Raw genomic sequence first — 144,179 nt, 5'->3', positions numbered from 1 at the left:
GGCGGGAGGATAAAGTCTCAATACATAGACAAGATGAGGTAAAAAGACAGTGGGAACCTATCATTATGGAGGGTGGAGAGGGGGGTGGGGACAGTGTAAAGATTAAGGAGGTTGGTAAAAATTCAAGTAGCCAATTTCATGTAAACAAAATTGGTAAATGTGGTGGTAAAAATACAAAGTGCATGGTAACCAATGCTCGGAGCCTTGCAAATAAAATAGACGAACTAGAGTTCATTCTGAATGACAAAGGCTATGACATTGTGGGAATAACCGAGACATGGATGGATGAAAGCCATGACTGGATAGCTAATTTAAAAGGATACAATGTGTTTAGGAGGGATAGAACAGGGAAAAAAGGTGGAGGGGTTTGTCTCTTTGTTAAGAATTCTCTTACAGCTGTCCTCAACGATGAGATGGAGGAAGATTGCGAAGATGTGGAGTCCGTTTGGGTAAATATTCATGGTGGAAATAAAAGTTGCCAATTGCTTATTGGGGTATGCTACAGGCCACCTCTTATTAATGAAGCTGCAGAACTGCGATTACTACAGCAGATTGAAAAAGCTGCAGGTAAAAATGAGGTCATAATTATGGGCGACTTCAACTTTCCAGACATTGACTGGAGTATTGAGGCTACCCATTCTAGTAAAAGCAGCAGATTTCTGGCAGCACTACAGGACAATTACTTGACTCAAATGGTAACTGAACCAACTAGGGGGAATGCGTTACTGGATCTGATCATTTCTAATAGACCAGATAATGTATCAAATGTGCAGGTTCAAGAACATTTGGGAAATAGTGATCACAACATGATAACGTTTGAGCTGGTGACTGATAGGCCACGGGGCAGCGGGACCACTAAAACTATGAACTTTAGAAAAGCAAAGTTCACTCAAATTAGGCAGGCACTAAGTTTGGTGAACTGGGATAATGTACTACAAGGGGAAGACACTGAAGGGAAATGGCAAGCTTTTAAACTTATACTCAATCAATACTGTAGTATGTATATCCCATATGGAAACAAAATGTCTAGGAATAAAAAAAGGCCTCTATGGATGAATAGAAAGGTTAAAGATAAAATGAAGAGGAAAAAGAATGCCTATAAGGTCTTAAAACAGGAGGGGACAGAGGCTGCACTAAGCAATTATAAGGAGTGCAATAAAAATTGTAAAAAAGAAATTAGGCAGGCAAAGATTGAAGCTGAAAAACAAATCGCTAAGGATATCAAATCTAACCCAAAAAAGTTTTACAAGTACATTAACTCTAAAAAAAGAAAGGTTGACTGTATAGGACTCCTAAAGGTGCCCATACACTCGTCAGATTGGCAGCAGACAGATAAGAAATGCATCTGATGATCTATCTGATGCGTTTTTAGAACATTTTTTACCAGGATAGAATTCCAATAGATTTCAGTTTGAAATCTGTTGAAATTCGATCTGATGGCATTTTTTTGCCATCAGATTTCCATTAAGGCCAATGCAAACTGATAAGCAATCTCATCAGATCGACCTAAATTTTCCACCCTGCTAGTTCGATGGAAATCCATCGAAATCGATCGAAATCGGCCGTCGATCGGTCGATTGGCCAACCGATTTGCGATCGATCGATCGATCGATCGATCGCGATCGATCGGTCGGCCAGAAAATCGGCTGAGTGTATGGGCTGCTTAAAGGATGAGGATGGGAACTCAATGGTGGATGACCAAGGTAAGGCAGAGTTATTAAATGCTTTCTTTGCTTCTGTCTTCACAAAAGAAACAGCACTGTTGCAAACTACAGAGGCGGAAGAGTCTCAATCTTCTAACTGTAATATTAAATACTTAACGCAGGAAGAAGTGAAGGCAAGACTAAATAAATTAAAAATAGACAAGGCACCTGGCCCGGATGGCATGCATCCTCGGGTCCTAAGGGAATTAAGTTCAGTTATAGATAAACCCCTTTATCTTATCTTTTGTGACTCTCTTGCAACTGGCAGAGTCCCAGTGGATTGGCGTACAGCCCACGTTTTCCCATTATTTAAGAAGGGCAAAAAATCTGATCCAGGAAATTATAGACCTGTAAGTTTAACATCAGTTGTATGCAAACTATTTGAGGGGTTACTAAGAGATACTATACATGACTTCATAGTAGAAAATAATCTTATTTCTCAGCATCAACATGGGTTTACTAAAGACAGGTCCTGTTGGACTAACATGCTCAGCTTTTATGAGGTAGTGAATGCTAATATGGATATTGGGAATGCTGTAGATGTGATATACTTGGACTTTGCAAAGGCCTTCGACACTGTTCCCCACAAAAGTCTGGTGCAAAAGTTGAGGATGCAAGGACTGGGGAAGAGTCTGTGTTCATGGATAGGGAACTGGCTAATGGACAGAAAGCAAAGAGTTGTGGTCAATGGATCGTACTCAAAATGGGAGACTGTTAGCAGTGGGGTCCCACAGGGGTCTGTTCTGGGTCCAGTGCTCTTCAATTTATTTATTAATGACCTAGTAGATGCAGCAGTGAGCAATGTTGCTATTTTTGCAGATGATACAAAATTGTGCAGAATCATTAACTCTCAGGAAGATAGTGTCATATTGCAACAGGATCTGGATAGGATGGCTATATGGGCACATACATGGCAGATGAAATTCAATGTTGACAAATGTAAGGTCATGCATTTTGGACGTACTAATGGTCTAGCACCATACAAAATAAATGGGATACAGTTGGGGACATCAAACTTGGAGAAGGACTTAGGAGTACTCATTGACAACAAGTTAAATAATCGTACTCAATGCCAAGCAGCTGCAGCTAAAGCTAACAAAATTTTGGGATGCATTAAAAGGGAAATAAAAACTCGAGATGCTAGCATAATATTGCCCCTGTTTAACTCTCTAGTAAGGCCACATCTGGAATATGGAATTCAGTTCTGGGCACCACATTACAAAAAAGATATTGCAGTTTTAGAGCAGGTGCAGAGACGAGCAACAAAATTGATGCGTGGGATGGAAGGTCTCACTTATCAAGAAATGTTAGATAAACTGGGTTTATTTAGTCTAGAGAAAAGACGCCTTAGAGGGGATCTAATTAACATGTATAAATACATCAGAGGGCAATATAATACCTTGGCGGATGAGCTTTTTGTCCCTAGGCCTTCTCAAAGGACTAGAGGACATGATCTGCGCATGGAGGAAAAATGTTTTAGCCATTTATTTAGGAAAGGGTTCTTTACAGTAAGAGTGATTAAGATGTGGAATGCATTGCCACAGGAAGTCGTTATGGCAAACTCTATACCTGCATTTAAAGGGGGCTTAGATGCTTTCCTTGCGTTGAAAGACATCCATGGCTACAATTACTAGGTAATGCCTAATGATGTTGATCCAGGGATTTTATCTGATTGCCATCAGGAGTCGGGAAGGAATTTTTCCCTTTAGGGGCTAATTGGACCATGCCTTGTAAGGGTTTTTTCGCCTTCCTCTGGATCAACAGGGATATGTGGGGGAGCAGGCTGGTGTTGTACTTTATACTGGTTGAACTCGATGGACGTATGTCTTTTTTCAACCAAAATAACTATGTAACTATGTAACTATGTAACTTTCAGTTGGCTGCATGAAATAGTTTTTTTTTTATTTAAAAAAAACCCTCCCGCAGCCACCCTGGCGATCTTAATAGAACGCCAGGGTGGTTAAAGAGGATTTTAACAGAAAAACCTGTATTTTGAGAGACTTCAGAGTCTCTTTAAAGACCAGAGACCGCTGGTACAGAAACGGCAGAATCCCAACGGATAACGACGAATCGCCGCAAATACCCACCACAATCGCCGTCACCGCAGCACGTCGGGCACCTGGGCCACCCACTCTGCCATCACTATGACAGCAGAGTTCCTGTGAGCCAGTCAGGAGCCACTCTCATTGGCTCCTGACACTGCCTATTAATGTAAGCCAATGGGAGTTGCTTACAATGATAGACAGGGCCAGGACCCAATGAAATCAGCTCCTGACCCGCTCACACGGCTCTGCTGTCATAGAGACAGGCAGAGCTAGTGAGCTGCGACGGGACACGGCGGGGATTCAGTGGCGAGATCGGCAGAAGCCGAGTCTTGTTAGTTTAATGTTTTCCTGCCAGGAAGTTCAAAGGGTCATTAACTCTGCTCTATTTTATAGTTGAAAATGCAGAGTGCAGTGTGTAAACTACAAATCTTAGAGAATGATGCAATGTTATAAAAAAAAGCTATACAACTGAAAATAAAAATATGGGACACTTTTCTTTCTTACTAATGTTCTATTTCTTATCCGTACTACACATAGAAATCATTATATCATACAGTTTTTTTGCTTCAGTTTTACTATGAGTACCCCAAACTCACAGAAGCGCAATGCTTGTTATGAGTTGGTTAAAGCTGCTTCTGTTTTTTATTGCCTGATGAAGTGGGATGTGTCCCACAAAATGTGTTGCAAAACTTTTGGAGTACATAACCGGTTAAGGACGGCGCTAATTGAAATCTACGCCTTGTTTTAATGCTGATGTGGATGCCAGAGCGTAGATTTCAAACCACCGACGTCGCAAGTTCTCGCCGCCCTCGTCACTTTCTCCGCACCTCACTTGCTCTGCTTGTCTCTATAACGGCAGAGTCATGTGAGCGGGTCAGGAGACGATTTCATTGGCTCCTGGCCCTGTCTTTCAATGTAAGCAGCTCCCATTGACTTACATTAATAGATATGGTCAGGAGTCAATGAAAGCAGCTCCTGTCCGGCTCACAGGAACTCTGCCATCTCTATGGTGGCCTGAGGTTCCCGGTGTGCGGCGTGGACGGCGATTGCGGTAGGTATATGCAGCGATTTGTCGGTATTCCGGTGTAAATCTGTCTTTGTGTTTCCTCCAGTACGTGGTGGTGCACCCAGACCAGAAAGAGGTGATCAAGGGGATGTTTTACCCGTACTGCTCCGGCTGCGGATCTGCAGAGTTACTCCAGGCTGTGGGGATCATCGGAGCCATCATTATGCCACACAACATATACCTGCATTCCTCGCTGGTCAAGGTAATGGGCGCCACCTGCTGGCCTTTAATATCAATAATCGACTCTGTGAGGTTTGAGATACCACTAAAACTAGTACACGTTCATACATATTACAGCAGAATAAGAAACACTAGGAGGAGATCCCTGCCCTTGCGAGCTTACAATCTAGAGTGTAGTGTGGTGGAGACATTAGGGGAGGAGACACCAAAGTTAGTGTATGGGGCAGTGAACCTCCAATGCTACCCATAGCATGAATGACTACTGCCCAACTGATTTCCAATTGGAGAGTAAAGGTGGCCATACAACTAGCGATTTTGCGGCTAATTGACCCTTCGACTTGGTAATTATTCTCGAACCAGATGAAAATCGGTGCCGCAAAAAGCATGCCCGATTGATGATTTAAATGATTTCGGGCTGAAATCAACTGAATGTATTCATTAGGCAAGCTGGAAAATCTCAGGCTGACGCAGTTGATCGGGTGTGCAGCAGTAATGGCGATATTGGGACAAGCGAAGAACACAGCGGAACCCCCGGCCGGCCGCTATCCCTACAAATATCATTGTGCCCATCCCCCCCACCCCCAAGGCCTGTGCACAAACCCCCCCGCCAGTCCACGCCTCCATCTGCTCCCTCTCTCTCATTCGCATCCCACGTGGCTGCCACACTGTGTGTGACATCATACATGCGCCACGTGGGACGGGAATGTGGAAGAAGGAGCAGCATGACACTCGCGGCGGCCGGAAAGGCGAGAGACTTCAATGCATGTGCACTGGCATGATTCAAGATACCTAGTTTTACAGTAATTATCCTGGTTTCAGAATCAGAAACACTTCCTGTGTCAATATATTGGCATGTGACTCCGCCCTCCCAGTGATGCTTAGCATAGGCTATTTAGTTATGCAGCCTTCTACCTAAGAGTACTCTGGGTGGCTTGGTGTTGTTTCTTCTCACTTCAGAACACACAACGAGCAAACAAACATTATGCACCTTGCAAAAAGATGTGGCTTCAGGCTTCCCCTGATAAATTTCATAAAGTTATGGCCCTTTCGCGTTTCCTTCTGTTTCCACTACCATGATTGTGAGTGATCCATCAGGTGTAATGGCCATGTGTATTCGCTTGCAATTTCAAACGGGGAAAAACAAATTTGATGGCAAAATAGTTTGTATTGCCCAATCGTGGGGAAAATCGTATAGCGGCACGATGGCTAAGCGATTTTCTTGCACATTGAAATTGCAGCATGCCGGTGATCGCGATTCTGAAAAAATCAAATCACACTATTGGAAAAACAGCACCATGATTGACACATTAATCACGGTGCTATATCGATCGGCAAAACAGGCCTGCGGGTTTTGGACTAAAGCAATTTTCCGTTCTCAGCACTCCTCCCATTCATTCGCCAATAACTTTATCACTACTTATCAGCCCTAAATGATCTATATCTTGTTTTTTTTTGCCACAGATTGAGCTTTTTGGGGGTGATACTTGTTTTCAGTAATTATTTTTTTTATAGGGAAATACAAGAAAAATAATGAAAAAAATACACAATTTCTCCAATTCCATCCCCTATAGTTTTAAAATAAACAATGCTACTATAGATAAAACCCACACATTTTTTTGTCCCATTTTCCCGGCTACCACAACATTTAATCTATGGCGACAATATAGTATTTGGAAATAAAGGTGTATTTTTTCTTATTTGTGTTTTATCAATAATTACAAGCCCTTATTTGCTAAATTCAAAGTGGAGGAGTACGAGAGTAGGTTGGCACTAGATGCATAGACAGGCAGATCCAGGGGGTAGCAGGTGGACAATCCGTGCCTCCGGATAAACAGACATCAATATGACGATTAAAGGAGGAATTAGAGATCCGGGCACCAGCCAGCAGTTTGCTTAGATCACACCTTTAATTACATCCACCTGGAATTCCAAATGACAATAGGTACAATCGGCCTGACAGCCGTTTCGCAGGAACACCTGCTTCTTCAGACCTATTGTCATTTGGAATTCCAGGTGGATGTAATTAAAGGTGTGATCTAAGCAAACTGCTGGCTGGTGCCCGGATCTCTAATTCCTCCTTTAATCGCCTTATTTGCTAAAGTAACAATAATATACTCTCATACATATTAAAAAAAAGCTCAGACTCTAAGGTAACTATATATTTCTGTCACGATTGTGGAACTTTCCCCGTGATCAGCGCACAACGCGTGCGCTGACACGGCGGAGATCCTCCACAAGCGTATAATTTGCAGGAACCCAGCAAAAGGTGCTATGCACCTGTAGAGGGAAATTCCTGTCGGCAGATGGCACTGGGGAGGAACCAATCCTCTGTACCTCCACAAGTGCCAGACAGGAATTGTACGAAGCGCAGAATGCAATCGCAAGAGAGGCGATTGCGAATGAGATTGAGCAAAAGGGATAGGTTGTATGTGTGTGCGCCAATCCAGTCGCCACTCCGCGACCGCGCACACACAACAGCAGATACGAAATAGGAACGCGATCGCGAGAGGTGCGATCGCGAGACGTGACACAAGGCAGAACAGAATAGAATACGAGGGTAGCAAAGGCACAGCAAATACAATAAGGAGATACGGAAAATAACAACCGCTAGCTAACCGCGAACACCGCACTCATTCGCAACAGTGCACGCGGTTATGCGCGATCTCCACGTGATAAGCACAATAGAGACAAGCACGCCTAACTAACCATAAACAGACAAACATGAAACAGGGGACGCGAGCGCTTCGGTTACCTCACCGAGCCTGTAGCAAGCGCAGCGGACAAGACAGACACACGAAAAACAAGAACTAGGCAGGAAGGATCCACCGCTCTTCCGCCAGAGCAAGTGTGATCCAAGCAGGAACACAGATCAGAAAGATCCACAGCCGCTAACGCTAGCGGCTAGTGCGATCTCAGCAAGACAGAACGATTCGCTATCAACCGCCGTTGGTGACAGCGCAATCGCGACCGACAAGACAGAACAGAAGGATCCCCAGCGCTCGCACAAAGTAGCTAGCGCGATCCCAGGAAACAGAACAGAAGGATCCCCAGCGCTAGCACAAAGTAGCTAGCGCGATCCCAGGAAACAGAACAGAAGGATCCCCAGCGCTAGCACAAAGTAGCTAGCGCGATCCCAGGAAACAGAACAGAAGAGATAGCTGGCAGCAACCGCTGCACCAGCTATACTCCAAGAACATAGATCAGAACCATTTCCTGTCAGCCACCATAGGGACAGGACAATGGCAAACAGGCAAGACAAGACAGAACAGGCAATACAGATAATACAACCTGACTGGGCTAGAAGGGGAGCCTAAAGCAACCCCCAGGAATTAACTATACTAGATAGCAATGGCTGACACTCCAGCAGTGTCCATCAGGAACTGAGCATGGAAGGGAAATGACCAGCAAAGCATTGTGGGAAAGACATAGTACTTATAGTACACGCCTCCAATGAATGTGGCCAGGCAATTTGCATGACAACGTATGCAAATTCCTCTGCAAGCACAAGCTGCAAAACTGACAGAAACTCTTCTTTCCAGAGTCCTGCAGCATGCAAACTTACACAATGGTCAAAGGGCTGCCTGTCTGCACAGGCAGCTGAGCAAATCATCACAATTTCTTTTTCTTAACGTTCACTTTTTTTTTTTTTTTTTTACATATTTTTGTGTTTGGTATTTTTGTGTTATTATCCTGAAAGTTACCAGGCAGTGCTCAATTGTTTTTTTTAAACGGCATTTATACTTTTATGAATCAACATGCCTTGTTATTCGAGGCAGGTTGATTCATTGACAGGCGCTTCAGTTGCTCGGGGAACACATGTTCCCCTTCACCAATCAATCCCCTCCAAGCCCCGCAGCGAAAAAGCAGCGGATCACATGCATGTGTGCACACCTGCTGCACCAACACAGGACGCGGATATGCATCCAGATAGACTACACTGAACGACTATAGTCATCCAGATAGAATTACCCGTAAGTTGAAAACATTTTGGTTGGTTGTGTGTTTTATTTAATGATGGCTGACGTTTCCTTAGACCAGGGACGTGGACCGTACCAAGAAGCAAGAGGTCAGCGAGGCCAACATGTATTTCCTGATCGAGTCCACCATCGCTCTGCTGGTGTCCTTCATCATAAACCTCTTTGTGATGGCCGTGTTTGCAGAAGCCTTCTACAACAAGACCAACCAGGATGCCGTGAGTACCTATATCTGCCCCATATCTCTATAACCTCTGCATGTTCCCAATAACATTTACTGGGTCAGGACACTATCTGCATGGAGTATTTATGTTCACCACGTGTATGCATGGGTTTCCTCTGGGCACTCCTGTTTCCTCCCAAAATTCAAAAACGTACAGACCGATTTTTCGGTTTCACCCAAAACTGGCGTTGGACAATGATGGACAAATAACATTGGTGGGATTAGATTGTGAGCTCCTTTTAGGGACAATTAGTAACAAGGCTATATATTGTGTAAGGGCTAGAGGAAGCCACAGGTAAAACCTGGTTTGTTTGTTTTTTATTTGCCTCATGTATGCTCATGTGCCTTTAAAGGGCAACTGAAGAAAGAGAGATATGGAGGCTGCCATATTTATTACCTTTTAATCAATACCAGTTGCCCGGTTGTCCTGCTGATCCTCTGCCTCTAATACTTTTAGCCACAGACAACAAGCATGCAGCAGATCAGGTGTTTCTGACATTATTGTCAGATCTGACAAGATTAGCTGCATGCTTGTTTCTGGTGTGATTCAGACACTACTGCATCCTAATAGACCAGCAGGGCAGCCAGGCAACTAGTATTGTATAAAAGGAAATAAATATGGCAGCCTCTATATACAGTATTTGTCACGTCACAGTTGTTATATTACCGTGTGATATTCCACAACATCACCAGCAGAGGGTGCTCTTATTCTAGAAAACAAGAATAGCGTTGAAGTTGAAATCATAAAGGCAGGAGCAGCCCAATACAAGAATACTGAGAGGTTGTCTGCCTCTGCTTACAGTGCATCAGTACAAATCAAATAACTATCCTAAGTGGAAAGTAAATCTGAAGAGAGGAAAATGCACTGATCCAGCCCTGCTGTTTGAAGGTAAAAATGGAAAGAAAAAATTGCCTTTGAGTTCCACTTTAAAAAAAAAAGTAAAAAAAAAAACAATACCCAAAATCCTAAAAACTTAACTGTACAATAATAACAATTTATGTTATTTATACCGCATTGGTGTGATGCTGTCATCCATTTCTACAAGATCCCCCTTAGCTGCCGCCTCCCCCCTCCAGGCTAGCGACACATTCTAAGGGGGCGGGGCTGATGGAGCAGCGCATAAAGCAGGGTGAGTGGAGAGGACAATGCCCTCAGCCGAAGCGTTCCACCAGGCCGAGGCACCAAGGAAATCAAGGGAGGTCGCCCTCTGTTGTACACACACTAGATTGAGGGGACTCCAACCAGCTGCCTCAGCTGTTTGGCATCTATACAAGCCCCTCATGACCCCTGTGCATGTGGTAGGGCCCAGCAGCTGGGGTGGGGTCAGGGAGGGGCCATGGAGCTTGGGGGTGGTCCTATACATAATGCAGAGCAAGCAGTGCAGTGGAGCGTTATACTTACCTGTTCCTCACATCTCCTCCACTTCTTGTTCATTTTGTAGGCGCCATGCAGCCAGCCAATCACCTTGTGGCTTCAGTCCCCGCATGGTGATTGGCTGGCTACACAGCACTAGCAAACTGGAAGTGGAGGAAATGTGTATCACACCAGGAGTAGGTATGTATGATGATCTGATGTGCTACCTGCTTATTATTATCATTTAGTATTTATAATAGCGCCGTCATCTTCTGAAGCGCTGTACAGAGTATATTGTCTTGTCACTAACTGTCCCTCACAGGGGCTCACAATCTAATCCCTACCATAGTCATATGTTTATGTATGTATTGTGTAGTGTATGTATCATAATCTAGGGCCAATTTTAGGGGGAAGCCAAGTAACTTATCTATATGGTATTGGAATGTGGGAGGAAACTGGAGTGCCTGGAGGAAACCCACACAGACACGGTTAGAACATACAAACTCTTTGCAGAGAACAGCAGCAGTCCCCACACTCAGTAACGCTTTGTGTCTGTCTTTCAGTATTACCAGTGTGTGAGCAGCAGCAGTCCCCACGCTCAGTAACGCTGTGTCTGTCTTTCAGTATGACCAGTGTGTGAGCAGCAGCAGTCCCTGCGCTCAGTAACGCTGTGTCTGTCTTTCAGTATGACCAGTGTGTGAGCAGCAGCAGTCCCCGCGCCCAGTAACGCTGTGTCTGTCTTTCAGTATAACCAGTGTGTGAGCAGCAGCAGTCCCCGCGCTCAGTAACGCTGTGTCTGTCTTTCAGTATGACCAGTGTGTGAGCAGCAGCAGTCCCCGCGCTCAGTAACGCTGTGTGTCTGTCTTTCAGTATGACCAGTGTGTGCGCAGCAGCAGTCCCTGCGCTCAGTAACGCTGTTTGTCTGTCTTTCAGTATGACCAGTGTGTGACCAGCAGCAGTCCCCACGCTCAGTAACGCTGTGTGTCTGTATTTCAGTATGACCAGTGTGTGACCAGCAGCAGTCCCCACGCTCAGTAAAGCTGTGTCTGTCTTTCAGTATGACCAGTGTGTGACCAGCAGCAGTCCCCGCGCTCAGTAACGCTGTGTCTGTCTTTCAGTATGACCAGTGTGTGACCAGCAGCAGTCCCCGCGCTCAGTAACGCTGTGTCTGTCTTTCAGTATGACCAGTGTGTGACCAGCAGCAGTCCCCGCGCTCAGTAACGCTGTGTCTGTCTTTCAGTATGACCAGTGTGTGACCAGCAGCAGTCCCCGCGCTCAGTAACGCTGTGTCTGTCTTTCAGTATGACCAGTGTGTGACCAGCAGCAGTCCCCACGCTCAGTAAAGCTGTGTCTGTCTTTCAGTATGACCAGTGTGTGACCAGCAGCAGTCCCCACGCTCAGTAACGCTGTGTGTCTGTCTTTCAGTATGACCAGTGTGTGACCAGCAGCAGTCCCCACGCTCAGTAACGCTGTGTGTCTGTATTTCAGTATGACCAGTGTGTGACCAGCAGCAGTCCCCACGCTCAGTAACGCTGTGTGTCTGTATTTCAGTATGACCAGTGTGTGAACAGCAGCAGTCCGCACGCTCACGTCTTCACTCCGGACAACAAAACCCTGGAGGTGGACATCTACAAAGGGGTAAGAGACTCATGTGCTACGATGATTATGCAAAGATAGCGGAATGACCACACAAAGCTTCCAAATTATTACATGTTTGTATAAAGGTGACCATACACCATACAACCAAATCGTTCAAATGTTACCGTTAAAGTGGTAAGTAACAATAAAGTTAAGAGAAACCGAGAGCCCAATTTCCGGCAGTTGGAAACAGCTGTAAACAGCTTTTCCCCACAATGCAATGAGGTTCACAGACAGGAAACTGCCAGAACCATGGTTCTGACATCACACTGTGGGAGGGGTTTCACCACAATATCAGCCATACAGCGCCCCCTGATGATCTGTTTGTGAAAAGGAAAAGATTTCTCATGTAAAAGGGGGTATCAGCTACTGATTGGGATGAAGTTCAATTCTAGGTTACAGTTTCTCTTTAAAAGAACAGCTTGTGTTTGTAGCAGCAGCACAGCCCTGCTATCCTGGTGATTATAGTGATCACACCATGCGCTGTTATTACAGGAACTAACGACCAGCCATGTGATGATGATTGCCATGATTAACCAATCACAGTAATCACAAGGAACACCTGTTGTGTTTTTCTGTTTGTGACAAACTTTCCCCGCTGTTGCTACTGTGTCTCTCCTCCTCTCCGCATCTTGGCTGCATCAGCTGCAAAAGGGAGAAAATCTCCTTCCATATCTTTTATTACCAGGAACTTAAAACATTTTTTGTTGATTAAAGTCATATATTTAAAGAGAAACTGTTGGGGAAAATAACGTAATGATGAAAATTGCTTTATTTTTTTACGATATTAATTCGCTAGCTGATGGCCCGACGTTGCCCGGGTATTTATTTGGCTGGTGTTGGCTCCGCCCACTTTTTCTAAACCTAATACACAATTACTCACTGACCAAGTTTATGAGCTTTGCGGTCTTTCGAATCAATTTGCATTGAAATGAAACAAATCTCTGATTGGCTGTTTGTGACTCCACCCCCTTTTCTGAATTTGAACCCCAGTCACCCAATGACAGTTGTACCAGGTTTGAGGCTTGCGCCATTAACAGTGGAAGAATGGCAGCAATTAAATATTCCCCTTGAAAATCAATAGGTGCATTTTGATTGGCTTTTATAGGCTCCACCTACTTTTCTGAATATCAATCCCAGTCACCCAGTGACCAACTGTCTGCATTCTCATGTTTCTGCCTGCGTTTCGTCTCCCAGGGCGTCATCCTTGGCTGTTTCTTTGGTCCGGTTGCGCTCTACATCTGGGCTGTCGGCATCCTGGCCGCCGGACAGAGCTCCACCATGACGGGAACCTACGCCGGACAGTTTGTGATGGAGGTCAGTACAGGAACTTACATACAGAGTACACTGTGGTTGGCTGTTTTTCTATTTTACTTATCTACTAATGCTATACATTTGCAAATGTTTTTTTTTTTTTTTCTGTAAATAATAATTGCAATAGCAAATGTAACTGTTATTTTACTTCCAAGAGTGCTATCTACTACGCAACACGGTAGCAGTAGTTTGTATGTTCTCCCTGTGTCTGCGTGGGTTTCCTCTGGGCACTCCGGTTTCCTCCCACATTTCAAAAAACATACAGATAAGTTATTTGACTTCCCTCTAAATTGGTCTTACACTACCAAGGACATATGACTATGGTAGGGATTAGATTGTGAGCCCCTAGAGACAGTGTAACATGACTATGTATATGCAGTACAGCGCTGCGGTAGATGTTGGCCCTATATCATTACTAAATAATAATAATATTTCATACATCACCGAGTTGTCCACCAAAGAAACATTTTACTGAATTGATAAAATTGCCATAGACATAGATTGGCGCTGCCCTAGTTTACTAACAATGAGCATTTCAATCTTATTAGTAACCATAGCAACAGTATACTGTGTACTTGGAATACTAATGCTAGGAGACTCACCAGAAATCCCCATCTTGCTGCTGGAGAAATTAGCTACACAGAGCAGATTAATTTGCTTTACACCTGCACTAATTCTTTCTGCTAAGAGCAATGTGGGAAGGTGGTGATTCATGTGCCCATAAAAAAACGAAATGAAATGAGCTGAAATAATGTTCTCCATAATGCCCTTGCGATACACAAAGTCAAAGAGGAAAAAAAAGTAAAATTTCCAATACAAATTGTTGCAGCTTATTGCACAACATTAAGTCTAAAACAATTCTACAAATCGGTGCAAAGAACCTGTCCGACCTACATCTCTAATCTTGTCCACAGGCACATACCGGCCCACCCTCTCCGATCCTCCAATGACTTGGTCCTGTTTGCACCACGCATATCTCACTCCCATGCACGATTGCAGGACTTCACTAGGGCTGCCTCTACTCTCTGGAACTCGCTCCCACCAGCCATCAGACTTGCCCCCACCTTTAAAGAGACTCTGTAACAAAAATGTTAGCAGTATTTCTCCTATCCTACAAGTTCCTAAGGCTGTTCCATTGTGCTCTGGCTTACTGCAGCACTTTCTACTTGCACCATCTCTGTAATAAATCAACTTATCGTTCCCCTGTCGGATTTGTCCGCTGTGTCTGGAAGGCTGCCAACTCTTCAGTAATGTGAACAAGTTAACCCCTTCCACGCCCCTCTAGTGCTCCTGTGATGATTATTCCTCACAGACAACGTCCCTGATCTCACTGTCGTCTTGTCTGCTATCTGTGAGGCTGATAAACACAGAATGATAAACTGAACAAAGAATAGCTGGCTGAGGAGGAAGCTGCCTGTCAGGCTGACACTACTCCATGCTCTAAAAACACAGCTTGTCATGCTTCATTGACACACAGCTCTTTCAAAACTTGCACATAACCTCTGGAGACTGAATTCAATGTGTAACTCACTGAATTCTCTGTGTACTCACTGTGTATTAACTGAGTTCACTGCTCTGCTGATGTACTTCCTGTTTTGGTGTCCATCTTTTCTGTTTACAAAACAGTTTATAAAACAGGTTTTTTTACCCTCTTTATTGCAGCGGAGAGCAGCAAAATATTACAGAGGGGGCTAGGAGATGACCCCAAACAGGCAGGGATGTTTGTTTATACTTCATTTTGTGAATACAGATTCTTTTTAATACCTTCAAACAAGCTCTCAAGACTCTCTTTTTTTAAGCTTGCCAAATCCCCCCCCCCCCCCCCCCCACATACACACACACACTATAATATGTTCTGCTAGGCACTCTCTCACTCTCTCAACAGATGCACTTATTGTCTCTACCCCCACCCTTTAGATTGTAAGCCTCTGGCAAGGGCCCTCCCCCATAATGTTTCCAGCCTGATTATTCATCTCACTCTCTGACACCTCTCTAGAGGACTAATGGCCCATACTCACGGGCGAGAAATGTGGCCTGTCGCCAGCACACGTGAGCGTGTGGGCGACAGGCCGGCGACAGCTTCTCGCCAGGTCCCTCCGCGTACACACGCGGAAGAGGGACCAGCGGCAAGGCGGAAGCTGTCGCTGACGTTCCTCCTCCCCCCGCCGGAAGCTCCATGTACCTACATGGAGGTTGCTGTCGCTAGTCCGCGTACTCACGCGGACTAGCGACAGTTGCGGCGGGGGGGCAGCGGCGACTGTCGCCATGCGATTGAAAGTTTCAATCGCATGGCGACATGAGCGGCGGGCGACAGTTCGGGGTGCGCGCGTGTGCGACGGCCCATACTCACGGGCGACCTGTCGCCGCAACACGCGCGCGCCGCGTGTTGAGGCGACAAAAGTCCCTCGTGAGTATGGGCCATTAAACAGACTCTATTTTGAACAAACACTTTGAACTACTGCTATCAAAGACATTTGCCTGATCTTATTTCTTGTTCTATGCACCTTGTATTATATGTTTGCCTGTTTATCTATTGTGCATCGCTGCGTAATATGATGGTTCTTTATAAATACAATAAATAATATTCATTTCTTTCTCAGGGATTCCTGAATCTAAAATGGTCCCGTTTCTACCGGGTACTGTTTACTCGCTCCTGCGCCATCATACCGACCATCTTTGTAGCCGCATTTAAAGACCTGGGGGACCTGACGACCATGAATGACTTGCTAAACGTCCTGCAGAGTATCCTGGTAGGTGGTGGGCGTGGCTAGCATAACTATGACTTAGGTGTAAAGGTGTAAGTATGACTTAGCTGTAAAAGAGTAACTATGACTTACTTGTAGAGTAGAGGAATAATTATGACTTAGTTGTAGAGTAGAGGAACAACTATGACTTAGATGTAGAGGAGTAGCTATTACTTAGTTGTAGATAAGTAACAATGACTTAGTTGTAGAGAAGTAACTATAACTTGTAGAGGAGTAACTATAACTTTGTTATAGAGGACTAACTATGACTTAGTTGTAGAGGAGTAAATGTGACTTAGTTATCGAGGACTAACTATGACTTAGTTGTAGAAGAGGACTAACTATAACTTAGTTGTAGAGGACTAACTATGACTTAGTTGTAGAGGAGTAGTTATTGATTAGTTGTAGAGGAGTAAATATAACATGTAGAGAAGTATCTATAATTTAGTAGTAGAGCAGTAACTATGACTTAGTTGTAGAGGAGTAACCATGACTTAGTGGTAGAGGAGTAACTATAATGTGTAGAGGAGTAACCATGACTTAGTGGTGGAGGAGTAACCATGACTTAGTGGTAGAGGAGTCTATAATGTGTAGAGGAGTAACTATGACTTAGTGGTAGAGGAGTAACTATAATGTGTAGAGGAGTAACTATTACTTAGCTGTAAAGGAGTAACCATGACTTAGTGGTAGAGGAGTAACTATAATGTGTAGAGGAGTAACTATGACTTAGTGGTAGAGGAGTAACTATGTGTAGAGGAGTAACTATGACTTAGTGGTAGAGGAGTAACTATAATGTGTAGAGGAGTAACTATGACTTAGTGGTAGAGGAGTAACTATAATGTGTAGAGGAGTAACTATGACTTAGTGGTAGAGGAGTAACTATAATGTGTAGAGGAGTAACTATTACTTAGCTGTAGAGGAGTAACCATGACTTAGTGGTAGAGGAGTAACTATAATCTGTAGAGGACTAACTATGACTTAGTGGTAGAGGAGTAACTATAATGTGTAGAGGAGTAACTATTACTTAGCTGTAGAGGAGTAACTATGACTTAGTGGTAGAGGAATAACTATAATCTGTAGAGGAGTAACTATGACTTTGTTGTAGATGAGTAGCTATTACTTAGTTGAAGAGGCGTTACTATAACTTGTAGAGAAGTAACTATTACTTGTAGAGTACGAACTATTACTTAGTTGTAAAGGAGTAACTATGACTTGTTGACAGGGCCAGATTTACAGCTCAGAGGCATGTAGGCACAGGCACCCTAAACACCACACCTGAACACAGGTCATGCCCCCAAGTAAAAATATTCTGAACTCTAATACCTGACTTATGTCACTAACTGTCCTTAGAACCTCACTGTCTCATATCATCCTTAGTGAAATGATACCAGGATTAGTGTGTAAGTGCCTAAGATTAGTGATATGAGGCAGGAATTAAACTGTAAGCACCTGAGGTAAGTGATCAGAGGAGGAGGGACCGCCTCTCCCACATAAGGCGCCTGTAGGCACATGCCTACATTGCCTTATGTTAAAAATCCAAGCCCTGGCTGTAGATGAGTAGTTATGGCTTAGTGTAGAGGAGTAACTATGACTTAGTTGTAATGTAGAGGAGTAGCTATTACTTACTTAGTTGTAATGTAGATGAGTAGCTATTTCTTAACTGTAGAGAAGTAGCTATTACTTAGTTGTAGAGGAGTAGCTATTACTTAGTTGTAAAGTAGTAGACCTCAGACGGCTGGGACTGAGGACATCACTGTACCAGACATTCTGTAAAAATGACCAAAATTCTCACATCACCGTAATCAAAGCGAAAGTTGGTTTGAGAAACAAACTTTCCCTGGTTATTAAATCCATAATGGTGCATGCTGGGAAACAGGTCAGAGGCTAAAAATTATCATTTTGGAAAACAGAACCCTGATCCATTCAGCACCAGAGAATTACTAGAAATGAGATGTCAGTTCTGAGAACATACACGTATGTTACATTTTACCAATAATTCTAATAATTATTAATTACATTTGTTCCACAGCTCCCATTCGCTCTGTTACCGGTGCTGACATTCACTAGCATGCGGCCGCTAATGCACGATTTTACCAATGGCATGTGAGTATCACTGCGACACCTACATTTAGAGTTCAACCATGTTTGGTAGGAGGTACTGTACATGGAGTTCCTAGCTCAGGCCAAGGTTGGGTACCAGGAATGTGTATGTCAGTAAAATATTACACAATGTAAAAGATAATCCCTCAGGCAATACAACACAAACTGAGATACTTGTCTGACTTTGACCATAATTCCCCCTACATAAAGGAATAATGAAACTTAATGAAACTGTTCAGGCTTCCACCAACACAGGTGAAATTATTGGCTGTGAACACGGGCAAATCTCATTGATATGTGTGGGATTCCAAGACTTAGTAATGTCAATTGGGCACCAAACCTTAGTGACTAGAGATGTAGCGAACAGTTCGCCGGCGAACGGTTCCAGGCGAACTTTGGGGGTTCGCGTTCGCCTGGACCAAGCGAACTTTTGCAGAAGTTCGATTCGCCCCATAATGCACTGCATCACAGTCAGCAGGCACATTGTAGCCATTCAGGCTACAGTAAGCCCTGGAGCCCCACCCCCCCTTATATAAGGCAGGTTTGCCGGCCATTACACTCACTCCTGTGCCTGCTAGAGACAGACTAGGGACAGCTGCTGCAGACTTGTTCTCCTAGGGAAAGATTAGTTAGGCTTTTGGTCTTTGCTTGCTCCTGGCTGATTGTTATTGCTAAAATAGCACCCCTCAACAGCTCTTTTGAGAGACAATGTTTTCCAGTTGTGTTTTTTTTGTGTGTGTGTGTTGCTCACTGACATTATACAGCCCTAGCTGGACCTTAGTAATTGTTATTACTGTGCCAGCCAGGCCCTGCCTAACTATCTATACTGGGACACCTACCTATGCCTACCTAACTACTGGGGCACCTACTTACCTATACGGGGACACCTACCTACCTACCTATACTAGGGGACCTACCTATGCCTACCTACCTATACTGGGTCTACTACCTATGCCTAGCTAACTACTGGGTCTCCTACCTATGTCTAGCTAACTACTGAGGCACCTACCTATGCCTACCTACCTATACTTTTCTCCCCCCGCCATGCCCCCTCTCCAGGTGTTTGACCCCTTGAAACATCTTTTCCATCACTTTTGTGGCCAGCATAAATTTTTCAAATTTTCAAAGTTCGCATCCCCATTGAAGTCTATTGCGGTTCGCAAACTTTTCCGCGAACCGAACCTTCAGCGAAGGTTCGCGAACGGGGTTCACAAACCGAAAATCTGAGGTTCGCGACATCTCTATTAGTGACTGTAGAGTACCAAAACCTTAGTATCTCTCTGAAGGATGCCAAACCTTGATGTCTGTTGCTCATCAAACCCTAGTAGCTTTTTTTTGGGGGGGGGGGGGTACTTGCCAAACCTTCCTGATGTGTGTAGGACTTGAAGCTTTAAGCCTCATACACATGCTCAACAGCGGTCTTTTATGCAGAACAATTATCAAACAACTTTTGTTGTGAAACAAGTTGAAACAACCAAAAAAAGTTGCTTGCTATTGTTCACACAACTTATATGACGTCAATCCAACAGTTGGATTGACGTCTTATCAGCTGTTTGAACAATAGCCTGCCCCCTTGTGGCTCTGCTATAATGACTCAGCTATAATTATTCCCTGCAAAGCAAGACTGAATGCTCTGTCCGGGATTCTTATCACAGCTGATAACAGACACTTTTAGCAGTGAGGATGAAACAGAAAGCAGGGTAAGTGTTTTCTCTAATGTTCTTACTGATATATATGGTAAAATACATGAGGGTGCTTCGTCTCTGGTTCCCTTTAAAGAGAATCTGTAACCTAAAAACCTTATATAAATAAACATACCAGCCTGTAGGTTCTCATCTCCTGTCCCCTCTGTCACATTTTGGCTGCCCCCCACCAGGATCCTGGCCCAAAAAAAGCAGTTTTATAAACTGTTTTTGTAAACAAAAAATATGGCTGCCACACAGGAAGTTCATCATAATATTGCATGTTCCTGTAAACTGCATTACAGTTTCCATGAAAGGTTATATTATTGAACAATACATTCAGCCTTTAGAGTTTATTTCATAGTTTAGAAGAAGTTTTACCTTGTAAAGAATGCTGCAATCTTTAGTAGTGATTACTGATAGCAGGTCCGTGTCTGCATTCTGCAATAGTCTATGAGCTATGCTTCTCACAATTATCAGCTTTTATCAGTAGATGATACTGAGTTACTGAGAGCAGGGAATGTGTGAGCTCTGCTTTTCACAGTTTTCAGTGTGAGAAAGACTCAAAAAGACTCAGAGCAGGGCTGTCAGTGTAACCTCCTCCTGTCTGTAAACCATTACAGCCACTTCCTCTTTGGGCCGACAAGCCTGACAAAGGAGAGTAAATTTGATTTATTACAGCAATGGAACAACTAAAAAAGGCTGCAGTAAGCCAGAGCACCTTAGAATAGATATAGGAACTTGTAGGATAGTAGAAAAAAGGTTGAAAGTTTTGTTACAGTATAAATGCACAATTATCAAACAACTTGAAGAAGTTGGACAACTTTTGTCAAGTAAAATATCACTGATAAGAGGCGAGCAATGACTGACAAGACACAGCTCAAGTCATGTTGCAGAAAGTCACCCTGCAGAAAGTCACTTATATTTAAAAGACTTTTGTTGAGCGTGTGTGGAGTTGAGATGTCTTTTGTGCACCAAATCTCAGTGAGTGTCTGTAGGGCACTAAAACCTTATTTATCTCTCTGAAGGTTACCGAACCTGAAAGATACCTGTTGGGCACCAAACCCTAGTGACTACTTGTAGGGTACTTACAGAACCTTAGTGATGTCTGTAGGACTTGAAGCTTTAGTGACTTTCTGTAGGGCACTAAACCTTAGTAACTGCCTGGAGGATACCAAACCTAAGTGATATACTGTATGTAGGATACCAACCCTTAGGTTTGGCACCCTACAGATATTACTAAGAGATATCTGTAGGGTGCCAAACCTTAGTGATATTTGTAAGGTACCAATCCTAAGAGATACCTGTAGGTTGCCAAACCTCTGTATTCATTTTTCAAAATTTCTGTGGAATGGGGCTCTAAATAGATGTTTGAACCATTCTAGATACAGACATGCCTTTGTTGGTCTGGATTGGGCCTGCTGGAGTTGAGACAGGCCTGATTTTATTTATTTATTGTTTTTACGTATATTTCTCTCTACAGAATAGGTAAAGTGGTTGCCATCTTACTGATCGCCTTAATCATTGCCATAAATCTGTATTTCGTGGCTGTCTACATCCCGACACTGTCCAGCATTCCGCTATATGTACTCGTTGGCTTCATTCTGCTTTTCTATACGGCCTTCACGTTATACCTGGTAAGTTCAGAAGGCGCGGCGTCTCAGCAGAAGCTGCGGAACTTATAGGTCATACAGTCTAGAAGGGGGTGGAGCAAATATCTGTATAGTCCACGCAATATTTTATTCTTGGAAAGAAAGAGGTATCTTGTATACTGGGGTATGACACAAGGTTCCCATTTTTGATTCAACTATAAAGAGGAACTCTACCAAAAGATAGCAGTAGGGGGAAAAATATAAATCAAAGTTGAAACATAGAAGAGAGAGATCAAGAAATGATTGATAGGTGCCGTGTAATTCATCATCGTCATCTTTACTGCTGGTAGGCAGTCTATAAAGGCACTCACTAACAGGAAACTGCCATGGCTATGACATCACAATGTGGGAGGGGTTTCACCTCAATATCAGAAACACAGAAATCCCTGATGATCTATTCAAGAAAAGGTAAAGATTTCTCATGGGAAAAGGGGTATCAGCTACTCCTTGAACCTAATTACATCTGCCCACTCCCCTCCCCCCTGCTACTCCCACTGGGTCCCAGGTAAAGGCATCTGCCCCCTTGACCCTAATAATAGCACCTGGTACCCACCACTGCTCCCCATTAATGACCCCTGCCCTCCTTGATCTCCATTATCAGCATTAGTAGCTGGCCTAACCACAACTGGACCACCAGAGTACCTAAAGTATAAATGACATTCAAGTATAAATAACATTTATTTTCTTCCAAAAAGCCTATACAACGGGTCTGGGTGATGGAGACATGTGGTTGGCCACTCATTCTCCTGAGAGCTAAGCTGCTGATTGGTCCACTTCCAAGCTGCATACATTTGTTTAACATTAACATAAAATTTGCATGAGCCTTCGATTATTAGCATCTCATTGACCACCCCTTTCTATTCCATCTTCTTCTGTAGGTATGGACTTGTTGTATCGCCCATGGGGTTAAGTTCCTGTCCTGCGGAAGGCACAACCAGTTCGCCTATGGGCTTCCGGAGGAGGAGAACGATCAGAGCCCACCAGGGAGGGTGCAGTGAGCCCGGCACAAGGCGGAGCCCTGAGCATTGCACACGATGAGCCTGTAAGCTGTGGGGAAGTGCCCAGAAACGATGAAGAAAGACACAGAACTTTCGGCTGCTGTTTGAACAAACTTTATTGAGATGTCTACAGCGGTGCATAACAACAAGATGACTCGTTTTTCCAAGGGACATCCCGTAGTACATATGCAATGGCACCCAACATACCAGGATGAATCGAGATGAGAGCTGGAACTCTTACATGGTCGCTGGTCTCAGATATTCAGTCATCAGAACTCAAAGATCTCCGTGACTTAGTTAGACTTTCCAGGCCCCTGACCTAATACTGGTGTCAACCCATCAGTATTGTTACAAGACCATTATTAACTCAATATTCTTGTCATCAGAGATTTTATTAACATGAGTATGATGCATAACGTATACTGCTCTCTGCCCTCTCCTATATCTTGCAACGGTAAGAGAAATAAGGGGCGCAACTTCTTCTTAAAGAGACACTGAAGCGAGAATAAATCTCGCTTTTTGTCTCATAGTCAGCAGGGGCACGTGTGCCCCTGCTAAAATGCCGCTATCCTGCGGCTAAACGAGGGTCCCTGACCCCCCAACTCCCCCCCCCCCCCAACTTGGTCGTAGATTTTGCTGCTCTTCAGGCAGGGCTAACGGCCGCAGCCCTGCCTCTCAGCGCCGTCTATCAGCGGCGCATTGCCACCTCTCCCCCGCCCCTCTCAGTGAAGGAAGACTGAGAGGGGTGGGGGAGAGGCGGAGATACGCGCTGACAGACGCGCGTGAGGCAGGGCTGCGGCGGTTAGCCCTGCCTTAATCTGGAAGAGGGGATGCGCTGCTCGGAGGGGATTTCGGGAGGGTAAGGGACCCCCGTTTAGCCGCGGGATAGCGGCGTTTTAGCAGGGGCACACATGCCCCTGCTGACTATGAGGTCTGAAGCGCGATTTATTCTCGCTTCAGACTCTCTTTAAAGACAACCCAAGGTGTATGAATAGAAAAAAATTGGCACTAGTCTAGTTTAGGGGATTCATCAAGAAACCTCATAGGGAACAGTTCTCCAATCACAGCACTCTCTACAGCACCAAGCATTGCGACTGGCCAAATAGATTGGGCGTAGTTTACTATAACCTATTGGAAACCCAGCAATTCGAGAGGGTGCCATCCACCCAATCACAGTAGTTGGATTTCCTTATGAGGTTTCCTGCTGGGTCCCCTAAAAAAAGACTACCTAAGTAGAGAGATGGCTTCCCACGTCCTCCTCCTGACCACTGTGCTGCCCGCCGGGACCCTCTGGAAATTTGCGCCTCTTTTTGAACTAGTGCTGCTGTACTGCGCCTGCGCAAGTATGCCTATGCCTGCGCTGTATCACAGAGCCGCTCGTGGACAATAAAACTTCTGTAAAGTGCTATCCTCCTGTAGGACCCAAAGTGCATAAGCGTGTCTCAGATCAGCACATAGTGATGTGCACAGGGGAAAAAGTTATGTGATCATAAATGCCAGACTAAACAGGTGACTTTTCAGTTTTGATTTAAAGGCCTCCAGGGTTGGAGCTGTCTTGACTGGGTGTAGGCAAGGGGTTCCAAAAGGTAGGGGCAGTATGACAGAAGGCTCTGGCTCCAAATGTTTTTAATCGGACTTTGGAGGTGGTCAAGTTATTAGAGCCTGTTGATCTGATGAGTGGCTTCAGTTTACTGCGCAGTACGGCCGCGCTCATGCATGAAGATGAGCGCGGCCCCGATAACATATATGACAAGCTGTTCTCAGATACGCTCTGAGGGTCTGTGAGCGACAGCGGTGTGGATGAGGAGGACATGGGAAGTCTCTGGACTATGCGCTTCTACCTACGGTAGGTACATATGTCACTTTTTTATTCGGGCTGCCTTGGGTACATTTTTTAAGGTGCCCACTAATGACACAATCTTGATTGTACAATCTCACCACCTCTATGAGGGAATGCCTTAAAAGTATCCATTCAAAATATATTCACTCAGTTTAACCTTCTACAAGATAAATTTGGTAAGATTATACAATCAAGATTGTACCATTGATGCGCACAGTTTACTACAGTGCCTTCAGTAAGAAAAAATGTATTTGTTTTTTTTCTGTAAGTAAAAAATATGCATAAAATTAACATAGAATTTGCATCAGTGCAAAATGATTACCACCTCCTTTATGTTTTGTGGTGTCAGTCACTTACTTTTAGAATCTGATTGGTCCTGTGCAAAGTTTTTATTCACCAAAGACAAATATCCAATCATCGCAGAGCAAAAGCAACTGCCGAATTTCACTTCCCACCTATAGCTGTGACCTTTTGAGGGCGACAGAGCCAATTGCTGGTTAATGATTATTTTTTTAAGGGAGTGATCAATAATACATACCATAAACAAAGACATAAAGAAGTCAATGAAAATTTTAAATGCAGACAAAACAAAAAATCCGCTATTAGACCAAAGAGTAAGGTTGATCGGAACAATTGAATTCCGATTTCCTTGAAATTTGGCGTTCCGCAGCCAAATACCGAATCTTGTGTTCCAATTTTTGAGTTCCGAGGGCATTTTCTTTTGAAGTCAATAATTCTGCCCAGGTGAAAATCGGCTTTGGAAACAAGAACTTTCAGCAAACACGGCTTTAACACAATGCCTAGGAAAGTGAAAATTTGCTTCTGAAACAAGAATTTTTGGCAAACAAGATGGCTGCTGGGATGCCTGTTAGAGTGGCAGAACGAGCGATTTTCCACATAGACCAGGGGTACAGGGCATGCCACTTTAAGGAATCCCCAGCGGCCACTTTGTTGACAGCACTATGGGCCGAAAATTCTTGGTTTTTTTTCCACTTTCCTAGCCATTGTTTTAACGTCGTGTTTGCTGAAAAAAAGAGGAGGATGAAAGCAGTTAGAAGAAGGTCTGTACCTTCATGATGTGGAATTTACATCAGTTACTTGGGGCGGCTGCGCAGCCATTTTGTATTTTATTTGAACTCTTGGTCACTGGCAGTGGGTAACATTACTGACAATACCCAGGTGCTGTTTCATACGAGACGCAAACACACAAATGGTGCCTTATCCTGATTTTTATTACAAAACATTTTTTTTAAATAAAATCATTTGCCTATTAATGTGCACTATTATTTTTTGTATGTATTTTAAGTATCTATATTGTGGTCATTACATCACCCTTTGTATTACTGTTATTATTTTTATTACTTTTTACAGTATACTGGTATTTGTTGAACTCACATTTTGCATTATCGTAACTTCTCACAAAAATGTGTCCAGCAAATTTGTAATTAATTTGAGAGTAGCCATAATTATGTTTCATAATTTCCCAATTACTTGTAATTATGCAAAAATGCAAAATAGGATTCTTTGGGAGAAAGTAAAATCAGACCTTGTAGTTTTTGAAAAAATCGTTTCAAAACTTTTAGGAAAAAAATGTTTAACTATTTACTGCACACAGAGCTGGGACAAGGTCCTCCAGCCAGGGCCGGGCCGAGGCATAGGCTGGAGAGGCTCCAGCCTCAGGGCGCAGTGTAGGAGGGGGCGCAGAATTCATTCAGCTGTCATTCCTAATTGTGTATGAAGCATAGAGACATAAGAAAAGGGGATACATGGCAGTGACTGCAAGTCAGATAACTAGATATTAAGGTGTTGGGGAGGTTGTGGGCCCTGGGGCGCCTCTTAGTCTAATAGCAATCAGTGTGTGACGGCTGGGGTGGAAGGGATGGAGGGGCGCACTTTGGTGTCTCAGCCTTGGGTGCTGGAGGACCTTGTTCCGGCTCTGCCTCCAGCACCCAAGGCTGAGACACCAAAGTGCGCCCCTCCATCCCTCCCATCCCAGCCGTCACACACTGATTTCTATTACACTAAGAGGCGCCCCAGGGCCCCCAACACCTTCATCTCTAGTTATCTGGCTTGCAGTCACTGCCATGTATCCCATTTTCTTATTTATCTTTGCTTTAAATGCAACAGGGGAATGATAGCTGAGTGAGTTGTGCACTCCCTCCTACACTACGCCCCGAGGCTGGAGCATCTCTTGCCTCTGACTCGGCCCGGCCCTGACTGCACAGCATGCAGTATATCTACACCCTGACAGACTTCAGCTGAAGTTCCAGAGGCGTAGATATCCTTCTCCCGCCGCATTGCCACTGTGCGTGCTCAAACGCGCAATATCGTTGCCTACGTTTAGTAGACAGACCATTGAATGGGAACACAGTTCCCATTTACTGATCTAAGTGCCTGTGACCAATGATCATTGGCATCAATGAGATGCCGGTGGTCACTGAATAAAGTGAAAGTAAAACATTCATGTGTTCATTCCTGTAACGTGTGCATGTAGTAAAAAGTACATACTAGGAATAAAGTGGGGGGGCATCCAGTGGCCAAATAGTAAAATTACATCTACATACAGCCGATTAAATAAAAACACATAAAATACCCCATTAATTAACCCCCTACCTCCCCTCCCCTAGTTACCAAAATAAAATACTTTTATAAAAAAAAAAAAAACATAAATAGTTACCTTAGGGACTCAACTTTTTTAATATGTACTGGTATGTCATGAGGGTATATTATTATACCCTCATGACATACATTTTTATATATTTTTACAAGTAAGGGCTTCTAATTAGTGACAGACGCAAAACTGAAAAAAAAAAAAGACACTTATATTTCCAGATAAAATATTGTCACTATACATTGTAATACAGACATAATTTAAACATTGTTATAACTGAGACAAATACAATGTGCGGCTTTCATCCACCGCAGCACTTTTCTTTTTTTTCCCTACTATTCCCGTTAAAATGAATTTAGAATAAAAAAGACATTTTGCTGCTGTACACTTTAATATGTGGAAAACGCCAAGGCTGTTTTCACACTTGCACCGTTGTGTGACATTGCACAAGATCGCCACAGCTCATCGCAAAAGCAACGATAGCCTTATGGGGCCATCACATTGGTGGTGCGGCGGGCCCTGACGCAGTAACGTACACATTGATGGTGGTGCGGCGGGCCCTGACGCAGTAACGTACTGCATGCAGTGCTTTAACGTATGACTAGCGCATTGACATTGCCAGTGAAGCATACTTTCATTGTACTGCATGCCTCACTGTATGGTTCCACCGTAGCTGTAACGTGTGGTGCGAAGTTTCAGGACTGTTGCGTTGCTATTGTAGATTAATCACACCGCAGCGGTATGGAGCAAGTGTGGAAGGGGCCTGAAGAGTAGGACTGTGTTCACACTACATGCATCTTGTGCTGAATGTGTCACAGCGTGCGCACAATGCAATGCCCTCACTGCTTGGTACACGTTGTATTCGCACATGTTATATTCATTGTATGAACAATTGATATGTAATGTACCTATCTTTGCACACGTTATCCAGAAACGTGCTATAGAAAGTCAGTCAGGGCTCGTTCCCACTGTTGCGACGCGATTTCGGCCGCATTCCGACGCTTGTAAAAACGCATGCGGATGCGTTTCCACATGCGTTTTTACCCGCGATTTCGCCTGCGGAAATTAACCATGACACTGCCAGGGCTAAATAAAATTGAAAAAGGTGCGAAATCGCACGCGAAATCGCGGGTAAAAACGCATGTAACAAACGCATGCGTTTTTACTATTAAATACATTAGCGGCGATTCGCACGGATTCCCGACGCAGGCAAAATCGTTGGCTCTTTTGTGCGTTTTTTTCACGCTGAAAAAAACGCACCTCAACAACGCTACAGTGGAAACAGGCCCATCCACTTGTATTACATGTGCGGATCTGCATGCGTTGGACGCATGCAGATTCGCGATAGTGGAAACGAGCCCTCAGGATAACATGATCTAGAGGTGTAACTAACAACAATAACAATAATATTTTTATAGCACTTTTCTCCCTGGGGACTCAAAGCACTGTGACCCTGCATTATGCAGTCTCAAAGGCTCGGGAAAAGAGGTGAGTTTTTAGCCTTTTTTTTAAAGCTGTCCAGAGAAGGAGCCTCTCGTACTGATTGTGGAAGTGAGTTCCATAGAGTAGGGGCTGCATAGGAAAAGGCCCGAGCACCAAATGTTAAGGGTATACTGGGAATAACCAGCTTCATCTTGTTGGCAGAGCGGAGGGTGCGTGGAGGGGCATAAAGTTCCAATAGATCCGCTATGTATTTGGGTCCCATGTGGTGTAGAGCCTTGAATGTCAGCAGGCAGATCTTAAAATTGATTCTCCATTTTACTGGCAACCAGTGAAGAGTTTGCAATACTGGGGTGATGTGTGAGCTGCGGGGGGCATTGGCTAGGAGTCTGGCTGCAGCATTCTGTACTAGCTGTAAGGGGCGCAGAACCTTTTCTGCAGATCCGATGAACAGGGCGTTGCAGTAGTCTAGGCGGGAGGATACAAATGCATGAACCAGGACAGGTAGGTCTTCAGCTGGGATAAGGTGTTTGATTTTCGCTATATTTCTTAGATGGAAGAAGGAAGACTTGACGACAGCTGATACCTGCTGTCTGAGTTTTAGATTTCCATCCAGGATCACCCCAAGGTTTCGGATAGAGTCTTTATACTGTACAGTATCTCCCCCAATTGCTAGTTTGAGGTGGTGAGCGTTTTGAACTTTATCCATCATGTGTGGACCACCTACCACTAGACTTAATAGGGCCCCCCTGCAAAAATGATAGCATGGGGCCCCCTTGGTCAGTGAACCCCATGAGGGTCACGTGATTGGGGGCCAGCGAATGGCCCAGAGACAGGCCCGGCCCTAGACTTTTTGCCGCCTGAGGCGATCTTCAAAAAAATCGCCGACCCCCCCCGTGTGTGTGGGGGGCCGCCCGAGCTGGAGGGGATAGCGGGCAGGAAGGGGGTATTGGGCCTAGCGGCGGGGAGGGGGGTCGGACCCCCCCCTCCCTCGCCTGGGTCCCCCGTCCTCCGCTCCCCTCCAGCTTTAAAAGTGACGTCCCTGGCTGCAGCTAGCTACATTGTAAGAGGCAACGGGCGGGGATCACTCACCTCTTCCTCGTTCCAGCCCGAGCCTGCGCTCCACTGACGTCACTTCCTGCTGGAACGAGGAAGAGGTGAGTGATCCCCGCCCGTTGCCTCTTACAATGTAGCTAGCTGCAGCCAGCGACGTCACTTTTAAAGCTGGAGGGGAGCGGAGGACGGGGGACCCAGGCGAGGGAGGGGAGGGTCCGACCCCCCTCCCCGCCGCTAGGCCCAATACCCCCTTCCTGCCCGCTATCCCCTCCAGCTCGGGCGGCCCCCCACACACACGGACGGGCGGGTGCCGCCCCCCCAAAAGTGCCGCCTGAGGCAAAAGTTTCACCCCGCCTCATGGGCGGGCCGGCCCTGCCCAGAGAGTGTTCTGCTGTGAAGCAGCCTCTGGAAGCAGGAACAAATTACACATCCTCCTGCACACGGTTTTTGTGAGCAAACGGGGAGGTTTTTTTTGCTAACAAGTTGCACTTGGGGAGCGGGAGGAGGAGGGACCCACTAAAGCCTCTGGGGTCGCAGGGGTGATTGCTACGCCCATGACGTGATCCATTACAACATGGGTTACAATGTAAAGCCACATAATGTGAACATAAGAATAACAATTTATGTCCTGTATTAAAATGAACGTGCTATAAAGACAACATATTAAAGTGTACTAGAGATCAAATAAATACAAAAATTATACATACCTGGGGCTTCCTCCAGCCCCATCCGCCTGGATCGATCCCACTCCGCCGTCCTCTGCTGCCCGCACCTACGAGAACCAGGTCACGTCACTGACGTCAGTCGGAGCCAGTCTAGCGTAAGTGAAGTGCGCTGTTTGTTTATCTCTGCAGCAGCCACTGGAGAAATACGTAGAGGGCGCACTTCTCCTGCGTAGCCCGGCTCCGATGACGTCAGTGACGTGACCTGGTTGCCGTAGCTGCAAGTAGCGGAGACCGGCGGCGTGGGAGCGATCCAGGCGGATGAGGCTGGAGGAAGCCCCAGGTATGTATAAATATTTTTTTTTTATTTATTTGATCTCTGAGTCCCTCTAAGGCCCCTTTTTTAATTCACTTTTTCTCCTATGATTTTCCTTATTTATAAACAGGGGCGGCTCCAGGCATTTTTTACTGAGAGTGCTGCTAGGTAGGTGCTAGGACCACCCGTGAGGTAGGTAGGCAGATGAGTCCATGCAGAAGTGTAACTCAGCAAAAATGGGTGGTTGTCACCTTCCCCGTTTAGACAAAGGAGAGATGACATAATTGCTGGCGGTGACTCTCCTGTTGTTATTTACACTTCAGCTCTACCTCTGCAGAGGGGGGGGGGGGGGGGGAAGCGGGGGCACTTCGGCCAGCACGAGACGCCTCTCACGTAGGCGGTGGTGCTTTGCTGGTGCTAAGGAACGGCTTGGGGTTCTGTAGATCCCCTCCCTCCCCCCAGAGCCACCCCCGTTCTTAAAGGACCACAATCGCGAAAAAAGGAGGCAGTTAAAAGCTGACAGGTTTTGCGCCAGTCCATCTCCTCATGGGGGATTCTCAGGGTTTTTCTTTATTTTCAACAGCATTTCCTGAACAGGAGTGTGCAAAGTCTAGCTGACAAAATAGCCTGCAAGTGATTAGGGAGGCTGGCCGTTAAACTGCTGTTCAGCAAATGCTGTTGAAAACAAAGAAAACCTTGAGAATCCCCCATGAGGAGATGGGACTGGCCCAAAACCTGTCAGTTCTGTCAGATTTTAACTGCCTATTTTTTTCTCGAGGATAGTGGTCCTTTAAAAGAACTGCAGTCTGCTTCCACTGCTTGAAGAAAAGTATGCCGCGGTGGGGAGCGGAAGATTGGTCCAGGACAGCGTGGGCACAGGTCGGCTTCAGGGGGCCGGCAGAGGCCCCAGGTAAGTGAAACTTATTTTTTTTAGGTTATTTCAGTTCCGCTTTAAGAACAAATAAAAAAATTTAGAATAATTTTGACAGTACTTATCCACCTACTGCAGAGCACTGAAAAGTTATTTGAAACAGATGAAAAATTATCTCCTAGGAGAAAACTTAGGAGGTAAAGTGAATCGGATAGAGGCTTAAAGAGAATCTGAACTGTAAAATTCTTACAATAAAAAGCATACCATTCTATTCATTATGTTCTCCTGGGCCCCTCTTTGCTGTTTCTGCCTCTCCCTGCTGCAATCCTGGCTTGTAATTGCCAGTTTTATGCAGTGTTTACAAACAAAAGACACAGCAAGTGATAGGCTGAGAGTAGCTCAGTGTGTGAGTCATACAGAGTGTGCAGTGGGCCTGGAGAGGGTGTGTATAGCTTCTATCCAATCACAAGCAGCACAGCACATTCCAGCCTGACTGCCTCAGCCCGACAGAGGAGAGAAGATTAGATCATATAACAGAGATAATACAGCCACTGTGCAACTAGGAAAGGCTGCAGTAAGCCAAAGCACATTAGAACAGGTATAGGAACTTATAGGATAGAAGAAATAAGGCTAAAAATTTTGTTACAGAGTCTCTTTAAAGAGAACCCGAGGTGGGTTTGAAGAATATTATCTGCATACAGAGGCTGGATCTGCCTATACAGCCCAGCCTCTGTTGCTATCCCAAACCCCCCTAAGGTCCCCCTGCACTCTGCAATCCCTCATAAATCACAGCCGTGCTGCTGACAAATAGCTTGTCAGAGCTGGCTGTGTTTATCTCTATAGTGTCAGTCTGCTGCTCTCCCCGCCTCCTGCAGAACTCCAGTCCCCGCCTGCATCCCTTCCCTCCCTGCTGATTGGAGGGAGGGACGGGGGCAGGGACCGGAGCTATGCAGGAGGCGGGGGAGCAGCTGAGACTGACACTACAGATGTAAACACAGCCTCACAGCATGGCTGTGATTTATGAGGGATTGCAGAGTGCAGGGGGACCTTAGTGGGGTTTGGGATAGCAACAGAGGCTGGGCTGTATAGGCAGATCCAGACTCTGTAAGCAGATAACATTCTTTAAACACACCTCGGGTTCTCTTTAAGGGCCTGTTTCCACTAGCGAGGAAATCAGGCCGAATCAGCAGAGTTTCCCCGCAGGCAAATCGCCTGGGGAAACTCTGCCATAGGAAATAATGGCGCCACCGTCCGAATTGCTTGCTGCAAGGATTTGGCCGACATTGCCATCAGTTTTCGTGCGGGAAGCAGCAATTCCCATAGCCGTGCATGGCACTGCCTCTGGCATTCATCTGCGTACACGCAGACCAGAAAGTGCCGCCGCGCGTCTCTCAGCCGCGCACAGCCGCTAGGGAAAACGGGGCATAAATGCAGGAATTGAGAAATGTTAGGGCTTGCTCACACCTAGGGCATTTCCGCCTTTTTTTTCACGCCGGCGATTTTCAAAATGAATCGCTATGAGAGTGTTCACATCTGAGCGGTCCGATTCCGATCTGCTCAGCAAGGCGTTGCCTGGACCATTTTTAGAGCAATTCGCCTCAATGGAAGGTATAGGGAAATCGCAAAGCACTTGAAAAAGTGCTTTGTGCAGCGATTTCCACAGCACTTTTAAGAATAAATACTAATGGTAAAAACCCTTTAGTGGTGAAGTGGTTAAACTCGGCAATCCTTAACACCCATCGACTTCAGGATCATACACAATAGAAAATCCTAGAAAACAGGCATTTAGAAGGCATTTGTAGCTTCTGAACTGCTGTTTGCATTCCTTTTCTACTACTTGGTGTACGTGACGCAAATCAACCCTTAAACTACCCCCACGGTCTCATTACGGTGTTCCAACATTTTAGCATACCGGACAAAATAGCATACAAATGCTACTGGGCATGTGCAAAGTCATGCAGGTCATACATTAACCCCATAATGCCCATCAGCAGCATTAACCTTTGCAACCCGTTAGCTGCTTGGGTTCTGATGTGCAATCTCCACTATCCAAGTGGACACATAGAGTTAGAATAAAAAGTTGTCCGAGCGAAGCGAGGACCGAGCCCAGCGAGCGAAGCGAGCAGGCAAGGGGACACTGATTCTACTAAAAAAGGGGTATATCACTTTAAATGTATGCTATTTTGTCAATGTATGCTAGTTAGTTAGAACAACGGCCCTCAGCATAATGAAATGATGGTGACTGTAAAAGGCAAGAATAAATGCCAGGGCAATAGGGTGAATAAGCCCCACATGTGAGCCTTGCAAGCTCCTCTCTGCTCACAGGTGACAGCTACTCCTCTATACATAGCCGGGGAGAGAGCTTGGCAGACGCTCCCTAACTCTTGCTCTGCTCTCTGCCCGTGCCAGGCTGACCGGCGCCAGGGATTGGGCTGTCAGAGCGGAGGCCGCAGGGGGGAGCTCAGGGATCAGTCACAGCAGCAGCACTCACGCTGTCACTCCCCCATGCTCTGCTCCCTCTCCCGCCCTTCGCCTGGCTCCGCGCGCGGCACATTGCAGACGCTCCCTAGGCGGTTTCCAGGCTCCCCGCCGCACGGTACAGATGAGGCGCTGATAAAGCCTCTTCCCTCGGGGCTGCCGGGCCCCCCTTCCCTTCCTGCGGGACCCCAGTGCCGGGAGACCGTGTGAGAGGCGCGGAGCCCTCCGTATCAGGGTCCCTGCCGCCCCTCACTTACAACTTGTTTTTGTCAAGAATGTCATCTCTTAAAGGGGCGATCCCCACTCACACGCCTTCTGTGGAGGGGGCTGCAAGGGACCTGTCAGTGGGCTGTCACTGCCTATGAGTCTAGGGTCACACTTGTTTAAAGCGGACCTGAACTCATAACTTCCTCTCTGCTCTAAAATATAAGCAACAGCATAATAACCTGTAAAGAAAAAAAACATTTCTATGTTACAGCTGATTCAAATCCTACCATAAATATGCAGTGTGTCTACTTCCTGCTTTCATGGAAGCAGACATAGGGTTAACATCTTATGTTTACAAAGCAGCTGCTCTGCCAAGGCAGCCAGCTGATACTGCTGAGAGATCAAATTACACTTGTGATGAGCCACAGATGTGAAATTTGACAGGCTAAACTCTCTAAATAGATACAGGGAGTATTTATCTCTGTTTTCCTTCTGTCCTGTGCAAGAGTTAAGCTCCAATCTAGGTGTGTGTGGAGATGTGAGCGAATTTGATGTATTGTAATGGGGAATCATGCGCAGAATAATACATGCGATTTTTCATGTGAGTTAGGCTGGTTTCACACCAGGACGTTGCGTTTAGGGGACGTTATAGGGCACATAACGTGCCCCTAACGCAACGCCTGGTGCTCTCTGATGTGGACGTCGGAGTGAGCCGCGTTGTGCAGCTCACTCTGGCGTCCGTGATGCCGCGATGCGCACTCTTGGACGCATGCGGCATCACGTGGTCCCGCCGGCCAATCGCCGCACAGAGCGGCCGCTCCAGGAAGTAAACACTGCACGTCACTGAGTGCAGTGAATATTAATTAGCCATGTGCCCGGCGGCTCTCCGCTCCTCCCCAACATTACTGAGCATGTCCAAGCAGTCTAACGCGGCTCTGCCGCTTATAAAGTACTGCATGCAGTACGTTCGGTTATGGCGCAGCGTTACACTGTAATGCAACGTGGGCACTGTGAACAGCCCATTGATTTTTCATTGCTGTGCGGTGGGCTGCGTTACAGGCTGCACTAACGTGCGCCTGTAACGTCCCACTGTGAAAGAAGCCTAAAAAAAAGCTGATAACACTGCTTATTCTTTGCTTGCGATTCTCTATTGCTGACAGTCAGCTGCTCTCAGTCGGCTGCCGGGCCGAGAAAGAAGATTTGGGCGCAGGAAAATGTCATTTTACTTCAGCCGCAACTGTGATCCCAGCCTAAGGCCTTGTTCACATCTGTAATCAAAATCGCAGGCGTGCAATATTTTTTTTAGCGCCTCCCGATTGCTTGCCTGCGCGCTGCGTTTTTTAAAAGCGCTTTTCTAAAGCGCTTTTGCAGAGCGATTTTTTTAATTCACTCCCTGACGCAAGTTATCACTGCCGATCGTTAGACGGGAGATGAATGAATGGGAACGCAGTTCAGAACTGACAAGATTAGCTGCATGCTTGTTTCTGGTGCTATTCAGATGCTACTGCAGCCAAATAGATCAGCAGGGCTGCCAGGCAACTGGTATTTTTTAAAAGGAAACAAATATGGCAGCCTCCATATCACTCTCACCTCGGGTTCACTCTAAAGGGGAACTTCAGCCTAAACAAACATGCTGTCAGTTACATTTGTTATGTTAATTAAAATACATAGGTAATATATATATATATCAGTAAGGAAGGAAGAAAAGCGCCGGCACTGCTGTCAATCACAATTTATTGCTCCAAAGAAGGCAAAGAGGCAGCCTCCGTAGAAGCGCATAGCGCGAAAACGGCCGTCAGGCTCTCCTTCCCTCTGCACCCACCACCACGCCACCACCATCCACCTTAAGGTGGCCACTAATGATCCAATCTTTTTCATCCAATCTTACCATTTCTATGTAATATAAGGTAACTGCCTGAATTATACATTCAATATATTCAGCCAGATTACCCTTATACTACATAGATTTGGTAAAATTGGATGAAAAAGATTGGATCATTAGTGGCCACCTTTAGGGTATGTGTCTCCACCATGTTGTTTTAATGCATGCATGTTGCTACATGTTGCCTTCTTTGGAGCAATAAATTGTGATTGACAGCAGTGCCGGCGCTTTTCTTCCTTCCTTACTGATGCAGACACACTGCTGCCTGAGCACGCTGGGGATTCACCTACCCGTACCCGACTGCGTGGATTGAGCCATCACCTCTCCCCCCCCACCTATACAGGAGTCCACTAACTGCAGTGCCAGCGTCTTCCACACCTCTACTCCCTACAGCATATATATATACACACAGTGGAGGAAATAATTATTTGACCCCTCACTGATTTTGTAAGTTTGTCCAATGACAAAGAAATGAAAAGTCTCAGAACAGTATCATTTCAATGGTAGGTTTATTTTAACAGTGGCAGATAGCACATCAAAAGGAAAATCGAAAAAATAACCTTAAATAAAAGATAGCAACTGATTTGCATTTCATTGAGTGAAATAAGTTTTTGAACCCCTACCAACCATTAAGAGTTCTGGCTCCCACAGAGTGGTTAGACACTTCTACTCAATTAGTCACCCTCATTAAGGACACCTGTCTTAACTAGTCACCTGTATAAAAGACACCTGTCCACAGAATCAATCAATCAAGCAGACTCCAAACTCTCCAACATGGGAAAGACCAAAGAGCTGTCCAAGGATGTCAGAGACAAAATTGTAGACCTGCACAAGGCTGGAATGGGCTACAAAACCATTAGCAAGAAGCTGGGAGAGAAGGTGACAACTGTTGGTGCGATTGTTCGAAAATGGAAGGAGCACAAAATGACCATCAATCGACCTCGCTCTGGGGCTCCACGCAAGATCTCACCTTGTGGGGTGTCAATGGTTCTGAGAAAGGTGAAAAAGCATCCTAGAACTACACGGGAGGAGTTAGTGAATGACCTCAAATTAGCAGGGACCACAATCACCAAGAAAACTATTGGAAACACATTACACCGCAATGGATTAAAATCCTGCAGGGCTCGCAAGGTCCCCCTGCTCAAGAAGGCACATGTGCAGGCCCGTCTGAAGTTTGCCAATGAACACCTGAATGATTCTGTGAGTGACTGGGAGAAGGTGCTGTGGTCTGATGAGACCAAAATACAGCTCTTTGGCATTAACTCAACTCGCTGTGTTTGGAGGAAGAAAAATGCTGCCTATGACCCCCAAAACACCGTCCCCACCGTCAAGCATGGGGGTGGAAACATTTTGCTTTGGGGGTGTTTTTCTGCTAAGGGCACAGGACAACTTAATCGCATTAACGGGAAAATGGACGGAGCCATGTATCGTGAAATCCTGAACGACAACCTCCTTCCCTCTGCCAGGAAACTGAAAATGGGTCGTGGATGGGTGTTCCAGCACGACAATTACCCAAAACATACAGCAAAGGCAACAAAGGAGTGGCTCAAGAAGAAGCACATTAAGGTCATGGAGTGGCCTAGTCAGTCTCCGGACCTTAAGCCAATAGAAAACCTATGGAGGGAGCTCAACAGAGTTGCACAGAGACAGCCTTGAAACATTAGGGATTTAGAGATGATCTGCAAAGAGGAGTGGACCAACATTCCTCCTAAAATGTGTGCAAACTTGGTCATCAATTACAAGAAACGTTTGACCTCTGTGCTTGCAAACAAGGGTTTTTCCACTAAGTATTAAGTCTTTTATTGTTAGATGGTTCAAAAACTTATTTCACTCAATGAAATGCAAATCAGTTGCTATCTTTTATTTCAGGTTATTTTTTCGATTTTCCTTTTGATGTGCTATCTGCCACTGTTAAAATAAACCTACCATTGAAATGATACTGTTCTGAGACTTTTCATTTATTTGTCATTGGACAAACTTACAAAATCAGTGAGGGGTCAAATAATTATTTCCTCCACTGTATATATACAGTGGCTTGCAAAAGTATTGGGCCCCCTTGAAGTTTTCCCCATTTTGTCATATTACTGCCACAAACATGAATCAATTTTATTGGAATTCCACGTGAAAGACCAATACAAAGTGGTGTACACGTGAGAAGTGGAACGAAAATCATACATGATTCCAAACATTTTTTTAAAATAAATAACTGCAAAGTGGGGTGTGCGTAATTATTCAGCCCCCTGAGTCAATACTTTGTAGAACCACCTTTTGCTGCAATTACAGCTGCCAGTCTTTTAGGGTATGTCTCTACCAGCTTTGCACATCTAGAGACTGAAATCCTTGCCCATTCTTCTTTGTAAAACAGCTCCAGCTCAGTCAGATTAGATGGACAGCGTTTGTGAACAGCAGTTTTCAGATCTTGCCACAGATTCTCGATTGGATTTAGATCTGGACTTTGACTGGGCCATTCTAACACATGGATATGTTTTGTTTTAAACCATTCCATTCTTGCCTTGGCTTTATGTTTAGGGTCGTTGTCCTGCTGGAAGGTGAACCTCCGCCCCAGTCTCAAGTCTTTTGCAGACTCCAAGAGGTTTTCTTCCAAGATTGCCCTGTCTTTGGCTCCATCCATCTTCCCATCAACTCTGACCAGCTGCCCTGTCCCTGCTGAAGAGATGCACCCCCTGAGCATGATGCTGCCACCACCATATTTGACAGTGGGGATGGTGTCTTCAGAGTGATGTGCAGTGTTAGTTTTCCGCCACACATAGCGTTTTGCATTTTGGCCAAAAAGTTCCATTTTGATCTCATCTGACCAGAGCACCTTCTTCCACATGTTTACGGTGTCCCCCACATAGCTTGTGGCAAACTGCAAATGGGACTTCTTATGCATTTCTGTTAACAATGGCTTTCTTCTTGCCACTCTTCCATAAAGGCCAACTTTGTGCAGTGCACGACTAATAGTTGTCCTATGGACAGATTCCCCCACCTGAGCTGTAGATCTCTGCAGCTTATCCAGAGTCACCATGGGCCTCTTGACTGCATTTCTGATCAGCGCTCTCCTTGTTCGGCCTGTGAGTTTAGGTGGACGGCCTTGTCTTGGTAGGTTTACAGTTGTGCCATACTCCTTCCATTTCTGAATCATCGCTTGAACAGTGCTCCGTGGGATGTTCAAGGCTTTGGAAATCTTTTTGTAGCCTAAGCCTGCTTTAAATTTCTCAATAACTTTATCCCTGGCCTGTCTTGTGTGTTCTTTGGATTTCATGGTGTTGTTGCTCCCAATATTCTCTTAGACAACCTCTGAGGCCGTCACAGAGCAGCTGTATTTGTACTGACATTAGATTACACACAGATGCACTCTATTTAGTCATTCACACTCATCAGGCAATGTCTATGGGCAACTAACTGCACTCAGACCAAAGGGGGCTGAATAATTACGCACACCCCACTTTGCAGTTATTTATTTTTAAAAAAACGTTTGGAATCATGTATGATTTTCGTTCCACTTCTCACGTGTACACCACTTTGTATTGGTCTTTAATGTGGAATTCCAATAAAATTGATTCATGTTTGTGGCAGTAATATGTCAAAACGTGGAAAACTTCAAGGGGGCCGAATACTTTTGCAAGCCACTGTGTGTATATATATATATATATATATATATATATATAATGCAGCCTCTTTTTTGTTAAAAAGAGGTGACAGGGAGCATGAGACACAGTTCCAACTTTCCTGTGTCCTCCTGATCACCCCTCCCAGCTGCGCACGTTAGGCTTAAATCTCAAATTCAATTCTTTTTAAAGGAATCACATCATGCTTTGCACAGCATCTGGAAAAATGCCCGGGCAGATTTCTTCTGTGCAGCTAAAAATGATGCTTGGGTAAGAAAAACAAAGTTTTGATGCTGTGAAACTGTTAAAGAAACACCAAGCCTTTTCAGTGCTGCTGAGTAGATTTTTAGTCTGGAGGTTCACTTCAAGCAATACCAGTTCCCTGGCTGTGCTGCTGATCCTCTGACTCTAAAGGTGCGTACACACATGCGACTATAGTCGTTTGAAACGACGATCGTTTAAAAAAAAAAGCAGCCAATGACTATTAAGTCTAACGACGGACGAGCTAGATCGTTAAAAACGAACGATCTATCTTGGCGGATTTTTTCCAACGACGATCGTTTGCAAAAGTAGTACATCGTTGGAAACGGTCGTTCGTACTAGACTTGACATGCGCATTTCACTATTACTCCATGGAACTTTTCATTTTTATGCGCAGGCGCAATAGTTGCTTTTATGTGATGTAATGTTCGTTCTAACGACCTGATCGTTACACACCTTTTAAAACTAACTTTACTTAGGTCGTTCTTTCATCAATTAAAAGTTCGTTCGTCGTTGACAACAAACGATCGTTGTCGCATGTGTGTACGTAGCATAATTCTTTTAGTCACAGACCCTGAACAAGCATGCAGATCAGGCATTTCTGCCAAGCTCGATTGGGTGCGCAGTAGAGCGGCCCCATCGGGCTAGGCTATTTCCGCAGGAGCCCGAGGGGGAGGATGGTACTGGGACTGCGCTGGATTCCTAAGGTAAGTATTGCCATCTGCTGCTGTCCGGGGCTGCCAGCGCTGGATCGGTGCTGCACAGGAGGAAGGGGGAAGCCTCATTAGGATCCCGAGGTAAGTAACGCCCAGGGGCTCTTTTTTTTCTTCTTACAGGTTCTCTTTAATTTTATCTCCACACAGAGACAAAATCAAGACAAGCATTAGAGAGTGCTGAGTCAGCAGGGAGAAGTATGCACTCTAGTGCAGTGTTCCAGTGCTGCACACAGTCAACACTTTTGTGTAGAAAACAGACAAATTGTAAAGTGGTAGGAGAAACATACAGCAGTGATGGCTAACCTTGGCACTCCAGTTGTGACAAAACTACAAATCCCATCATGCCTCTGCCTCCCTGGGTTATGCTTAGAGCTGACACAGTACTGCAATGCCTCATGGGACTTGTAGTTCCACCACTGCTGGAGTGCCAAGGTTAGCCATCACTGACATACAGTATCAACTGCATTAAACTATGAATAATGCGAAACAGCATATGTTTTATGATCCTATTCCTATCTGTTGTGAACCTGAAAGCTCGGCCTCCCTGTGAGCCCAAAGGGAACAAACACCCAGGGATGCCCATTATATGTTCAGCTACAGACCACCGCTACCGCAGACCACGCCCCCTATACGGATCTCCCGCCAGCTCCGCATTAGGAGAGTGGCAAGAGAGTATATCAGATGCCAGCGCAGCGCCCGCTTGTAACAGAGGCGCTGCGCTATACTGCACCACTTCTGAGGTAAGAGTTTATTCATTCATTACACAGGGGAACATAAACATAAGTTTACATTACCAACCTGGAGCTATATATATAGGGGGTCATAATACATTTTTTTGCACATAGTTGTAAGGGGGTATATAATTCATGAGCTTAACCTATTTTGGTTCCTGGACGTAGAAACTACGTCCAGGAACCATGCGCGCTACCGCGTGCTCCTGCGGCCGATCGTGCGCGTACACGTGCACTCCCGGCCGTGGATTCGGTAGCCACAGAATCAATGTATCGGGCTATGGTGCCCGATCACTGATTCCTCTCCCCCGCTGAAAAAGCGACAGCTTCTCTCGGAAGCTGTGCTTTTTCTGGCTGTTCCCTGCCCGATGCGTCACTCTAAGCGTGTGTTACGCTTAGAGTGACGTCATGTAAACAAACTCATGGCCGCCATCTTGTGGCCAAAAAGTAATACTACAACTGAAAGTAAAAAAAAAAAAATATTAACACATATTTACATTATAAATCTATTGTTTACCTCCCACCCTCACAAAACTACCCAAATAAATTGTTTACTATAAAAAAAAAACATGTAAATAAAAAAAAACAACATGTAAATATTTACCTAAGGGTCTAAACTTTTTAAATATCAATGTAAAGATGAAATATTTCTATATTTTTTTTATTTTAAACTTGTAAATAGTGATAGATGCAAAATGGAAAAAATGCACCTTTATTTCCAAATAAAATATTGTCGCCATACATTGTGATAGGGACATAATTTTAACGGTGTAATAACCGGGACATATGGGCAAATACAATACGTGAGTTTTAATTATGGAGGCATGTATTATTTTAAAACTATAATGGCTGAAAACTGAGAAATAATGAATTTTTCAATTTTTTTCTTATTCTTCCTGTTAAAAATGCATTTACAGTAAAGTGGCTCTTAGCAAAATGTACCCCCCAAAGAAAGCCTAATTGGTGGCGGAAAAAACAAGATATAGATCAGTTCATTGTGATAAGTAGTGATAAAGTTATAGGCTAATGAATGGGAGGTGAACATTTCTCACATGAAAACGACGGAACGTGAATGGGTTAAGGGAGTGTGTATTTTCTTGCAGAAGAGGAGGGGTACATCTTGTCTGTATATGCTCTTTTTTTGTATTGACTATGTCTATACTGTATTTGTGCTTTATCTGAGCTGCATTTATGCACATGATTGATACATAAATATTTGTAATTATTTTCTTTTTGATGTCATTGTTGTTTTTTCTTTTTATATTTTATTTTTATTTTATTTATTTTTTATATATACATTGCATTTTTTATTTGTGTATTACAGCTGCTCCTTTTGTATTTTGCTTGAAGAAGCGGGCTTGAGACCCGCGAAACGCTTTGCATTTGCTTTACTTGGAGTACAGATTAAATGTTTTTTGCATACTGATTCACAGTGGTTGTGTTTGGAAATTGGGGAGGTAAGTCCACCCTTACCCCCTTGTTTTTATTGTTTTTAAACGGTTCTTGTTTTATTCTGCTGGCGCCTCTGTATTTATTGCACAATGTTCAGCTACAGGATCAAGCAGTACAGTAGAGTTGGCTCGAACGGTTCAACCGCAAACTTTCGGTGGTTCGCGTTCAAACGCAAACTTTATGGCGGTTCGACCCACCTCCTATACTACATCATTAGGGTCAACTTTGACCCTGTACATCACAGTCAGCAGGCACATTGTAGCCAATCAGGCTACACTCCCTCCTGGAGCCCCCCCCCCCCCTTATAAAAGGCAGGCAGCGTCAGGCATTGGACTCACTCGTGTGCCTGCAGTAATTAGAGAAGGGAGAGCTGCTGTGCACAGAGAGCTATAGGGAAAGCTTAGTTAGGCTCTTGTAGGCTTGTTAGCTTGCTCCTTGCTGATTCTGATTGCTAAAAAAGCACCCCTCAACAGCTCTTTTGAGAGCTAATCTTGTTCTTGTGATCTATTGTGTGTGTGTGTGTGTGTGTGTGTGTGTGTGTGTGTGTGTGTGTGTGTGTGTGTGTGTGTGTGTGTGTGTGTGTGTGTGTGTGTGTGTGTGTGTGTGTGTGTGTGTGTGTGTGTGTGTGTGTGTGTGTGTGTGTGTGTGTGTGTGTGTGTGTGTGTGTGTGTGTGTGTGTGTGTGTGTGTGTGTGTGTGTGTGTGTGTGTGTGTGGCCCACTTGCATTATATACAGCCCTGTCAGTCAGTCGCAGCTGGCCTTTGGCACCTTAATTCCTACTGTGCCACTGCCAGGCCCAGCACATTCAGTGACTACCTGTGTGTGTGACAGGCAGCTGCACATTTGTAATCCCATCCCAATCACTGCACCTGTTCACTTGTTCAGTGCACCTACCTACCTACCTACGTGAGTGCATGCATTGTTAAAACCACCAGTCACTGTACCTGTTCACGGTACGTGTGTGTGTGTGACAGGTGCACATTTGTAATACCCATCACTGCATATACCTACCTTTTGTTCAGTGCACCCACCTACCTACGTGAGCGAATGCAGCATGATATACCACTCCGTGCACACCTGTTAACTGCACCTGTGTGACTGCACATTGTATTAGTCAAGTCAGTGCATACCTTTCACTTTATCCCCCCCCCCCCCCGTTATGGACAAAACAGGTAGAGGCAAAGGCAGACCCAGAGGAAGGCCACCCGGCAGGTCTGTTCAAGGTCGTGCTGACGTAATTTCGTGCGGCCCTGGCCCAAAGTACAGTGCTCAGAAGAAGGCACGTTCCATCAATTTCCAAGATTGTCAGGACGTGGGTGACTATTTAACACAGAACACCTCATCTCCCGCAGCCACCAGCTCTACTACTAGCACCACATCCGTTCCATTTGACAGTTCACAGGAGTTATTTGGTGGGGAATTAACTGATTCACAGGCATAATTGTTACAAGATGAAGGCGCTAAGCAAGTTACACCACCTCATATGTCTGAGTTAGGCGACACTATGCACGTAACGTGTGAGGAGGAGAATGATGAAGTACCTGCTGTTGGTGCAGTTTATGAGGTGTCTGAGGCAAGCGAAGCTGGGCAGGATGATTATGATGATGACGATGATACGGATGTCACGTGGGATCCGAAGAGACAAAATGACCAAGGGGACAGTTCAGAGGGGGAGTCAGAGAGGAGTAGGAGGAGACGAGTTCCTGAAAGGGGGAGCTCGTCGTCAGAAACAGCTGGTGGCAGTGTCCGTTGCCATGTATCGCCACCTATGTACAGCCAGCCAACATGCCTTTCAACGTCAGCTGCTGATGCCACCATAGTGCCATCACCCCGGGGGGCTCAGCGGGTTTGGACATTTTTTTTGTGTGTCTGCCTCAGATCAGAGTAATGCCATCTGTTCTCTCTGCCTTCAAAAAATGGATGAGTGGCAGTTCAACTCTACTGGTGCTGCCATCTTCTCTCCAGCTACACAGCCCTAGCTCCCCAGGGCCTATGCTGCATGCCAGGTACGACAGTGTCACGTCATCTTAGACATGTCTTGCCTCAAAGCGGAGAGTCACACTGGAGCAGCTCTCCTGGCTGCTCTTAAAGAGGCACTTAAGTGAGAAAAAAAAAATGAGTTTTACTCACCTGGGGCTTAGCTCAGCCCCCTGCAGCTGATCGGTGCCCACGACGAGTCGCTCTGATGCTCCGGGTCCCGCTGGCGGCCACTTCCGGTTTCGCCGTCAGGACCCGTCAGGCTGGGGAACGCGGCTGATACTACGCGTTCCCAGCCAAAATAGCACCCCTATGCGGCCATATGTCCGCATAGGCACCCGTATGCGGACATATGGCCGCATAGGGGTGCTATTTTGGCTGGGAACGCGTAGTATCAGCCGCGTTCCCCAGCCTGACGGGTCCTGACGGCGAAACCGGAAGTGGCCGCCAGCGGGACCCGGAGCATCAGAGCGACTCGTCGTGGGCACCGATCAGCTGCAGGGGGCTGAGCTAAGCCCCAGGTGAGTAAAACTCATTTTTTTTTTCTCACTTAAGGTTCACTTTAACAAACAGGTGGATCAGTGGCTGACCCCACACCAGCTGGAGATCGGCCACGTGGTGTGTGACAACGGCAGCAATCTCATTTCCGCTTTGAATTTGGGAAAGTTGACACATGTACCCTGCATGGCACATTGTCCTTAGCAAGTTTTGGTGCTCCACATCAATTGTTATGTACAGGATACTTGAGGGGTGTCCAGTGTAAGGATCTTACTGGGGCTCATGCCACTGTTTGCTGCGTTGTATACCATTTGGCACCACTGCTGGTTGTGGTGGGTAATGGCATGGTGTAACCGTGCAAATTTCCACCACTGCAAAAGGCCAGCTTTTACAGCACCCTATTGCACCCTGGTGAGTGAGTGGTTTCAGTGATTGGAGAGTGCGGGCAGTTAAAGAGGACCTGAACTCAGAACTTCCTCTCTGCTCTAAATGATAAGCAACAGCATACTAACCTTTACAGAAAAACATTTCTTTGTTGCAGCTGATACAAATCCTGCAATAAATATGCATTGTGTCTACTTCCTACTTTCATGGAAGCAGACATAGGGTTAAAGAGGACCTCCATACAAAAAATTAAAATCCATCAGCGCTGCTGTAATGAAAATATATATCTACCTGCAGAGTCTCGTCCCACGAAGCCGCCCTGAAGTCCCCGCATTACTTCACTTCTGCCACTTGGCCCCGCCTCCCCTCTCTCTCTCCGAGAAAAAACAATATAACTTTTCATTACAGCACATTGATTTTTATTTTTTTGCATGGAGATTGTCTTTAACATCCTGTGTTTACAAATTAGCTGCTCTGCTGTGGCAGCCAGCTGAAACAGCTGAGAGATCAAATTACAGTTGTGATTTACAGTTGTGATTAGTGACAGATGAGGGGGAGTTAAACAGGCTAAACTCTCTAAAGACATACAGGTTGTATTTCTCTCTGTTTTCCTTCTGTCCTGTGCAAGAGTTCAGCTCCTCTCTAAGGCCTTGTCCTTGTTCACGTTGCGTTACAATCGCGTTAGGAGTTTTCTGAAGTGATTTTTTTTTTTTTTTGAGATTCCAGGCGCTTGGGTGGGCGGTGCGTTTTTGTTAAAAGTGCTTTTCTAAGCGCTTTTTCAGAGGCAGGAAGTGAACTCTTTGACCCGGAAAAGAATAGATACAAAGGGTTTGATTCACAAAAGAGTGCTGACTGTTAACATGGCCGTTTTTCGCGCAAATTTTCGCATTCGCTCGTAATTAAACGTTTTCACGCAAAATCGTTATCGTTTTCGCACGCAAACGCAAATTTTCGATAACAATAACGATTTCGCGCGAAAACGTTTAATTGCGTGCGAACGCAAAAAACGGCTGTGCTAACAGTTAGCACTCTTTTTGTGAGTCAAGCCCAATGTATTTATTCTTAAAAACGCGAACGCAATCGTTGCACAAAGCGATTTTGTGAGCGTTTTGCATTTTTCCTATACCTTCCATTGAGGCAGAATCGCCTCAAAAAAGGTACAGGCAGCGATTTTCTGAGCGGTTCGGAAACGAACCGCTCAGATGTGAGCTCTCTCATAAGGAATCATTGGTAAAACGCCCTTAGTGTGAAGGAGCCCTAAAGGTGGCAATTTACGGTACATTATTTTCCTCAGATGCAATCATTCGATCAGGTTTGTAAGTAATTGGAATCTAATTATTGATTGTTCCCAGAAACGGGTGAATAAGGTCACTTTCGCTCTTCAAATTCCTTTTGTTGTAAGAAGGCTAACCACACCTAGCATTGCTTTTCAGTAGGAAGGCTTTTCGGTCTATTTTATAGTCCCCTATTCCTTCCTAGTGGTTTGGGTCACCTGAGCTGCTTGGTTTCCCTGTTGTACCGGTCCAAGCCCTGTCCCATACAGCCATATCAATCCCTGCCATGCACTGAGGAGGACCAAAAGTCCGAAACAGGCTGTCTACCAGAGGAGTTTTTCTGAGCGTTTTGAGTTTTTAAATCTGCTGCTAATGTTATCCTATGTGTCTGTGCACACTGGAGCAATGAGGTTTTGTAAAAAACCCCATAGCATTACATTGGGAAGAGCTTTTGAAACCTCTAGCGCCCCCCCCCCCCCCCCCCATAGCCAGGAGGGTGTGCGCAGCGGCGGGCAGAGTGAAGTTTCCACTTACCTGCCTTCATCCTGCACGCAGTTTCTATCCTCAGCCTCTCCTGGCGCGCGTCGCATCGGTAAGAGCTCCCCCTTGTGATGACATGCGGTACGTCATCACAGGGGGCGCTGTTACCATAGCGACAGACACCGGGACAGGAAGTAGATAGAAACTGTCAGGATCGAGGAAGGTAAGTTGAAACTTCTCCCCGCCACTCCGCCTGGTGCCCGCATGCCCCGCACGCCCGCCGCCAGCAGCAGCAGAGTGAGGCCCCAAGCGGGGGCTTGGCTTGCTTGTATGCTGGCGGCTCCCCTGCACACCATAAACAAGCATGCAGCTAATCTTCTCAGATCTGACAATAATGTCAGAAACGCCTGATCTGCTGCATGCTTGTTCAGGGCCTATGGCTAAAAAGTATTCGAGGCTCAGCAGGGCTGCCAGGCAACCGGTATTGCTTAAAAAGAAATAAATATGGCAGCCTACATGTGCCTCTCATTTCTTTTGTCCTTTAAAACTCTGTTTTTCAAAAAAAAAAGAATGAAATTTACATTGATTGAGACTAGGTTCACAGTGGGACGTTGCGTTGTGATGCGACGTTAAAGTCACAACGCAGCATTACAACGCAACTCAAGAATTAACGCTGCATTACCGTCGCATACAGTAGGTACAGTAAAGCATACAGGCAATGAAAAGTATTCTTCCCTGTACCTGGTAACGTGTGTGTTTAGTGGTAATGCACTGCTGCAGTCTGTTACCATAACACTTCAAGTTACACTGTGACAGTAACGTCGTACTGTGAACGTCCCATAGGATTGGCATTGCAGTACGGTAAATTGCGTTATAAGAGTTTATAAAGCAGCTCCGCAACGTCCTACTGTGAATGTAGCATATAAATCATTCCCCCCCCCCCCCCCCCAATAAATAATTATTACACAGCAGAATGTACTTATTTGAACCTGCAGTCCCTTATTTCTGAAGCCGGAGGAGGGGGGGGGGGGAGTAGTTTTTTCAGTGGTTGCGATTTTGGGAACGATTTTAGAATGGTTTCATTTCTCATGCAGAAGTGAACGCAAGATGGACGCTCACCCAGGATGAATATAAAGAGAAGTATTTACCATGGTGCCAGGCTTCAGAGTTAAAGGAATACTGTAGGGGATCGGGGGAAAATGAGTTGAACTTACCCGGGGCATGCAGGACTTTTTTCACTGTGGCCATCTTGTGGCCAAATAGTAAACTGCACCAACATACAATTTTAATAAAAAAAAATATTATTTTACATTTAAAATTAGCAGTTTCCCTCCCACACCAAAAATTACCCACATACACTTTTTTTTTATTAAAATAAAAAATACAATTAAAAAAAAACAAAAACAACAAATAGTTACCCAAGGGTCTGAACTTTTTAAATATGCATGTCAAGAGAATATGTTATTATATTATTTAAAATTATAAGCTTATAAATAGTGATGGGCGCAAATTGAAAAAATGCACCTTTATTTCTAAATGAAATATCGTCACCATAAATTGTGATAGGGACATTGTTTAAACGGTGTAATTACCGGGACAGATGGGCAAATAAAATACATGAGTTTTAATTACGGTAGCGTATATTAATTTCAAACTATAATGGCCAAAAACTGAGAAATAATGAATTTTTTTCATTTCTTTCTTAATCTTCCTGTTAAAATAGATTTAGAAAAAATAATTCTTAGCAAAATGTACTACCCAAAGAAAGCCTAATTAGTGGCGGAAAAAACAAGATATAGATCAATTCATTGTGATAAGTAGCAATAAAGTTATAGGCAAATGAATGGGAGGTGAACGTTGCTCGGATGCATGAGATTTTTGGACTGCGGTGCTGAACCGGTTAAGTCAGCTGAGGCGGCCAATAACGATCGCCTCAGCCGATAATTAGGCGTGTGTACGGCAGCCGGCGACCCCTAACCTGGGAGTGATCCACCGAGCGGATCTACTCACCCCAGCAATGCCAATTTCATTGTTCCTATCGTGTGACATCATTCAGGCGCCCCATGTCATACCTCTATTGCCCCCACATAGCAACACAGCGTGTTGTCAGCTGCAGGGTCGGACTGGGCCACAGTAGTACAGTTTTTTCCCTCGGTGGGCCCCCAGCCCCCCCCCCTCCTTGTCTGACATAGTGTTGGGCGAACAGTGTTCGCCACTGTTCGGGTTCTGCAGAACATCACCCTGTTCGGGTGATGTTCGAGTTCGGCCACATGGCCGAACTAAGAGCGCATGGCCGAACGTTCCCCGAACATTCGGCTAGCGCTGTGATTGGCCGAACGGGTCACGTGGTTCGGACCCAAACGCGCTCTGATTGGCCGAACTGTCACGTGGTTCGGGTAAATAAATACCCGAACCACGTCATATCTCCGCCATTTGTCTGTGGGTTTAGCTTTGGGTAGGCAGGCAGGGTAGTTCGCGCTCCAGCCACGCTAGCCAGGGTCCCCCCAGTCATTGTGTCGCTGCTGGGAATAGTAGTACACCGCTCGCTCAGCCACACTATATAGCATTGTGTTTACTGCCACTCTGTGTACCTCGCTCAGCCACACTATATAGCATTGTGTTTACTGCCACTCTGTGTCTGCTGGGAATAGTAGTACACCGCTCGCTCAGCCACACTATATAGCATTCTGTTTACTGCCACTCTGTGTACCTCGCTCAGCCACACTATATAGCATTGTGTTTACTGCCACTCTGTGTCTGCTGGGAATAGTAGTACACCGCTCGCTCAGCCACACTATATAGCATTCTGTTTACTGCCACTCTGTGTACTTCGCTCAGCCACACTATATAGCATTCTGTTTACTGCCACTCTGTGTCTGCTGGGAATAGTAGTACACCGCTCGCTCAGCCACACTATATAGCATTCTGTTTACTGCCACTCTGTGTCTGCTGGGAATAGTAGTACACCGCTCGCTCAGCCACACTATATAGCATTTTGTTTACTGCCACTCTGTGTACTTCGCTCAGCCACACTATATAGCATTGTGTTTACTGCCACTCTGTGTCTGCTGGGAATAGTAGTACACCGCTCGCTCGGCCAAAGCGTGGCCTTCTCCTCCTGCGCCTCCTCCTGTTCCATCACGTGTGCTGCTGCTGGGTTAGCGTTTCCAGTCCCTGTTTATTGAACCTCTCATCTTTATTACATTTATGACTGCATGGCGGCAAAAAGCATTGCTATATCCGCACGCTATTTGTCCTCATGCAAGGCCTGGGATGTTGTGTCTCAAAAAGCGTGGCCTTCTCCTCCTGCGCCTCCTCCTGTTCCATCACGTGTGCTGCTGCTGCTGCTGGCCTGGGTTAGCGTTTCCGGTCCCTGTTTATTGAACCTCTCATCTTTATTACATTTATGACTGCATGGCGGCAAAAAGCATTGCTATATCCGCACGCTATTTGTCCTCATGCAAGGCCTGGGATGTTGTGTCTCAAAAAGCGTGGCCTTCTCCTCCTGCGCCTCCTCCTGTTCCATCACGTGTTCTGCTGCTTGTGCTGGGTTAGCGTTACCGGTCCCTTTTCCTGGAACCTCTTCTCTGTATTACATTTATGACTGCATGGCGACAAAAAGCATGTTACCTGTGCAAAGAAACATGACATTTTCCACATTTAAAAGACAGTTTTTCCTTTGAAACTTTACAATCAATTTTCTCAAAAACTATAAGCTCTTTTTCAAATATTTTTTTTCCTCTTGTACCCACTCCCAAGGTGCACATACCCTGCAAATTTGGGGTATGTAGCATGATGTAAGGAAGCTTTACAAAGCACGAAAGTTCGGGTCCCCATTGACTTCCATTATGTTCGGAGTTCGGCGCGAACACCTGAACATCGTGGCGATGTTCGGTGAACGTTCGCGAACCCGACCATCTAGGTGTTCGCCCAACACTAGTCTGACAGAGCTCCAATTGCTGCCTGCAGCACAAAAATTCTCTTCTCAGTGCTGTAATTACTCATGCTGAGAGCAGTGGCGTAGCTAAGGAGCTGTAGGCCTCGATGCAAATTTTACAATGGGGCCCCCGAAGCACTCTATACATAACAATTGATACGGCGCACCAAAACCTGCCAATGGCAACTACAGTGTCAGAGGTGCAAGAAGGGGATGGGGAGCAGCTTGTTACTAATTACCCCCAAGCACTCTATACATAGCAATCCCTGCCAATGGCAACTACAGTGTCAGAGGTGCAAGAAGGGGATGGGGAGCAGCTTGTTACTAATTACCCCCAAGCACTCTATACATAACAATTGATACGACGCACCAATACCTGCCAATGGCAACTACAGTGTCAGAGGTGCAAGAAGGGAATGGGAAATAGCTTGTTAATGATTACCACTGTTCAAAGTATCTATAGAAGTGATTATTATGAGCAAAGGACCAATAGAGAGGTAATACTGTAGTTGAGGGAGGGCCCTTCGGGGCCCCTTTGGTCCAAGGGCCCAGATGTGGTCGCAACCTCTGCAAAGTAGGACATTACTTTATATTGAAGGAGAGGACTCTATGCAAAGTTTTGCTGGGCAGCAGTGTCTCTGAATTACAATGCTGCTAAGCAGAGGCGGGACAAGGTCCTCCAGCACCCAAGGCTGAGACTCCAAAGTGCGCCCCTCCATCCCTGCCACCCCAGCCGCCACACACTGATTGCTATTAGACTAGGAGGGCCACAGGGCCCACAACCTCCCCAACACCTTAATATCTAGTTACCTGGTTTGCAGTCACTGCCATGTATCCCCTTTTCTTATTTCTTTCTGCTTCAAACACAATTAGGAATGACAGCTGAATGAAATGTGCGCCCCCTCCTACACTGCGCCCTGAGGCTGGAGCCTCTCCAGCCTATGCCTCGGCCCGGCCCTGCTGCTAAGATCATGTACATTTGGCCCTGTCCATAATACATCATGACCACGCCCACCTTTCCGTTGCATGGTCACGCCCTTTTTTCACCGCAATCATGGGATGTGTGGGCCCCAGGTTGAAATTTCTTTGGTGGGCCCCCAGTGTCCCAGTCTGACCCTAGTCAGCTGCATAGCTGACACGCGTGTGTGCAGCCCAGCCATGTCTCCCAAGGGGATCAGCTCCTGTAGTGAAATGTCCATTTACCAGGGGTGTTACCGCATGGAAAACTGAAATTACCGGCTAGTGAGGTAAATTACCGGCTAGTGAGGTAAATACATCAATAAATGTCAAATCATAAAAACTAGAGCATGCGGTAACACAAGTGAGATGTTCGGTGTCTCCAGCCTGGAGCTGTCAGTAACAAACAGCCATTTGTGAGGTCATAGAAGGGAGGAAACAGAGCAGAGAAAAGGGGAAAACTAATTACACTATTCAGGAAAATAAGAACGTTCATTATAAAAAATATATGTCCCTAATTTCACAATATTATTACCGTATTTCGCGCCGTATAAGACGCTCCGGAATATAAGACGCACCCAGGTTTAGAGGGCAAAATCCAGGGGAAAAAAAATATATACTAAACCTGGTGCGTCCATATTCCAGGAGAGTCTTATACATGTTACCCCTCAAATGTTGTCCTCATGCCTCCAACATTGTTTCCCATGTCTGCCCTAAGTGTCCTCCTGTGTCCCATTGTCTCCCCATGTGTCCTCTGTGTCCCTCATACATGCCCCATGTGTCACCCATGCCTGCCCTATGTGTCCCTCATGCATGCATTATGTGTCCTCTGTGTCCCCAATACCTGCCCCATGTGTCCTCTGTGGCAACCCTGCATGCCCTCTGTGTGTCCCTCATGCCTGCCCCATGTGCCTGTGTCCCCCATGTGTCCTCTGTGTCCCCCATGCATGCCCTGTGTCCTCTATGTGTCCCTCATGCCTGCCCGATGTGCCTGTGTCCCCTTGTGTTACCTATGAATGCCTCATGTCCCTCATGCCTGCCTTTTGTGCCTGTGTCCCTGTGTGTGTGTCAACTGTGGCTGCAAGTGATGTGTGCCTCTGCCCTCTCCCGATGCCTGTTAAGTGTGTGGCTGCGTGTCCCCCGCGAGTGTATAGTATGCCCGCTCCCCCCGTGTTCCTTATCTCCCTCCCCCATGTGGTTGCTGGCCCCCCCCCGGGTGTTAATCTGCAGCGGGCTTACCTCTCCGCCATGCCCGCGAGGATTGGAGACTTCCATCACAGCCGCGCATCTCGCTCTAGTGATCGGCATGTGATGATGACGCAATCATCACATGCCGATCACTAGAGCGAGATGCGCGGCAAATAAGTTACATGGATTTTAATTACAGTAGCATGCATTATTTAAAAACTATAATGGCCAAAAACTGAAAAATAATGATTGTTTTTTGCCAAATGTTTTCCTGTTTTCCCATTAAAACACATTTAGAATAAAATAATTCTTGGCATAATGTCCCACCTAAAGAAAGCCTAATTGGTGCGAAAAAAACAAGATATAGGTAATTTCATTGTGATAAGTAGTGATAAAGTTATAGGCGAATGAATGGAAGGAGAGCTGAAAGGTGAAAATTGCTCGGATGCTGAAGAGGTAAAACCCCTCAGTTGTGAAGCAGTTAATATACAGTATACCAAGTTCTGTATACTCATTTTAATAAAACATACAACATGGGGTCTTCGCTCTCAAGCCTCTTAACCCCCTTGGTGGTATGAAACATTCCGCCAGGGGGAAGCGCAGCAGTTTTTTTTAATTTTTTTTTTGTTTAAATCATGTAGCGAGCCCATCCCCCCACCCTCTTCGATCGCCTTCGGCGATCTCCGATCAGGAAATCCCGTTCAAAGAACGGGATTTCCTGGAGGGCTTCCCCCGTCGCCATGGCGACAGGGCGGGATGACGTCACCGACGTCAGCGATGTCGGGACGTCATTGGGAGTCCCGATCCACCCCTCGGCGCTGCCTGGCACTGATTGGCCAGGCAGCGCACGGGCTCTGGGGGGGGGGCGCACTCCGCACCCGATAGCGGTGATCCGGCGCGGGGCGGCGGCGATCGGGGTGCTGGCGCAGCTAACAAAGTGCTAGCTGCGTCCAGCAAAAAAAAATTATGTAAATCGGCCCAGCAGGGCCTGAGCGGCACCCTCCGGCGGCTTACCCCGTGTCACACACGGGGTTACCGCTAAGGAGGTTAAACCCCTTGTCAACCATGCAGGCTGGTTTAGGCAGATTTTGGAGCCTGGATCATGTCGGGTTCCGCACACTGAGCTATACCAGTCCACATGGTCCAACCATGATTTAGGGAGCTCTGGAAGGGAAGGGTGGCAAAGCCTTCCCCCTCTCTACTTGTCCATATCATTGTATGGTATGCATGGCATGGTCCCGCAAGGTCCAGGATCAGAATTTTGGCTATATGAGCCTGCATCAGAGACAAGGGGATGAAGAGGCTTGGACAGAATTTGGAATATATTAAGATGTAACGGAGCAAAATGTCACTTTACCAAGTATAAAACAATTTTTTTTTACTTTTTAAAATCGATTTTCTCAAAAACTTTAAAGTCTTCTTGAAAGGAGTATATATAATTTAAGTGAACCTCTCGACTAAAAATCTACTCAGCAGCACTGAAAAGGCTTGATGTTTCTTTAACAGTTTCACAGCATCAGTAATTTGTTTTTCTTACTCAAGCCTCATTTTTATCTGTGCAGAAGCTAAGCTCCGCCCCATCAAAGAAATCTGCCCGGGCATTTTTCTCCTGATGCTGTGCAAAGTATGATGGGATTTCTGATGTTGCTGTTCTCATTGCTTAGCAACTGGGATCAGGACACAGAACAGTTAGAAATGTGTCTCATGCTCCCTCTCACCTCTTTTCAACCAAAAAGATGGCTGCCCTCATGAAATCATAAACATTTGCCTGTTCTTTTAAAACAGGGTGGGTAAGAGATCATATTATCTATCTATTTTAATTAACATAGCTAATGTAACTTAATGACAGTATATTTGTTTAGGCTGGAGTTCCTCTTTAAGCCACTGGGAGATTTGGGAGCAGGGTTAAGCCGAAAAAGTATATCCCTACTCCTGCAAAAGTCCTGGTGGCGTTAATTACTATTCCCCCTCCAGGCCGCCGTGGATAGTGGAGGAAAGACTTAATTCAACTTCCAGCTATTGCTGGCGGCTAGACGGCGCTCAAATTACTCACTGACCCCCACTATAGCATATTACGGCCTATGGCGGCGCGCGCTGCCCCCAATTCTCTGGCACTGTTTTTAGGGCGCTCCTTTTGAAAGTGGGTATAGGCAACTAGACCACTTGAAACCACCGGTAAGAGTCTTGCTAAAAATATTCGACAGCATCATCACCCCAAGGGCCATTTCACACGGGCAGCTGACAAGCGGTATCTTCTCCAAGTTGATCGCAGCACTTTAATCTCGGCTTGCTGGGCAGATTCCCACTATGGATGCAGCAGAGGGCGCTCTCATACTAGGTGCACATACAGAACAACAGCCCTAGCAGTTACCACCATAAAACCTCACTGAGCCACAGGACCCTAGCCTACTCCATGTGCCCTAAAGCAAAGGGTTAGCAGCCAGCCCAGCCAGGACCACCAACATAGCCAGATAAAACCCCAAATAAAAGAAACTATAGAAAGCTGCAAGGAACAATACCTAGGGGAATGGCATAAAGTACTCACCGTCTACCGACCCCTGCAGAGGGAGTACACAATGGCCCCATATCTGGATCCCGCAACCCTGACCAACACAAGAGGTTCTGCAGCTGCTGAGTCCCCTCCTCTATGCCAAGCTTGACCCACCCAAGAGGTTCTGCAGCAGCTGAGTCCCCTCCTCTATGCCAAGCCTGACCCTCCCAAGAGGTTCTGCAGTAGCCGAGTCCCCTCCTCTATGCCAAGCCTGACCCTCCCAAGAGGTTCTGCAGCAGCTGAGTCCCCTCCTCTATGCCAAGCTTGACCCACTCAAGAGGTTCTGCAGCAGCTGAGTCCCCTCCTCTATGCTAAGTCTGCCCCTCCCAAGAGGTTCTGCAGTAGCTGAGTCCCCTCCTCTATGCCAAGCTTGACCCCTCCCAAGAGGTTCTGCAGTAGCCGAGTCCCCTCCTCTATGCCAAGCTTGACCCCTCCCAAGAGGTTCTGCAGCAGCTGAGTCCCCTCCTCTATGCTAAGTCTGCCCCTCCCAACAGGGCCGGATTTGTACTTTTTTACCGCCCAAGGCCAACTATACTGTCTGTTTGGTTTTTATATCTGTGTGCCCCAATGAGAATTCTACTTACTTTCCATCATTGGATGTCACAGACAATAACTATTTTAGTAATATGCGTATAGACTATGTTATGTTTTCCTTAAGAACTTTTATGTTATGCTTGCCATCTCATTAATGATGTACCCATTGTGTCACCATGAGAGATAGGCTGATGTGTACCTGCATGATAGAGCTTACAGGTCTTGCAGGGACGACAGAAGTACAAGACAGAGGGTTCAAAGGGTAAATCTGTCCTTGTAGATAGGGATGGCTCCATAGAACAGCTTTACTGCCCCTCACTGAGCCGCCCCTAAATTTCTGGTGCCCTAGGCCATGGCCTATGTGGCCTTGCCAGAAATCCGGCCCTGCCTCCCAAGAGGTTCTGCAGTAGCTGAGTCCCCTCCTCTATGCCAAGCTTGACCCATCCAAGAGGTTCTGCAGCAGCTGAGTCCCCTCCTCTATGCCAAGCCTGACCCTCCCAAGAGGTTCTGCAGCAGCTGAGTCCCCTCCTCTATGCCAAGCTTGACCCACCCAAGAGGTTCTGCAGTAGCCGAGTCCCCTCCTCTATGCCAAGCCTGACCCTCCCAAGAGGTTCTGCAGCAGCTGAGTCCCCTCCTCTATGCTAAGTCTGCCCCTCCCAAGAGGTTCTGCAGTAGCTGAGTCCCCTCCTCTATGCCAAGCTTGACCCACCCAAGAGGTTCTGCAGCAGCTGAGTCCCCTCCTCTATGCCAAGCCTGACCCTCCCAAGAGGTTCTGCAGCAGCTGAGTCCCCTCCTCTATGCCAAGCCTGACCCTCCCAAGAGGTTCTGCAGCAGCTGAGTCCCCTCCTCTATGCCAAGCCTGGCACTCCCAAGAGGTTCTGCAGCAGCTGAGTCCTGTCCTCTATGCCAAGCCTACCCCTCCCAAGAGGCTCTGCAGCAGCTGAGTCCCCTTCTCTATGCCAAGCCTGACCCTCCCAAGAGGTTCTGCAGCAGCTGAGTCCCCTCCTCTAAGCTAAGCCTGCCCCTCCCAAGAGGTTCTGCAGTAGCTGAGTCCCCTCCTCTATGCCAACCCTGACTCTCCCAAGAGGTTCTGCAGCAGCTGAGTTACCTCCTCTATGCCAACCCTGACCCTCCCAAGAGGTTCTGCAGCAGCTGAGTCCCCTCCTCTACGCCATGCCTGAACCTCCCAAGAGGTTCTGCAGCAGCTGAGTCTCCTCTATGCCCAGTCTGGCCCTCCCAAGAGGTTCTGCAGCAGCTGAGTCCCCTCCTCTATGCCAAGCCTGACCCTCCCAAGAGGTTCTGCAGCAGCTGAGTCCCCTCCTCTATGCCAAGCTTGACCCACCCAAGAGGTTCTGCAGCAGCTGAGTCCCCTCCTCTATGCCAAGCCTGACCCTCCCAAGAGGTTCTGCAGCAGCTGAGTCCCCTCCTCTATGCCAAGCCTGACCCTCCCAAGAGGTTCTGCAGCAGCTGAGTCCCCTCCTCTATGCCAAGCCTGGCACTCCCAAGAGGTTCTGCAGCAGCTGAGTCCTGTCCTCTATGCCAAGCCTACCCCTCCCAAGAGGCTCTGCAGCAGCTGAGTCCCCTTCTCTATGCCAAGCCTGACCCTCCCAAGAGGTTCTGCAGCAGCTGAGTCCCCTCCTCTAAGCTAAGCCTGCCCCTCCCAAGAGGTTCTGCAGTAGCTGAGTCCCCTCCTCTATGCCAACCCTGACTCTCCCAAGAGGTTCTGCAGCAGCTGAGTTACCTCCTCTATGCCAACCCTGACCCTCCCAAGAGGTTCTGCAGCAGCTGAGTCCCCTCCTCTACGCCATGCCTGAACCTCCCAAGAGGTTCTGCAGCAGCTGAGTCTCCTCTATGCCCAGTCTGGCCCTCCCAAGAGGTTCTGCAGCAGCTGAGTCCCCTCCTCTATGCCAAGCCTGACCCTCCCAAGAGGTTCTGCAGCAGCTGAGTCCCCTCTATGCCAAGCCTGGCCCTCCCAAGAGGTTCTGCAGCAGCTGAGTCCTCTATGCCAAGCTTGACCCTCCCAAGAAGCTCTGCAGCAGCTGAGTCCCCTCCTCTATGCCAAGCCTGAACCTCCCAAGAGGTTCTGCAGCAGCTGAGCCCCTCTTCTATGCCAACCCTGACCCTCCCAAGAGGTTCTGCAGCAGCTGAGTTCCCTCCTCTATACTAAGCTTGACCCTCTCAAGAGGTTCTGCAGCAGCTGAGCCCCTCCTCTATGCCAAGCCTGACCCTCCCAAGAGGTTCTGCAGCAGCTGAGTCCCCTCCTCTATGCCAAGCCTGACCCTCCCAAGAGGTTCTGCAGCAGCTGAGTCCCCTCCTCTATGCCAAGCCTGGCACTCCCAAGAGGTTCTGCAGCAGCTGAGTCCTGTCCTCTATGCCAAGCCTACCCCTCCCAAGAGGCTCTGCAGCAGCTGAGTTACCTCCTCTATGCCAACCCTGACCCTCCCAAGAGGTTCTGCAGCAGCTGAGTCCCCTCCTCTACGCCATGCCTGAACCTCCCAAGAGGTTCTGCAGCAGCTGAGTCTCCTCTATGCCCAGTCTGGCCCTCCCAAGAGGTTCTGCAGCAGCTGAGTCCCCTCCTCTATGCCAAGCTTGACCCTCCCAAGAGGTTCTGCAGCAGCTGAGTCCCCTCTATGCCAAGCCTGGCCCTCCCAAGAGGTTCTGCAGCAGCTGAGTCCTCTATGCCAAGCTTGACCCTCCCAAGAAGCTCTGCAGCAGCTGAGTCCCCTCCTCTATGCCAAGCCTGAACCTCCCAAGAGGTTCTGCAGCAGCTGAGCCCCTCTTCTATGCCAACCCTGACCCTCCCAAGAGGTTCTGCAGCAGCTGAGTTCCCTCCTCTATACTAAGCTTGACCCTCTCAAGAGGTTCTGCAGCAGCTGAGCCCCTCCTCTATGCCAAGCCTGACCCTCCCAAGAGGTTCTGCAGCAGCTGAGTCCCCTCCTCTATGCCAAGCCTGACCCTCCCAAGAGGTTCTGCAGCAGCTGAGTCCCCTCCTCTATGCCAAGCCTGGCACTCCCAAGAGGTTCTGCAGCAGCTGAGTCCTGTCCTCTATGCCAAGCCTACCCCTCCCAAGAGGCTCTGCAGTAGCTGAGTCCCCTCCTCTATGCCAACCCTGACTCTCCCAAGAGGTTCTGCAGCAGCTGAGTTACCTCCTCTATGCCAACCCTGACCCTCCCAAGAGGTTCTGCAGCAGCTGAGTCCCCTCCTCTACGCCATGCCTGAACCTCCCAAGAGGTTCTGCAGCAGCTGAGTCTCCTCTATGCCCAGTCTGGCCCTCCCAAGAGGTTCTGCAGCAGCTGAGTCCCCTCCTCTATGCCAAGCTTGACCCTCCCAAGAGGTTCTGCAGCAGCTGAGTCCCCTCTATGCCAAGCCTGGCCCTCCCAAGAGGTTCTGCAGCAGCTGAGTCCTCTATGCCAAGCTTGACCCTCCCAAGAAGCTCTGCAGCAGCTGAGTCCCCTCCTCTATGCCAAGCCTGAACCTCCCAAGAGGTTCTGCAGCAGCTGAGCCCCTCTTCTATGCCAACCCTGACCCTCCCAAGAGGTTCTGCAGCAGCTGAGTTCCCTCCTCTATACTAAGCTTGACCCTCTCAAGAGGTTCTGCAGCAGCTGAGCCCCTCCTCTATGCCAAGCCTGACCCTCCCAAGAGGTTCTGCCAGTAGTGTGGTTTTATTCCTGTCTGCTTCCTTACTGGAGAGACCCCCCCCCCCCCTCTCTCTTCCTGTCCCTGAGACCCTCATGGGGCTCTGCAGCACTAATGTATAATCTGGTGGTCCCGGGGACAGGATATTATTATTATTATTATTATTATTGATTTATAAAGCCCCAACATATTCCGTGGTGCTGTACAAAGTAAGAAACAACCATGGGGTACATAATACAGACAATGGTGTACACTAATATACAAGATACATAATTAGTGACCGTGCATGTAGATGGAAAAGAGGAGGGGACCAAGACCAGCCTCGAGGAACCCCGACAGACAAAGCATGAGGAGAAGAGATCTGATCTGAGTAGGAGACTGTGAAGGACCTTCCAGAGAGGTAGGAAGATAACCATGTGAGAGCAAGGCCCTTTATTCCTACATTTGAAAGTATTTGTAGGAGTAAGGTGTGGTCGACAGTATCAAATGCTGATGACAGGTCAAGAAGGATGAGTATGGAAAATTGACCTTTGGATTTGGCTGTAAGAAGGTCATTGGCCACTTTGGTAAGGGCCGTTTCCGTGGAGTGGTTGGAGCGAAAGCCAGACTGGAACTGATCAAGTAGGGAGTTTGCAGATAAATAATGGCTTAATTCTGCATGTATATGGCGTTCAAGTAGTTTGGATGCAAATGGGAGAAGTGACACTGGGCGGTAGTTGGCGAGTGTGGTAGGATCTAGAGATGGTTTTTTAAGTAGTGGTGTCACAACAGCCTTTTTGAGTAGCGACGGAAAGATGCCAGTGGAGAGGGACAGGTTAAATAGCGATGTTAGTGCAGGCAAGAGAGATGAGGATAACTGCGGAATGAAATGGGAGGGAATAGGATCCAAACAACAAGTGGTTAGATTAGCTTTGGATATTATAGAGGAGAGAGAATGTTCAGAGCAGGGCCGGGCCGAGGCATAGGCTGGAGAGGCTCCAGCCTCAGGGCGCAGTGTAGGAGGGGGTGCACAATTCATTCAGCTGTCATTCCTAATTGTGTTTGAAGCAGAAAGAAATAAGAAAAGGGGATACATAGCAGTGACTGCAAGCCAGATAACTAGATATTAAGGTGTTGGGGAGGTTGTGGGCCCTGGGGCACCTCTTAGTGTAATAGCAATCAGTGTGTGACAGCTGGGGTGGGAGGGATGGGGGGGCGCACTTTGGTGTCTCAGCCTTGGGTGCTGGAGGACCTTGTCCCAGCTCTGGTTCAGAGAGTGGAGAGAAGGCAGTTAGAGAGCAGTCAATGAGAGGTGTGGAGGTGGGATTTGAGGGCTGCATGGAGAATTCACTTCTGATTTTGTCAATTTTATCAGTGAAGTATGTTGCAAATTCTTCAGCTCATAAGCAAGATGAAGGGGGAGGAGGGGGGAATGGAGAATGGAGTTGAAGGTGCTGAACAAGCGTTTTGTATTGTGTAAATGGGCCGATATTAGGGAGGAAAAATAGGACTGTTTTGCCCCAGCGAGTGCGTTTCTGAAGTTGTTCAAGGCTATTTTATATGAGATGAAGTCCTCACTTGTGTTACTTTTCCTCCAGCGCCTTTCCGCTGCCTTAGAGCATCTTTTTAACTGTTTCGTGTCTTTGGTCATCCAGGGTTGGCGACTGACATGGTGAGGGCGGGCATTGACGAGGGGGGCAAAGTCAATATGAGGCACAGCAATAAAAACTAGTGATTCAAATTCTTCCCCACTCTACAATAATGTTATTTTTTGCTGGTTTGCCCTGGGGAAACTACGCCACGTCCTGTAATGGAATACAGCACAAGACAGCAATAAAAACTACAAAGACGTTATAACACTCTAACTTATAGACTAATTTCCCTGGAATCTCAGGGTTCTTCCAGCTGCTGCCCCGCCCCCCTTCGAATATACAAGCTCCATATGTCCATGATTTCTCCTTCCAAGAGGTTCTGCAGCAGTGCCCCCCCCCCCATATCTCCATGTTTCCTCCTGCCAAGAGGTTCTACAGCAGCTGAGTTCCCCCTCCATAAATTCCCCCATGCCTGGCAGTGGCTTTGCCAAGAGGTTCTGCAGCAGCTGAGCTTTTGATGTATTTCCGAGCTGTTGTTGTGCAGCAGCTGATCCCCCCCGGCTGCGCCCCCCGATCATTCAGCAGCGCAGAGCGAGCGGCCCCCAGCGGGAATCGGAGGTATCGCCGCTTTAATGGGCTCCCTTGAAACCGCCTCCGGGTTCCATGTTTGTAGCGAGCTGTGCGCAGAACTCCATGTTGTAACAAAGTTTCCAGCAATCTCCCCTTTTTGTTTTTTTTTTTTCCTTTTCCTTTTTTTTCTCCCCTCCCCGGCGGCTTGTGTGTGGCCCCTCCATGCCCCCCGCCCTGCCCCCTGCCCGATCTGGATTCCTCATCCCCAGACCCCGCGGGAGGAAGAAGTGAGTCCGGGCCGGTGTGATGGACAATCCGTCCTCCATCATCACCCAGGTCAGCCGAGAGGATGTCAGCTCGCCCCTGCAGGAGAAAGGTGAGCCCCGGGGGAACGGGCATGGGGTACGGGGGTAACTGACCACTTACAGCAGCGGGCCCTTCCCCCATGCATGCAGGCATTCCAGACCCCACTACAACCGTGCATGGAAGATCAGGGGGGCACACCCCTGCAAGTGTGCATGGAAGATCAGGGGGGCACACCCCCGCAAGTGTGCATGGAAGATCAGGGGGGCACACCCCTGCAAGTGTGCATGGAAGATCAGGGGGGCACACCCCCGCAAGTGTGCATGGAAGATCAGGGGGGCACACCCCCTGCAAATATGCATGGAAGATCAGGGGGGCACACCCCCTGCTAATGTGCATGGAAGATCAGGGGGGCACACACCCTGCATGGAAGATCAGGGGGGCACACACCCTGCATGGAAGATCAGGGGGGCACACCCCCTGCAAATGTGCATGGAGGATCAGGGGGCACACCCCCTGCGAATGTGCATGGAAGATCAGGGGGCACACACCCTGCATGGAAGATCGGGGGTCACACCCCCTGCAAATATGCATGGAAGATCAGGGGGGCACACCCCTTGGAAACCTGCATGGAAGATCAGGGGGGCACACCCCCTGCAAATGTGCATGGAAGAAAAGGGGGACATACCCTTTGCAAATAGTCATGAAATATCTGGGGTACACACCTCCTGGCACCCTGCAGAAGATCAACTGACCACCTACAGCAGCAGGCTCTTCCTCTGCATAGAGATCCCCTCTACAACCGTGCATGGAAGATCAGGGGGGCACACACCTGAAAATGTGCATGGAAGATCGGAGGGGGGGGGACGCTTCCTGCAACCCTGCATGGAAGATTGAGGGGGTAAACGCCATGCAACTGGGTAAAGGTGCGTACACACATGCGACTATAGTCGTTTGTAACGATCGTTCCCCGATCTTTACCAACGACGATCGTTACAAAAAACGAACCAACGACTATTAAGGCAAACGACGAACGAGGAAAATCGCTACAAAACAAAGTTCTGTCTTGGCGGATTTTTACCACCGACGATCGTTAGCAAAAGTGGTACATCGTTGGAAACGATCGTTCGTACCAGGCTGGACATGCGCATTTCTCTTTTTCTCCAAGGAACTTTACAATTTTATGCGCAGGCGCATTAAGTGCTTTTACGTGGTGTAACGTTCGTTCTAACGATGTGATCGTTACACACTTTTTACAACTAACTTTACTTCGGTCGTTCTTTCGTCAATTAAAAGATCGTTCGTCGTTGACAACGAACGATCGTTGTCGCATGTGTGTACGTAGCATAAGAGTAAGACCCCTGCAACCCTGCATGGAAGATTGGGGGGCACACCCCCTGAAACAGTGCATGGAGAGGGTGGGGGCACAACAACATGCAAATATGAACTGAGGATCTTGGGGTACACCTCCTGCAATCATGTACAGAATATCTTGGGGTACACCTCCTGCAATCATGTACAGAATATCGTGGGGTACACCTCCTGCAATCATGTACAGAATATCTTGGGGTACACCTCCTGCAATCATGTACAGAATATCTTGGGGTACACCTCCTGCAATCATGTACAGAATATCGTGGGGTACACCTCCTGCAATCATGTACCGAATATCTTGGGGTACACCTCCTGCAATCGTGTACAGAATATCTTGGGGTACACCTCCTGCAATCATGTACCGAATATCTTGGGGTACACCTCCTGCAATCGTGTACAGAATATCTTGGGGTACACCTCCTGCAATCATGTACCAAATATCGTGGGGTACACCTCCTGCAATCATGTACAGAATATCTTGGGGTACACCTCCTGCAATCATGTACCGAATATCTTGGGGTACACCTCCTGCAATTGGTAACATACAATCTAGCAGGAAACCCCTCCTGTAGCAATACACAAGTGGTGAGGGGGTTGAGGACACATTCTGTAGCCTTGTATGTATGATCTTTGGGGGGCACCCCTTCTGCAACTCTGCATGGATGATCTTGGGGGACACTATCCCCGCACCAGGCATAGTATATTATGGACACACCGCGTGAATGCATGCGAGGAAGATTGTGGGGTTCTGTACCCCTGGATTGTCTAGGGGGACACATCTGATCTGAGGGGAGCTGTTGATTGATAATGCCCCTCCCCCTTTCATTGTGCATGGATGTTATTGTTGGGGACACGCCCCCTGCTGTATACATGAGGATATGGGAATTGTTCCCTATGTTTATATTACTGTTACTATTATTACTAATGTGCCAATGAGGCTGTGTCCCTGTGTGGATGATATTGGGATCCCTTACCATAATTCCATGATTTCGTGGTGGTGGGAGAGGTCTGCAGGTTTTTGGGGTCTGTTGGGTCTCCAGGATGATATAAACAATAATAAGCATGCCGGATTTAATTGGCAGAACTGTGTCGTATATTTGACAGACCCCTTGTTATTTACGTGCAGACCCCCCCTTTCCGCAATCCCCCGATACTGAGGCGTAGTATCGTGCCCTCCCATGTGACAGTTGTACTCCTGTGTACAGTCGGTTTGACAGCTGGGGGCGGGGCACTCGCCTCTGTCACATTGGCTGGACCCATTATGATTGGCTGGAGTCCCTGTTTTGCCACACAGAAATTGGTGACACATCACTGCCACACAGAGCATGCCTATAAGTTTCTGTGCTATATTTTAATATTGAGTGTATGCAAAAGTTATTTTCCTGAAAGGCACTATAATATATATCGATTGGTCGCTGTGAGTTTAGAGGTTTACGTATGTATAGCGTGACATTCAGCAAATTAAATTAATAGGATCTGTACAATACATGTTTTGTCCGCTGTTAACTTGAGTTTGTATAAAAGAGTAGGAAATACAGCTGAATTACCTATTTGGAATGTTCAGTGTTATGTGCTCCTCAGACAAATTGTGAATTTAAAGTGGAACTTAAAGGGAACCTAAAGTTAGAGCGATATGGAAGCTGCCATATTTATTCCATAATAAAGAATATTGGTTGCCTGTCTATCCTGTTGAACAATCTGGTATCAGTAGTGTCTGAATCACACACCTGAAACAAGCATGCAGGAAAATCCAGCCAGACTTCAGTCATAAACATCTGATCTGCTGCATGCTTGTTCAGGGTCTATGGCTCAAAGTATTAGAGGAAGGACAGCCGGGCAATTTGTATTGTTTAAAGTTAAATATGGCAGAGTGCCCTCCTTATCATTCTCACTTCAGGTTTAAATCTCCAGACAAACTAGCACTTCAAGTACACACTGCTTAAAGGATACCTGAGGGCTCAAATTCACTACAGCGATTTTGTGAGCGTTTAGGGAGCGATTAAAACCGCTAGCGATTTCCCTAAACGCTCAGCTAATGTTTATGGATGGGCCAAATTCCACTGGAGCGATTGCGATTACCAAAATCGCAAACGCAGGACGTGCAGCATTTTTCGCGTTTAGCGTTAGCGGTTAGTATTTCTGCAATGTAAAGTATATAAACGCTGGCCTAATCACTCGTCAAAACCTGCAAAGTGCGATTTTGCTACAGTTTTGAACTTACTGCACACTTTCAAAAAAAAATTAATTAATTCAAAGGACCAATCAGAGTTAAAAATGCTAATCGATAAACACTACACAATCGCTGGCAAAACGCTTACACTTTTTAAAATCGCCACCAAAATTGCCAGAAAACGTTCATGAAATCGCTAGCGATTGGGATTAGCGATATCGATTTGTAGTGGGTTCTAGGCCTGAAGTGAGAGGGATATGGAGGCTTGCATATATTTCATAAAATATTATAGATTACATAAAATGATTTATATATATATATATATATATATATATATATATATATATATATATATATATATATATATATATATATATATATATATATATATATATATATATATATATATATATATATATATATATATATATATATATATATATATATATATATATTTATTATAAAATCCAGTTGCCTGGCAGACCTGCTGATCTTTCTGGTGTCAGTAGTATCTGATCCACACACCTGAAACAAGCATACAGCTAATCTTGTCAGATGTTGGGGGGCTATGGCTAAACGTATTAGGGCCCGTTTCCACTTGTGCAATGCGGATCCCCCGCTGACGAAATCGCATGCGGGTGCGATTCCGCATGCGTATTTTGCCTCAATTTCGCATGTGATTTCGCATAGGTTAGTATTTATGCGATTTTAACCATGTCACTGCCTGTGTGATTTAACATTAGTTTCTATGCGAAATCGCGGTAAAATACGCATGCCAAAACCGCATGCGATTTCCTTATTAAATAGATTAGCGGCGATTCGCATAGCGGTGTGCGGGGTGTGAATTCTGATGGCTCTTCAGTGCAGATTTCTCCCGCACAGAAAACGCTCAGGATTACTGACAAGTGGAAACAGGGCCATCCACTTGTATTGTCTATGCAAATCCGCATGCAGGAAACGCATGCGGATTCGCGATAGTGGAAACGGGCCCTTAGAGGCAGAGGATCAGCAGGACAGCCAGGCAATGTACATTGTTTTAAAGGAAATAAATATGTCAGCCTCCATATCTCTCTCCCCTCAGATGTGCTTTAGTGAAAATGTGAATGTTTATCTTTCACCTTCAGTACATGATTTTTATTTTTTGCTGTGTTTTTTTTAATCTGTGGCTGTAGCTGTTCTCATTGTCTTTCTAGCTGCGTTTGTAATTGAGGCCCAGTGCACACCGAGCGGTTTTTAAGAGCGATCCGCCAACCGCTTCCGCCTGTGAAAACGCTTGGCTAATGTATCTCAATAGGATGGTGCACACCAGCGGTTGGAGGTTTTTAGCAAACGGCAACGTGGCTCCTGCAGCACTTTTGCGGTTTGCAGATGCGTTTCTGCCTCAATGTAAAGTATAGGAAAACCGCTCTGGAAAACACTAGATCAGAGCTGTTTGCCAGGCATTTTTGTTACAGAAGATGTTAAAGAGAACCTGTACTGAGTAAAAATATTTAAAATAAACACATAAGGTAACTTCAAATGAACATTACATAGTTACCTTGCCATCAGTACCTCTCAGAAGCTCACCATTTTCTTCTGACAATAATACCTTCCAGTTCTGACAACATTTTGTCAGATCTGAAATATATCAGTTGCTGTCAGTAAAATATCAGTTGCTGTCAGTTATAGCTGAGAGGAAAACTGATGTACCAGGTAATGTCCATGTTTCCCTATGGCTCAAGTGGGCGATGTTACAGTTTAACTGTGTGCTGACCAGAAAGCTTTTATGGGTAATGGCTATTTTCAAAATGGAGGACAGAAAATTCCCTTGATCACAGTGAACAAACAGGACGTGGGACAGGAGAAAGACACTGAGAAGTAGATTACATGGAAGGTAAGTATGACTTGTGTATGCTTATTTTGACTTTTAATTTTCAGTTCAGGTTTTCTTTAAGTAACAGTTTTACTGTAACAATATATGAAATTTGCTACACAAAAAACGCTCCCAAAAATGCTAGCCATGTTTAGAAAACATAAGTGATCAGCAGCTGGTGGCTTCAGTTTAGCTCTGTCCCGCAATGATTTGGCTAGTGAAGAGCAGCGTTTTTGAAAATGGTGGGTTTTTTTGCTTATTCTTCAAAAACGCACATAATGAAAGTCAATAATGACGCAATGTAATGCGTTCTGTAGGCGTGTTTCTATGCGTTTTTGAAAAAAAACTTTTCTGATGGATTTCCACTTCCTGTCGACTTCCAAATGATTTGCATACAACGCAAATAGGCGTTTTGTATATGCGAACCGCAAGCACATTAAAACGCATGCAAAACTAAAAAAAAAATGTGCTGAAAAAATGCGAACACATACAAAAATGCATGGAAAACGCAAAACAAATGCATATGCATAAAATCGCGACATTTCCTGCACTGCTAAGTGTGCACCCGGTCTCAGAGATCTGTGTCAAGTGATGGATACAGGAAAATAACTACAATCTCCTCTCCTAAACTATCCAGGCATGTATGTAGTACGCTTGTGGGAACGATTGTTTGCTGTAGGCTGGTGTTTACATACACATCCCTCTAAATCAATTCACCAAGCAGTCAGCTGACACCGAGGAATCTAATTATTATTTAACCCAAATGCTACAAAACCAGTAAAATTGTTACTTTCTGGTGGATCTTCAATCGGAGAGTTATCTTATCGTTTTTTGGATCAGGCCGCTTTATCACGGTGTGTGGCTAGCGTTATGTCACGTCATTTGGCTGCCTAGGGAGGAGACCTCTTAGGTAGAGTTTAACAATTTCAGAGGTTGCCAAGATTTAAGGAGGGAGTTCCAGACAGATGAGGGGTGAAGCGCGGGAGAAATCCTGTTTGCCAAAGTGGAAAGAAATGATGAGGGTGAGTAGGAGGACAGGATGATGAGCAGAGCGCAGAATCAGTGTAGGATGGGGGTCAGATCACAGAGAGCTGTGTAGGTAGGTATCGAGCACCATACACACGCTAGATTAAAGTGTGGTGCGTAATAATGCGGCGTGTGTACAGCACCCCTGACCGCCGCCCGGCAAGTGATCCGCACCTCTTTTCCTGCCCCTCACATGACCGAGAGGGGTGGGAAGAGAGGTGGGCGTGGCTGTAGTTCCCCAGCCTGGTGCAAAGTCTGGGAAGGAGGCCGATACTCGGTACCCATGATGCAATTTCCTGTCAGATTGATTGGTCAAAGTGATAATTTTCGACATGTCCGAACTGCTTCCAATCGAAAACTGGATTGATTTTATTATTGGTCTGGAAAATGATCCCGTTATCGATAAGAGGCAGATCAGACATGTTGGAAATTATTGGTTTGACCCATCGAAAGTGCATGGTGTGTACCTACCATTAAGATGGCCATACACTTATAGATTTTCAGCAGATTCGACCATCTGATAGATTTCTGTCAGGTGCCTGTCAAGTCGAATCTGATGTGTGCCACACACTAGAAATTGGAAATCTATTGGACATAGATCTAAATGCCCTATTGGACCATTAAGTGGCCCATACACTGGTTGATTTCAGCCATTGATTGATCGAGTCTATGGAATTGATCAATTGGAAATTAAGTCTATCAAATCTATAGATCGATTTGCAGCCAATTTCGATCAATTTGATCTGACAGGATGGAAAATCTAGGTTGATCTGCTGCTGACAGCAGACCGATAGCCCATAGGGTTGCATTGGATCTAATAGTCCAATAATGCATTTAGATCAATTTCCGATAGGTTTAATTCTGCAATCTACTGAAAATCTGTTCCTTGTGTGTGGCACTCATCAGATAGATTCCTGTCAGATTCGACTTGACAGGCATCTGACAGAAATCTATCTGATGGTCAAATCTGCTGCAAATCTATAAGTGTATGGCCACCTTACGATTCAGTGCAACTCTATGGACCATCGATCTGCTGCCAGCAGCAGATCGACCTAGATTTTCCATCCTGTCAGATCAAATCGATCGAAATTGGCTGCAAATCGATCTATAGATTTGATAGAATCAATTTCCGATCGATCGATTCCATAGACATGATCAATCAATGGCTGAAATCGACCAGTGTATGGGCCCCGTGGCTCTGCAGTGGGGTTCTGTAGTATGCCTTTGATGGATGAGACAATATTTTAATGGATTTTGATGGGTTTACTGAGTGGAGACTTTGCTATCAGTAAACCAATCCTTTCTGTGTCAATATCACTAAACGCCAGACCTGATCTGCAGATCTCAGATATGTGTGTTATCTGCACAGCCATCTGGGAGAGGGAGAACTGAAGATAGGAGGAACAATCTGTAGAGTGGGCTTAGAAACAGCAGCATTTGTGTACAGTGTTGTAAGTGTATAGACTGCTGGACCTGAACTCAGAACTTCCTCTCTACTCTAAGGCCTGGGGCACACCAGAGGAGTTTTTCTGAGCGGTTTGAGTTTTTAAATCTGCTGCTAATGTTATCCTATGTGTCTGTACACACTGGAGCAATGAGGTTTTGTAAAAAGCCCCATAGCATTACATTGGGAAGAGCTTTTAGAGGTTTCAAAAGCTCTTCCCAATGTAATGCTATGGGTTTTTTTTTACAAAACCTCATTGCTCCAGTGTGCACAGACACATAGGATAACATTAGCAGCAGATTTAAAAAACTCAAAATGCTCAGAAAAACTCCTCTGGTGTGCACCAGGCCTAAGGACTGGAACCCACTAGAGCGATTTTTTTTTTTTGAGCGTTTGGGGAGCGCTTTGAAGCGCTAGCGCTTTCCCTAAACGCTCTGCCAATGTAAATAAATGTAACAAATTCCACAGTAGCGATTGTGATTAGTAAAACCGCAATCGCAGGACATGCAGCAGTTTGGGAGCGTTTGCGCTTCAATGTAATGTACTGAAGCTTTGGCAAATCGCTCATGGATCGCTACACATAGCGATTTGAGTGCGATTGCAAACTGTAAATAAAATTATGATACATTAAAAGGACCAATCAGAATTAAAATCACTAATCGCAAATCGCTATCACAATTGCTGGCAAAAAGCTTACACTTTTTAAAATCGATTCCAAAAGCGCCAGAAAATGCTCATGAAATCGCTTACAAATCACTAATTAAAAACGCTAGCGATTGTACTAGCGATTTGCGATTTGTAGTGGGTTCCAGGCCTAATAGATAAGCGACAGCATAATAACCTTTAAAGAAAAAAATTTCTTTGTTACAGCTGATACAAGTCCTGCAATAAATCTGCAGTGGGTCTACTTCCTGCTTTCATACATCCTGTGTTTACAAATTAGCTGCTCTGCTAAGGCAGCCAGCTGGCACAGCTAACAGATCAAATTACAGTGATGTATAGTCACAGATGAGGGGGAATTAGACAGGCTAAACTCTCTAAATACATACAGGGGGGCATTTCTCTGTGTTCTCCTCTACTGTGCAAGAGTTCAGGTCCACTTTAATATGGACATGCTTGGAAACTCAGGAAGACAGGTGGCCCTTGCATGTCCCAAACCAGCACCGCATTACCATTGCATTGTTGATTAGAAATTAAATTGCCTCTTTAAATCCGCTATATAATTGAATTTCATGGTTCTTCCGTGTCCTGAAGTCCTACATCACACGTGTTAAAGAGACACTGAAGTGAAAAAACTATTATGATGAATTGGTTGTGTAGTACGGATAACCACTAGAACATTAGTAGCAAAGAAAATATTCTCATATTTTTATTTTCAGTTATATAGTGTTTTTTTTTTTTGTTTTTTTTTTTTATAACATTGCATCATTCTCTAATATTTGCACTTTACACACTACTCAGCATTCTAAATGATTTTACAGAGCAGGCCAGTGAACTATTGACCTGTCCTCTGGAGAGAAAAAAAATACAGTGACTGACAGTTGAGATAACAAGCTTCAGAAGACAGCGCTCTCTGCGACTTTGAAAGTCGTGGAGCCCAGTGGTTCTTTTTGCATAGATAACAACTGGTGTTTCTTAACTCTTCCTGTACTGGAAACAATATGAGACTCATATCTGTGCTCCTAATGTTTTATTTCTTAGCTGTACTACACATGCAAATCATTATATCATTATTGATTTGACTCGTCAAACTTGCTTTGACTGTCAGAATCAGAAAACATTTATTCGCCACGACTGGGTCATACCCTGAATTGGGTTTGGGTTAAGTATAGATAGCGCAGCCAACAATCACGAAGTACAGCATTGACAGCAAGATAGAGTACGAAAGTCGTGTTTCAGCTAGACAGTCTAATAGGTTCAGCGGCTGCAACCTTAAAGGGAACCCGAGGTGAGAGGGATATGGAGGCTGCCATATTTATTTCCTTGTAAATAATGCCAGTTGCCTGGCAGCCCTGTTGATCGTCTGGCATACGTAGTGTCTGAGTCAAAACCCTGAAACAAGCATATGGCTAATCCAGGAAAATCTGAGTCAGCTGAGTCAGAGTACCTGACCTGCTACATGCTTGTTCAGGGTCTATGGCTAAAAGTATTAGGGCCTGTACTCACTAGCAAACGCGAATGCCAGCGATTAGCGTTAGAGTTTTGCGCTGGTGATTTTTACCGTGATTAACGTGGTAAAATCACTGGACACAGGGGATTTTTGAGTGATCGCGATTAGCGCTTTTCAGCATTGTAATCGCGATCGCTCTAAAATTGCGATAAAATGCTGCATGCACCACGTTTGGCGATCACTGCAATTTAGTTAATATTGCGCTAGTACTTTAAAATACGCTAGCGATCGTGGGCAATTAGCAGTAATTGCCCCAGTGTGAATGGGTCCTTAGAGACAGGTGATCAGCAGGACTGCCGGATAACTGGTATCGTTTTAAAAGGAAATACATATGGCAGCTTCCATATCTCTCTCACCTCGGGTTCCCTTTAAAATGCTGGGAATACACTGTGTTTTTGAGGTCGATTTGCCGTTCGATTGTGTTTCGATTCGTTTTTCTGCTTGATTCTCTTATCTTTTATCAATTTCCATTCACTTCTATCAGAAATCGAGCGGTAAAACGATCAAAAGTGAGATCGGACATGTCGTAAATTATCTATCGAACCATCTATCTGCCTCAAAAACGCATTGTGTATTCCCAGCATAAGGGGGGAAAGAAAGTTAGGGGAGTAGGCGCTGGAGGTGGGAGGGCATTGAGGGAGTTCAAGAGGTTTTCCGCAGAGGGGAAGAAAGAGTGTTCCAGGCATTATATCAGTTTGGGACAAGCGGAAAGGATCATTATTAAGGGGCCCATACACCTAATGATTTTCCCGCCGATATACAGCAGATTTGATCACTGTGATCGAATCTGCTGTGAAATCGTCGCGCAAACGCTGACAGAACGATCGATTTCCCTCCCAAATCAATCGTTCCCGTCGATCCGTCCGTGCGGAAGATTTTTCTCGATCGCCGGCGGGTCGGGAGTGCGTCGATAGCGGCGTTCAAATGCCTGCCGGACGACGCAATACAGCGGAGATACATTACCTGTTCCGGCCGGCGCGACTCCCCCGGTTTCCGCTGCCTTCTTCTCCGCTCCGGGCTGCAGCTTCACTGAACTTCCTGTCCCGGCAGGAAGTTTAAACAGTAGAGCACCCTCTACTGTTTAAACTTCCCCTGGACAGGAAGTTCAGTGAAGCAAGCCAGCCGGACCGGAGACCAGCGCGGAGAAGAAGACAGTGGAGACCGGGGGAGTCGCGCCGGCCAGATCAGGTAATGTATAGCTGGCAGGCAGCGGCAGCTCCACAGATTGTGATCGGTTTCATGCTAAAATCGATTCACAATCTGTTTGCAGGAAAGGCAGCTATACGATCCCTCTCTGATCAGATTCGATCAGAGAGGGATCTATCTGTTGGTCGAATCTGATAGCAAATCGACCAGTGTATGGCTACCTTAAGGAGGCAAAATTAGTGTACATGTAAAAAAGGGCTCCGTGGTAATTTGTACGCTAGGGGATAGCTGCTAGTAGAATATTGGTAATATTACCAATAATCTACGCCTGGGCAATGGGTAATACCAAGTTACTATAACACCACCGGCGTCCAAATTACCTTCTGCAGCAGAATTATGCTTCGAAATGTTTATTCAAACTGGCTTATGTTATTTTTATTCCACCACATAAAATAAAATAGTTGTATGTAACACTTCCCTATAAAGTGTTGGCAGGCATGCCTGAGGCATTAGATCACCGGGACACCGGGGGATTTACACCTGACCTGCACTGCCTGGGAAAGGAAACAGGTTATGACACCTCGTAAAAGTGTGTGGAGATCCGGGCAGCCTTGATCTTTCAGCCTGACAATCTCCGCCAGGTTGACCTTTCACCTCCAGCCAGCCTGAGCCACACATGAGATGCCTGGCCCCAATGCATGCTGGGAGCGTTCTGTAGGTGTAAACACACTGTGCAGCAGACGGGTGGGTATCGGTCACCAATCGCTATGCAGGAGTGAAACTTGTTTCAACACAACAGATAAAGTCAAACAGGAATTTTTTGGCAAGCGGGTTGGGCTGCTGCCTGCAGAAATACAAACGTGAGCTGTGTGTCTGCAAAAACAAGAAAACAAACAGCAGCAAGCAAACTCACTCACCATTCCAATGACCGATCTGATGAAGAGAGATAGTCAGTGCCTGCATACAGATTGTAGGAAGCTTAAAGGACAACTGAAGTAATACTGGGAATACACGGTACGTTTTTCTCGCTCAATTTCGTGCCTGATTGATTTTCACGCTCGATTCCGCGGTCGATTTGCTTATCTTTTGCTCGTTTTTCTGATCTTTTCCCATTGTTCCCTATGCAAAATTGAGAGCGGAATCGATCCGGCGGGAGATCGGACATGTCGGAAATTATCAATCGAGCTGTCTTAATGGCTCAAAAACGTACCGTGTCGTGTATTCCCAGCATTAGAGGTATATAAAGGCTGCCATATCTCTTTCCGTATAAGCAATACCAGTTGCCTGGCTGTCCTGCTGATCCTCTGCCTCTGAAACTTTTACCCATAAACCCTGAACAAGCATGCAGTAGATCAGGCGTTTCTGCCATTATTGTCAGATCTGACAAGATTAGCTGCATGCTTGTGTTTCTGGGGTGATTCAGACATTATCGCGTAAAACTCTTGAGTGTGAAATGCTAGAGTTTTGCATTTGCCTGTGTGAATGGGCCCTTAGGTGTATTTAGCCCATAAGGTGACACACTGATGTCAAAAAGATTCGGTGATGCAGCTGTATGTAAACTCGAGACTTCTGTGGGGTGGTCTTCACTTTCTTCCTTAACAGGGGGCGCACGTAAAGAGGAACTGTAAGTTGTAACCCAAACTTCATCCCAATCAGTAGCTGATACTCCCTTTCCCTGGAGAAATCTCTACCTTTTCTCTAACAGATCATCAGGGAAATCTGTATGGCTGATATTGTGGTGAAACCCCTCCCACAGTGTGATGTCATGGCCCTGATAGTTTGCTGTCTGTGAACCTCTTTGCATTGTGGGAAATAACGTTTCCAACTGCCAAGCAACCAGTACCTCCCTCCGTGCATTCTCTTGTTTGCCAGCTGTAAATATGGTGGATGAGACAACATGAACAAATTACATTGCCAATATCAATCATTTCTTGATCTAACTTCTCACTGTGCACTGCAGTGTGTTGATTTATTTTTTTCCCTCTACTACTATCTCTTAGTAAAGTTCCTCTTTACTATTGTAATTTTAATAGCAGTTTGGGTCCCCTTTAAGAGTCTGAGGATTAGCATGAAGAGCTGACAAGATGGCCGCCTCCATGCCCCTCTCAGCCTGCCCACTATGGTGGATATGTAGATAGAGTGCTCTCCTCAGCGCTCAGTATAGATGCACTGTAATAGCACTGTGGCTGAGTTGGCTGCCTGTCCAGTTTCCTGGGAATAATCCTGTCATGCGGTTTATCAGGAACTCCAGGAAGGAACATCTGGTCTTCTGTGGTAAACTAATTCCATTGGAAGTCCTGGCCTGCTGCCTATCACTGGTGGCTTATAAAGGCCTGGGAGAAGGGTTGTGCCTCAATCAGTGAGCGAGTGTGCGTCCTCCAATCATGTCTTACGTGTCCGTATCACAAGAAACCCGTTCATTCTGTACCTCAGAGAGTCATGTGACCAGCAGCCGGCTAACTGTAGAGTGACGCTTCCATAGAACTAGTGGAACGCAGTTTACCGTTACAGTTGTGACCGTTCAAGCATGTGCTTCATGCCAACAAAGAATAATTTGATTACCGTGTCTCACGTCGATTGTAGTGTAACAGCACAGAGCTCAGCTGTTCTGGATAAACAGTGAAATTGGGCGAAGGCACGCCTGGTGATTTGGGAGCTGCTGTAGGTCATAATGTAATTTGAGGTTATGGCAGCCCTGTGGGATGGGACATCACACTGTGGGAGGGGTTTCCCCATAATATCAACCACACAGACACCCTCCAACCCCCCCCCCCCCCCCTTCCCGATGAGCTATTCGAGAAAAGGTAAAGATTTCTCATGGTAAAGGGGGCTATCGGCTACTGATTGGGATGAAGTTCTATCCCGGGTTATAGTTCCTTTTTAAAATGAACCAGAGACGAAGCTCCCTCCATGTATTTTACCATATAGATCAGTGGGAACATTAGAGAAAACACCTACCATGCTCTCTGTTTGATTCGGCACTGCACAGCTTGTTTCTTATCAGACCTGATAAAATCACTGAGCATTCAGTCTGGCTTTGCTATAATGACTCGGCTATAATGATTCCTGAGCAGAGCCAGCAGGGGGCAGGCTTGGACTTGAAAAGACACGAGAGAACACAGACTGAGCTATAAATATTCCTGAGCAAAGCCAGACTGAATGCTCAGTCAGGGATTTTATCAGGGCTGATAACAAGCAAGCTGTGCAGTGCAGAATGAAACAGAATGCAAGGTAGGTGTTTTCTCTGATGTTCCCACTGATATATATGGTAAAATACATGAGTGTGCTTCGTCTCTGGTTCACTTTAAGTGAGCTCCGTTATAGAAATTGACTATAGCGCGTTGGCATAAGCAGCGGATATGAGGTAGTAGCGGGGTAATGTTACCAATATTCATCAGCTTCGTCCCAAATGAACTGACGCCATTTTTCCACGTACGTGTTCTGGAACCATTGACTCAGGTCCCTCTTTGCTAATTCACCCATTTTTATCTTTTGTAAATAAATATATCTATATTTTAACTGCTTAAAAGACACCTGAAGTGAGGGGGATATTGAAGCTGCCATATTTGTTTCCTTTTAAACAATACCAGTTGCCTGGCTGCCCTGCTGGTCTATTTGGCTGCAGTAGTGTCTGAATCACACCAGAAGCAAGCATGCAGCTAATCTTGTCAGATCTGACAATAATGTCAGAAACCATGTGATGATTACCTGATCCGCCCAGCCCATCAGGTAGCCTAGTGGGTTATTTTATTTTATTTTTTTATTTCATGAGCCCACCTCAGGCTCTTTTTATGGGGCTGGAGGAAGCCTTGGGTATGTAACAAATCTTTAGAATTTGACGTCTCTGGTACACTTTAAAAGGACATAAACATGGCAGCCTCCATATCCCTCTTGCTTCAGTTGTCCTTTAAGTTGTAACTTTTTCACAGTGGACAAAGCTTTGCCTTATTCCAACTTCTGACCTATGATTTACCCTTTACCCAGACCTATATATGCCTGACTGTAGTCTGCTCCTCCCATTATATGCTGATGTCAGCTTGCCCTTGTACCTTACACATTTATTTGGGGCCAAACTTTGGAGATTCTGTTTCTTGCCAGTGGCTCGTACATTTTTGCAATGCCTCTTGGACTGGACAGACTGGTTCCTGAATTCCTTAGCAATTTGCCCATCCTAGCACTACCCTTCCATCTCTTACCCCGCCCCTATGCTAATTCTTCACAGTTTGGGTAATTGGAGGAGAGTTGGGGAAGGGGGAAGGTGTTTTTTTGGGCTAAATATTTTTATGCTGTCGGGTGTCTCTCTTTCTTGGCTCCAAACACTGGGAGGTATATAAGGGTGCCTTATGGAGTGGTGATGAGATGCAAATAACTGCATGCAAGCTGTATGCAGCCGGGAAATAGAACCAAAATTCTGAGATCAAATGCCAACTGGCAAAATAATTTGAGCTCTCTGTCAAATTTTTGCAGGCTAAAGACACGCGCAGATGTTGCTGTCCCCTGAAATGATCATTAAGTTAGCCATACATCTAGCGATGGGCAGAATTGTCCAAGAGCCAAATCTCTCTCTCTCTCTCTAATCCAATCTGATTGGAGAGAGATCTGTTGGCTGCCGATACACCACAGGCCAATTCCCTATCAATGTCATGCTGAAATTGATCAGGAATCGGCCTTGAGACGCTGCATCCGCCGGTCCGACGCCGCCCCTCCCCCCCTAATGTTTCCTTTCTAGTGCCCAGTGCTCTATACAATACCCGTCTGTGGCCGCCGCTTGTCCATCGCTGACTCCGGGCTTCCTCCGTTTGCCAAACATGCGCGCCACGTGCCCACGGACAGGTAATGTACCTTAAGCTCTTTAGCGGTAGTTGGGCTCGGGATGGAAATCTGCAGCTCAGAGCGGTAATCCCGAGCCTGAGTGAGTTATATGCAGGAGCTGCTGCAGATCTCTCTGTGGAATTTTTTTTTTTGTTTTTGGGCTCTAAAAGGTTGTGAAAAAATTGCATGGCTTTTAGACCCTAAAACTGGAAATAATTATAATGCCAGGGAGGTTAAACATTAGGAGGGATAGCGCCCGGGGTTTTGTTGCGTTCATCGACTAATGCGACCAATTTCGGCCTGAAATTTATCACATTGTCGGTTGGGCATGTACTTGACGGCACTTATTTTCATACAATTATAATAATCGAATTGGATGGTCAATCTGCCACCAAGTCACCTGATGTATGGCTACCTTAAAGCAAACCCAAACCAAACATTTTTTTTTTAATTCAAAATATTTAGTTGCAGCACTCAGTCTCTGACACATACAAAGATAAATAAACTCTCCTTCAAGCCTATGAGCATTTCAGTGCATGCTTTTCACCCTTCTCTTTTCATAACTCGGGTTATACAGGTGGAAGCCATTAGCAATTCCTCCATTGCCGGACACCTCCTACTCCACCAGACTGCCGGATTCTGTCCCGGCAATATGAAAGGAAGGGATCGGTTCCTCCTATAAATGTAAAATATTTTGTATTTGTCATCATGCAGCTGAAAAAAGGCTGCTATTTATTATTATAATTTAGAAAATAGATTTTATTTCTGAAATCTTGTATTTTTGATTTGGGTCCACTTTAAGATATGATTTCTGGTGGCAGTGCTGGCCCAACCACTGTACAAACAGAGGGAGTGTTCCGTTTTGTGGAGAGGGAAAGGGGAGGAGACAAGCGAGGGAGCGTCAGAGGAAGTTCCCACCAATACAATAGCAGCACTCTGTGCTGACGTCTCACTGGATGGGGAGGGGAGGCCTGTGATGTTGGGGGACAGCTGTAGACATGAATGAATGCTTCAGGGGGTGAAATTGAGTGCATAGCTTAAAGCAGGGCTTTTCAACCTGTGGTACGCGTACCACCAGTGGTACTTTGCTGTTGGCCAGGTGGTACACTCCGGGTTTGTCTGCCACTTATCATCCCATCTTGCCTCCACAAAGTTCAGCTCCCCCTGTTCGCTCCCCGCTGTGCTGCCCTGCGGCATACTTCAGACCACAGATCAGTGGTGAAGAGACAGCCAGGCAATTGGTGCACAGTGACAGTCGGGTTACTACTGATCTGAGGTCTGAACTATTCTGACATACAGTTTTAATATCAGGCAACCATTATGAACCATATCACCATGTGCTCAGTTGTGTCACGTGAAAGACAGTGGAATGGATAGACTCTGCCTACAAAGCTGCTTAGTAGTATTAGCACAGCAGCAGTTGTAAAATACCTGCAAGACCATTTAAACTCACTCCATGACGTACAGTGTTATAGAATAGTATTGCAAGTGTAGGTGTTTATATTCAGAGGAATCGGTAATGGAGTATCTGGGAGCCAATCCAACAGAGCGCAAACTGCTCATGGGTACAGAAAAGGTTTTAAACTGAAAGTGGACCTGAACTCTTGCACAGGACAGAAGGAAAACAGAGAGATGCACCCTGTATGTAGTTAGAGAGTTTAGCCTGTCTAATTCCCCATCATCTGTGACTAATCACAACTGTAATGCGATCTCTCAGCTGTGTCAGCAGGCTTCCACATCAGAGCAGCTAGGTTGTAAACACAGGATGTTAACCCTATGTCTGCTTCCATGAAAGCAGGAAGAAGACACGCTGCAGATGTATTGCAGGTTTTGTATCAGATGTAACAAAGAAATGTTTTTTCTGTAAAGGTTATAGAGCAGAGAGGAAGTTCTGACTTCAGGTCTGCAGTACGACAGGCCGCACGGCGGGAATACTAATTGCTACTCTGCCACTAGCATATAACAACAGCTTCGAATAAAGGTCTACTACAGAATGATTTGTCACCTAAATGACAATTTAGCCCAACAAAACTCTGATTGCCTGTAGGGACCTTTAAGCCAGGGCTTTTCAATCTCCTCACTAATTGTACCACTTTTATCACCTGAAAATTTAAAAGTACCACCCGTGGGCCTGCACAGTAGAGCGGACCCGATCAGGCTCGGTTGTTTCCACCAAAATCAAAGCGGAGAGCTGCTACGGTGTATGCGGGTATGCTGACAAGGAGATCTTTGGGCGTCCTTTTGCTGGATCCCCTCTACTGTGGAGGAAGGTGGAAGCCTCTTTAGCCCCCGAGGTCCTCGCTGTGCTGCCCTGCAGAATAGGAGCTACTGTTCAGACTGTCAGGAGAAAGTTTTTCAGTCTCAGGAGGAAGTTTCTCCTTTAATTTAGCTTGGGTCCCATATACAATATAGGATTTTGGGGGTGTAAAAAGTGGAGTATTCTTAAGGTCAATACCCACTAAACAATTTTTTTTTTGTGTGGGCGATTTTGCGCGCCTAACATTTTTTTTCACTATATCGCGCAACGTCGTTTAACCTCCTGGGCATTACGCCGCAGAGCACTGCTCAGGCCCTGGTGGGCCAATTTGCACAATTTTTTTTTCAAACACGCAGCTAGCACTTTGCTAGCTGCGTGTTTGTTCCTCTCACCGCCGCTACCGGCCGCGAAAGAGGCCCCCCTCCGCAGACTCCTCCGCCAATCACTGCCAGGCTGCGCTATTGGGTGGATCGAGACTCCCCCTGACCTCACAACGTTGATGACATCATCGCGATCGTCGCCATGGCAACGGGGAATCATTTAGCTAGCGCAAGGCTAGCTACATGGTAAAAAAAAAAATAGCTTTAAAAAAACCCTCCTGCGCCCGTGCGCCGCCATAAATCAGAACGCCAGGGAAGTTAACAAAAATTTGTCACGATGTTTAACGACGCACGGCACCCGCGGTGATCGTTTGTTTTTGAACGACCAGCGTGTCCAATTAAGTCGCTGAGGATGGAAATGATCCTCATTGACTTGCATGGGTTTTGCCGTGATCATGTAAACAATTGTTTACCCAATTGTTCGTTTCTGTGGGTGGGTATTCAGTATGACATATCCCACTAGCCGTGTGTGGGAGGGCAGTACTGGCAGCCTGACCTTTCCCTGGACAGCAGTGCAGAATGAGGCCCCCCTATTCCTCACATGTACATATGCTCACCATGGTCTATTCATCCTGACAGCCCCTCCCTCTCCCTTCTGTGCATTCCTGTCACATATCTGACATTCCCCTGGATTTTCCCAGCTTGCTGTAGGGGAGGAGGTGTGTGTGGGGTGGATGTTTCACCTGCAGGGGCCGTGATTCAGTGTTTCTGTGTAAGGGGGGGCCTGAATGGGCAACTTTACACTTGCATTGCAAGTCTGTGTTGCGTTACTCTGTTTTACCTCAGGGTGATGCAAGTGAGTCACAGCCTGCAGCCCGTTACCACAAGAAGTACCCTTAACGCACGGTGCTTGGGGTAATGGAAGTGTATGGGTGACACAGTTAGTGCAAACGACGGAGCGCGGTGCCCATGCGCAGACCGCCGGGAATCCCAGTGACGTGCTTCCTGCCCAGCGTTGAATACGTCACTGAGCTGGGGGCGGCGCTATACATTGGACCCTGCCCAGCGGGGAGTACGTCACTGAGCTGGGGGCGGCGTTATGCATTTGACCCTGCCCAGTGGGGAGTACGTCACTGAGTGGGGGAGGCGCTATGCACTTGACCCTGCCCAGCGGGGAGTACGTCACTGAACTGGGGGCGGCGGTATGCACTTGACCCTGACCAGCGGGAGTGACGTGCTTCCTGCCCAGCGTGGAATACGTCACTGAGCTGGGGGCGGCGCTATACATTGGACCCTGCCCAGCGGGGAGTACGTCACTGAGCTGGGGGCGGCGTTATGCATTTGACCCTGCCCAGTGGGGAGTACGTCACTGAGTGGGGGAGGCGCTATGCACTTGACCCTGCCCAGCGGGGAGTACGTCACTGAACTGGGGGCGGCGGTATACACTTGACCCTGACCAGCGGGAGTGACGTGCTTCCTGCCCAGCGTGGAATACATCACTGAGCTGGGGGCGGCGCTATGCATTGGACCCTACCCAGCGGGGAGTACGTCACTGAGCTGGGGGCGGCGCTATACATTGGACCCAACCCAGCCGGGAGTACATCACTGAGCTTGGGGTGGCGTTATGCATTTGACCCTGCCCAGCGGGGAGTACATCACTGAGCTGGGGGCGGCGCTTTGCATTTGATTCTGCCCAGTGGGCAATAAGTCACTGAGCTGGGGGCGGGCCTATCAGTGTTGCCAACAGTCAGTAAATTTACTGACAGTCAGTAAAAAAAGTCAACAAATCTGGGCTGTCAGTAAAGTCCATGAAAAACTTTGTAGTGTCAGTAAAAAAAAAACCTCTCTCTTTCCCGGAAAAAAAAACAAGTTTGCTTGCTTAAAACAGAAAGAATTTGCGATAATTCAGGTTGGAGTGAGCTTGAGATGTCTCCCACAATGCATCACTGCTGAATATATGCAAATTAACCATTGTTGCCCTTAGAAGCTAAACACACCTCCAGAACTGCTGGAATGCAATGATGTGGGCAGCACGGTGGCGTAGTGGTTAGCTCTCTCGCCTTGCAGCGCTGGGTCCCTGGTTCGAATCCCAGCCAGGGCACTATCTGCAAAAGAGTTTGTATGTTCTCCCCGTGTCTGTGTGGGTTTCCTCCGGGCACTCCGGTTTCCTCCCACATTCCAAAAACATACGGATAAGTTAATTGGCTCCCCCTAAAATTGGCCCTAGACTACAGTACTTACACTACATAATATAGACATATGACAATGGTAGGGATTAGATTGTGAGCTCCTTTGAGGGACAGTTAGTGACAATATATATACACTGTACAGCGCTGCGTAATATGTCGGCGCTATATAAATACTAAATAATAATAATAATAATAATGTGTCAGCTTGTTAATTTGTACAGAGCCATAATAATCCAACATGCATACAGACTGTTTCGGATTGTTTGATCCTCATCAGTGCATGGCATGGATTAATTTGGCTCTATGCAGTAGGGATTTTCCCGGAAAATCACAGCACTTAGGGCCCTTTTCCACTAGCGGTGATTGCGATGCTGAATCGCAAAATCGCAAACTGCTAGTGATTTTCAAATCTCTACGGTTTGCTTTTTTACATAGGAATCGTGGTAGGTCAGTTCCATTACCGCGATTCGTTTTTTACTCAATCGCGATCGCCGTGGTTATTGCAGCGATTTTGCAATGCAGTGCATAGCAAAATCACGATCGCAAACGCCGGGGAAATTTAACTGTGCTGAATCGCAATCGCTAGCGTTCAGCGCGAACGCTAGTGATTGCGAGTGGAAAAGGGCCCTCACTGCTTATCAGTTCACATATCACTGTGGAATGTACACTGCTCTAGCTAAAGGTGGCGATACATCTGTAGACTTGGCGGACGATCGACCATCAGATAAGACCATTATTATTAATATTATAGAAATCGGTGCCACCGAAGAGCATGCTTTATTGACAATCAAACCAATTTTGGGATGAAATTGGTAGCATGTATTGATCGCAGGTATCAATCGGACATGCTGGAAAATCTCAGGTTAGCATGCTCGATCAGGCGTGCAGCGGCAAGGGCTGCGATAATCGAGAACAAACGTGACGGAAACCCTTGATCGCATCCCCCAAATGTAAATATCAAAGTGTCGCCCCCCCCCAGATGCCGTGTCCGGTGTCCGCCACTGCATTCTTTTTCGCGCCCACGTGGTTGCCGGTGTATTGCACGTGGGGCGCATTTGTCATCTCTTTCATTTAATTTCAGTAATATTAGATGTCAGTAAAAAAAAGTGTTCTGTCAGTAAATTTTGTTGTGCTTTGTCAGTAAAAATGTATTTCCGTGGTTGGCAACACTGCGGGCCTATGCATATGATTCTGCCCAGCAGGGAGTATGTCACTGAGTGGGGGCGACGCTATGCATTTGACCCCCGTCGCCGCACTGTGCCACAGAGTCATATGATTGTAGTTTTTTGTGTTGCGGTGGCTATAGACACATGTTTATCTAACACGTATTGGTGGTGTTCTTTACTGTTGTTGTGGTTATACTGTATAGAAGCCTCTGTGCTGCAGACATGATGTATCTGCCTCTCTCTGGCTGATTCTGTTCTGTGGTCGGGACACTCCTCCTGCTGTGCTGCAGACATGATGTTTCTGCCTCCCTCTGGCTTATTCTGTTCTGTGGTCTGGACACTCGTGCTGCTGTGCTGTAGACATGATGTATCTGCCTCTCTCTGGCTTATTCTGTTCTGTGGTCGGGACACTCCTCCTGCTATGCTGTAGACATGATGTATCTGCCTCCCTCTGGCTGATTCTGTTCTGTGGTCGGGACACTCCTCCTGCTAAGCTGCAGACATGATGTATCTGCCTCCCTCTGGCTGATTCTGTTCTGTGGTCGGGACACTCCTCCTGCTAAGCTGCAGACATGATGTATCTGCCTCCCTCTGGCTGATTCTGTTCTGTGGTCGGGACACTCCTCCTGCTATGCTGCAGACATGATGTATCTGCCTCCCTCTGGCTGATTCTGTTCTGTGGTCGGGACACTCCTCCTGCTATGCTGCAGACATGATGTATCTGCCTCCCTCTGGCTGATTCTGTTCTGTGGTCGGGACACTCCTCCTGCTAAGCTGCAGACATGACGTATCTGCCTCCCTCTGGCTGATTCTGTTCTGTGGTCGGGACACTGCTCCTGCGGTGCTGCAGACATGATGTATCTGCCTCCCTCTGGCTGATTCTGTTCTGTGGTCGGAACACTCGTGCTGCTGTACTGCAGACATGATGTATCTGCCCCTCTCTGGCTGATTCTGTTCTGTGGACGGGGCACCCGTGCTGCTGTGTTGCAGACATGATGTATCTCTCTCCCTCTGGCTGATTCTCTTCTGTGGGCGGGACACTCGTGCTGCTGTGCTGCAGACATGATGTATCTGCCTCCCTCTGGCTGATTCTGTTCTGTGGTCGGGACACTCCTCCTGCTGTGCTGCAGACATGATGTATCTGCCCCTCTCTGGCTGATTCTGTTCTGTGGTCGGGACACTCGTACTGCTGTGCTGCAGACATGATGTATCTGCCTCCCTCTGGCTGATTCTGTTCTGTGGTCGGGACACTCCTCCTGCTATGCTGCAGACATGATGTATCTGCCTCCCTCTGGCTGATTCTGTTCTGTGGTCGGGACACTGCTCCTGCGGTGCTGCAGACATGATGTATCTGCCTCCCTCTGGCTGATTCTGTTCTGTGGTCGGAACACTCGTGCTGCTGTACTGCAGACATGATGTATCTGCCCCTCTCTGGCTGATTCTGTTCTGTGGACGGGGCACCCGTGCTGCTGTGCTGCAGACATGATGTATCTGCCTCCCTCTGTCTGATTCTGTTCTGTGGACGGGGCACCCGTGCTGCTGTGCTGCAGACATGATGTATCTGCTCCTCTCTGGCTGATTCTGTTCTGTAGTCGGGACACTCCTCCTGCTATGCTGCAGACATGACATATCTGCCTTTCTCTGGCTGATTCTGTTCTGTGATCTGGACACTTGTACTGCTGTGCTGCAGACATGATGTATCTGACTCTCTCTGGTTGATTCTGTTCTGTGGTCAGGACACTCGTGCTGCTGGATGTTTTTTTTTCGGAATGTTCACAGATCATTATCGCGGCAGAGATAATTTTGTGCGGTCTGTAACTGTCATCCGCTGCACAGGGGGGTCTCTGCCAGCGGTGGTAGTCAGCTGTTAAGCGAGAGCCCTTCAGGGTGACTGGAACAGGGTGGGCACCACAGGGGGTCTTACTGTGCGGAGTTTTCTGGCATCACAAATTTATTTGATTTATTTATTGTATTTATAAAATGCTAACATATTACGCAGCGCTGGACATTAGTTTAGGCTGCAGACAATATTTAGGGGTGACATACGGCAATAAGACAATACAGGAATACATGCAAAGCAGATCACACAGCACAGTATGAGTACAAAGTAATGCTAGTCAGTCACTGGATGGGAGCATGGAGATTAGGCAAATCGCGTTCACTCAGATCCATAGGATGGGTGTACGGTAATGGAGGTGCGTGAACAGGTAGGAGACATAAGGAGGAGGACCCTGCCCAAAGGCTTACAATCTAGAGGGAGAGGTGGGGACACGAAAGGTAGGGGACCAGAGTTCAGCTGTGGGTTTAAAGCACCAGTGTGTGTGTGTGTGTGTGGGGGGGGGGGGTAGGCCAGAGTGAAAAGGTGAGTTTTGAGGGCCTTCTTGAAGGTGTTGAAGGTTGGGGAAACCCCAATGGGTGGAGGTAGTGAGTTCCATAGTGTTGGAGCAGCCCTTGAGAAGTCCTGGAGGCTGTTTGGGACTGGTTGATGCGGGGGGCAATCAGGAAAAGTTCGTTGGAGGAGTGTAGTGAGGGGCTAAGTGTGTACCTCTGAGTACACAAATGCTTTAAAGGACGCCCAACCTGAAAGAAAATGTTAAACTTTACTTACCTGGGGCTTTTCCCAGCCCCTACCAGTCTATCTGGTCCAGTGCTGTAGTTCCCCTGCCCTCCAATGCGCAATTAGCACCTCTGAAAGTTCCCCGACCACAGCTGTGGTTGCAGCCTTCTGCGCCTGCATGTTAATGCCTCTCTCCATTGGGTTCCCGTGGCCAGTAGCATCCCGTGCTTGTGCAATTCAAAGACCCCCTCTTAGTTCAGGTGTCTTTTAAAGTGGACCTGAACTCAGAACTTCCTCTCTGCTTTAAACGCTACACAACAGCATGATAACCTTTAAGCAAAAAAAAACATTTTGTTACAGCTGATGCAAATTCTAAAATAAATCTGCACTGTTTCTACTTCCTGATTTTTTGGAAGCAGGCATATTGTTTACAGCCTGTGCTTTCAAATGGGCTTATCTGCCATCTCTGCCATAGGCAGTCATGTGACACGGGGAGAGATCAGATTACAGCTTGTGATTAAAGAGAACCCGAGGTGTGTTTAAAGAATGTTATCTGCATACAGAGGCTGGATCTGCCTATACAGCCCAGCCTCTGTTGCTATCCCAAACCCCACTAAGGTCCCCCTGCACTCTGTAATCCCTCATAAATCACAGCCATGCTGTGTGGCTGTGTTTACATCTGTAGTGTCAGTCTCAGCTGCTCCCCCGCCTCCTGCATAGCTCCGGTCCCTGCCCCTGTCCCTTCCCTCCAATCAGCAGGGAGGGAAGGGATGCAGGCGGGGACTGGAGTTCTGCAGGAGGCGGGGAGAGCAGCAGACTGACACTATAGAGATAAACAGAGCCAGCTTTGACAAGCTGTTTGTCAGCAGTGTGGCTGTGATTTATGAGGGATTGCAGAGTGCAGGGGGACCTTAGGGGGGTTTGGGATAGCAACAGAGGCTGGGCTGTATAGGCAGATCCAGCCTCTGTATGCAGATAATATTCTTCAAACCCACCTCGGGTTCTCTTTAAAGGGAACCTAAACTTAGAAGGATATGGATTTTTCCTTTTAAAATAATACCAGTTGCCTGACTCTCCTATTGATCCTGTGTCTCTAATACTTTAGCCACAGCCCCTGAACAAGCATGCAGATCAGGTGGTCTGACTGAATCAGACTGGATTGGCTGCATGCTTGTTTCAGGTGTGTGATTCAGCCACAACTGCAATCAAAGAGATCAGTAGGACAACCAGGCAACTGGTATTGTTTAAAAGGAAACATCCATATTCCTCTCAGTTTAGGTTCCCTTTAAATACAAATGAGGGGGAATTAGACAGGCTAAACTCTTTAAATACATTCATGGTGCATTTCTTTACGTTTTCTTTCTGTCCTGTGCAAGAGTTCAGGTCCACTTTAAAGGAGACCTGAGATAAAAGAAAGACAAGCATTTATACTTACCTGGGACCTCCTCCAGCCCCTTGTAGGCGGGTGGCTCCCTTGCTTTCCTCCATCATTCCACAGTTCCCCAGCTGCACTCCATTGTGCGTATGTAGTCCCGGCCACGTGTGCCGCCCGATAGCACTCCTGTAGCCGGGAGCAATCTGCGCATGCACAGTTTGAGAAGATTGTAAGTGCAGAGGCGCAAAAAGCTTCCAGCTTCATAGACAACTATATAGTTCCCTCCTTACCCCTCCCTTTCCGCGCTGCTCCATTGTGCTCTGTGCGTTGTCCCTGCCCTCAGCATTGGGCCCTGAGCTGTTGCCCGAGGTATCCAGTCCCGATCCTTTCAGGCGACAGTACTCGTGTGCACGCACCTTTACTGTCTACCGATAACAGATCAGTGATGCTGCACAGATGTAGGAAAATATGTGTGCTTGGAGTAATTACTGAGTGGAAATAGACCTGGCGGGCACCACTAGAGTGGCGGCAGCGGGGTGCTGGTAGCGAGCGCTCCTCTGGCAGGGTGTCTGGGTGGGGCTGGCGTTTGCTGCCCACGCAGGGAGGTGCAAGTCGTACACAGAGGAGGCTCCGTTTCCCCTGATCGCAGATTGTGCGAGTCTCGTCCTCTGGCTGCAGCGAACAGGAAAACCGTACAGCTGGCCTGACAAACGCTGCATAATGCAGAGAGATCAGAGCTGCTGTCACACTACTGTGAAATACACACAGCTTCTACTCTGCTGGAGGATTTGCCCACACAGTTACCATGTGTGCACTTCTGAAAACTCTGCGATATTTGTATCACTCTGTTACATCCTCACACTGGTAGGATTTTTTAACTTCCTCATCCTGCAAATTTTTTTTGTATAACGTGAACTACAGGACAGTTATTATGTATTTATAGAACACTGACACCGCCTGCAGTACTTTCTTTTGTTATTGAGTCCAGTCCTGCCTTTTACAACCTCATGGACCGGACCACAGCATACCAGACTCCCTGCAGCACTTTACAGAGTACATAGTCATGTCGCTGACTGTCCTCAGAGGAGCTCACAATCTAACCTCTGTCATAGTCTAATGCTGGGAATACACGGCTCAATTCTGAGCCATTTAGATAGCTCGATAGATAATTTCTGACATGTCCGATCTCCCGCCCGATCGTTTTGCCGCTCGATTCCGCATTGTAGACCATGCGAAAAGATAAGAGAATCGCCTGGGGAATCGATTGAGCTGGAGAATCGAGCAGCAAAATTGAGCCGTCTATGCCCAGCATAATGTCCTACCATATTATAATTATGTAACTATATAGCACTGGCATCTTCTGCAGCACATTACAGAGTACATAGTCATGTCACTGACTGTCCTCAGAGGAGCTCACAATCTAATCCTACCATAGTCATAGTCTAATGTCCTACCATATTATTATTATGTATTTATATAGCCTGACCTCTTCTGCAGCACTTTACAGAGTACATAGTCATGTCACTGACTGTCCTCAGAGGAGCTCACAATCTAATTTTACCATAGTCAATAGTCTAATGGCCTACCATATTATTATGTATTTTACGCCATATTTTACGACTAATTACGTCATCTCTATGTTTTTGGGATGTTGTAGGAAGCCACTATGCCTGTGTGAAACTAAGGGCTGGTTCAAACGGACATCTAAACCAGCTGGCCGCAGCAGCACAGTGTCTCGTTCCAGATTATTTTCTGCAAGCTCGCAGAAAAGATTTTATCAGTATTTGGTGAGCTTCCTGGCGTGCAAGAATATCAAAAGCTGCACCCAGGGGTCCAAAACAGGAGTATTTCATAGAAGAAATGTACAAATGTATCCACCTTTTCCACCACTACAGTATATCTATGTCCTCTGTGACTTCATCTAAGCCATGAGGACATAGATATAAGTCGTGGAGCTGAAGCAGTGCTGTGCAGGATTGGGCTTGCTCCTGTGCAAATCCTCCGGCACTATCTGCTGCAGCACTAATTGGTGAAAGGGAATATATGTTCCCTGAGTCAATAAGGTTTATTTGTACCATTAAAATGCTTTTATTTTTTTCAGTTCATAGTGAAAAATAAACACTGTAGCAATATTTCAGAATCCAATATCCTCACCATAAACTGTGGCAGTAACAGAAATTGTGATAAACTGTAGAAATAGCCAAACAAATTTTGTGTTTTTTATCTAAATAGAGCTTTTTATTTATGAACTGGAATTGGTAAAACTGAGAAATAATGTTTTTCTTATTTTTTTCCTATTAAAATGCATAGAACAAAATTATTTGCGGGAAAAAATACCATACAATGAAAGCCTAGTTAGTCTTGGAAAAAAATAATATATATTTCATTCAGATGTCATAAGTAGGGATAAAGTTATTGATGATTAAACAGGGACATACAGTAGCTAAAATATCAAAACTACTCTGGTCCATGAGGGGGAAACAAGGCAAGGCCTGGATGCGAAGTGGTTAATAATAAAAAAAAAATATTGCGTTGTGCACTCAATATATCGTGTTATATTGAGAGTCCTGGTCGGTTTTTGTACCCCTGGGGGCTCTTGGCCTGGGTTCAGAAGGTACTTGAAGTTGTCACTAACAAAAGCCATACAGATAGGCCCCGAAAATGCACTTGTTCGGGTTGGGTGTACTTGTGTACTTGATATGATCTTATTCATAGTAGAAGTTACTAAGCAAACACCATCTTTCTTAATGGACCTGAACTCTTGAACAGGACAGAAGGAAAACATAGAGGAATGCACCCTGTATGTATTTAGAGAGTTTAGCCTGCCCAATTCCTCCATCTGTGAGTGATCCCGTGTGTAATTTGATCTCTCACCTGTGTCAGCTGAGTGCCATGACAGAGCAGCTAATTTGTAAACACAGGATTTTAACAATATGTCTGCTTCCATGACAGCAGGAAGTAGACACACTGCAGATTTATTGCAGGACTTGTATCAGCTGTAACAAATGTTTTTCTTTAAAGATTATTATGCTGTTGCGTATCTTTAAGAGCAGAGAGGAAGTTCTGAGTTCAGGTCCGCTTTAAAGGGGAACTGAAGTAACAGGTATACGGAGGCTGCCATATTTATTTCCTTTTAATCAATACCAGTTGCCTAGCAGCCCTGCTGGTCTATTTCTCTGCAGTAGTATCTGAATAACACCAGAAACAAGCATGCAGCTAGTCTTGTCAGATCTGACTTTAAAGTCTGAAACACCTGATCTGCTGCATGCTTGTTCAGGGGCTATGGCTAATAGTATTAGAGCTAGAGGATCAGCAGGGCTGCCATGAAACTGGTATTGCTTAAAAGGAAATAAACATGGCAGCCTCCATATACCCCTCTCTTCAGTTCCCCTTTAAAGGAGTAAGTGCTGTGATAATGCTGACAAACACAAAGATGTTTACAGCTGGCCACATAATGAAATGGACTTTGTCCTCTGACAAAAGTAACACCTTTTTATTTATTAACCAAAGGTTTTCTGTGCACCGTTCTTTGCCTTCCTCAGTGTACCTGAGAGTGACTGTTGGTTCCTCTAAACATTGGCCCTGCCTCCAACTGTCGTCAGCACAATGTTAGTGTGCAAATGAAAGTGGTTGCTATGGGCAACAAGCACTAATACTCTTCCTGGGCTGCAGTTTTACCTCGATCCCTCTATGCTAAAAACTGGATGCTTAGCCCGAAAATCATAACTTCTCTCTGATGCTGGGTACACACTATGAGATTTTCTGGCAGATTTACTGTCAGATCGATTATTTCCAACATGTCCGATCTGATTTCCGATTGATTTCCGAGCATTTTCCGATCGAATTCCTGTTAAAGTGGAAGGAAAGCGATCGGAAAATGCTCAGAAATCGATCGGAAAGCAAATCGGACATGTTGGAAATAATCGATCTGACAGTAAATCGACCAGAAAATCTCATACTGTGTATCTTCTGTTACCTGACAGTTGCCCTAGAGAGGTACTGGCTCTGCCTGCAACATCTCCTAGACAACGAGTGTAATGCTGAATACACACCCGCATCGAATGCGCCACTCGATTCCCGACGAATCGATTATTCCCGAACATTTCCGAGCACATTTCTATGATTTTTAGGTCGATTGCCATGTAAAGTATGGCAAATCGACCTAACGATCCATCGAACCGCGAATCGGACACGTCGGAAATAAACGAATCGACGGGAATAGAGTGCGGGAACGAACCGTGTGTATCCAGCATAAAGGTGCGTACACGCGCACTACGGCCGCCAACGACTGGTCCGTCAGACCCTCCCGCTGGGCGGACGTTCAGCCGACAGTAGCACGTGTGTACGCGCTGTCGGCAGACTGATAAGGCTGTTTCTGAACGATCCGCCGGATGGTTTAGAAACAGCAGAGGCAGAGAAAGAAAACAAGGAACACAGCATAGTCATTTGTGTGCTAGGCACTGTACATACACATGTCTATCTCATCATGTCACATGTCACCTCTGGTGTCTTTTATGAAACATCCGATTCCAGGTGCCCAAAATTACTCCGCCTCCTTGACTCCAACTTCTTAGGCCTTGCCCACATTAAGCAACGCAGAGGGCCATGTGTTGAGAACGCAACACACATAATTGCGTGCCATCTTCGTTGCCATGCGCTGCTGATCTCGGTCATTAAAGAGACTCCGTAACAAAAATTGCATCCTGTTTTTTAACATCCTACAAGTTCCAAAAGCTATTCTAATGTGTTCTGGCTTACTGCAGCACTTTCTACTATCACAGTCTCTGTAATAAATCAATGTATCTTTCCCCTGTCAGACTTGTCGGCCTGTGTCTGGAAGGCTGCCAAGTTCTTCAGTGTTGTGATTCTGCTATGATCTCCCCCTTCCAGGCCCCTCTATGCACACTGCCTGTGTATTATTTAGATTAGGGCAGCTTCTCTCTTCTCTCTTCTCTTTTACAAGCTGGATAAATCGTCCTCTGAGCTGGCTGGGCTTTCACATACTGAAGAATTACAGACAAGGGCAAAGCTGTTTGCAGGAAGAAAAGAGCAGCCTGACACTTTAGTGGGTGATAGCTGCAGGGGGAAAGAAACACACAAATGATCTCTTGAGATTCAAAAGAAAGGCTGTATACAGCCTGCTTGTGTATGGATGTATTTTCTATGTGTGGACATACTGTACATCAACCTACTTCCTGTTTTGGTGGCCATTTTGTTTGTTTATAAACAAACTTTTTAAAACTCTTTTTAACCACTTTTAATGCGGCGAGAAGCGGCGAAATTGTGACAGAGGGTAATAGGAGATGTCCCCTAACGCACTGGTATGTTTACTTTTGTGCGATTTTAACAATACAGATTCTCTTTAAAGTGAATGGTAACTATGCAGCTGAGAATGCATGCAGCGTTGCAGTGCATATAGTCTGTCGTACACCAAACGCACTAACTGAAATGCGCATGGCAGCATGTATAGTGGGAACCAGGCTCAGTCCAATACTTACCAGGGTTGTGGAGTTGGTACAAATGTAATATAATGAATAAATAAAATGTATAACAAATGGCAAGACACAAAAGAGTGACAGTGCCCTGCCTTTGCGAGCTTACAATCTAAAGGTGGCCACTAACAATCCAATTTCTAGTGAAAAATCATTTCAACGATCAGATAATTCTGATCAGTAGGGAAATATCGTGATACGTCTTTCACTTCACCATCAAAGAACCAATCTTTGATTCCTATCTGTCACAACCGACAAGAAAATCCAAATTTTGGTCCAACGAGAATCCAATCGGGCGACTGTTTTTATAACCGTTCGTTATCGTTTGTGCCCATCAACAGAGATTCTATACAACCAATCCGATCAAGCAATCAGATAATTCTGATGAGATGCGAACGATTTTTTGCTAGACATTGGACCGTTAGTGACCACCTTATGGGGATTAGGGGGGAACGAGTGATGTGACTTGTTCTGTGCTGTGGGGAATGTGCTGTATAAATGAATAATAATGGGTATTTATAGCTCTGAGTTTGGGGTCTCTGTCCAGTCAGCCCCTCCCCTCGTTTTCCTCAGAACGCTGTCAGTGCGGCCTGTGTTTAGCATTCTGTGTGGCGCGGCCTCCCTTGCTGTGTACTCTGGCAGCGCTGTAAAGGCCGGATATGGACTCTGACACAAGGCTGGGATTTGTGATTCTCTGTTCTTCTTGTGCCCGCAGCGAGGCGTCCGGGGGGCAAAGGTTGCTCTATAGCTGGAGAAAGGAAAAGGCATGAAGGATGCAGAGGCGCGTCATGGAAACCGGGCACAAAATGGCCCCGGTGACGTTGTGATAGCTTTGCTGTTCACAGGAAGTGTGTGAGAGCAGCCAGAGAGACAGGCTCTGCAGTGTGAGAGAGAGCAGCCAGTCTGTCTCGGGGGTCTGCAGCAATAACAGAGTACATAGTCAGGTGACTGACTCAGAGGAGCTTACAATCTATCCCTATCATAGTCTAATGCCCTATCATATTATTATTATGTTTTTATATAGCACTGACATCTTCTGCAGCACTTTACAGAGTACATAGTCAGGTCACTGACTCAGAGGAGCTAACAATCCCCTATCATAGTCTAATGCCCTACCATATTATTATTATGTATTTATATAGCACTGATATCTTCTGCAGCACTTTACAGAGTACATAGTCAGGTCACTGACTCAGAGGAGCTCACAATCTATCCCTATCATAGTCTAATGCCCTACCATATTATTATTATGTATTTATATAGCACTGATATCTTCTGCAGCACTTTACAGAGTACATAGTCAGGTCACTGACTCAGAGGAGCTAACAATCTAATCCCTATCATAGTCTAATGCCCTACCATATTATTATTATGTATTTAAATAGTACTGATATCTTCTGCAGCACTTTACAGAGTACATAGTCAGGTCCCTGACTCAGAGGAGCTCACAATCTATCCCTATCATAGTCTAATGCCCTATCATATTATTATTATGTATTTATATAGCACTGATATCTTCTGCAGCACTTTACAGAGTACATAGTCAGGTCACTGACTGAGGCTAAGTTCACAGTGGGACGTTAAAGTTGGGCGTTAAAACAGCATTTAACGCAGAATAACTCACTGCAATGAAAAATCAATGCCCTGTTCACAGTGCACACGTTGCGTTGGTGTCTAACGCTGCACGTTAAGTAAAAGTACTGCATGCAGTGCGTTATACACGTTATTAGCTGCGTTGGACTGTTTGCACATGCTCAGTAATGACTTGGAAGCATACTTTTCATTGCCTGTATTTTTTACTGTATCTGCTGTATGCGACGGTAATGCTGCGTTGCCACTTTTTGGGCGCGTTGCGTTGTAAGCTTGCGGTGCGACTTTAACGTGGCATCAAAACGCAACGTCCCACTGTGAATCTAGCCTCAGAGGAGCTCACAATCTATCCCTATCATAGTCTAATGCCCTACCATATTATTATTATGTATTTATATAGCACTGATATCTTCTGCAGCACTTTACAGAGTACATAGTCAGGTCCCTGACTCAGAGGAGCTCACAATCTATCCCTATCATAGTCTAATGCCCTATCATATTATTATTATTATGTATTTATATAGCACTGATATATTCTGCAGCACTTTACAGAGTGCATAGTCAGGTCACGGATTGTCCGCAGAGGAGCTCACAATCTAATCCTTACCATAGTCTAATGTCCTACCATATTGTTATATAATGACTCATTTATCTAGCATTGACATCTTCTGCAGCACTGTAGAGTACATACACAGAGCACAGAGTACATACCAGTAGTCATGTCACAGACTGACTATAATCAAGGCCAATTTTTTTTTGAGGGGGGGGGGGGGGGGGGGGGCACAATTAAGTTATCACTATGTTTTTGGGACTTGGGAGGACACCAGAGTGTCTGTGTGAAACCCATGCAAGCACGGGGAGATCATATATACCGTACTGCCTGCAGATAGTGTCCTGGTCCAGATTTAAACCTGTAACCCCCCAACCATAGTCCTAATTTAATGTCCCTGCCATTGTGTAAAGCTGCCCACTACTAATGATATTATTTTTTTATTTTTTTTGTACAAGTTTGCCAAATCTATGTAGTAAAAGGCTGTATCACTTTAGACTAAATGTGCCCATTAATGATGCAATCTCCCGAACAATTGGCCCCACGATTGGAATGCGCACGGTTAATGGTGGCGATCGTCAAGAGCATGATCGTTCTGTCGATTTTTTTTTTTTTTAATTTTTTTTTTTTTTTTCAGTCTGATTGGATTACTTATCATCTTCCACTCTGTTCGCGGGGATTGGGAAATGGGCACCTTAAAGGGACTCCGAGCACCTCTCATGGACATGCCTTTAAGGCTCTGACCAGTACTGCATAGTACTTAAAGATGCATACCTTTCTGTAGCTTGTCCTCACCTCTTTCATTTGATGCCTGAATCGCCGTTCTACACCAAATAGTTTTCGTTCGATTTCAATTGCAAAATCGCGACTGCCATCTTGGCTATGTTATAACTTCCAGGTCACCCCTGTCTTCTCTGTTAGAGAAGTGCATCACTGAATGAAGCAGGAAGAGGAAGTGACACGCATGGCCGTTGCAAGAGGCTCCTCCAGAGGGGTCATAGCAAGACTTTGTTGGAAGTCATCTGGCTTAAAGGCATGCCCATGAGAGGTGACCGGAGTCCCTTTAAAGAGGAACTTAAACCGAGGATTGATCTTCATCCTTGTCAGTAGCTGATACTCCCTTTTCCCATGAGAAATCTTTACCTTTTCTTGAATAGATCATCAGGGGGCTTTGTATGGCTGATATTGTGGTGAAACCCCTCCCACAGTGTGATGTCAGGACCATGGTCCTGACAGTTTCCTGTCTGTGAACCTTGTTGCATTGTGGGAAATAACAACTGCTACGTAACCAGCATCTCCCCCTGTGCATATGTATATCTATAAATAAAAAAAAAACCTTTGCAATGTTAGGGGGTGTGGTTATAAATAATTTCAGTGGGTGCTGTCTATTTTTTTTCAGGTGTGCCAGTAGTAAAGATGATGGCCTTCAGGCTCAAATTAAAGTTCCTCTTTAATTTGAGGGGGAACCAATTAATATCAATATGTTTTTGGGGTGCAGGAAGGTAACCAGCGGGCATAAACAGAAACCTATGCAGACATGTGGCGAACATACAAACTCCAAGCAGAGAGTGTCCGGCCAGGGGACTGAAGCCAGGACTGTTGTTGTGCTGCAGAGGGGAGAGTTGTAATCACTTTTTGCAGGGAATCTGCTGCATGCGGCACTTTCTGGGCGCACACACTGGAACGGCTCTGACCCCCCTTTACAAATAATGGTGCAATGTTGGCCTTGCTATCTCTAAACTTTAACCCCTCACCAAAATATTGACTTGTGTTACCTTCAGCGATCATTAACCTGGTGATGTAACTGCTCAGCTGCTGAGATAAGGCACCTTTATCAAAGACTAAATGTCCAGCCTTTTCCCAAGGCCTGAAAATCCTGCAAATATCCTGAATTCCTCATCCCAAACAAGCAAACACTTCCCCTGCGCTGTTTTTGGAGGGAGACTCTGGAATGCACGTCTCCTCCACAGCTGTCAGCTGCAGCCCTGTGTGCGCAAGGCTGGGGTGCGCTAATATTTTGGAAAACGAGAATAATAAAAGGAAAGAGAGAAAAGGCAACAATGTATCTGTTGATGAAATTATAAAACAAGAATAGAATGTTCGGCCCTTTTTCTGCCTCGCGGTGACCCCTAAAGTTTCCGTCCGAGCTGAAGAAGGTACGAAAGGGGCGTTTAACCACTTCAGGACCACAGTGGTAAACCCCCCTAAAGACCAGGCTATTTTGTTCAAAATAGGCCACTGCAGCTTTAAGGCACAGCTGCAGGGCCGCACAACACAGCACACAAGTGATTCCCCCTCCCCCTTTTCTCCCCACCATCAGAGCACTCTGTTGGTGGGGTCTGATTGCACCCCTAGTGTTTATTTATTTTTAACAAAAAATATTTGTGTCATTATTTTATTAATATTTTGTACTGTTTGTTTATATTTTTTCAAACCACTCCCTCCCCCCAGCCAGCCAATCCTGTGTCACACGGCTGTCCCCAGTACAGCGCTGCTGCAGATCGCCATTGGCGTGACGCGGTCTTGAGGTAGTTAAAGCGGACTTGAACTCAGAACTTCCTCTCTGCTATAAAAGATAAGCAACAGCACAATAACCTTTAAAGAAAAGCATTTTTGTTACAGCTTATACAAATACTGCAATAAATCTGCAGTGTGTCTACTTCATGCTTTCATGGAAGCAGACATAGGGTTAACATCCTGTGTTTACAAATTATCTGCTCTGCCTGAGGTTACATGGCTGAGAGATCAAATTAAAGTTGTGATTAGTCACAGATGAGGGGGGGGGGGGTTAGACAGGCGAAACTCTCTAAATACATACAGGGTGCATTTCTCTGTTTTCCTTCTATTCTGTGCAAGAGTTCAGCTCCACTTTAAGCTTAATTCTGATTGGTTGCCTTGTGGTAACATGGTTGTGTAGACAAGGCATTATTTTTGGTTTGGAAATATCAGCCTAAGGCTCAACACACACCATACAATCTTGGTTGTTCAATCTTACCACTTTCATGTAGTAGAAGAGCTTCTCCAATCAATCATTCAAGGTATTTTCAATCTGTTGGCCCTTATACTACATAGATTTGGTAAATCTGTACAACCAAGATTGTATGGTGTGTGTTGAGCTTAATAAGGTCTTTTGGTCTAATGGAACTTTTAAATTGCAGCGGTCCTTGCTTGCCAGGTGGGCATCTGCAGTGTTGAGAGACCATGGACAGTTTTCTTTTCACCATAATATTTGCGAAAGCGTCACATTTCCGCGCTTGTGAGAATATGCCTGATGATGCTGTATATGCGCTAAGCGCATTCTCACACAGATAAGATACTCGTGAGGATATTATTACAGTATAATCTCATTATAGTAAACTCGGATATAGTAAAACTTTGGATGTAGTAATTTAAATTTCCAGGTCCTGGCCAAGCACCATTATGGGCTTGCTTGTTCACACTCAGGGCCTTTTTCCACTAGCCTGCGATTTGCGATTTGCTGCTGATCGCAAATCGCAAGGTACATTAAACTAATGGAAACTGCAGCAGCAATTTCCATTAGTGCGATCCGATTGCGATGCGATTTTGGTCAAAGCGCAATCGTCGTCCTGCCGCGTTTTGTATGCGATTGAGCTGGACTATAATGAGTATAGTAGCTCAATCGCAATCGCAATCGCATGGTGGAAATTGAAACGCGATTGCGATCGCGATCGGAATCGCAATCGCGATCGCATTCCATAGTGGAAAAGAGCCCTAAGAGCGCTTTTTTAAGCGCTGGCGATTTTAAAAATCGCCTTAAAGGGGTTCTGTGGAGTCCTTCCATAAACAAAAACAGACACTTACCTGGGGCTTCTATCGGCCCCCTGCAGCTGTAATGTCCCGCACAGTCCTCCTACGATCACCCGTTCCCCGACAGCCGGTCCCGGTCTAATTACGCGTGTCACGTGTCTGCAGCTGTGCGCGCTCCTGCTCGCGTCTCCGGGAGCTTACTGCGCAGGCGCAGTACATGAAAACCTTGTATTGCGCCTGCGCAGGCAGCTCCCGGAGATGCGAGCGGGAGCGTGCATTATTCGTCTTGTTAGACGAATAATTGCCTGTTGCCGGCAGCGGGGAACGGGTGATCGGAGGAGGACGGCGTGGGACATGACAGCTACAAAGGACTGATAGACGCCCCAGGTAAGTGTCTGTTTTGTTTATGGAAGGACTCCACAGAACCCCTTTAAAAGTGCTTCTGCAATGTGTCTCTATACGAGTGTTCTCACATGAGCTTTTCAATCGCAACCGTGTCTCCTGTACCATTTCCTGAGCATTTGCGCTTCAATACAAAGTATAGGGAAATCGCAAAGCACTTGTAAAAGTGCATTGATAATCGATTTTCCCTGCGCTGAAGAGTAAATACATTGTATTTCTTCAGCTCCAGGTCAAAGACACTTCCTGAGTGTCTTCAGAAAGAAAACAAAAATTGCCGGACAAAAGCGCATAGAAAAGCGATTAACAAAGCGCAAATCGATCTGAAAGCATAGAGAAAATCGCTTTCAAAAGCTCTCAGCGATTGCGCTAGCGATTTATAATGTGAACTAAGCCTAGAAGTCTATGGAAGTAATGCCTGGTATAGTAAATCCGGATATAATAGAACCTTAGTTAAATTGAACCTGTTTTTTGGCCCCTGCAGTGTTCTGTAGCCGGCTATAGTGGAAAGTGGGCAGGCTCAGGCGTCCTACCTCATCCAGAGATCCATGAGCTGTGGGCGGGGCTGGCAGCCACTTGTAGCCTGCTTGCTATCTGCACACTACTCTGGGCCTGTGTGGATTACCTCAAAAGCACCAGTCGGTGAGACCTGTGCTTCCTGTGTAAGCTGCTGCCTGATGCGATCAGGTGACCATATTAAAGAGGAACTTCAGCCTAAAGAAACATACTGTCATTAAGTTGCTTTAGTTATGTTAATTAAAATAGATAGGTAATGTAATCTCTTACCCACTCTGTTTTAAAAGAACAGGCAAATGTTTGTGATTTCATGAGGGCAGCCATATTCTTGGTTGAAAGGAGGTGACAGGGAGCATGAGACACAGTTCCAACTGTCCTGTGTCCTGAGCACCTCTCCCAGTTGCTAGGCAACGAGAACAACATCAGAAATCCCATCATGCTTTGCACAGTAGGGGGAAAAATGCCCGGGCAGTTTTCTTTGATGGGGCGGAGCTTAGCTTCTGTGCAGCCAAAAAAATGAGGCTTGGATAAGAAAAACAAAGTGCTGATGCTGTGAAACTGTTAAACACCAAGCCTTTTCAGTACTGCTGAGTAGATTTTTTTGTCTGGAGGTTCACTTGAAGGTATCAACCTCTAGCAAATGTGATCACAGTGATCAGAATTGCCGGGGAAAATCGATAAATGTATAGGCACCTTTAATTAGCTTTCCCCCAGATTGGTCCTAGATTCTGCCGAGGAACAGATCGTTATCCTAGCCATAAACACATGACAATGCTTCCTGCAGGGCCCTCCATGGCCGGCTGTACATGTGTTGTTGTTATGATCCGGCTGCTGCCAGAGCCCGGCTGTGAAGGGGTTAAGGAGCCGGGTTAAGCATTAACTGTGTTGCAATGACATTCCAGGGAAGGGTGAGAATGTTTGGAGTATATCGTGTGTTCTCAGCGGCCTGAACTCAGCAACCTCGCTCGGCATATTTGTCCCCTTTTTGCCTTTTTATTTCCTTTTTTGGCCCACTGTTGAATTCCTCGCATTGTCAGCAGATGGTGGGCCAGAAGGGGCGGGCCAGGCGTGTGTGGGGGGGGGGATAATATCCAGTATATGGTGGTGGCGGATGGACTGCGGTTGTGTAATACTGCTGGGGGCGGGGGCATATTTCTGTACAGTGTTTACAACAAGCCGGTCATGTGACGCCGTGTTTTGCAAACGATTGGGTGCGTGGAACTTGAAACGCAGTCTTTCTAGGTGGAAGTTTGTAAAAATAACCCCTGTGCAGTAACGCAGATATATCGCCTCGTAAAGAGATTTTACTGGCCCAGCTGCTGCTTCTTTTGCTTAAAGCCCGGCTGCATTTATACTCGTCTGTGGTGGTACAGATGATCAGTTGTCACCCAAAACCATTTACAAATGAATGATCATTCTGGGTGACAGTTTAAAGTGCACCAGAGACCTGGTAAAAATTTGATACTTACCCGGAGCTTCCTTCTGCCCCATAAATACGTCTCTCGGCGTCCTCCTGCGGTCTGCCGTTCAGCCGCGATCAGCCCGGTAACTGGCTCAGTAGGGTCCAGTCTGGGTCTTCTGCACACATGCGCAGTAGATTAGGACTGACGTGACTGAGTCAGTTACCGGGGCTCATTCAATCAGGCTTGGGGCTGGAAATCTGCAGCTCAGAGCGGTAACCCCGAACCTGACTCGTTGTAGCCACCGCGAGGTCTGTGCAGAGCATTGCACACAGTGAGCATTTCTACTCGCCTTCCCTGGGATCCAGATGCCGGCAGCCATTCTCCTTCCTGTCCTCTGAGGCTCTGGATCCCTCTGGGGAAATCGCTGGCTGTTGTCATGACGACAGCCAGCAATCTCACTATAGAGTTACAAATTTCCACCTAGAAAGATTTTGTTTCAAGTTCCACGCACCCAATCATTTGCAAAACACGGTGTCACATGACTTGCCTGTTGTACAGAAATATGTACCCTTCAGCAAGTATACTGCACTGTGTGGGGTCATTTTTCATTGGGGGGACAGTGCCGGCGGTTCAGTCGCTAGTCTCGATATGGCTAACCGTTTCTGCCGTGCACCCAATTGAGCAAGTCGGCCCTACATCTTGCAGTATATCAATTCGATACACGCCACCAATTTCGGCCCCAGAAACTGGTCGCATCGTCGATTGGGCATGCTGTTGGCGGCACCGATTTTCATCCGATCTGATTACAATCGAATCGGATGGTCGATCGGCCGCCAAGTCTCCTGATGTATGGCCACCTAAAAGGCCAACATCAGAAGACGCTATAAGTAAAACTCCACCCACCTTCACCACTGCTCAGTGCCTGTATGAGTAACGACAAAACTAATTCATTCCCGCGCGCTCTCCAGCGATTTACTGTGTGTGTTTGAACTGCTTTCTGCCATCCAAAATGTAAAATAGTTCTGTTCCCCGGATTTGGACTTTAATGTATTATTATTATTTAGTATATAGCACCGACCTCTTCCGCAGTGCTGTACAGAGAATATATTGTCTCGTCACTTAAACATACACAGAACATTTTATATTGATTGCTCTTTTCTCCTGGTGGACTCAAAGTGCCAGAGCTGCAGCCACTAGGACGCGCTCTATAGGCAGTAGCAGTGTTAGGGAGACTTGCCCAAGGTCTCCTGCTGAATAGGTGCTGGCTTACTGAACAGTCAGAGCCGAGATTCAAACCCAGGTCTCCTGTGTCAGAGGCAGAGCCCTTAACCATTACACTATCCAAGCACCTGGCTTAACTGTCCCTCAGAGGGGCTCACAGTCGAATCCCTACCATAGTCATATGTCTGTGTATCTATCTATAGTGTAGGTATCGTAGTCTAGGGCCAATTTAGGGGGAAGCCAATTAACTTATCTGTATGGTTTTGGGATGTGGGAGGAAACACGAGTGCCCGGGGGAAACCCGCATACACACTGGGAGAACGTATAAAATCTGTTCAGATAGTGCTGGGATTCGAACTCGGGGAACCCAGCACAGCAAGGCAAGAGCGCTAACCACTACGCCACCACGCTGCAGAATATATACCTCATAAGTGGGGAAGTGATTCATTAGATCAGTGCAGATCCTGGTCATGTGATCAGTGACTGCCGCGCAGGGGGGTGGGGTCACACATACGGCTCTATATGATTAGACCGCTGTACCCAGCCACATCCTGCTGCAGCAATACTATATGATGCCGTCTTTACTTCTGGTTATAACGAAACAGAAACAGTTTGTGGTTTTTGTCATGAAATATTACAGAACAAAAAAATCTGAAGTCTTTTCTTCAACCACTAAAAGTAATGAAAGGCTTGTCTGTCTGTTTATTGCGTCACTAGACAGCCCTATCTACCCTGAGGAAGTAGCATACAGTTCAGTCGGATACAGAAATTCATACACAAGGCTATCACATCCTGAGGTGTGCAGACAGTTCCTAACATCGTTTAAATTTGCACCCTTCTTGTCCTTCAGACTGCTTCTGTTGTGTGGTATAATTCCCTCCTCCAGCTGCTGTCTTAGGCCCCTTTGTGTGGGTGTGGCTGGGAGAATTGGGGGAGGAGACACAAACTCAGCTCTCTGCATTAGGGGATCATGTATAGCGGAGCTCTTATTTTACATGCCAACTACACACACTTGAAACCACACAAACTGGAGATCAGTCATTCTGTTTGAATTACAAGAGGTATTTAAAAAGCAAGAGGTTCAGGTGGACATTCATTATTTGAACTCTTAAATATGTTAGACATTTGTTTTGATAAAAACACTAAACAAAAATCTATTAAATACTTCAGCAATCTTTTTTTCTTTTTTTTTCCCTATCGGTATTTCGACGAAACATTGATAAGAACGTCTGTTCTTTTTCAAATGTGGACAAGAGTGGGGGCCGCGTGGGCATGAGAAAGGGTCCACGTGGGTTGGAGAGCAAGGCTATGTGGGCGGGAGAGTGGGGCCGCGTGGGTGGAAGAGTGTGGATAGGTGAGAGGGAGGTCTGTGTGGTTGGGAGTATGGGGGCCGCATGGGAGGGATGGTGGCGCCGCATCTGTGGGAGAGCGGGGCCACGGGGGTGGGAGAGCAGGGCCACGTCGGCGGGAGAGCAAGGGAGAGTGGGGCCGTGTGTGTGTGGGGGGGGGGGGTGTGGACAGGTGAGGGGGATGTCTGTGTGGTCAGGAGAGGGGTCTGTGTGGGCAGGAGTATGGGGGCCATGTGGGAGGAAGAGCAGGGCCGCGTGGGCGGGAGAGTGGGGCAGGGAGTATGGGGGCCGCGTGGGCGGGAGAGTGGGGCAGTGTGGATAGGTGTGGGGGTGGTCTGTGTGGTCGGGAGAGATTGTTGATGTAAAACGGCCCTTGCCCAATTTCCAGACTATGCACTGTACAGGTTCCGATGATAAATAATAATATATTGCTATTCTCATTCTTGTTGTCTGGCTGCAGCAGAGTTGGTTACACAATAGCCTGACATCTGCCTGCCTGCTTAGCTCCCATCCGCCTCCCCCCTTCTGCTTAATGAGATCTTGTTATCTGTAGGCGGATTAAGGTGTGATGATCCCAGCTGATCTCTACAGAAAACGTTAATCTCTGGCTGGCCGTGGCATTGTCACACACACACACAATCGGCAGGTGCTGTCTGTGCGTGCGGAGGGGACTGGGACACAGGAGTCTCGGTGTGAGCTCGCACCACAATAGCCTCCTTTGCCAATTTAGCCCTCCTAATTCCTCCTTGGTGTAAAGCTGGCCATACGCGTTAAGCTTTCCCTGCCCGATACAGGCTCATTTTATCCGGCTGAATCTGATGATCCCGATCTTGTCAGTTGTTGAAATTATTAATTCTACACTAAAAGAGAACTCTGTAGCGGTGCTAAATTTGGTACGGTGTTCTGTGGATGGTGATGTTTGGGTTCTGCAAGATATGCCGATTGGCGTTAAAGAGAGCCAGAGATGAAGCACCCTCTTGTATTTTACCTTATAAATCAGTGGGAACATGACAGTAAACACCTACCCTGCTCTTTGTTTCATTGTTCTCTGTTTAATCTGACTGTTATCACCTCTGATAAGAATTCCCGACTGAGCACTCAGTCTAGCTTTGCTACGGAAAGATTATAGCTGAGTCTGTCTTCTCTGGTGTCTTTTCAAGCCCAAGCCTGCCTTCTTGTGGCTCTGCTATAATGACTCAGCTACAATTATTCCCTGCAAAGCCAGACTGAATGCTCAGTCCAGGATTCTTATCACAGCTGATAACAGACACTTTTAGCAGTGAGGATGAAACGGAGAGCATGGTAAGTGTTTTCTCTAATGTTCCCACTGATATATATGGTAAAATACATGAGGGTACTTCGTCTCTGGGTTACTTTAAGGCCAGATATGTCAATTTTGGTTGTATCTGACCATAACCCCTTTTTCTGTTTGGCCTCAGAATCTTCAAAGTGCGTTTTGACAAAACTCAATCAGACTTAAAGATAAACTGCAGTAAAAATAACAATGCATAAAATTACTTCTCTTCTATATCAGCTACTGATTGGTTCAGTCCGAGGTTAAAATTCTTATTTAAAGTACCCCTGAAATGGAAGGAAAAGATTGCATTAGGCTCATGGTGAGCTGGATTACATAATCCTCAGCCTCCTGTTGTTGCTTCTCGTTGTCTTCGGGTTCCTCCCGTTTCCCATCCACAATTCTCTGTTTGTATTTGACTAGATCCCTCCATTGAATATCCTCCTTAAGTTTCCCCCATTGGTGATGTGCACTTCGTTTCATGTGCGGTTGAGGGGTTGCTCGTTGCCACTCGGGGGCACTCCTGGGAGTCTGGGAATGGAAGGGACCCCCTAAAGTATCTGGAGCCTCATTATTAGGTCACCAAGTCCACCAGTGCCGTAAAGAGTACCTAAAGTGTAAAAGACAGAGCCTGTCCTACCAGGCTCTGTCTGAATGATACAGGATTGGGAGTCTGTAGGGGGCGTGGAGGGGTGTGCATAACTTCTCCCTATCACAACAGAGGCAGTGCATTCCCCCCTGGGTCGACAAAGCTTGACAAAGAAAAGATCAGATAAATTACAGAGACAGTGAAACTAGAAAAGGCTGCAGTAATCCAGTCCACATTAGAACAGGTATAGGAACTTATAGGATAGAAGAAATAAGGCTGAAAATTTTGATACAGAGTCTCTTTAATTCAGGCAGTCAGGTGATCGCTCCTCCCCTATCCTAAATGCGGCTGTGGCGGATTTTTTCGAACCTCAGCCGAGGCTCCAGCCCCCCAATCTGCGTTGCAGCCACGGCCTGCTTGGAAAATCTTTTTTTCGAGCTTTGCCACCCATAGTTGACGGTTTGCTTTTAGTTGCACTACCAAGCACTGGAATGCTACAGGAATAGCTGTTTTCTATGCTAAAGCAATACAAAATAATTACAGTTATTTACAAGTAGAAGCCATTTAGCTCAATGAGCCGTGGAGGAGGTGATTAGCTACACCTGATTGAATTTACAATTATGTTTTAGGAGGGGGATGATCCTTTGTCCATCTCAGTAATTCTATTTATTTATTTTTTTAACTTCTGCTGGGTAAAATATTTTTTTGGTGTGTCTTCAGGTTGCAGAACATCAAAAGGTGATATATTTTTGAAGGGGGTGATTATTTTCTTTATATGACTCTTTATAGTGTATGCTTTGAGTATAGTTCATTCATTTGTATAATGTTAAAGAGAACCCGAGGTGGGTTTGAAGAATATTATCTGCATACAGAGGCTGGATCTGCCTATACAGCCCAGCCTCTGTTGCTATCCCAAACCCCCCTAAGGTCCCCCTGCACTCTGTAATCCCTCATAAATCACAGCCACGCTGCTGACAAACAGCTTGTCAGAGCTGGCTGTGTTTATCTCTATAGTGTCAGTCTGCTGCTCTCCCCGCCTCCTGCAGAACTCCAGTCCCCGCCTGCATCCCTTCCCTCCCTGCTGATTGGAGGGAAGGGATGGGGGCAGGGACCGGAGCTATGCAGGAGGCGAGGGAGCAGCTGAGACTGACACTACGGATGTAAACACAGCCTCACAGCATGGCTGGGATTTATGAGGGATTGCAGAGTGCAGGGGGACCTTAGTGGGGTTTGGGATAGCAACAGAGGCTGGGCTGTATAGGCAGATCCAGCCTCTGTATGCAGATAACATTCTTTAAACACACCTCGGGTTCTCTTTAAGTTCACTGTCCCGTTGGATTGACTGTTGGTTCTTTTCTTTGTCTTGCAGGTGTTCACATCTCCACCTCCTCTAAGAAGCCTCGGAGCAGAAGCATCTTCCACTCCTTGTTCTGCTGCTTGTGTCAGGATAATGCGGAGCCCCTACCGGTGAATAATAATGCCCCCCTCCTGGTGGAGGAAAATGGATCAGTCCCCAAGGTAAGCCAAAATATGTTTTTTTTTTAAATCCCAAAAGACTGGTCATCTGACCTATGGGCAGCTTTTCTAAACCTGTGTATACATTTACTGTATAGTAACAGACTTCACTATGCTCCCTCCTCTCTTTCTGCTGTGTGGTACAATTCCCTCCCCCGGCTGCCATCAGTCCCCACCCACTGCTCTCTGCATTGAAAGTAATTCTAATAATAACTTTGCAACATTTGCCGTGAAAGGGAACAAAAGTATAACTGTCCTGTGCTTGTAGTGAAAGTACTACAAGTCACATCCCACTGCATAGATTTGCCATGGTCCGGCTCTTCCCTGCACACGGCCTCTCCTGCTCATAAGTTTCTCACTTGTTTTTGCTGATAAATTGTTACATTGAGGGGTGGAGGGGGGAGCATATGACCTCCAGGCATGAGGGATGATGGGTGGTTAGGGCTTTCATGGAAGTCTGGAAATGAGGGAGGCTTGTAATTAAATCCCTGTATCCTTGCTGGAGCACTAATTAACTTTTTGGCTATGGAGGTGTTTTGCAACTTGGTTAATTACACATTCCATGGGATCACATGCTTTTGTCGCCATCTTGTGGTGCAAAGAGTGTACTGCATCCTATTTTTGTGCATAATAGTTTGTATACTACTGTATACACACATTTGAATAGCAAGTTAGCTTTTTTTTTACCCGTTTGCTGTATATTAGTTGATGTATATAGCCATACAAATTCCACAGTGATTTATTGAGGCCATAGAACCTCGTTGCCTGATGATGGACCTAATTTAAGTGGACCTGTAGGTGAAGAAAGTGCCCCTGCGCAGAACGCTATTGCGGACGGGAATGTGAAGGATAAGCGTGGCCAGGGCCATGGAGGTGCAGTGGCTCGCTGACTGCCAGTTAGCAAAACCGAAACTGAGCCGTGGCGGGGGAACGGAGGATCGTTGAGGACCAGGCCAGCATGGGACAGGATGGCTGCAGGGGGCTGGTGGAAGCCCCAGGTAAGTGAAACTCTTTCTTTGTCTTTAGTTTTCCTTTAAAGAAAACCGGTATTGAGAAATACCTACTCACCTCGGGTGGGGGAAGCCTATTGAGACTTCCCCCGTCCTCCTCGGTCCCGCGGCGGCGGTGATAAAGCTCTCCGAACAGCGGGGATGTAAATATTTACCTTCCCGGCTCCAGCGCAGGCGCAGTATCGGCTCTCCGCTCAGAGATAGGCGGAAATAGCCAATCGCTGTCGGCCCACCCTACATCGCAGGTGCAAGTCTCCTGCACCTGCACAGTAGAGCGGACCCGACAGAGATTGGGTATTTCCGCCTATCTCCGTGCTGAGAGCCGCAACAGCGCCCCCACTGGAGCCAGGCAAGGTAAATATAGCAAGCCTTGTCAGGCTTGTGGAGGGAGGATTGCGGGACACTTCGGGGGAGCCAGCGCTGGACTGCCTGCAGCTACAGGGGAGGGGGAAGCCTCATTGGGACCCTGAGACTTCCCCCTCCCGAGGTGAGTATCCCCCAGGGGACCTTTTTTTAAAAAACAGGTTCTCTTTAATGAACACCTGAAGTGAGACGGATATAGAAGCTTCCATATTTTTTACCTATTAATACCAGTTGCCAGGTGTCCTCCTGATCTCTTTGGCTGCACGTGTATCTGAATCACACACCTGAAACAAACATGCAGCTATTCCAGTCAGAGCTCAGGGCCTATAGCTTTAAATATTAGAGGCCGAGGATCAGCAGGACTGCCAGGCAATGTGCATTGTTTAAAGTGGACCTGAAGATTGGGGCTTCTTCCAGCCCCCCCTGCAGCCATCCTGCCCCTTCGCCGGAAGATCCTCCGATCCCCCCGCTGCAGCTCTGTTTCTTCACCGCCGACTTACAAGTCAAGGGCCACTGTGCTCGCGAATCCTCGTTAGCACTCCCATGGCCGGGAGCATCCTGCGCAGGAACACTATGAGAAAATCTCTGCTGCGCCTGCGTAGGAAACTTCCGGCGACGAGCGCGCGAACAAGGACGTGCGCGGCCGGGGCACAGTGAACAGCGACTGGGGGAAGAGAAAGTGAGCTGCAGCAGGGGACTGGAGGACCGTTTTAGGTATGCGCGGGCACAGGACGGCTGCGGGGGGCTGGTTGAAGCCCCAGGTAAGCAAAACCTTTTTTTCTATAAGCAATCTTTAGGTCCAAGATACAGGTTTCTGAAAGCGCTCTTTAGCAGAGTCTATATAGTCCAAGCGTTGCAAATAGTTCTTATCTTCACTTCAATACATATAATCCTCTCACCAGATGTTGTTGCTGATTATATTATAGATCAGCAATGACAGCATTAGTTGATGTCTCAAACTCCACCAGAATCCGCGTTCTCCAAGATGTGAATCACCTCAAAGAAATGTATATAGTGTAATACAGTCACATGTAGTGTGGCAATCACCGTGCACTAACACACTGTGTATGCTTCCACCCCACGCTTATGAGCAAATTGTACGCTCACCAGATATCTAGGCTGACCGCATAGACCAGCTAGTGCGCTTGTAATTGGTTGGTCTCTCCTATAGACGTGTAAGCGCTGCCCTCACTCCACTGCGATGTATCCAAGTTACTATGGACTCAAATCAATAGAACAAACATAGCGTAATCCAGTACACGATATACAAATCCACTCCTTCACCCCAGTGCAAAACAGCGGATCACCAGTGCTCCTACGCATGCATATAGTAACAAGTTGCGCTCACCGCATAGAATGGCTGACCTCAAGGCGACCAGCAATAGCGTTTTATGTATAATCTTCTATGGACGCTGCCATATACAAGAACTGGTTTCCTCCTTAAACTCAAACAAACGTTTGCATAGTGTTATACTGTTTTATTTGCATAAAAAAGTTTAGAAATTGCACTCACAAGGATAAAAATGATATGTGCATATCTCAATCAAAGTCCCAGGCTCACCGCCGCTGCAGTTTGTAGATGCGTCTAACCCGTCTGCCGTGGCATCCTCCTTAAACTCAAACGTTTGACTGTATTACGCTATGTTTGTTCCATATACATTTCATTGAAGTGATTCACATCTTGGAGAACGGGGATTCTGGTGGAGATTGAGACATCGGAAGAAGCCAAGGGCAAGGAAGAAAAAAGGCGCTGCTCCCCTACTCTACCCTTCCAATTAAACAGCTGCCTAGTTCTCAGGGTATGGGGTATCCCCTTATCCTGATGAAGATGGTCGATAACCATTGAAACATGTCGATGTAAAGAGGGGTTTCTTGCTGACTCAAGAATCTGTTTCCACAACTTGATACACAGTACATAAGTACGCTATACGCAGCCTGCCTATATACGCTTTGAAAGCAGGAACTGTACCGGAACGCAGAGTGGAACATAGAGTGGAACGCAGAAACCTGGAAGGGAAATGACGTCACTCCCAGCTAGCCAACTATCCGGAAGCCGCACAGCCAGAACGAGCGGAGCCGCGAAGAGACTAGAGGCGGACGCTTCACCGGCGGAAGCGGCGGGACATAGCTAGAGGAGACCCTGACCTGCGAGGCTACCGGCCGGAGCCCGCAGGGAACATCAAAGTTGCGAGACACGTAAGTGACTGTGAACGCGCCCCGCGCTGGAGGGGAGGGGGTTGACCCACGGAAGGGAGTGTATATTAGCAAGATCTGTTGAACATATACATCTACATTGAAAGGGGAGATATACATTCCTTCTGGGGACTTTGCATGGAATAGGTTTTAGAAGAAACTCAGGTGGCTACATTGTATGTATGGAAATGTGCGTATGGATATATGAGGGGCTTATTGTCTAAGCTACATGAGATATATGAAGGAGTATGTAAAAGTGTTACCTACTTCCTGTCAGAAATCCTGAGGAATTTTATGACCTGATTTTTTATGATTTTATCTTTTAATATATATTTTATAAGGAGAATAAAGATCTAAACATATAGCAGTTTAGATAATAGCGCTGTTCTCTTTCTTTTATTTCGGAGTTTGAGACATCAACTAATGCTGTCATTGCTGATCTATAATATAATCAGCAATAACATCTGGTGAGAGGATTATATGTATTGAAGTGAAGATAAGAACTATTTGCAACGCTTGGACTATATAGACTCTGCTAAAGTGCGCTTTCAGAAACCTGTATCTTCTACCTAATTAGGGTGCTTATACCTCCCATATCTGAAGCGATCCAGGTCTATTCAACGGGTTTGTCCTATTTTGGGTGGGTCTGCCCAGGGAGGAGCGCTCTATCCACTGTGTACAGAAATCTTCAGGTCCACTTTGAAAGGAAATGCATATGTCAGCCTCCATATCCCACTCATTTCAGGTGTGCTTTAACCACCCTGGAGGTAATGACGAGCCTGGCTCGTCCAGCAGAAACATGCTGAAAGTGGTAATGACGAGCTGGGCTCGTCAATACTGCCAGGGAGATTTCCTGTTTCTCTGCACCGCCGGCTCCACTTTTCCCTCATCAGAGGGATTCCCCAGAGTGGCTGGATGCCTGTCAGCACGCTGTGGGTAGCGATCTGTGCTACCCCCAGCGTGCAGAACTAGCATCCAGCCACTCTGGGGAATCCCTGTGCAGCCGGCAGGCAGAGAAAGTGCGTGCGGGCAGGGATTCCCCCTTCTGTGCGGAGGGGGTGGCCGGGTGTCTCCCTTCTGTGCAGGGGGGGAGATCCCCCTTCTATGCGGGCTGGTGGCCTGATGTCTCCCTTCTGTGCAGGGGGGGAGATCCCCCTTCTATGCGGGCTGGTGGCCGGGTGTCTCCCTTCTGCGCAGGGGGGGGGGAGATCCCCCTTCTATGTGGGCTGTTCGGGGACTCCCCCTTCTGTGTGTGGGGGGGTCCCCTTCTGTGCGGGCTGGCTGGGGGTGGCTCTTCCCTCTTCCTCCCTCCAGATCCCACGTGCATCCCCCGTACCCCCCCCCCTCCTGATCTCCTATCCTCCCCGGTATCCAGCCCTACACTACTCACCCGAGGGCTGTCTCCTGCGCCGGCCGCGATTGGCACCCTCCTCCTCCATCGCTGAAGTCCCGGTCTGTGTAATTACAGTACGCGGCTTGGTGACGTCACCAAGCCTCGTACTGTAGTTACACAGAACCGAGACTTCAGTGATGGAGGAGGAGGGTGCCAATCGCGGCCGGCGCAGGAGACAGCCCTCGGGTGAGTAGTGTAGGGCTGGATACCGGGGAGGATTGGAGATCAGGAGGGGGGGGGGTACGGGGGGATGCACGTGGGATCCGGAGGGAGGAAGAGGGAAGAGCCACCCCCAGCCAGCCCGCACAGAAGGGGACCCCCCCACACACAGAAGGGGGAGTCCCCGAACAGCCCACATAGAAGGGGGATCTCCCCCCCCCCCCCCCCCCTGCGCAGAAGGGAGACACCCGGCCACCAGCCCGCATAGAAGGGGGATCTCCCCCCCCTGCACAGAAGGGAGACACCCGGCCACCAGCCCGCATAGAAGGGGGATCTCCCCCCCTGCACAGAAGGGAGACATCAGGCCACCAGCCCACATAGAAGGGGGATCTCCCCCCCCACCCTGCGCAGAAGGGAGACACCCGGCCACCAGCCCACATAGAAGGGGTATCTCCCCCCCCCACCCTGCGCAGAAGGGAGACACCCGGCCACCAGCCCACATAGAAGGGGGATCTCCCCCCCCACCCTGCGCAGAAGGGAGACACCCGGCCACCAGCCCGCATAGAAGGGGGATTTCCCCCCCCCCCCCTGCGCAGAAGGGGGAATCCCCGACCAGCCACCAGCCCACAAGGAAGAGGGACCCCCCCCCCCCCTCCCCTGCACAGAAGCCGCCGCAGGAGACAGCCCTCGGGTTAGTAAATCGGGGCTGGAGGAGACTGGGGGGGGGGGGCGAGGGGGGACACCTGGCTACCTATACATCTGGCTAAATAACTGGCTACCTATACATCTGGTAAAACATCTGGCTACCTATACTTCTGGCTAAATAACTGGCTACCTATACATCTGGTAAAACATCTGGCTACCTATACTTCTGGCTAAATATCTGCCTACCTATACATCTGGTAAAACATCTCGCTACCTATACATCTGGCTAAATAACTGGCTACCTATACATCTGGTAAAACATCTGGCTACCTATACATCTGGCTAAATAACTGGCTACCTATACATCTGGTAAAACATCTGGCTACCTATACTTCTGGCTAAATATCTGCCTACCTATACATCTGGTAAAACATCTCGCTACCTATACATCTGGCTAAATAACTGGCTACCTATACATCTGGTAAAACATCTGGCTACCTATACATCTGGCTAAATAACTGGCTACCTATACATCTGGTAAAACATCTGGCTACCTATACTTCTGGCTAAATATCTGCCTACCTATACATCTGATCCCTCGTTGCGTACCTCTGATAGCTTCCTCGGTGCCTTCTTCCATGTCCCTTGGCAGATTTTGCTTCATGTCCCCCGGCGATCAGCGTTGATGACACCAGGGTCACACAGTGTCATCAACATCTCACAGTAAACACTTTTTTTTTATTTTAATTTAATACAATATCCTGTATTGAATTCAATATTTAAAAAAAATGATTGCAAAAAAAAAAAAAAGGTTGACAATTATTGGAAATTAATTGAACCACTTTTTGCACGGAAATCCTGGGGAAATAGAACGCCAGGGAGGCTACAGGGACTCTCATGAGCATGCCTTTAAGCCAGACGACTTCCAACAAAGTCGTGCTATGACCCCTCTTGATGAGCCTCTTGCAATGGCCATGCGTGTCACTTCCTCTTCCTGCTTCATTCAGTGATGCACTTCTCTAACAGAGAAGATGGGGGTGACCCGGTAGTTATAATATAGCCAAGATGGCAGCCACGATATTTAAATTGAAATCGAACGAAAACTATTTGGTGTAGAATGGCGATTAAGGCGTCAAATGAAAGAGGAGAGCACAAGCTACAGACAGGTATGCATCTTTAAAGAGAAGCTCCGACCAAGAATTGAACTTTATCGCAATCAGTAGCTGATACCCCCTTTTACATGAGAAATCTATTCCTTTTCACAAACAGACCATCAGGGGGCGCTGTATGGCTGATATTGTGGTGAAACCCCTCCCACAAGAAATTCTGAGTACGTACTCTTGGCAGTTTGCTGTCTGTGAACCCTGTTGCATTGTGGGAAATAGCTGTTTACAGCTGTTTCCAACTACCAAAACAGCAAGCAGCAGCTACATCACCTGCCAGCAGTAAAAATGTCACCATGTAATAAATGTCAGAATATAAATCAGTGATTTAAAATATTTTACAATTGGCAAACACTGACTAAATAATTTATACATAATTATTGTAAAAATGAAGCACTTTTTTTATTACATTATTTTCACTGGAGTTCCTCTTTAAGTACTTTGCTGTACTGGTCAGAGTCTTAAAGGCATGTCCATGAGAGGTTCTCGGAGTCCCTTTAAGTCTGACTTGTTGCAAACATGGAGACACCGTGAGGGATTTTCCTCTTCTACAAGAAATACGAGTCATTTTCTGACAATGTATTGTGTTTTTTTGTTTACTTATGCTTCGTTCTCAGTAATGTTCTTTTTAACCCCTGCAAAAAGATATATTATGTCTTGTCTTTTTTACAGGTAACTAAATACCTTCTGCCCGAGGCAAAGCCGCAGGACTCCGGCAAGATCTGTGTGGTCATCGACCTGGATGAAACTTTAGTTCATAGTTCGTTCAAGGTGAGTTGTGCTGCCTTATGGCCTGCAAAGGGGTACCAGAGTGACCCAAATGTAGCCTGAGCCATATAGTCTGAGCACATAGTGATAAAGCATGTACAATGACATTGCGCATGGTAATCGTGCTGCATTGTACAGAGTGGTGTAAACCCAAATGCAAACCTAGTGCATTCCAGGGCTGTGGAGTCTGTACAAAAATCATCTGGTTCCAACTCCTCATTTTATTAAACTTCAGACTCCAACTCCAGGTAACCAAAATGGCTCCGACTCCTGGACTCCACAGCCCTGGTGCATTCTGCAGTCTTTTACTGCTTTTGTGATTCGGTTAAATTGGACCTGAACTCAGAACTTCCTCTCTGCTCTAAAAGATACGCAACAACATAACCTTTACAAAAAAAAAAATCTTTGTTACAGCTGATACAAATCCTTCAATAAATCTGCAGTGTGTCTACTTCCTACTTTCGTAGAAGCAGACATACGGTTAACCTCCTGTGTTTACAAATTAGCTGCTCTGCCTGAGGCAGCCAGCTGACACAGCCGAGAGACCAAATTACAGTTGTGATTAGACACAAATGAGGGGGAATTAAACAGGCTAAATTCATTAAATACATACAGGGTGCATTTCTCTGTTTTCCGTCTGTCTTGTGCAAGAGTTCAGGTCCACTTTGAATGCATAGTAGGGCATGACAAACTCAGTGATACGCGATTTACTATGCGATCTCCAATTTGAAAAAATTCCAAGGTGCATTTTTCACATAGGGAAACCCAATCGTGCCCACTGATCGCGCCTATAGTTGCGGCAAAATGCAGGGTCGAAAGCATGAAAATCGTGATCACAGCATTCCGCAGTCTCAATTTTTAATGTAGAAGGGCTCTTATTTGCTTTAATATATTATGTGTTGAGTTCAGTTGAAAACTTTTGAGCAATTAGTTGTAAATCAGGGGTCAGGAACCTTTTTGGCTGAGAGAGACATAAACGCCACATATTTTAAAATGTATTTCCGTGAGAGTCATACAATATGTTTCAAACTGGAATAGAGCGCATGCGCGGCAGAGGGCTGTCCCTGTTGCCATGGTTATGTGTATACAGCTGATCTGGCAGGCAGTAGAAGTGTCAGACATGTCTTCAGCAACATCAGCAATTTCCCCGAGAGCCAGACAGGAGAAATACCGACTAACAGCTTGTACAATTAGCTAGCTGACTTTGGGGGTTGATTCACTTTATAGAACGAGATCCATACACTTTGGCTCAATAGGCTGCCTGTCAAGTGACAGGCAGCCTATTGGGCCAATCAAAGTCACTTGACCTGACAGGGTCCAGAGTGGGACAATTGGAGCAGCTGTTCCTTTTGGGGTAGCACGAGTAAGTTAGTAGTGCATGCTACAGCAGTAGCGTGACTATTTGAAAATGTTACTTGCGCTGCTTGAGCAGTGTAGCTCAGTGAATCCACCCCTACTGATTTGTATGTGATCCAGATGTAGCCATCAAAAGAGTCACATCTGGCTCCCTAGCCATAGGTTCCCTACCCCTGTTGTAGAGAATGGCACTTCTGCCCCCTGGTGGGCAATATTATTTACTGCGTGTGAGATTGTGCCAGTTTTTTTTTCTTTTTCTCATTTGCTGACTGCTTTTCCTTGTTTCACTTTCCAGCCAGTCAACAATGCTGATTTTATCATTCCTGTAGAGATCGATGGGACTGTTCATCAGGTAAACAAATGAGTTATTTCCCCTCCGTATTACTTTGTCTCTTTTACAGGCATCTAGCTGGGATGTTAAAGGGACACTATCATCTGATATAATTGCATTTTTATACCTTATTATCATTTGTTATATCTGCTATAAGGTGCCCACACTCAATAATTGAGTACAGAAAAATTGAAAGAGTTTTCACGACAATTCAATAAAAACGATCGATTGTGCAGAGAGACTGAATTTTTTTTTAATTCGAGCAAGAAATCTGATCAAAGTCGATGGGGAATAGCTGATTCTTCTGTACAATCTGTCAGAAAATGGAATGGTATAGGATAGGTTGTCAGTTTCCTCATTTATAAGTTTTCAATCTTTTTTTTTTTATAATTTATAAAAACTTAGCACAAGTGCGATACATTGGTTACAGGAAAAAATGATCTATCTGCGCCTTACTGACAAAATTCCTCAGTTTCCAAAATTATAAAGGTTTTTATTATTTATATTCCAATAAAAACAGTCAAATTTATTCGGACATATGTCTCCCAGACTGATTTTCAGAGATCAGCTGACCTCACCACACTCCAGACTTCCATACACACTGCCACACTCACAGCCTCGGATGGTAAACACCCCCGTACCGAAAAGCCAGCCTAAGCCGCCCGTGATCAATCAGGGGATCCCCCACCTCAGCTACAATTTATGACAGATTGCAGGCCTGCTCTTAATAGAATGTGGCGTGGATAACAGTCCGTTCCAGATCAAACGCTCTTAAAACGCTATATAAACGCTGCATAAAATCCCACAAAAAAGTCCAGCAAATCTTAGTTTCCAATGCTGCAAAAGGTTTCTTCATGCACTTATATATTAATTAATCAATGACCGTAGGTGAACAAGTTCATAGCAGTGATCTGCTCCGCTTAATGCGTGTTACTTAAAGTGAACCAGAGACGAAGCACCCTCATGTATTTTACCATAGAAATCAGTGGGAACATTAGAGAAAACACCTACCCTGCCCTCTGTTTCATCCTCACTGCTAAAAGTGTCTGTTATCTAGCTGAGATAAGAATCCCGGACTGTGCATTGAGTCTGGCTTTGCTATAATGACTCAGCTATAATGATTTCTGAGCAAAGCCAGCAGGGGGCAGGCTTGGACTTGAAAAGACACAAAAGAACACAGTCTAAGCTATAATCTTTCTGTAGCAAAGCCAGCCGACTGCTTAAGCAGGCCATACACTGGCTCGATTCACGGCCGTTTCGACAGCAGATCCGATCCTGGGATCGGATCTGCTGCCAATCGCTTGCGCTAAACGCACCCGCCGATCCGATTCCCTCCCGAAATCGGATCGGACCGTCGATCGCGCCGTGCGGGAAATTACCCTCGATCGCCCGGCGGTAGGAGCGCGTCGCTTGCGGCGTACGATTCGGGCCCGATCCGAGCATGTATACATTACCTGAAGCTGGCTCCGGGGTCCTCTTCTCCTCGCTGCACCGCATTTCCGCATGTCCCAGTGTACGCTTATACTTCCTGTGTCACTCCGGTGACCAGGAAGTTGAAATAGAGGGCGCTCTATTTGAACTTCCTGGTCACGGAGTAACACAGGAAGCGCCGGGATGGAGCAAGAACAGCGGTGCGGGGTGCAGTGCGGAGAAGACGCCCGGGAGCCAGCCTCAGGTAATGTATACGGGGGGGGGGACAGGCGGCAGGAGCAGCTGAACAGATTGTGATCGGTTTCAGGCTGAAATCGATTCACAATCTGTTTGCAGTAAAGGCAGCCATACGATCCCTATCTGATCAGATTCGATCAGATAGGGATCTGTCAGCTGGTCGATCTAATGGCACATCGACCAGTGTATGGCCACCTTTAGTCGGGATTCTTATCTTAGAGGTGATAACAGGCAAATTAAACAGAGAACAATGTAACAAAGAGCAGATTAGGTGTTTACTGTCATGTTCCCACTGATTTATAAGGTAAAATACATGAGGGTGCTTCATCTCTGGTTCTCTTTAAGGACTCACGTCTCCCTTGATGGAAAAGGCTGGAGGGTTGTTTCAATCCCAGCTGATCCGGAGAGTCTTTGTATGAGAGTCTTTTAGCGTGGCTCTACGAGCTCTCTAGTCCCGGCCGGAGACACCTGGGAGCTCGGAGCCGCTTGATGGTTTGGCGGTGATACTTTCCGTGGTCGGGAAATCTCCGGGTGACGTCACCTCACTTGTCCGCCAATCAGGGCCTTGATTGGCGGACAAGTGAGGTGACGTCACCCGGAAATTTCCCGACCACGGAAAGTATCACCGCCAAACCATCAAGCGGCTCCGAGCTCCCAGGTGTCTCCGGCCAGGACTAGAGAGCTCGTAGAGCCACGCTAAAAGACTCTCATACAAAGACTCTCCGGATCAGCTGGGATTGAAACAACCCTCCAGCCTTTTCCATCAAGGGAGACGTGAGTCCTTAAGTAACACGCATTAAGCGGAGCAGATCACTGCTATGAACTTGTTCACCTACGGTCATTGATTAATTAATATATAAGTGCATGAAGAAACCTTTTGCAGCATTGGAAACTAAGATTTGCTGGACTTTTTTGTGGGATTTTATGCAGCGTTTATATAGCGTTTTAAGAGCGTTTGATCTGGAACGGACTGTTATCCACGCCACATTCTATTAAGAGCAGGCCTGCAATCTGTCATAAATTGTAGCTGAGGTGGGGGATCCCCTGATTGATCACGGGCGGCTTAGGCTGGCTTTTCGGTACGGGGGTGTTTACCACCCGAGGCTGTGAGTGTGGCAGTGTGTATGGAAGTCTGGAGTGTGGTGAGGTCAGCTGATCTCTGAAAATCAGTCTGGGAGACATATGTCCAAATAAATTTGACTGTTTTTATTGGAATATAAATAATAAAAACCTTTATAATTTTGGAAACTGAGGAATTTTGTCAGTAAGGCGCAGATAGATCATTTTTTCCTGTTTTATAATCGATGAGGTTTGAGCAAACCTTATAGATCTCTCTGCAGCCTACAATTATAGGAGGGATCAAGCGCCACAGTCATCCTATCAACGATACATTGGTTAGTTTTTTTCAAATGTTGCAATCAGTCAGAGAAAATTGACTCTAATTCTTGAATTGAAAATAAATATAACAATTGTAATATTTGTGGCCCCCTTTAAAGATAGACTGAAGCCTCCGAAAATGACCCTTTTTTTAGCCAGTCCTGTTAAAGGGGCACTACAGCGAAAAACTGTAAAATATAGACTATAGACTATTCCATCTCTTCATAGGGGATTCTCAGCAAGTCTTTTATTCTTTATAAAGATATTCCCTAAAAAGGATTTAAACAATGATGCTGGCCAGCCTCCCTGCTCACTACACAGTTTTTTTGGCAGTTGGACAGAGCAACTGTCATTCACTAAGTGCTTTTGAAAATAAATATATCCCTGAGAATCCCCTATAAATAGATGGACTAGTCCATAACCTGTCGCTTCTGTCAGATTTCTACTACCTACTGTAAGTGACAGCAACATAGGAGAAAAGTAAATTATGGCTCATTTTACTCTGGAAAAAAACATCCTTCTTATTTGTATAGGTTTGCACATATTTTAAATTTTACAGTTTTTTGTTGTAGTGCCCCTTTAAGCATTAATGGCTTAGCTGAAACGCCGCTATCCCGCGGCAAAACAAGGCTTTAATCACCCCAAATTGCGGGGCTCCTTCCTGTTGGAGGCAGAGCTTTGAGCCGCAGCTCTGCCTCCATTCGCGTCAGTCTCCCTCGGATCTCCACCTTCTCCCACCCCTCTCAGTTCTCTTTCACTGAGAGGGGCGGGGGGGAGGCGGAGATCCACGGGAGATTGACGCGCATGGAGTCAGAGCTGCGGCTCAAAGCTCTGCCTCCCCGGGCAGCAAAATCCACGAACAGGAAAGACATGGATTTTCACCCCGGTATTTGGGGGGTGAATAAAGCCTCATTTTGCCACGGGATAGCAGCGGTTCAGCTAACCCATTAATGCTTAACAGGAGTGGCTAAAATAAAGGGTAATTTTCGGAGGCTTCCGAGTCTCTTTAAAGGGAACCAGAGACAAAAGCACCCTCATGTATTTTACCATATATATATCAATGGGAACATGACAGTAAACACCTACCCTGCTCTCTGTTTCATTCTTCTCTGCTTAATCTGCCTGTTATCAGCTCTGATATGAATCCCCGACTGAGCACTCAGTCTAGCTTTGCCCAGAATGATTATAACTGAGTCAGTCTTCCGTGATGTATTTTCAAGCCCAACCCTGCCCCCTTGTGACTCTGCTTTGCTGCTTCGAGGATAAATAGCAGGAAAGCAGAGCCACAAGGGGCAGGCTTGGGCTTGAAAAGACACCACAGAAGACTGACTCAGCTATAATCATTCCGGGAAAAGCCAGACTGAATGCTCAGTCGGGGATTCTCATCAGGGCTGATAACAGGCAGATTTAGCAAAGAAGAATGAAACAGAGAGCAGGGTAGGTGTTTACTGTCATGTTCCCATTGATCTATATGGTAAAATACATGAGGGTGCTTTGTCTCTGGTTCTCTTTAAGCTGATCATTTCTTCACACAGGTTTGCTTTAGGGTCTTTAGGTTCAAAAATACCCATAGGTAAAGGTTTTGTTATTAACCCATTAGCATCTCGTTTGAGATAAGTGACCTCAGCCGGCAGAACTCATTGTGCTGTAAATTCTTAGAATGCTTTTATCTCTCTCTACTAGCAGAAAATATAGGAACTGAAAGCAGAAGTCCTCTGTTATTGCCTCACACTGCCCCCTAGTGACAAGTGGCCATTAATACACATTACAGCAGTGCTAATTAGAGCAAGGAAATGTAATAAATGTGCTAAAATAAAATTGGCCTGGAGCACTTGGAAGCCTCTAAATAAATTGGCTGCTAAAGGGTTAATACAGAGTTAGACCTGCAGAAAAGCAACAATACACTATTTGTGAAATGTTATTTCCATTATTTTGAGGGTAGTGTCTCTATAAGTCAGCGCTTGTTGATCATCCTGGGATTCCGTGTAGAAGCTCCTCCTCTGGGCTGGTTCGGGATTCAAGTAATCCAGGATAGGCTGTTTCTGCTGCTCTCAGCCTATTCTTGATTACTTGCGTCCTGAGCAGTCCACACTCATCGAGATCCTCCTACAAGACGCAGTCTGGTGTCCGCCTCTCCGAACAAGTCCCTAAAGTTTGTATCCTGTTATATATTGTTTAAGGAGCTCTTATTGCACCACTGTAACCATTTTCAGTTCTTATGGTACCATAAAAGGATATGGTATGGCTTATTTTGTTCGACCTAGTTTTCTATTTACATTTGTTTTATACAGAAAAGGATAAAAAAATAAAAAAAAATAAAAAAAAAAAATTCAGTGTGAAAAAAGGGAGGAGGGATGTCAACCAAGATTTAAACGTGTTTGTGGTCTTAAAGGACACCTGAAGTACAATCTGGTCCCTGGATACATGAAGGACTTGCTGAAGCTGCACCACACCTCTCACAACCTCAGATCAGCAAGCTCTATAAACTTGGTCACTCCCAGAGTGCACCTCAAAAAATCTGGAGGCAGAGCCTTCTGTCATGCTGCCCCTACTCTTTGGAACTCCCTACCACACCCAGTAAAGACAGCACCATCCCTGGAGCTATTCAAATCCATTCCAGACTGAAAAGCCACCTGTTTAGCCTGGCATTTCCGGACTTATAAAATTCCTCCTCTGTACCACAATGGTCGGAGGTATGCTTATGCGCTTTGAGTCCTACGGGAGAAAAGCGCTTTACAAATGTTATTTGTTGTTGTTGTTGAAGTGAGAGGGATTTGGAGGCTGGCATATTTATTTCCTTTTAATCAATACCAGTTTCCTGGCAGTCCTACTGATCTTCTGGCTTCAGTAGTGTCTGAATCACGCACCTGAAAACAGCATGCTGTTACGCCTGTTAAACTTGTATGCTTGTTTAGGGTCCATGGCTAAAGGTATTAGAAGCAGAGGATCATCAGGACCGCCAGGCAATTTGCATTATCTAAAAGAAAATCTATGAGTCAGCCTCCATATCCTGCCCAGTTCAGGTGTCCTTTAACCTCCCTGGCGGTAATGTGGAGCTGAGCTCGGGCTAGCCGCTGGGAGCTTTATGCAGAGTATAGCGGGCAGCGCTGGGCATTTTTACTCACCTCCCGCAGGATCCATACGTCGGTAGCCATTCTCCTTCCTGTATTCGGAGGCTCTGAATCACTCTGGTGAGATCGCCATCATTGATCTCACTACAGAGTTACAGCGTCACCCGGTGGATGGAGGTAAAATTGCAGCGCTGGAGCCCGGGGAGGTGCGTGAGAGCAGGGGCTGCTGCTGGCTTCCTGGCAGCATGATTGTTTCCTGATTTTAGGGTCAATTTCCGATTGACTTTTTGGTCATTTTTCCGTTCACTTCTATGAACAATCGATCGGAAATCGAAGTGGACATGTTGGAAATAATTGATCTGACAGGAAATCTGTCAGAAAATTGCATTGTGTGTACCTAGCATTAGGGATGAACCACACTTCAGAGCACTTTCCGATCTAACAGCGCTGCATTTGCGGTTTTGAAAAAACGCTCCCATTGACCTGCATTAAAATCACGGTTAAATCGCTGCGATCATGATTTGTCAAGAAAATGAAAAAGTGAGCGCAAACGCAGTCCAAAAGGTAATTTCATCTTTATTATACAAAAAAATACAAAAGGTTTAGGAAATTTTTGATCATAAATTGAACTTCATAGAAATCCCATCCTATAAAATAAAACCTGTGTCCCTGCATCTTCATCTGACCCTGTGTCCGTGCCTTTTTTTCCCAGCGCACATGCGTGGCACGCGGGCTCATGTTGGACAGTACAAGAGGACAGGAGCAAGGGAACAGGCGTGTGCGCGCATACACATCATGGGCATGCGCATCATGGCCATATGCACGCTGATCGTATAGACGTTGCGAGAGATGGTTGTGGTGTGAAGGGCGTAGCGGCTGAGCCCTAGTACCTGTTTTTAAACGGGCGGGCTTAGTACTAGTATACCATAATAGCTTAACCACTTAAAGAGAATCTGTACTCTAGAATTCTTACAATAAAAAGCATACCATTCTATTCATTATGTTCTCCTGGGCCCTTCTGTGCTGTTTCTGCCACTTCCTGCTGCAATCCCGGCTTGTAATTGCCAGTTTTAGGCAGGGTTTACAAACAAGACATGGCATGTGACAGGCTGAGAGGAGCTCACTCTGTGACTCATACAGAGCCTGCAGGGGCGTGGAGAGGGTGTGTATAGCTTCTATCCTATCACAAGCAGACCATCACATTCCTGCCTGGGTGCCTGAGCCCGACAAAGCCGTCAGAGGAAAGAAGATTAGATTATATAACAGAGATAATACAGCCACTGTGCAACTAGGAAAGGCTGCAGTAAGACAGACCACATTAGAACAGGTATAGGAACTTATAGGATAGAAGAAATAAGGCTGAACATTTTGTTACAGAGTCTCTTTAAGTCACATATAGTACTTATGACTATAGTCGTCCAGATAGAAGCTCCTCAAGTCTAACCCGTGTTACTGTTCGTTCCCAGCAGCGTTTACATGGCATGATTGGTGAAGGGGAACAAGTGTTCCCCAAGCCAATCTCAGTGCCTGGAAAGAACCGGAAAAAAAACCATAAATAGTTGCCTTAGGGACTCAGCTTTTTTTTTTGTTATATTTAGGTCATGAGGGTATATTACTGTTATTTTAGTAAATAAAGGCTTGTAATTATTCACTGCGTGCAAAAAAAAAAAAAAAAAAAAATCAGAAGAAAGAAAAACACCTTTATTTCAAAATAATACATTGTTGCCATACATTTTACTAGGGAAATCATTTAAATGTTGTGCTAGCCGGAACTGATGGGCAAATAAAATGAGTGGGTTTTATTTAAGCATTGCTTATTTTACAACTATAGGAAGTGGAATTGGAGATTTTTTTTTCTTGTTTTTCCTTATAAAATGCATACAAAATAGAGTAATTACTGGAAACAAGTACTGGCCACAAAAAGCCTAATTTGTAGCTAAAAAAACAAACAAGATATAGATTATTTAGGTGTGAGAAGCAATGATAAAAGTTATGGCCAAATGAATAGGAGGGTTGCTGACAGGTGAAAATGGCTCTTGGTGGAAAGGGCAAAATGGCCTGTGGGCTGAAGTGGTTAAACTGGTGTATCAAAATGTCAGGTCAATCAATTCTCCATGAGGATCATATATGGTAAAAAGGATGGCTTGGAGTAGTTTAAAAAATATTCAGACTGTTTCGACTCTGAATGTGATGTGTAAGCAGATGGAACGCACCGTAGACCGCATTGGAATACTGCTGGCGGTGGCCAGTTGAGTTAACGCCCTCAGATCTCGTTCTCACCTCTCACACAAAGCAAGATGTTCTCGCTCATCCCTAATGACTAGTTGAAGCTCCCTTCAGTGTTCAGATCTTTGTACAGAAGTCCTTTGTTTTGTCTCTGGTTTTGTAACCGATTTTCCACCTCACCTCCCGCAGGTCTACGTATTAAAGAGGCCCCATGTGGACGAGTTCTTGAGACGGATGGGAGAAATGTTTGAGTGCGTCCTCTTCACTGCCAGCTTGGCCAAGGTGAGGTGTACTTTGTGGGGGTGGTCTCAACTCAGATGGGCCAACTTTGTGGAGCGGTTGTTAAAAATTTTTGGAAAACCTAGATGAAAACTTTCCCAAACGGGAGAGAAGTTGTTGTGTGGTCAGGAGTAGATGAGATGATGAATAACTTCTCACATAAGTGGACTAAAGAATGTTTGTTTACTTTCATTGACCGAGTTTTGTATTCATTTTGACGATTTTGCCTCCGCAGTACGCTGACCCTGTGGCGGACCTGCTGGACAAATGGGGAGCGTTCCGGGCACGCCTTTTCCGGGAATCTTGTGCCTTCCACCGGGGGAATTACGTCAAGGACCTGAGCCGACTGGGGAGGGACCTCAATAAGCTGATCATCATAGACAATTCTCCAGCTTCCTATATCTTCCACCCGGACAATGCGGTAAGAAGGGTTGTCCGCCATCATCACATTTTAGTGTTTGTTGGACTTTCTTGTATTTTATAAAATTATTTGAAAATGTTACTGAGATTTTAAATAATACATTTTAGAGTTGCCTTGAAGCTCCCCTCTGGTGCTGAGTAGAAAGGAGAGAGTTGTGCCTCGTTTGCTTTGCCTTGTTCAGGATCTAGGGCTAAAAGTATTAGAGGCAGAGGTTCAGCAGGGCAGGCAGGCAACTGGTATTGCTTAAAAGGAAATAAATATGGCAGCCTCCATATACCTCCCAGTACAGTTCTCCTTTAAATTTCCCTTGTAAATGGAGCCTGTGGTATACCTTAAATGGGGCCAGTTTGATGGACTCGGATTGCCATAATGTTGAAAATTTGTTCTTCAAACATTTTTCCTTATGTCTTACACCATGCTCTACTTCTCTTTGCAGGTGCCAGTGATATCTTGGTTTGATGACATGTCCGACACCGAGCTCCTAGACCTTCTACCATTCTTTGAAAAGATGAGCAAAGTGGACGACGTCTACAGCATTCTCAAGGAACGCAGGACTTCCAGCTAATGACGCAATGGTTGGTGTTTCTGTACACACCCGGCCCCTCCGGCTTACATCTGACACTGACCTACAGAAGAACAGGAGAGTCCACTTGGCTTCTACAACTGCCACCTCTGTTCCTTTGTGATTAGGCTCTCCTGCTTCCTACATTTACCTATTAAAACCGCAGCGTCAAGAGTTTGTTAGTTCTGTCCTGCCGATCTTTCGATACCAAAATCACAAGTATTTCAAACACTTATTATTGAACATTTCAGCCTACCACAAAGGAATGAGAACCTTTAGCTACTTTATATACTCACAAAGCACACGAAGCCCACAAACTAATAAGGAATGGATATTTGAACTTAGACTTTTTATGCTTTTAAGTTTTTGAAATTTCTTGACTTTAGTCTTTTCCTCCAGAAGAGTTTTCTTATCGATACACGCTCTGTAAATCGAAGAAAACCCTAAACTTGAAGCTGCTCCTGGTATTCTTTTTTGTAATGGCCAATTCAGGAGACCAAAAAGGACACGGATGGTCATCTTCTGCTTTCTGATAGGTTCTCCCAAAAAGTTTCTTTTGAGATGTTCGCAGAGTATTAAAGAACTATTTTTCTCAATAAGAATTTTAGAAGAAAATGTTGAAGTGAAATTAGGACGTAGCTTGTTTCATATCTTTGTTTGGCTGAGTTATCCAGGAATAGCCCATCATCGTCACCGACTACCTTTTTTTTGTGCTGTTGAAATTTGATGTATGATTTATTATGGAGGGATTTGGGGGTGGGGCTGGAACATGCGTTAGGGTGTAGGTTGTGTAAGTGCGGTAGATGACACACTGGGATGATCCCCTATGTGCTGGTCACAGTTTGGGACAGGATTGGAACCTGCGTGTTGGAAGGAGGCTTAAATGACAGCATTGGCAAAAAGATGGCGACATGCAGGCGGCATTACTTTTTGGGTAAAATGCATTTTGCATCATAGTATTTTTGAAAAATAAACAAACAAAAAAAAGCATGAATTTCCTTGAAACAAATACACTATGAGTTACAAGGAGCTGATTTAATTGCAAACATTTTTTTGCAAATTTTCAAAATGATGCTGATATTTTGTCCAGGCACAAAGAATTTTTTTGAATCTTTATATATCTTTCTGTAAGTGTTTTTCATTGGAATCCTTTAAAACCACGGATCTTGTAGGGACCACACGATGTGACGTTGTCCATTTAGAGAGTTCAGTTCCTGTTTAAACTTGAACGTTTTGTAAAACAGTGGTGAGGGGAGGGGATGGTAGAGGTCTTGGGTGGAACAAGGGTGAATAAGTTTCAGACTAAGGCTAGTTCTGGTAATTTTGTGCAAGTTATGAAGATGCGGTTTCTGGAAGCTGGTATGTTCTGTTGGTAGACTGGGACTCACAACTGTGAAACGGAGTAGTTGGACTGGTTTTCAAAGATCTAGAGAGAGAGAAGAGTTAAGTGCCTTCTTCTTAAACGTTCATCACTTCCATCCATGATTGCAGTTGGGGTGCCAAATTATAACTCCGGGGCAATATCTTGTGCAGGTGTCTCCTACAAATCTGGTCAATCCTTTTTAGGACTATGAAGACCATTTTCATGGGTGTACAGGTTACTTGGTTGAATGGTTACACCACCAAAGGTTGAGATTTCAAGTGCCTCATGCCTTAGCTTTGTAACTGGTGAATCTTTAAGCCGGAAAAATGATGGTTTCTGAGGACCTGCTGGGCCTCCATTTTGCATGATTGAGAAGTTCTCTCAAGACTAAACACGTGCCTTCTTCCTCCCATCGTCGCAAGCTAAACCAGCACTCAAAATCAGTCGTTAGCCATTTTGCCTTAAACACTTTAGAACAGTGCCTTGTACCTGCTTATAGAACTTTGTTTAAAGGGACTATTTTTCATAATTGAGAAAGAGGAATATTTTGCGGTGAATACGAGGTAATTATCAGATGAGCGGTGGAAATTGTTCCTTGCGCTCTCCCTCTGCGAGATGATTGGCAGAAGTCTGGCAAAATGGTTCTCTTCAACCTGGGGTTACCGAGAAACCCTCCCAGCGATGGTTCAGTGCGCAGAATGTAACCGCATTCGTGGTCCAGGCAGTTGGGCCTCCGTATAAAGTATTTTTTAGAAGTTATTAATTTTGTTTTGTTTTCTTGTGAGTGGCACCTTTGCTGTACGGGGGTGATGCTCCGTTGGTTGCAGTGCGTGGGATCTCCACCAGGGGGCAGTCAAGATATGAATTTTAAAAAGAAAATTTAGTTTTTATGATTGTTTTAGCTATTCTTTATCACTATAAATATGTATATCTGTATATATGATTTTAGAGACATAGTATCATGAACAGGAATATTGGTATGCCCTTTGTATCCTCGTGTTTCCTTCAGATATATATCTCGGGGGCTAGCTGTTAAAGAGAACCAGAGATGAAGCACCCTCTTGTATTTTACCTTATAAATCAGTGGGAACATGACAGTAAACACCTAATCTGCTCTTTGTTTCATTGTTCTCTGTTTAATCTGACTGTTATCACCTCTGATAAGAATCCCCGACTGAGCACTCAGTCTAGCTTTGCTATGGAAAGATTATAGCTGAGTCTGTCTTCTCTGGTGTCTTTTCAAGCTCAAGCCTGCCCCCTTGTGGCTCTGCTATAATGACTCAGCTATAATTATTCCCTGCAAAGCCAGACTGAATGCTCAGTCCAGGATTCTTATCACAGCTGATAACAGACACTTTTAGCAGTGAGGATGAAACAGAGAGCAGGGTAGGTGTTTTCTCTAACGTTCCCACTGATATATATGGTAAAATACATGAGGGTGCTTCGTCTCTGGTTCCCTTTAAAGAGAACCCGAGGGGAGAGGGATATTGAGGCTCCCATATTTATTACCTTGTAAATAATGCCAGTTGCCTGGCAGCCCTGTTGATCTTCTGGCATAAGTAGTGTCTGAGTCAAAACCCTGGAACAAACATATGGCTAATCCAGTAAAGTCAGCGGAGTCAGAGCACCTGATCTGCTGCATGCTTGTTCAGGGTCTATGTCTAAAAGGATTAGAGACAGAGGATCAGTAAGACTGCCAGGTAACTGGTATTGTTTAAAAGGAAATAAATATGGCAGCCTCCATATACCTCTCACCTCGGGTTCCCTTTAAGCAGTCTGAACTGGTGAATATGTACATCTCCTACAGATTGGCTGGGAATTCATAATGGTGCAATCTATTCATATAAGCAATACTTAAAAGGCAGATGTGTCATTGGACTGGGCGTTGAATAGGAATATTTGTAGTGTATACATTTTTTTAAATAATTTTTTTATTGTTCAGAAAAGTTACATTGAAGACATTTTAACACTCTTTCCACACACCCTACTTTAGGTTAGGAGAACGGGGAGTATTATTTGCATTACAGCTTCAATGCCAATAGGGTTATCTTTGAACACAATAGAACGCCTGGCAGAGGCTGCTTATCACTGTTAGCACGGGTGGGGGAGGGGAATTGGAAACACCTCTGAAAGTTCTTCAATGCCGGTTACACACCATGCAATTTTCCTGGCAGATTTACGTTCGAATCAACAATTTCCGACAAAGCTATTCGGCGTTCCAATCGTTTTTCTGATTTTGTATAAAAGTGTTTGGAAAATCGATCGGAAATCAGATTGGACGGGTCGGAAATTATTGATTCGACCCGAAATCTGACGGTAAATTGAGTGGTGTGTACCAGGCGTTAAAGAACTTTATTGTACACAATATTTTCAGAAAGGTTAATTCAGCATTATTTCAAAGTGTATTATGGGGAAGGGAAACAGTATTCAATTCAATTTTATTCGATTAATGGCAATAACCTATATAAAGTACTTTTATACAGCCTGGAGTTAATCGTAGCAAAGTGTAAATCTGTACTGAAGGGCTGCCTTTTAATCCGCAATATCATTGATGCCCTGGGTCTATTCTGGCGTACCCTGTATGTCCCCCAGGTGGCAGTACTCTCCTCCGGCTGCTTGGTCTCCAGATTCTGCAGACATCTTCTCTTCCGGGCCTCTCCCCCTAGTGTCTGAGAATGAATCAGATGCTAGAGCTCCTATCGCCTGATTTTCAGATGCTAGGGAGAGAATCGCCAGCTACAGAGGATGTCTCCAGACTTGGAGAGCAGATGGAACATGTCACCACAACACCCAGCATGCCCCATGGAGGCACCACAGTGCCCAGCATAGCACCACACAGCACCCAGCAGGTCCCATAGATGACATTGCCTATTTATGTGATATGCTGCATTTTATTTTTTTCTGGGCGGGCCTACTTAAGGCAGCCACTAATGATCCAATCTTTTTCATCCAATTTTACCAAATCTATGTAGTAAAAGGGTAAACTTAGTGAATATACTGAATTGATCATTTAGGCAGTCCCTTATATTACATAGAAATGGCAAGATTGGATGAAAAATATTGGATCATTAGTGGCCGCCATTAGACCGCTGTTAAGTTCATGTAAATTTGGCCCTACCCATGACCACACCCATATTCTGGTGCATGGCCACACCTATTGTTCGTCTGGCGTGCTCAAAAGTCCGCTTTCACTTTGCACGTTTTTAGATTTTTTTTCTTTTTTTAAAAAAAAAAAATCACACAACCTTCTTTTTTCCTACACACATTACACGCTCTATATTGCACCAGAATCTCCCCCCCCCAAAAAACACAAAATCGAGCACATATATATATCAAGTACATGGTTGCAGGTCGCTGGAAAAACTGTTGCAAAATCGCAAAAGCATGTGTGCTTCCTGCCCTTAAACACTCTGGTACAGACATTCAGCAAGAACATTTTCAAAATTTTCCTTCAAGCACGGATCAACACACACTGCCAATAATTTACTATCAGTATTAGAGCAGAGTGACAGCTGTACAAACTGGGGGCAGCAGAGATCAGCACACACAGCAGCTAGTTTACTATCAGTACAGGCACAGAGTAACAGCTTATACTGTACATACTGGGGGCAGCAGAGATCCGCACACACTGAAGCTAGTTTACTATCAGTACAGGCACAGAGCAACAGTTTATAATGGGAGTAGCAGAGATCAGCACACACTACAGCTAGTTTACTATCAGTACAGGCACATAATAACCACTTATACTGTACATACTGGGGGCAGCAGAGATCAGCACACATTGCAGCTAGTTTACTATCAGCACAGGCACAGAGTAACAGCTTATAATATAGGTAACAGAGATCAGCTTACACTGCAGCCGGCTTACCATCATTATGTTTCTGACTGAAGTCTGACTGGATTTGCTCCATGCTTGTTTCTGGCGTGTGATTCGGACGGTACTGCAGCCAAAAGGAGGAATGGGACTGCCAGATAACTGGTATTGTTTAAAAGGAAATAAATATGACATCCTCCACATCGCTCTCACTTCAGGATCCCTTTAAAGTCCTTGATCTAATGTTGGGCTCAGGCTGTGACAGGGAAAAACCCACTTCCCCCAAATGCATTCATTTCTGGGTCCACTAAGGTTCCTTTGCTGCTTTCTGTTTCAATTTTCAGTCTAATTAAAGCACACCTGATGTAATAGGAATATGGTGGCTGTCATATTTATTTCAATTCCTAAACAATACCAGTATTGCTGACCTTGCTGGCATCAGTAGTGTCTGAATCCCTCATCTGAAACTAGAATTAGGCAAATCCAGTCTCACTTCAATGACAACTGTAGTGAGAATACTATGGAGGCTGCCATATTTATTTCCTTTTAAACAATACCAGTTGCCTGGAAGCCTTTGTGATCTATTTGGCTGCAGAAGTGTCTGAATAACATCAGAAACAAGCATGCAGCTAATCCTGTCAGATCTGACAACAATGTCAGACACACCTGATCTGCTGCATGCTTGTTCAGGGGCTATGGCTAATAGTATTAGAGGCAGAGGATCAGCAGGGCAGCCAGGCAATATGCATTGTTTAAAAGGAAATAAATATGGCAGCCTCACTTTCACTTTAGGTGTCCTTTAAAGGTGACATCCCTCTTTCCTTGTAACCTACGTAATTTATTAAATATATTATATGTGTTAAAAAACAAACAAACCCAAAAACGAGGCTCTCAAGAAGGCCGGTCCTTGTACTTTTACATATCTATGGGGGACATACATTGTTCAGACATATAAGCCACGCCCTCTTACTCTTTTACTGTATTAAGGTTTCGCTTTTTGGCAGCTTAGGGGGAGGAGTTTATCCAGCAGTATATCCTTTTTAATGCATATTTCACGATTCACATGATCTGTAAATGTAATGTAAAGACTTAAAGGATACCTGAAGTGACATGTGACATGATGAGATAGACATGTGTATGTACAGTGCCTAGCACACAAATAACTATGCTGCGTTCCTTTTTTTTCTTTCTCTGCCTGAAAGAGTTAAATATCAGGTATATAAGTGGCTGACTCAGTCCTGACTCAGACAGGAAGTGACTAAAGTGTGACCCTCACTGATAAGAAATTCCCCTTTTTATCTCTTTCTTGCTCTCAGAAGCCATTTTCTGCTAGGAAAGTGTTTTATAGTTGGAATTTCTTATCATTGAGGGTCACACCGTAGTCACTTCCTGTCTGAGTCAGCCACTTACATACCTGATATTTAACTCTTTCAGGCAGAGAAAGAACAAAAGGAACACAGCATAGTTATTTGTGTGCTAGGCACTGTACATACACATGTCTATCTCATCATGTCACATGTCACTTCGGGTATCCTATAAAGAGCAGCATAGTCCTCAGTATTTTTACCGCAGATTTTTTGTGCCTCCAGTTTTTATCAGTATATTAATTTTATTAACACGAACGGGATTAGCCATGTCCGCACGTGGGCTGTGAGCACTGATGTGGCAGAGCGGTGATCGAGCTGCAATGAATGACGTACTCACTGAACAGGGAAATAAGAAAAATGTGGGGCGGGGCCATCCACACTGTGGGGGCCGTACAAGCAAAATCGGGCAAGCCTCAAAAAACATTCTAGACTAAAATGGAAAGATAAAGGACCACTATGGCGAAAAACTGTTCACTATAAATAACTTTTCTCCTATATTGTTGTCACTTACAGCAAGCAGTAAAAATTGGACAGGTTTTGGACTAGTCTAGCTACTCATGGGAGAGTCTCAGCATTTACTTTACTCTTCACGAAAGCTCTCCCTGGAAACGCTCTATACAAATATGTCTGCCGACCTCCCTAGTCAGTTCAACAATATTCTGGAAGTTGGACAGAGCTACTGCCATTCAGTAAGTGCTTTTGAAAATAAAGAAATCCCTGAGAATACCCCATGAACAGATGGACTAGTCTAAAACCTGTCAGATTTCTACTGCCTACAGTAAGCAACATAAGAGAAAATTTATTTATAGTGCATATTAATCTGGCAGAAATTAATTTTATATACATACGTACTTTAAATTGTATAATTTTTGCGATGGTGTTCCATTGGTTAAAAGCAATTAGTTTCAACACCTTTAGTGATATTGAAGACGTTTAGTCACTCTTTACTGAGCACATTTTTTTTTTTATGAAAGTAGAGATAAACTTAATTAAGTGTGCTTAAAGGGGAACTGAAGTGAGAGGTATATGGAGGCTGCCATATTTATTTCCTTTTAAGTAATACCAGTTGCCTGTCTATCCTGCTGATCCACTGCCACTAATTCTTTTAGGGCTCGTTTCCACTATCGCGAATCTGCATGCGTCCAACGCATGCAGATTCGCACATGTAATGCAAGTGGATGGGCCTGTTTCCACTGTAGCGTTGTTGAGGTGCGTTTTTTTCAGCGGTAAAAAAACGCACAAAAGAGCCAACGAATTCGCCTGCGAGTGGAATGCATGCGAATCGCCGCTAATGTATTTAATAGGAAATTCGCATGCGGCTATGGTATGCGAATTTTCATGCGAATTCGCATGCGAATTCGCATAGGTACCAATGTAATTCAAACAGGCAGTGACATGGTTAATTTCGCATATACCCTCACCTATGCGAATTCGCATGCGAATTCGCGGCAAAAAAACGCGCAAAAATTCGCATCCGCATGCTAATTCATGGAATTTCAACAGCGGTGGAATCCAGGCGATTCTGCACCGCAATAGTGGAAACGAGCCCTAAGCCATAGACCCTGAACAAGCATGCATCAGGTGTGTCTGACATTGTCAGATCTGACAAGATTAGCTGCATGCTTGTTTCTGGTGTGTGATTCAGACACTACTGCAGCCAAATAGATCACAAAGGCTGCCAGGCCCTGGTATTGTTTAGTAGGAAATGAATATGGCAGCCACCATATACCTTTCACTTCAGTTGTCCTTTAAAATGTCTTATACTGAAGCCCTGATTAATAATGCAGTGCATTCTATATATAATTACCCCCTGCTTAAGATTCAGGCAAGTCATCCCCCAGTGTGTACTGTTATATTAATCCTACACTGCTTGTACGATTGGGGCCTTGAGATGCAAAGCATTTCGCCTTGCATGACAGTTTACTGAAAATGGTATGCTCCCTTGAAATGGGCCAGTCCAAATCAGCAGGAAGCACATTTGATTGGTCAAGTTCCAAGCTGCATAAATATTTAAATAAAATTTCCATGCAAGTTGGAATTCATGGCATCTCACTGACCATCCCTGCTGGTAAAATAGCTGTACTGTGCAGTAAAAAGACGTGCATGTTGTCTGCTTAGATCCGCACGTCAGTGCACAGTGAGTACAGCGACCAGGGTTGAACTGTAAACAGTAGGGGGTGGTGTGCTTGTATTTTAAAACAGGGCTAAAGTCAGTAGTGCAAGTGCAGTGTATTTGTGATCAGAGCTTTGTTTTCATCACACACAAGTATTAAAGAGACAGTTTCACATTATGAGCTTGTTTTATTGTGTTTTATCTTTTTAATGTGATGGTCACCGTAGCTACTATTTAAATGGACTGCATAAGAAGGGGGCGTGTCTTAGGCTTGTAAGCCAATCAGAGCATTGAGTTCCCGCCCCTGGTTTTGTGTGGAGGAAGTAAACATGCTGGACTGTCTCCAGGAAACACATAGAATGGACAAGGGCTGCCCTTATTTCTGAAGTTATTTTTTTTATGATGATATATATTTTTATTGTAAATCTGTCTTCTAAGAGAATGGGAGCTAATCTGTTTAACTTCTTGGGGGAGGGGGAGAGAAAACAACTATTTTTAAGTGCCTTCTCTTTGTGTGTGATTAAAAAATGTAAAGTAATCTTTAAATTGACAAGAAAAAAAAACAACAAAACTAAAGAAGCCTAAAGGAATTTGAGTCTTTTGTGTTATTTATATCGTGTGTGTGTGTGTGTGTGTGTGTGTGTGTGTGTGTGTGTGTGTGTGTGTGTGTGTGTGTGTGTGTGTGTGTGTGTGTGTGTGTGTGTGTGTGTGTGTGTGTGTGTGTGTGTGTGTGTAGCTGTGTGTGAAGCTGTGTGTGTGTGTGTGCGCGTGCATCTTTGTTTGTGTGTGTGTGTGTGTGTGTGTGTGCGTGCATCTTTGTTTGTGTGTGTGTGTGTGCGTGTGTGTGTGTGCGTGCATCTTTGTTTGTGTGTGTGTGTGTGCATCTTTGTGTGTGTGCGTGCATCTTTGTGTGTGTGTGTGTACGTGCATCTTTGTGTGTGTGTGCGTGCATCTTTGTGTGTGTGTGTGCGTGCATCTTTGTGTGTGTGTGTGCGTGCATCTTTGTGTGTGTGTGTGTGTGTGTGCGTGCATCTTTGTGTGTGTGTGTGTGTGTGTGTGTGTGTGCGTGCATCTTTGTGTGTGTGCGTGCATCTTTGTGTGTGTGTAGCTGTGTGTGAAGCTGTGTGTGTGTGTGTGTAGCTGTGTGTGAAGCTGTGTGTATGTGTGTGTGTGTGTGTGTGTGTGTGCGCGTGCATCTTTGTGTGTGTGTGTGCGTGCGTGCGTGCGTGCATCTTTGTTTGTGTGTGTGTGTGCGTGCATCTTTGTGTGTGTGCGTGCATCTTTGTGTGTGTGTGTGTACGTGCATCTTTGTGTGTGTGTGCGTGCATCTTTGTGTGTGTGTGTGCGTGCATCTTTGTGTGTGTGTGTGTGTGTGTGCGTGCATCTTTGTGTGTGTGCGTGCATCTTTGTGTGTGTGCGTGCATCTTTGTGTGTGTGTGTGTGCGTGCATCTTTGTGTGTGTGCGCGCGTGCATCTTTGTGTGGGTGCGCGTGCATCTTTGTGTGGGTGCGCGTGCATCTTTGTGTGTGTGCGCGTGCATCTTTGTGTGTGCGTGTGCATCTTTGTGTGTGTGTGTGTGCATCTTTGTGTGTGTGTGCATCTGTGTGTGTGTGTGCATCTTTGTGTGCGTGTGCATCTTTGTGTGCGTGTGCATCTTTGTGTGTGCGCGTGTGCATCTTTGTGTGTGCGCGTGTGCATCTTTGTGTGTGCGCGTGTGCATCTTTGTGTGTGCGCGTGTGCATCTTTGTGTGTGCGCGTGTGCATCTTTGTGTGTGCGCGTGTGCATCTTTGTGTGTGCGTGTGCATCTTTGTGTGTGCGTGTGCATCTTTGTGTGCGTGTGCATCTTTGTGTGCGTGTGCATCTTTGTGTGCGTGTGCATCTTTGTGTGCGTGTGCATCTTTGTGTGCGTGTGTTTGCGACGTCCTGCGTGTGTGTTTGCCAATGTGTGCTTGTATATATGTGTGTATTTTTGTATATGTGTATTTGTGTGTTCATGTCTGTCTTTTGTATGTTTATGTGTTTGACTAAAGCCTGGTACACAACTTCAATTTTGACTGACTGGCCCATTTTACCACCTCAGTTTTGAACAGGGGTGTCAAACGCAAATACAAAGCAGGCCGAAATTGAGCTCTGGGACCAAGTCGCGGCCCAATGTCAGTGTCTAGTGGCCATCTCCCTCCCTTCTAAAGTTCCCTGGTGTCTAGTGCCCCCCTCCTTCCCCTATATGCTTCCCTGGTGTCTAGTGGCCCTCCTCCCGCATCTACAGTGGCTTGCAAAAGTATTCGGCCCCCTTGAAGTTTTCCACATTTTGTCACATTACTGCCACAAACATGAATCAATTTTATTGGAATTCCACATGAAAGACCAGCACAAAGTGGTGTACACGTGAGAAGTGGAACGAAAATCATACAGGATTCCAAACATTAAAAAAAAAAACTGCAAAGTGGGGTGTGCGTAATTCAGCCCCCTGAGTCAATACTTTGTAGAACCACCTTTTGCTGCAATTACAGCTGCCAGTCTTTTAGGGTATGTCTCTACCAGCTTTGCACATCTAGAGACTGAAAACCTTGCCCATTCTTCTTTGCAAAACAGCTCCAGCTCAGTCAGATTAGATGGACAGCGTTTGTGAACAGCAGTTTTCAGATCTTGCCACATATTCTCGATTGGATTTAGATCTGGACTTTGACTGGGCCATTCTAACACATAGATATGCTTTGGTTTAAACCATTCAATTGTTGCCCTGGCTTTATGTTTAGGGTCGTTGTCCTGCTGGAAGGTGAACCTCCACCCCAGTCTCAAGTCTTTTGCAGACTCCAAGAGGTTTTTTTCCAAGATTGCCCTGTATTTGGCTCCATCCATCTTCCCATCAACTCTGACCAGCTTCCCTGTCCCTGCTGAAGAGATGCACCCCCGAGCATGATGCTGCCACCACCACCATATTTGACAGTGGGGATGGTGTGTTCAGAGTGATGTGCAGTGTTAGTTTTCTGCTACACATAGCGTTTTGCATTTTGGCCAAAAAGTTCCATTTTGGTCTCATCTGACCAGAGCACCTTCTTCCACATGGTTGCTGTGTCCCCCACATGGCTTGTGGCAAACTGCAAACGGGACTTCTTATGCTTTTCTGTTAACAATGGCTTTCTTCTTGCCATTCTTCCATAAAGGCCAACTTTGTGCAGTGCACGACTAAGGGCCCGTTTCCACTGTTGCGCCGCGATTTCGCCGGCATTCCGACGCTTGTAAAAACGCATGCGGATGCGTTTCCGCATGCGTTTTTACCCGCGATTTCGCGTGCGATTTCGCATGGCAGGTTGCCATGCGAAATTAACCATGACACTGCCAGGGCAAAATAACATTGAAAAAGGTGCGAAATCGCACGCGAAATCGCGGGTAAAAATGCATGTAACAAACGCATGCGTTTTTACTATTAAATACATTAGCGGCGATTCGCACGGATTCCCGACGCAGGCGAATTCTGTGGGTCCCGTCGTGCAGATTTGGCCCGCCGCCAAATCGCTCCCGCACGCCGCACATGTGGAAACAGCCCCGGCCACTTCAGTGTAACAAGCGAATCCGCATCTCGTCGCCGCATGCGGATTCGCTATGGTGGAAACGAGCCCTAATAGTTGTCCTATGGACAGATTCCCCCATCTGAGCTGTAGATCTCTGCAGCTCGTCCAGAGTCACCATGGGCCTCTTGACTGCATTTCTGATCTGCGCTCTCCTTGTTCGGCCTGTGAGTTTAGGTGGATGGCCTTGTCTTGGTAGGTTTACAGTTGTGCCATACTCCTTCCATTTCTGAATCATCGCTTGAACAGTGCTTCGTGGGATGTTCAAGGCTTTGGAAATCTTTTTGTAGCCTAATGCTACATACACGCTTGAAAGATAAATGAAAGATATCAGACCAATTTTACCCCCTTCCATGTAGTATGAGAGCCATACTCTACAGTCTATTCTATTGAGCTGAACTCCCCATCAGATAAAAATCTTTGCAAAATGCTGTACACAGATGCTGTAGACATTCAAAAGATCAGTATCTGCAAAAGATCTTTTCCTGCAAAAGATCCGTTCCTGCAAAATGCATTCATAGTCTATGATATCTGCAGATCCTCATACACACCTTGTTTAATAGACATTCATCTGCAGATCAGATCCACCAGGATGGATCTTCAGATCTGCAGATGATTGTCAGATATGCAGATGAAGTCTGTTAACCTTCCTGGCGGTAAGCCCGAACTGAGTTCGGGCTATGCCGCCGGAAGGCACCGCTCAGGCCCCGCTGGGCCGATTTGCATAATTTTTTTTTTGCTGCACGCAGCTAGCACTTTGCTAGCTGCGTGCAGTGCCCGATCGCCGCCGCTACCCGCCGATCCGCCGCAATTCCTCTCGCCGCGGCCGCCCCCCCCCCCCCAGACCCCGTGCGCTGCCTGGCCAATCAGTGCCAGGCAGCGCTATGGGGCAGATCGGAGTCCCCTCTGACGTCACGACGTCGATGACGTCGGTGACGTCATCCCGCCCGTCGCCATGGCGACGGGGGAAGCCCTCCAGGAGATCCCGTTCTTTCAACGGGATCTCCGGATCTCCGATCGCCGGCGGCGATCGGAGGGGCTGGGGGGATGCCGCTGAGCAGCGGCTATCATGTAGCGAGACTTTGTCTCGCTACATGAAAAAAAAAAAAAAAAATTTAAAAAAAAAGATTTGCTGCCCCCTGGCGATTTTTTTGCAAACCGCCAGGAGGGTTAAACAAGGTGTGTATGAGGATCTGCAGATATCATAGACTATGAATGCAATTTGCAGGAATGGATCTTTTGGCAGGAATAGATCTTTTGCAGATACTGATCTTTTGTGTCTGTACAGCATCTTTGTGTGCAGCATCTTGCAAAGGTTTCTATCTGATGGGGAGATCAGCTCCATAGACTAGACTATGTAGGTATGGCTCTCATACTACATGGAAGGGGGTAAAATTGGTCTGTGATCTTTCATTTATCTTACAAGTGTGTACACACCATTAGAGAGGCGATTTAATTTCTAATCAATAATGCAATGGTAATGCGGAGCTGGTTTGGGACATCCAAGGGCCACCTGTCTTCCTGTTTTTCCAAGCATGTCCATAATAAAGTGGACCTGAACTCTTGCACAGGACAGAAGGAAAACAGAGAGAAATGCCCCCCTGTATGTATTTAGAGAATGTAGCCTATCTAATTCCCCCTCATCTGTGACTAATCACCACTGTAATTTGATCTGTTAACTGTGCCAGCTGGCTGCCTCGGCAGAGCAGCTAATTTGTAAACACAGGATGTTAACCTTATCTCTGCATCCATGAGAGCAGGAAGTAGACCCACTGCAGATTTATTGCAGGATTTGTATCAGCTGTAATAAAGAAATGTTTTTCTTTAAAAGGTTATTATGCTGTTGCTTCAGTGTCTCTTTAAGCAGTGCCACCTGCCCCTACTCTATGGATATGAGTTAATTGGGCAATTTAAATTCTCATGCAATCTACACTGCACATAGTCCATGGGCAATAATAGAGGGTGGAGGAACACAAGTCAGGCCTCTTTTCCATGGACTGTTGAGCTGTGTGCTCAGCAAGCAGTTGCCAGGCAGTAGTGAGCAGTTACCAGGCAACAGCGAGCAGTTGTGAGAGTTTGAGAGGCATTTCACTGCATATCAACTGTCCATGGAAAATAGGCCTTAGGCCCCTTTTCCATGAACTGTTGTTAGGCAGTGAAATGCCTCTCAAACTCTCATAACTGCTCACTGCTGCCTGGTAACTGCTTGTTGCTGCCTGGTAACTGCTCACTGCTGCCTGGCAACTGCTTGTTGCTGCCTGGTAACTGCTCACTGCTGCCTTGCAACTGCTTGCTGAGCACACAGCTCAACAGTCCGTAGAAAAGAGGCCTTAATGGTGCATACACCAAGTTCCACCTATGCCCCCTCTATTCCATGGCCCAATAGCAGCTGCTATGGCTATTGCGATGCCCTTGCTGAGGTGTAAATCAAGGTACGTGACCTCTCTATCATCATCCTGGCCTAGTTAGCGGCCCCTCGGCCCTCTGGGAACCGTCTGTCCGGGCTCCAGTGTTTGCTGCTTTGACATAATTTAAGGAATAACACTCGCAGCTTTGAAGCGGGTGCTAATGAGCGAGACTTTGTGTCCCCTCGCTGTAATTGTCATCATTTCCCTCATTAGAGCACAGAAATATGTCACAGCTAACGAAGCGGAATTAACCTCTCCCCCCCCCCCCCCCCCCCCAATCTCCGCTCTGATGCCGCTCCTTGCGTGGCTGAAATTTGGGATATCAGAGAGACAATCTGAAGAGGTCCCAGCAGAGACGCTAACCGGGAGCACCGAGAAGGACGGCAGCGACAGGTAAGACCACCCTCCCCTCTGTATTCACTATGGGGGGGTCTTTTACTAAAATGAGGGCTGGCGCACACCAAGAGCACTTCTGAGCGCTTTGAAAAGCGCTTGGCTAATGTATTTGAATGGGATGGATCCCACCAGAGCGATGTGATTTTCTCCCAAACGCAGGTCCTGCAGCGTTTTTGCTGATTTTTGAGGCAATTCGGCCGAAGGCCTAGTGCACACCAGAGCGGTTCGGCTGCAGTTTGCGATCCGCTTGCGGGTGCGGATCTGCTAGGGTAATGTATTTCAATGGGCTGGTGCACACCAGAGCGGGAGGCGTTTTGCAGAAACGCATACTCCCGGGCTGCTGCAGATTTTGGATTGCGGATGCGTTTCTGCCTCAATGTTAAGTATAGGAAAAACGCAAACCGCTCTGAAAAACGGCACTTCAGAGCGGTTTGCCAGGCGTTTTTTGTTACAGTAGCTGTTCAGTAACAGCTTTACTGTAACAATACATGAAATCTACTATACCAAAACCGCTACACAAAACCGCAAAACGCTAGCTGAAACGCTGCAGAAAAAGAAGAAAAAGCGTTTCAAAATCTGCTAGCGTTTTGCGGATCTGCTTGCGGTTTTTGGTGTGCACCAGCCCTCAATGTTAATGGACAGCTGAAGCAAGAGGGATATGAAGGCTGCCATGTTTATTTCTTCTTAAGCAATACCAGTTGCCTGGCTGTCCTGCTGATCCTCTGCCAGGGACGGATCTAGGGGGGGGGGGGGGGGCAAGCGGGTATCTTGCCCCAGGCGCAGTTTGTTGAAGGCGGCAAAATGAATGGCAGTTTAGGCGCCAAAACCTGACCTTTAGGCGCCAAATCCTGACCTTGCCCCAGGTGCAACTTGGTCTTGATCCGTCCCTGTCCTCTGCCTCTAATACTATTAGCCATAGACACCGAACAAGCATGCAGCAGATCAGGTGTTTCTGACAATATTGTCAGATCTGGCAAGATTAGCTGCATGCTTGTTTCTGGTGTGATTCAGACACTTCTGCAGCAGGGCTGCCCGGCAACTGGTATTGTTTCAAAGGAAATAAACATGGCAGCCTCCATAGTCTTCTCACTTCAGTTGCCCTTTAAGTATAGGAAAGTGGAAAATCGCTCTGAAAAGCGCTAGATCAGAGCAGTTTTCCAAGCGTTTTTGTTACAGAAGCTGTTCAGTCACCGCCGTACTGTAACAAAAAATAAAAAAACTGCTACACCAAAACGCTCTAAAAATCGCAAGGCATGCTTTAGAAAATTGCTAGGCACATGCTTTAGAATCACCTTAAAAAATCACTTCAAAAAGCGCTGTGCATTTGCTTTTACGCTAGCGCTTTTTGGAGAGCACTGGCCCTTTGAGGATTTTTTTAAATTGTACAGGTGCAATTATAGAACATTTAGTTGTGATAAGTAGAGATAAAGTTATTGGCGAATGAATTGTTCTGGTCAAGATGGGGGAAAACCCCTCAGTGGTGAACTGGCTAAGGCCTGTTTACACTTAGGCCTCCTTTCCACGAACTGTTGAGCTGTGTGCTCTGCAAGCAGTTACCAGGCAGGAGTAAGCAGTTATCATGCAGCAACAAGCAGTTACTAGGCAGCAGTGAGCAGTTGAGAGAGTTTGAGAGGCATTTCACTGCCTATCTGCTGTCCGTGGAAAGGGGGCCTTAATCAGTAGCTGGGAGTATGAGCCAGGGTGGGGGTAGCGGGCAAGTGGGAAGTCAGGCAACGGGCGGGGGAGCAGTTACTCACCTTTTCCTTACGCGTTCCAGCGTGCGTACCGCTGCTCATCATTTCCTGCAATGTCACTCAAGTGGGAAGTGGTTCCCCCACTGCCCGTTGCCTGACGTTTGTGCCCGCTGGCCGGTGCGCAGTTAGTGGAGGGGGAGAGCGAATGGGGGGACCCAGATAAGGGGGGGGGGTCTGACCCCCCCCCCCCTTCCCGCC

At 45.9% G+C, this 144,179-nt stretch overlaps 3 protein-coding genes across 10 annotated transcripts in view; all 3 read left to right on the top strand.

The window, feature by feature from the left end:
• Nucleotides 1-23,271, top strand: part of SLC11A1 (solute carrier family 11 member 1) — a 97,154-nt gene extending 73,883 nt beyond the window's left edge. For 2 of the 4 annotated variants that reach the window (XM_068246065.1, XM_068246064.1), the window contains exons 8-15: nt 4,861-5,016; nt 9,028-9,186; nt 12,097-12,183; nt 13,381-13,500; nt 16,098-16,247; nt 18,271-18,344; nt 21,507-21,660; nt 22,554-23,271. In XM_068246065.1, coding sequence (XP_068102166.1) covers nt 4,861-5,016; nt 9,028-9,186; nt 12,097-12,183; nt 13,381-13,500; nt 16,098-16,247; nt 18,271-18,344; nt 21,507-21,660; nt 22,554-22,673 — 1,020 coding nt within the window. In that variant the 3' untranslated portion in view covers nt 22,674-23,271. The remainder of the gene's footprint in view (nt 1-4,860; nt 5,017-9,027; nt 9,187-12,096; nt 12,184-13,380; nt 13,501-16,097; nt 16,248-18,270; nt 18,345-21,506; nt 21,661-22,553) is intronic. The other 2 variants (XM_068246069.1, XM_068246068.1) reach the window with 1 other exon arrangement.
• Nucleotides 23,272-62,405: 39,134 nt separating this feature from the next.
• CTDSP1 (CTD small phosphatase 1) lies at nt 62,406-128,166 on the top strand. Of its 2 annotated transcripts, none has more exons than XM_068246062.1 (7): nt 62,406-62,740; nt 108,066-108,214; nt 115,810-115,908; nt 117,557-117,613; nt 126,124-126,216; nt 126,449-126,634; nt 127,071-128,166. In XM_068246062.1, exons 1-7 carry the CDS (start codon nt 62,671-62,673, stop codon nt 127,197-127,199), a joined length of 783 nt encoding a protein of 260 aa, XP_068102163.1. In that variant the 5' UTR covers nt 62,406-62,670; the 3' UTR covers nt 127,200-128,166. The 2 variants fall into 2 exon arrangements, with proteins under 2 accessions (XP_068102163.1, XP_068102164.1); XM_068246063.1 differs by lacking the exon at nt 62,406-62,740 and adding an exon at nt 100,937-101,011.
• A 13,954-nt stretch (nt 128,167-142,120) lies between these two features.
• Nucleotides 142,121-144,179, top strand: part of VIL1 (villin 1) — a 139,808-nt gene continuing 137,749 nt past the window's right edge. Inside the window, exon 1 of one of the 4 annotated variants that reach the window (XM_068246052.1) lies at nt 142,121-142,224. The gene's annotated coding sequence lies outside the window, so the exon portion shown is untranslated. The remainder of the gene's footprint in view (nt 142,225-144,179) is intronic. The other 3 variants (XM_068246053.1, XM_068246055.1, XM_068246057.1) reach the window with 3 other exon arrangements.

The sequence above is a fragment of the Hyperolius riggenbachi genome, chromosome 7 (genome assembly GCF_040937935.1).
Source record: "Hyperolius riggenbachi isolate aHypRig1 chromosome 7, aHypRig1.pri, whole genome shotgun sequence".
NCBI classification, from domain to species: domain Eukaryota; kingdom Metazoa; phylum Chordata; class Amphibia; order Anura; family Hyperoliidae; genus Hyperolius; species Hyperolius riggenbachi.
This window is presented reverse-complemented; position numbering and strand designations above follow the sequence as displayed.

Coding starts and splice junctions, on each gene's coding strand:
- CTDSP1 (XM_068246062.1), top strand. CDS start 62,671: ATGGACAATCCGTCCTCCATCATCACCCAGGTCAGCCGAGAGGATGTC. Junction 115,909..117,556: donor TAGTTCATAGTTCGTTCAAG/GTGAGTTGTGCT, acceptor TTCACTTTCCAG/CCAGTCAACAATGCTGATTT. Junction 126,217..126,448: donor TCACTGCCAGCTTGGCCAAG/GTGAGGTGTACT, acceptor TTGCCTCCGCAG/TACGCTGACCCTGTGGCGGA.